Source organism: Hyalella azteca, unplaced genomic scaffold (assembly GCF_000764305.2).
Source record: "Hyalella azteca isolate HAZT.00-mixed unplaced genomic scaffold, Hazt_2.0.2 contig3210, whole genome shotgun sequence".
Lineage (NCBI taxonomy): Eukaryota > Metazoa > Arthropoda > Malacostraca > Amphipoda > Hyalellidae > Hyalella > Hyalella azteca.
In genome coordinates, this window is record NW_025933462.1 from 367,912 (window position 1) to 488,636 (window position 120,725).

The 120,725-nt window shown below is 39.0% G+C and overlaps 3 protein-coding genes across 5 annotated transcripts; all 3 read right to left on the reverse strand.

Annotated features, from left to right (window-relative positions):
* Window positions 1-21,227: 21,227 nt before the first annotated feature.
* Window positions 21,228-40,368, reverse strand: LOC108682625 (integral membrane protein GPR155). Its single transcript, XM_018171829.2, has 17 exons — window positions 40,110-40,368; window positions 33,929-34,039; window positions 31,546-31,784; window positions 31,121-31,240; window positions 30,147-30,316; window positions 29,675-29,781; window positions 28,919-29,251; window positions 28,047-28,168; window positions 27,559-27,727; window positions 26,626-26,781; window positions 26,015-26,114; window positions 25,153-25,345; window positions 24,481-24,620; window positions 23,701-23,814; window positions 23,278-23,353; window positions 22,123-23,028; window positions 21,228-21,898 (listed from the first exon to the last, which is right to left on the reverse strand). Exons 1-17 carry the CDS (start codon window positions 40,254-40,256, stop codon window positions 21,772-21,774), a joined length of 3,330 nt encoding a protein of 1,109 aa, XP_018027318.1. The 5' UTR covers window positions 40,257-40,368; the 3' UTR covers window positions 21,228-21,771.
* Window positions 40,369-55,465: 15,097 nt separating this feature from the next.
* Window positions 55,466-86,619, reverse strand: LOC108682613. 2 transcript variants are annotated; one of them, XM_047879510.1, is made up of 7 exons: window positions 86,516-86,619; window positions 74,326-74,391; window positions 73,181-73,444; window positions 66,238-72,989; window positions 63,512-63,598; window positions 61,573-61,848; window positions 55,466-61,059 (listed from the first exon to the last, which is right to left on the reverse strand). In XM_047879510.1, exons 2-7 carry the CDS (start codon window positions 74,381-74,383, stop codon window positions 60,697-60,699), a joined length of 7,800 nt encoding a protein of 2,599 aa, XP_047735466.1. In that variant the 5' UTR covers window positions 74,384-74,391; window positions 86,516-86,619; the 3' UTR covers window positions 55,466-60,696. The 2 variants fall into 2 exon arrangements, with proteins under 2 accessions (XP_047735466.1, XP_018027299.1); XM_018171810.2 differs by lacking the exon at window positions 63,512-63,598.
* Window positions 86,620-89,515: 2,896 nt separating this feature from the next.
* On the reverse strand, window positions 89,516-109,044 carry LOC108682624. 2 transcript variants are annotated; one of them, XM_018171828.1, is made up of 14 exons: window positions 107,739-109,044; window positions 98,314-98,433; window positions 97,537-97,680; window positions 96,754-96,896; window positions 96,020-96,132; window positions 94,842-94,902; window positions 94,088-94,307; window positions 93,319-93,454; window positions 92,844-92,922; window positions 92,486-92,638; window positions 91,888-92,053; window positions 91,479-91,645; window positions 91,392-91,425; window positions 89,516-90,947 (listed from the first exon to the last, which is right to left on the reverse strand). In XM_018171828.1, the coding sequence occupies exons 1-14, from the start codon at window positions 108,514-108,516 to the stop codon at window positions 90,769-90,771; spliced, it is 2,493 nt and encodes an 830-aa protein (XP_018027317.1). In that variant the 5' UTR covers window positions 108,517-109,044; the 3' UTR covers window positions 89,516-90,768. The 2 variants fall into 2 exon arrangements, with proteins under 2 accessions (XP_018027317.1, XP_018027316.1); XM_018171827.1 differs by lacking the exon at window positions 91,392-91,425 and having other exon boundaries at window positions 91,445-91,645.
* Between the last annotated feature and the right edge of the window lie 11,681 nt (window positions 109,045-120,725).

The following is a 120,725-nucleotide window of genomic DNA, read 5'->3' on the forward strand; positions in this document are numbered from 1 at the left end:
TTGATAATAAAGCCCATTTGTCGTGGTCAGTTTGACGCACAAGCCGTATTTCGTTACGATAAGACCAACGCTGAACGATTTGAACAAACGGCCAGAGTCGCACATTGCTCAGACGCTTCAGTGGGAGCCCAGTGCCCAGGGTGGCTGCATTCTGAATTAATGCGCATGTTGTTCATTTTACGAACTCTTTTCATTCATAAAATTCATTTTCGACTTGGAAAACTATAGGGAATTTTATGGGGATGTAATTTAGAGTGTATTCACATGGGTATTACATAATTAACCTTCCCAATATGATCGCTAAGTAGTAATTTGATGTAGCTACAGCAACTAAACTAATGCTGATGGAGGCTAGAAAATGCAAATTAAATTAACGACGTTGGTGTGTTAATAAAAATTTCTTCAATTGAAATTCAGTATTTTTTGTAAATTCGAAAGAAAAAAAATTCGGTATTTTTTGTAAATTAAAAGATATCAGTATCTTCTAAGCCAATGCAGTATCCAATGATCCAGCATTCTTTGTTAGTTTCCATTCTCGCTATCCTCACTACAAATCAAAAATTATTAGTACTAGAGCACAAACCTTTCCAGAGATAAAATACTTATCTCGGATACTTCTGTTAAATTGTTATGCTGCTCGCCTTTGTTTGTAGAATCCTACTGCGACAATGCAGCCAAACCGCCATCCCCCATCGAAATAACAGCATCGAGAAAATAATATCTTATTTTCCACGTGTAGATTAAAAGGTTTCTGTTTTATTTGTCAATACGTACGTCTTGGATCCAAATATTCTTCTTACGATTAACTGAAATGATGATATTGACGCAAATACAATATCGTCACGATAGTGGATTTGCGATTTGAATTCACTATCGATAATCAGTTTTTGTGATTTCTATTCCAACCTCCTATTAATACAATGTTACCATTTTTAACTTCCCGATATCTCCGCTCGACCAAGTAGCCGGTTGCTTGAGAAGAGCAAGATAGGACAGTGAATTACGGGTTCGAAAACAGCTAGCTGTGAAAATTCTGTGATACCTAGAATCAGCAACATGCAAATTTGCTACGCCGCTGTATTAAATATTATTATATAATACTTACAATCATCCTACGGAAAAACTGTTATTACGCTTTCAATCAAAATGTTCTCCAATCGTCAGACTGAGATGGTGGTTGCGATACATAACTTGCCTACCCATGTATACACGTATTTCTCTGAGACTTTTAATTTTCTACCCTTGATATACTCGTCTTTGGCAATGGTCTCAATCTTCTCAAGTCGATCTCTTATTCTGATAGCAATCTCTTTTAGATGAAGCAAGCTTTTAACGATGCAAACCCACAAGCCACATCGTCACAGATATTGCACGCAGCACGATCCAAGTCTAGCAATGAGTAGAACTGCGTAAAAGCATCGTCGTGAATGAGTGTTTTGCTGCAATGACACCAATTTCGTCGAAGCTTCTTCTTCTTCTTAAGGCAGCGAAGCAAGTATTTACGGTGGGCTGAACCTCTATTACAAGCTTGATTGATGCAGCGACCGCTCCGTGAGTGCGCTCGGGTCAAATAACTCCGCCGTGTGCGATATTGCATAGTTCGGCAAAAAGCTCTCCTGCAACGTATTAATGCCTGTCCTGCAACGTATTAATGCCTGCCCTGCAACGTATTAATGTCTGTTAGAACTGCAACGTATTATGGTCTGCTCTGCAACGTATCACTGCTCTGCAACGTATCACTTCTCCGCAAACGTATCAATTTCTCTATCAACAACGTATTAGGTTGAGAAAGATCCCGGATTGTCCAGTAATTGGAAACTACCAACAGCAAGTGACAAACAACAGCATCTTGCATCAAGTGGCCCAAAGGAAAGCAAATAGACGGAACACGTCCAACGTTACATCCGACGACGACTCGGAGACGGAGGACGACGAAGGCGGCGCATCAGCGTGACCACGGGACTAGGAAGTCCCGAACTCATCATAAGGTCATAAGGTCTGCCATGCAACGTATTAATGTCTGCCCTGCAACGTATTAATGTCTGCCCTGCAACGTATTGATGTCTGCCCTGCATCGTATCAAATTTTGCTATGCAACTTATCAATGCCTCCTCAGTGATGCATTACTGCCTCTTTAATGTCCTCTCATGGGGCTTTATGTACTATTGCTTACTTTTTAGCGTATTATCGCCGGCTATTTTGCGTATTACTGCCTATTATTGAACGTATCACTGCCTACTCATGTACGTATTACTGCCTACTATTGTACGTATTACTGCCTACTCTTGTACGTATTACCGCCTACTCTTGTACGTATTACTGCCTACTCTTGTATGTATTACTGCCTACTCTTGTACGTATTACTGCCTACTCTTGTACATATTACTGCCTACTCTTGTACGTATTACCGCCTACTCTTGTACGTATTACTGCCTACTCTTGTACGTATTACTGCCTACTCATGTACGTATTACTGCCTACTCTTGTACGTATTACCGCCTACTCTTGTACGTATTACTGCCTACTCTTGTACGTATTACTGCCAAATCTTGTACGTATTACTGCCTACTCTTGTACGTATTACTGCCTACTCTTGTACGTATTACTGCCTATCAACGTATTAATGCCTGCCCTGCAACGTATTAATGCCTGCCCTGCAACGTATTAATGCCTGCCCTGCAAAGTATTAATGCCTGCCCTGCAACGTATTAATGCCTGCCCTGCAACGTACTAATGCCTGCCCTGCAACGTATTAATGCCTGCCCTGCAACGTATTAATGCCTGCCATGCAACGTATTAATGCTCCCTGATGCTCCCTCAGTAACGCACTGATGCTCCCTCAGTAACGCACTGATGCTCCCTCAGTAACGCACTGATGCTCCCTCTGTAACGCACTGATGCTCCCTCTGTAACGCACTGATGCTCCCTCTGTAACGCACTGATGCCTCTTTTATGCCCTCTCATAAGCATTTTTCTTTCTTTTTAATGTACCATTGCCTACTCTTTAGCGTATTATCGCCTACTCTGTAGCGTATTAGTGCCTACTCATGAACGTATTATTATATTTATTCTTAACGTGTAATTGCATCCACACTAACGTATTATTTTCCTGATGAACTGATTTTTTAATTTTTAATGATCCGTAACATTTATTCGTGTGATTTCGTTCCATTATCGCGTGCGTATTTGGAGGAATGTAGGTAAATATCATAGTAAAATTTCTGTTGTGTTCATTAAGAAGAGGTCGCTCATTACTTATAGCATTCATTAATATATTACCTAAATATAGCCACAGCGTCATTGTGGTACACGAACTGAAAACATTAACTTTGCGTGAAACTAATGTCAATCTCTTTATAAACTCTTATAAGTCAGCGCTTCGAGAGCGCAATTAACGTGTAAAGAATGTAAATGTCTTCTTTGCGACCAGACTTGGGCATGCGAGACACACTTTATGTATAAGGAGCTTCGACTTGAGCGTGAGTCACGCTCGTCATCGTGCGTGGGTGGTGACACGGTGCTACATCATGTCAATAAATGAGAAGGTTTTACTTTTTAATTTTTGAGGGAAGGAATTCAATAAATGAGAATTTTACCTTCTATTTTTTGGGGGTGATTTGGTTTTTTGGTATTGATTTCGACGACAGATAACAATAAAATTCCTTTTAATTTTTTGGGGAAGGTATTTGTTTTTTTTTTTTGTATTGGTTTCAGCGACAAATAACTATGAAAGTTGGGTAAATTATGTTAAATTCGGGTAATCTGTTTGAGGCTTCACGCGTAATAAGTATTTGAATTGCAACTGGTAGGTATACGTTGCCTTTTTAGAAAAGTTTCATAAGGCGTTCATTAACCTGTTAGATAACCCATGAGCCATAGCTTTTTTTAGAGATCTTACGTTCATTTTATTTAATTTTTACTACGTTTTAAGAAATATTGATCAACCTCCACATATTTAAACGACTGATAAATGCCCTTCAGATGCATGTTTTTATAGCCACGGAGGAAGTCGTGGGTGGAGATATGCTGGCGGTTAAGCTTAATGTCATCATTTGTTCTAAACTTAATGCATTGCAGTTACTCATGCATTGCCCATACAGTAAATAGCTGCCTCGTGCCAGGAAGCGTGCTCTTAAATGTCATTTAAACGCGCTGGCTTTTATAATTTTCGTTACGTTAACCTCGTCGCTGTAGCGCGTTACTGGCCACTACCGCTTTAACATTGAAATGCTCTGAAAAACGAAAACGTATATAAATTGAACTATCTGTAGACTTAGTTAATATTGCAAAGTTGATGTACTTTATAAATGAAATTGAATACAAAATCAATTTGCTTTAACCCCATTATTCAATCAAAATACTCGCATTCAAATTTCAGAGCAATATCTTACGCACGTTCGTTAACACTAAGCTTAATGTACGCCAATGAAATGGCATTCAAATTGCATGCATCTTTAACTTTAGTACGAGTCTGGATCTAAAGTGATGGCATTGTGTCAACATCACTCTGTTTTATTGAATTATAATAATCACTGTTTAGAATAATTATAGTGCAAGACCTTCTGTGCCGTAGCTTTGAACTCGTCGTGCATTTCAAATACTCTAGATAATCAAACTTTCAGCTTCACCCGTAGTGAAAACATTTCATGTCTAGAAAGATTCTGCCATAATCCCAGAGTTACTATTCAACCATAAGCTCGTGGCAAGCGGCGTCTGCGCAACACCGGTAGCCGGAGACCCAGACTCAGGTTCCCTGATAGCATCTCAGCTGCGCTTCAGAGTGTTACTGCCACAGCGGGCCGGGTCTATGATGCTATGCTTACTGGAACTGAATACTATACTTATCTTTGCATCTGCATTGCAATTAAACTATTAATGGTTGGTGTTGTAGAATTTGTCATACTACTCATTGTTTTGTTTATGGTGTAATTGTTTTTTTCTTTTCACATCTCCATTACACGCTTGATGATCCTCGGAGGCCTTAGCGAAACAACTTTATAATGACTGTTATTAGCATCTAAATATTTAATAATTGAATTTAATTTAGATAATAGCCCACCCCTTAAGAGACGATCATCCTGAGGAAATTTATTACAAGTCAACTGAACGTTGGGAGTTCAACAAGTAACCGAAGCCGCTAGTTTCAGAACGAGATAGACGTAAGTCTCACTAGTCTCCTTGAGCAGTCAGCTGCCCTGCCTCCCTGTACGTGAGTCTCACAAGTCTCACTGAGCAGTCAGCTGCCCTGCCTCCCTGTAAGTCTCACAAGTCTCACTGAGCAGTCAGCTCCCCTGCCTCCCTGTCTCTCCTGCCTCCCTGTAAGTCTCACAAGTCTCACTGAGCAGTCAGCTCCCCTGCCTCTCTGTGAGTCTCCCAAGTCTCACTGAGCAGTCAGCTCCCCTGCCTCTCTGTGAGTCTCACAAGTCTCACTGAGCAGTCAGCTCTCCTGCCTCTCTGTGAGTCTCACTAGTCTCACTGAGCATTCAGCTCCCCTGCCTCTGCGAGTCTCACAAGTCTCACTGAGCAGTCAGCTCTCCTGCCTCCCTGTGAGTCTCACTAGTCTCACTGAGCAGTCAGCTCTCCTGCCTCTCTGTGAGTCTCACTAGTCTCACTGAGCAGTCAGCTCTCCTGCCTCGATTCCTAATCGCAAGCGCCGTATATTTTTAGGCAAGTTTTATTGACGGTCGGTAAGGCTGAAGCATCAAAAGGACATCAAGACAAGCCAAAGGATTTAGGCGACACTCCGGCGAGTTTTGTGTTGATGATGCTTGTGCATGAATGAAGCATCTTCTTTGCAGAACATGCTTGAATGTTCCTTATCTCTGTTGTCTGCTCTTTAGTAAACATTGATTAACAACGCAAATGCTGCTCTTCCTTGTTCTTTTCTGTCCAGTTTTATGGACTTGCTGATGCTATAAGACCTAGTTGCTCCTGACGCCAGTTTGGCACTTTAATCCGTCCTCCATCGATAGGCAACTTTTTATTACTGCATGGACGCCAAATCGTCGGCATTTGCATACATGATGTGCGGAGGCCGTTTGAAGTGTACAAGTGATGTCAAGAAATTTATATCGGCCTTCTTGTGAAAAATATAAGGCCTTATCAATAGTGATTGATCACCTTGCATCGTTGCATTGGTTTCCAGCTGAGGAGAATAAAAAGCTTCACAAACAACACAGTTTCAGTTCAAACTTTAACAGTTTTTAAAGTTTTGGGGAATTGATCGATGTACGAGTTGCATGAGCTGTGGATTTGACCACTTCATTTTTTTAGTATATTTGGCTGCCTAATTTTAGATCCTGCGAGGATAACAATTAGGGTGCAATTTTGGAATCAATTCTATCAGAATGAGCGCTGTTCTTTTTTTAATATATGCAAGTTATATACCGGGTTCTCTATTCCGGCTCTCACTTCACCGCCGTGTTGTGGTCGGCCGTCTCTGTTCCGGCTCTCATTTCACCGCCGTGTTGTGGTCGGCCGTCTCTGTTCCGGCTCTCATTTTACCACCGTGCTGTGGTCGGCCGTTGCTGCCCCGGCCATTCCGCCCGAGGTTGCTGAGGTGCGTGCCAAAGGCTAATCATGAAAACTGCCATCAAGATCGTCGCGATGAATCAATCACTATGCGCGTAAATATCGCACCAGTCGCCGCGTCCAATCAAAATGCAAATAAAAGCCATAATCACTCAAGATCGTGCGTTCATCCGCACTTTTGGTGCTCCATAAATCAGAGATGTTCGCACTCCTTCATGTACGCGCACGCGGGTAATAAAGAACGTATTCTCGTATCGTTTAGCAATGCTGACCGGCATGGCTTGATGTGCGTAGGGTTTGATTTAGGATAAGCATCATCAGCACCACCAACAAACGCTGGAATGATTGTCGGATTTTGGAATCATAGGTACGAACGCGTCAGCAGTCATACGCCTCGTCTTTAGCATCCACCTCGACTGACCAAAATGTTCGTCACTTCCTACGCCACTCACTGCATTGACCACAACGATGCGTGCACTAAGTCATTTCATGCGTCGCGTCATCGCATCTGCTGTCACTTATTCTATATCTCGTATGAATATCCGTCGTTCTTTCATACGCTACGACGCAAGGTTTTTCTACGTCACTTCGTATGTCCAGACCACTCCGTATGCCACGTCACTTTCAATTTTATGTCACTTCCTGCATCATATCATTTCATGCAGCCGTCATACTGTGACGTCTCACTTGCTACGAATAGTGATGTCACTTCCGGCTGTGATGAGGAAATGCTGGCATCGTGACGCGAGCATAAGCTTCGTCCCCGCCTGCACTGCAACTTGTAGTGTAGCCACGTCGCGACGCTCTATGGTGAGCATCACAACACGCGTTTCGAGTGCTACGTTCGATCAGTCCGTGTAGCTGAGGCAGCATGTTGCGTTCAGTCCGTCGTGTAGCTGAGGCAGCATGTTGCGTTCTACGCTGCAGGCAATCTTGGCGCGTAAGCAAGATTCCCAGTTGGGTTGTTACGAAGAATTTAGAAATGCTACTTAAATGATAATAAATTATGGAAGCGGAAGCTTCTTGTTCTCTAGTACTAAATATTAGCATTTTTTCTCTAAGTGCTGAATTGCATAAATATTTCGATATTATTAAATTTTGATTAATCGTAAGAAATGTTTCTCGAATGCCAGTTGTTTGCATTCTTATTTTTATAATCTAATATATGAAAACACCAGACCAATTTTTTCTTTCTACTTTTACTTTAATTTTACTAGCATCAATTTTTCGAGTTTCTCATCTTCCGTGAGCAATTTCCTCGATACCATTTCGAGAGCCAGGATTGCGTGCTCCCACCTTACTTCGCACCGATCCATCGTCAACAAGTTCCTAAAATCCGTTTCCTTGCGACGCCTCAAAAATCGCATCGAGTTTCATTCGTCTTCATTTGATGAAAGCGATTCGCAGATATCAATTACTACTCCAGGTAAAGCTGCAATTTAACAACGAGAACAACATTAGTGATCAATTTGCAGTGCCTCACGAAGTGCGAACGCTTAATGACCACGTCGGGCCAGGTCCCGACCTCCTTCTTGACCTTTTCTTTCTTCTATGTCTTCACGGAACCTGTAAACCAGCTATATTTCCCGCCTCTAATCCCCCATTAATTTCCTAAAAATTCAATGTCGTCACTCATTACGATGGAACTTGCACCGCTTGGTTTCGTCACTCATGAAAACAATGAAAGTTTCTGTGAGAATTTCTCAGGACGCCGAAGTTTAGTCGCTGGTCCGGTGATCTTGACTCGAGGCAGGCGCGCTTCTTCCTCTTGGCTCCACAGATCATCACCCTTGCTCTGACGAGCTCTAGCAGATCATGGAACTGATAACATTTCAATTATCTGACTCCAACAACAAAGCCGCACTTTTCTCTTTCATGGACCGATAAAAAGTCTCGGGCAAACTGGGAAGCTCTTTGAGGGACCTTATGGAGTCCAAAGCAGCGAATCTCAGACTGCAAACTTCTTCCGACAACGAACACGCAAAGGGACCTCGTAGCCACCGGCAATAATTTTTCTTCGATTTATCCCGATTTTTATGATATTTTTCGACACCATCAGATTTAATTTGTATTAAACTTTTGGTCAGAAAATCTTCTTAAAGTTGACTATGGTGACATCGCTCGTTATTCAGAAACAAACTGAAATTTTGAATTAAGGGTGAGTGTTATTGATCATCCAATACCGGCAGAACTAAAGCTAATTTTTTTCATAGGCCACTCATTTATTCCTCGATCCTCACAGATATTTCGATTTCAAATGCTTAGGCTTAATAATACGAGGGCCCAAATATGAGGTGAANTTCCTCGATCCTCACAGATATTTCGATTTCAAACGCTCATGCTTAATAATACGAGAGCCCAAATGTGAGGTGAAGATGAGAAGGCCAGACCTGAGCCATAACTTTGCATAGTTTTTTATACATCAAGCTCCTGAGATTCTTGGAAACTAAATAGAAAAAATAATTTCTATTCTCTCTTCACCGTATATAAGTAGAATTCTCACCGTATATTCAGTGCATCTCAATATTATACCAAGGATTTATCAGACTCACTTTATTCGATAGCAATACCCAAATCTAAAACACAATTCTCAAATTATTAAATTTTTGTTTGAAAATGTTTAAAATCACAACTCCTAAAAAAACATTTGCATAATGTTACCAACATCTGTGATCACGACGCATTTCTTCGATAACTCGTAGGTTGTATGAAAATGGCTCTGTGAACTCAAGTGATCCGCGTTGCCATATTTTGGCCGGAATCCTGTTAGACGGATCTGCATTTTCATCGATCGCATGATGACGATCCACTTAGCATGCGATGCACTGATCCACCTCGCCAGAATGTGTGCATCACGCGTCATGTATCCACCTCATGTATAGTCCTCCAAACTAGACGATATTTCATAGATGTTTCTTGAAAATCGGATTTTGTGGTCTTGATACGACGATGGATGAGCATTTGCCACGTTACATCAGCACGAACTTCCAAGAATATCATCAGTTTAGGCGTGAAACGAGTAGATATGTTGATAAATCGCTTGGATAGTGAACATATCGCCTCAATCACCGGCTAATGATGATCCAATCAAATACTGATCGATCATGCAACCATAGCCCATTAAAGCTTTAGCGTTTACAAGCTTACGTCTCAGCGAGCGCGATTGCGATACTCAAACACTTTAGTGCACGAATCTACACGCCTTGCACGATCAAATCCGTTTGTTCCTGTTGAAATTACCTGAAAAGGATTTATTTGTACATTTTAGCGCTATTTTTAACCAAGATTCGCAGTTTTAGTTACAAAATTGTGGCATTCATGCAATGATTTAATATCGAACTGGCCAGCGCTGTATTTGGATTTCCCATTAAGGAGGTATAATAAATTCTTGGCAATATCCAACCGATCAAAACTCCGTAAGAACTTAGACATTGCTATTTACGGGCCTGGGCTAAGGATTGCATCAATTTATGTGCTCTGGTTGTTATGAAGGCCCTCATTTAGCATTGCTTTCGTACTAAATAATCTGCTGAGAATTGAATAATTTATTCAGAATTCGCCATCATCTGAGTGCTGGCAGAAATTATATGCGGTTTCTACGAGTGTCTGCCTAATTTCATTACATTTGCATGAGCTCAGCACTGCTGTGCGCATCTGTTAAAAGTGCGGCTCTTTGCTTTCATTGCTGTATATTTTTTATTCAAGAATATAACGAAGAAAAGCTCTTCTGCGCTTATCTTTTATTACTCAAATGCGCTTCAAGACACCGACATCTAAACGTGAATTTGTTACTGAAACCATGGCTTTAAACTCCAATAAATTTCAAAATTGTAAAGTGCTTTATAGCTTAAATTTTGAAAATGAGATTTGAATGCGGAAATTGTGTCAATACATCTTTCACACCCGCATTCATACCTCAGACCAATCTTTCAATTGAAAACGTGACTATATTCTTTCGTTCGTCGTTGTGGTCCGCCGTTTGGAGTTAAGGTGAGATAAAAAGTAATATTTTCGAAATTGTTCGATGAACATGATTAATATATGCTAATTTGGAATCTTGCTACTTGAGTGAAGGTAATTACAGCATATATGCAAATTTAACGATTCTAATGCATAAGCGACGATGAAAAATTAATAAAATACTCCTGCTTTGATTTGCGCTAAGTGAATATTGTTCTATACAGTTTAATTTGATAAAAAAAATTCAATTTCATTGTAAGCCATCTTTTAATGGATGCCGATAGAAACTAATAAATGTCACTATTTTTCAAAAAATATATATTTTTCGATAAATAATTGGAATTTGTTCGAAACAGGGATGAAGTAGATACAATGCAATGATAGGAAGTACAATAAATATGAATCAGATGTATTGTAATAAACTGATACAAAATACTGGGAACTGCGATTAAATAATGAGCATTTCAAGCTATTTATATATTCAAACATTCATATACAACAACATTGTTAAGCAGTCGGCTAACACTGCGCCTGCTCATCTCAAGGTTTATCATTTTATTAAACAATAAAACTGATCGCTCTGAGTTACGATTCGTTTTAATGACTCAGAGACGCGGCCATTAAAAGAAATTCACTAATGGATTTACTCTACTGTCTCGTCACAACGACATACCGGCGCATAATTTGTTGGAATAATCGTAATGAATTTACCAGTTGATATATAATTTCAACAAAAAAATCCCTTAATATCTTATTTTAAATTGTGTTCATGCAATTATCGGTAATTCGTCTTGTTCTGGTATTATGTTCCGTATTATGTTACGATGTGCAGAACAGATAGCAGGTTTCCATCATTCCAATAGTTATAATTGCCTCGAGTAAATGCAAAAATTGTCACACCACAAGGATTCTATACTCCTAGATTGAAAAATGGCGTTTTGAACTGAAGATGGACGGATTTATAAGAACTTCTAATTGTAGGGTGAAGAAAAAAAACCATTTTTACTCATGATTCGGAGCTTTCCAGGCGAGAAATGAAAGAGATTGATTATTATCCCAATAACGAAACAGATGTCGGCCAGCTTTCGGATTTTCGATCTCTATAAGAGGCGGAAGGGCGGCATGGAGTGTATTCAGAAGATTATGAAAGTACTTCGGAGCGAATGCGTTGAGTGGTTTATGCACCTAAATGTTTTTTATAAACCCACAATGATTCCATTTACGGCCATTGAGGCCATAAAAAAGTCATTAGAGGCGCCCAAGAGTCGATCCCATTCGTCGAAAGCTGTCAAAGGTTGGCCATTTTGACGTCCTAATTGTGGACTTTTTGAGAGAAGCGATCGGTCCATAAAGTCAACCGTACGGCCACATAAAACACGATAATAAGCTCAGACTTGGTCTAATCTGAGCAAATCTCTGTCAGTCGGAGATAATAGCCAGAGATCTCTGGATAACTGGAAGGACATCAGCTAATTGTGGCATCTTCGTGACTATTTCACGTCATAAAACTGTCGGGGCATCGCAGTTTTCGGACGTGGCTCGGTAGTTCGCGACCAATTAATTGAGAATTCTTGTACGATGAGATTGCTATTAGTCCCGGAGAGTTGAAATTTCTCTTATTTGTCTTTGTTTTACGAGTTGCGCTACAGGCAATATCTGTGGGTCAGACATGTGCGTAGGCGGCATGTTTGCCGACGGAATATTCCCTGAACTGCGATTTAAAGCTTCGTAAATTATGGACTTTCAGTTAACGTTCATTGTAATGGATGTGCGTTTTAAAGTATTTCTAAAAGCGGATGTTGTGGCAACATGGACCAAACGATTGAAGATTCATGTCTGGAGTTGTCACTCTCCTCTTGATTGATAGTGAACCTCGCCGCTCGTACTCTCGATGAGTTTGTCTTTTCATGAAAGTCTTTATACAATATTAGAGTTTGCGCTTGCTTTAGTGTTGGTGTGTTCGTAATTCAAATATCTGAAGTTTGATATTTGCATTACAAGCGCGAGTGTCGGGCTATTTTTGCGCATCCATTTCCGGCGCCAATTCTCTGATATTTGAGTTGAAGATTTGAAGGTGGCGGCGGTCGCTGTCAACATATGAGCAGACTACAGCTTTGGTCCGAGTTAAATGTTTAGGCCCAGTTTTCTCAGGACTTCTTAAAGTGTTTTCTCCTTTAGAAGTTTCTGCGGCAGGCTGCAGGTGATCTGTTGGAACATGTAGAACTATTTTTAATTGTGAGGTTCAGCATCTCAGATCCATCACCACATGAAATTCGTGATGCGATAACAGCAAGTGAAACAAGCGGAGTTTTTTGAGGATCATCAGGCCTCACTCCCTGCCTTATCGTAGTCGAAGTGGATAAACAAGTAAATTTTGTATATCGGGATTTGCAAATACTCATCAGTTGGTTAAAACGAATTTCACTTAATGTCGACATGGCAGTAAGCTGCCTTCCCGAACTGAAATCAATTTAGAGCCCCGGGATAGACGGATATTTTTCTAATTTCCCTTCGATTAAATCCTATGGTCATGTTTTCCAATGATGAATCCAGGCGCACTCCTGAGTATAAGGCGAGATCAATCGAAGTGTTTTAAATTGTAGAAAAAAATGTCAATATAACCAGGAGAGCTATAGGCCATTATATGCATGTAACTACAAATAGAGCCTACTGCACACCGTCGTTTAATGCCAACGGAACTGAAAGTTAAATTTTTCGAAATGTCAAATATTGAATTTCGTAAAAAAATTACAACGATGATTTTTAAGTTGACACTCACGTATTTATATCTTGTATTTTCATTAATCGCATATTTGCTGAGAATTTAAAATAAATGCAGTTAAGTTAATTCCCCTTTTCTGCATTAAAAATCGTTTCGGAGGCAAGCTATATATTATCAGCTCGAAGCTTTAGGAATACAAATAAAGCAATTAAACAAGCAACTAGTGTTTAAATAAGATGTTAAAACCTCAATCCTTCGGCTTTAAGTTTTTGGCTTGCTCCTGTAAATCAACTATATTATTTGCCCGGATAATGCTAAATGCTACACATTCTCAACGATGCATATATTGACGCTCGCAAACACAATTTTTTTAAATTCAAAGGAGACAATTGTTTTTAGTATTATATTTTGCCTCCCAAAAATATGCGTTTTCCGTAAATCCCGATATAAAAAACTCAGAACTACTCGTCATTTAAATTTGGAACTTCTTTGCAAACGAGACTTTTTTCGATAAAATTTCCTGACAAGTCGCTTGCTTCAACATTTTGCTCAGCGGAAATGATTTCAGAGGCGTCTTACAGGCGGCCAACTATTAACCGCTGAAAACCAAACTCTCATTCGCATCTGAACCCCAAATTCTGTATTGTATTTGAATCTCCACGAGCATGACGACACAACAATATTTAATTAGTAGTATCATTCTTCTACTGATTGCAATTCTATTATTTTTTATATTAATGTAAAACAACATTAATACATTTTTTTTTTTTTTCTTTTGTTTTATTTTTTTTCATTGTATTATTTTAAACCATTTTTTGACAAGCCTCTGATTCATTATTGTTTAATGTGTTCCGAGATTCACACAACCCATTATTTCATTGCCCCCGTGACTGTATTCTGCATCGAAAAGAAGTCTGATAAAAAAGTTTGCGAATCTATTCTTTGCAGGAATCTTTCGGATCCATTTTCTTTCTTATCACGTAATTCATGATCTCCATTAACACTTTTTCGTGTAATTTATCTTTTCATGCACTTTTGTATGCAACTAAATTATTGTCTCCCTACATTTTCTTCTCCTTTAATTTATTTTCATACAATTTCTTTTCGCGTAATTCCCTGTTTCCATACACCTCCACTTCTCGAATTATGCGCGCATCGAAAACTGATTTAAATGCACGTCCAATAAAGTGCGGATCGTTATCACAGGCGGGTTGTCTGGTCAACAAGCGCTGTGTACGAGGCATATCCCGCGGACGGTTTCCATTCCAATCAAATTAGCGGACGGGACTGAGACCATAGCTCCATTCCGTCAATCTCGACGATCATCCTTAAAGACTCGAAGGCTTTCGCTCGCCTCGGCTTCAGACAATGCGACCTCCCGCGGGGAAAGAACCACGGTTCTTGATTCCCTGACGACGTTTAGTAATTACCCTAAGATTTATAGCATTAACTTTGGCTGAGCACGTATGTGCCATTGTTCACAGGGACGTCGTTGCAAACTAGTGGATGCAAAATTCACTGACCAAAGCAGGTTGTTACAGCAAAGCTGTTGTGCGTCCCTGGGATTTTACGAGTCCTGCATCAGAGTCTCACATGAGCCTAACGAAATCAATTTGAGCGTTTCTTCAGATACTACGTGACGCTCTTACTTATGACAATACCGAACATTAAAATCTTTGCTTGCTGTCGCCCTTTTTAAATTGTATATGCATCTAAGCAGCCGAACTCGGTACATCCGCGCATAATAGGGACTTCACAAGCCGTTGCAAGATTGTTAGGAACCATGAGGTAGAAAATTGGACAGCAATTTAAATTTTATTGTTGCATTTGACTTGAATTTTTCCAGAGATTTTATTCATATATTTCAAATGGGGTAATGCAGTATCCTGGATTGATATGCTATCTATTGTTGACTGCCGCTTGCCATGCGCGAAAACGTGCAGCGAAAATTTCTTCCAATTCACCGAAATCTTCGAACTCGCAAAATTCTAAGCTCAGTTACTCCTCGATGAACAAAGTTTGATATCTGTAAATTTTTTCTTTCAATTAATTATTTATTCAACTACCTTTGTCATTGTATTCTCCTACAGAATTATATTAGGTTTCATATATATTGCTTGCGCCGTTTATTTCTTATACGTGTTAATTCTTAGAATGGAATTTCCTATCTATTTCATTGTTTTTAAGTCTGAACGTTTGAAACTGTTGGTTTTACTTCACAAACGCATTACTCCCATAATTTGCTGAATTTTTTTTTCTAATCATCATTGCCAGAATTAATCGTAAATTTATGCGCGAGGCTGGCCTCTGAATCATCCATATTGTTAACAACGCTAAAATGCAAGTTAAATATCGTGCATATTTTCTCTGCTAGTTAAGCACCGCGTAAGCAATTTACTTGCGGCAAGCGTTGACTTTAGATTTGTCGTGTCGCCCTTCATCTACGCACTAATCTACAACGAATATTTTTGCCTAACACATCCTCAACTTCTGGGCACTTCACAGTTGTCACTCCGACTGACGTACTAATTAATATACGTGCAGCTATTGTGAGAAAAATGCGACGTTTCAATTTCGTTCAGAGTTTGCGATCAACCGTCGCAACGTTTTAATTTCATCAAGCGATTGTTCTTAACCGTCGCGACGTTTTGATTCCACCCACTGATTACGATTAACTGTAGCGACGTTTCGATTTCATCCTCTGAGTACGATTAACGTATGCACCGTTCTGATTGCACCCACTGATTACGATTAAATATAGCAACGTTTTAATTTCATTCACTGATTACGATAACTGTAGCGACGTTTTGATTTCGTCCAGCAAAAGCGCTTAACCGTTGCGACGCACCGTCCAACAGACGCACCGATAAGCGCAAAAGTGCTTAACCGTCCAACAGATATTTCAAACCAACATCAGTTATAAAAAGATTTAGTCAAAAGGCCGGTTTTTAGATCTCCTGTATACAAGTCACGAGAAGTAATAGAAAACAGCGCCGAAATCAGTTCTTCAGCACCGAAATTACTTTACTATTACACGTACATGTACATCCAGTACATCACAGTTAGCCAAGCTACGCGGAAGAGTCTTAGCGACGGCTCTACCTCGGACAACGTAGATAAGAGCGCTAGCTGTGATGCAGAGTTGCACTGTTGAGGGCTCGTGTGTGACCTCAGATACGAATAACGATGTGAAGTGGACCGTGCAGGTCACGGCAGAAGATCCGGGGTCAGAATCTAATGAAGCGTTGCCCTGTTTGCGCTGATGGCTCCTTTTCGTGCGAGAAAAACAAGTTTCTTGTTGCGTTCACTGACTATACAGATCTTGGCCAGCTATTTGAATTCGTCCTTCGTTTTTTATAACCTGGAGTTACGCTCTAGAGTTATTGACATGTATCGCCCATAGCTGCATCGAGTCGAATTTGTTGAACGGTCAATTGACTGCGCAATTTATAGTGAGCGCAAGGCAGCGCGTAAATAGCGCATCGAGATTATAGCTCAAATTCAAAAATATTCGCATGATTATGCTGTGAACTTTAAATAATTTTTTTACAATTAGAAAACACGCATCAAGTATTGAAGAGCCTCGTTTGAGGCGTGGAGCGATTAGATTAGTGATGTTTAGGCCGTGACTTCATCGAATGGAAGAGATTCTTTGCGTGAATAAATGATCGTGAAATTTAATCTTTGTTGTAGCAAAGATTAAATTTACAAGCAGAAGAACTTATATTCCACAAATTTTCCCTCTCTCAAAAAATTCATCCTGCTAAGAGATTCATTTTCCTAAACAGCGGAAAAATCAAAAATGTTCAAAAATTACAATTATGTATTGGTGCTCCCGCAACCTTGTGGCACATGAACAGCGACCAGAGCCGTGAACATCAAATACGACATTCAACTAACTAATATGTCTATATTATTTAATATTCATAATTCACATCAACTTTACCATATTCAATAATTCATGAATGCCACTAAACAAATATATATTTAACATATATAGAATAAATTCACAAATTGCCTAAACTCAGTCATAATGGAAATCATTCCATGAAAAACACAAAGACTTTGGCGTGTAAACTTCTAAGCTGAACATAATTGCACGTTGATGAACCCTGTACGAGAACGTCAACTAAGCCTGAACTTTGGTGTAAATATTTAAAGTTTACTAAATTACAACTGTTTTGCGCGAGATTCAAGCAATGAACAGGTTTAGCTTTGCAACATTCAAATTGAGGAGTATACGATGTGTGCACATAGGATAAAAGGTGGCTAGGATACAAGAACGGTATCTACAGGGTCCGCCATATTTATGGCAACGGATGTTTGCTATATAAAAATAAATTGGTTTCTAGGAGACTTTTCTTTTATAATGAAGCTTAATATCATCTAATAATTCATCTATTTCATATTGCAGAAGTCTAAGGTGTCTAAATTTACTATTACTTATGGAAGTAGATAGAAATGCAATTGTAACCCTTCATGAAAAGGGCGAGAGTAATTCAGTCATTGCAAAAAAGCTCCAAATTCGTCGTGAAACTGTAGAAGGTGGTAAAAAAATTCAAGGTTATCATCTAATAATTCATCTATTTTATATTGCAGAAGTCTAAGGTGTCTAAATTTACTATTACTTATGGAAGTAGATAGAAATGCAATTGTAACCCTTCATGAAAAGGGCGAGAGTAATTCAGTCATTGCAAAAAAGCTCCAAATTCGTCGTGAAACTGTAGAAGGTGGTAAAAAAATTCAAGGAAACTGGTGAAACATGCAATCGACCTGGTTAAGGAAGGAAACGAAGTGTCCGAACTAAACAATTGGTTAAAAAACACGAGGGAGAAGTTGAGGAGAAACCCTCGTCGCTCAGCTGCAAAATTGGCTGCAGAAGCAGGAGTCAGTCAGACATCAATGCGTAGAGTCCTCAAAGATGAACTCAAAACCTCCCCTTATAAGATGAAAACAAGGCATGAACTAACAGACCGTCATGAACGAATGAGGCTCGAGAGATGCCAGCACATTCTGGATCTCATTGAGGATGGCACGCTGCCCGACTTAGTGTTCAGTGACGAGAAAAAATTTGACATTGAATAAAGTGTTAACCGTCAAAATGACAGAGTTTGGAGTCGGAATGGATCTGTGGCAACCAGAACAGCAACACGACGTCAAAATCCCATGTCAGTGATGGTTTGGGCCGCGGTAACCGCCACTGGGAGGTCCCCACTCGTTTTTGTCCTCTCAGGAGAGAAATTGAATTGAACAGTCTGCGATACATTTCGGACATTATAGAAGCTGTGTTGTTACCTTGGGCCCGTAAACACTTCAACGGCTCACCATGGAGTTTTCAACAAGACTCTACCCCATCACATGGCTCCAACAAGACCCAAAACTGGATTCAGGGTCACATCCCAGCGTTCATTAGCAAAAATGAATGGCCCTAGAGAAGCCCTGATTTGAATCCTCTCGACTTTTCTGTGTGGGCTATTTAGAGAGTAGGGTCTGCAGAACACCTCATGATTCTTTGGATAGTTTAAAGTCTAAATTGACACGAGAATGGGACTTGATCCCTCAAGAAATGCTGCGTGTCACCTGTGAAGCTTTCCCGCGTAGATCGGAGGCCGTCATTAAAAATAAGGGTGGTCATATTGAATAAATATGTCTGAGAATTGTTTAAGTACTTCTTGGCTACTAACTCATCTAATAAAAAACAATGCACCTGTTTCTTTCATTGAGAAATAACAAAAAACATGCGTTGCCATAAATATGGCGGACCCTGTATACAGACGAATTAAGCGGCTTTGGTAAAACTAACAATGATCGCCGACTAAATGAAATTCACGAAGTGCTAAAACAAGACTCAACCAAAAGCATTCTTTGAGATGAATTTCCGCCACAATATATTCATGGTGTACAACATTTGACATTCATTACATTCATATTTTATCTAGATATCGAATCCTAAGGAACACATCTACGTGGTTAATAGATTTAACAATCACGACGGCCTAGCAAGACGCTCTTATTTGCAGGCAACTGACAAGCCGACTAGTTAGTAGTGATGGTGCTAGGTTAGTAAAAATGAACGTTATTCATCTCGACCTCTAAGTAGTAATTCCAACGAGTTGAGCTTCTGTTACCGATTATTCGAAATGAAATAAACACTATCGGTAATATGAAACAAACCAAATTATCGATTCTCGAACAAAGAGTGCGTTAAATGTAATTATTTCTACGAGCAAAAGGATATTTGTGAACAGCTCCAACTCATCGTTTCCATCAATATTATGTCTTGATATTTGTTAATATCTGTTAATTTTTATGCTCGAATTTCCTATCTATTTCATTGTTTATAAATATGAACGTTTGAGAACATTATTACATAATTCTAAGAAGTGTCCTTGGCAGATTTCCGTCGTTGATACTCGACTGAGTTCGCGCATACCAACACGAGGCCGCCTAACGCTTAGACACAAGCCGACACCTCCCGAAACCTTCAAGACTGCACATATCTTATGATATCTATTATTATTATTAATATGTATCTAATGTAGCATTATCTGGAAAAAATGGTTATCTGTATCGCGTTTTATAAGTATCAACAAAGATATGAATTAGCACAGACGAAAACATTAATTTAAAAAAGTCCTATCAGTGCGAATTATTATTAAATAAAATGGTATTTTTAAATGATATCTTTGCATTGACATCATTAATTGTGTTGCATATGACGGCAGAGAAAAGCGGTGCAACAAATCAAAGCGTAGGCAAGAATGGCTTAGAGTATTTAATTTATGAATAAATATAGATAATTGTACAGTTTGTATGCAAGACAATACCTGAATTGTCTTCCCAAGCTCATTATATTGCTGCTCTATTATGTAAAAATAACAGCAGATTATAAGATCTGCACAGCCCCGTCGATTTCATGCGCATGGTAATTTTTTTGAACACAAGTTACTAATTGAAGTCTGCTTTTCTATCATGCCTGTCACAATTTATTTTGTACTCTTTTTCATTTTCAGCGGATTTAAATTTTAATGAGATCATCAATCAAGTTCACCATCATTTGAAGAAGAATTAAGTCTGCGAATATGAGAAACGATCCATATTTCCCTCTCACAAATTTACAATTCCCAAGGTACGTTTCAGCGTAGCTTTTATTCCAATATCACCTAACAATGTCTCATTTGCAGCGCAATTCTAACATACCATTCGCATATGATGTTTGTACGATCAATTATTATCGGTGATAAAGTATCATCGATAGTTTTGAGAACCTCAGACGAGGAGTGAGATTAAATATCGGTCCAAAGGTGGCAAGAGAAACGCAATTGGAACCAAGTTTTGTGCAGTTACCTGAAATTGTGTTAATCCTGGCGCAAGTTATGCAAGTGCACCTAGCAAGCTATAAGAACTAACAAATTGTAAGCAAAATATAACCATGAAAATGAAATGTCGACATTCATTTCCCAATCTTCGAGGATCAATAACGTCGCCAACATGTGACTGTGTGACTTGACTGAAAATATCAAGTGTGGACAATTTTGTATGTAACTAATCAATTAGCATTGCAGTACATACAATTTAACTTGCGGCCGTTTCGCATGTTCACAAATACTCTACTTGACTCGTATGGATTCTAACAATACCACAATCGCCCAACTTTGCTCTACGTCAGTGAAAAATTAGATTTCCTCCTAGTACAAAGTTTTAGACATGAAAAACTCGATAAATGACGGCTGAACGGTGGTTAACAATATTTCTCGTTGTCAGAGTTGGAGTCGCGCAGCGATTCCATACCCATTATGCATATTCATAATTAATTCGCACCGTAAGATAAAATGTTTGCTTCATAAAAAAATATCAAGTTCCTCAACCTTGAATTTTAAGATTATAACACAAATGCAAGCGTAAATTAATTTTTTTTGTTTTTGTCAGATGAAATAACATCGTCAATATTGGTTCGTAATTCTAAATCGACTCACAGCGCAATAAATTAGGTACATAAATGCTTAACAAAACGAAGACACTGTTGATAACAAACGAGAAGACATATGCCCAAAATATTGCCCTCACCTTACCCATGCTTTTTACAAGTTTACGGCAAAAATCAATAGACCGGTCATCAATGGAAACAGTTCGAGGCATGAAGGGTATCGCCAATTTTAATTAAGATTCTTCTCGAGACAGAAAACAACAACCGGGATATTGTCTACTACCTTGATTCCAGACCTTATACATATCCCCGAAATTATCCAGGGTACCTGAGGCAGATAAAACCTGTGTACTCTGCTAGATTAGATCTCCGTGCGTCACGTTTAATGAGTGTTTATTAATATCCACGTATCTCTCCTTAAAATCGGTATTTAAATTAAAATAAGAGTTCAGGATGAACACACATCGGATCAATCCCGCACTACCTTGTTAATCAGTTCCCTACTCCCTCGAAGTTTTGAATATAGGGATAACCTTGCTAATTTGATTCCTCGGGTACCTCGACGTTTTGAATTCACAGAAAACTTTGCTATTTTCCATTCCGAAATTCCCGAAATGTTGAGCAGATTCGATCATTCCAGATGGTGCGCGGCATTCCGGCTGGTGTGGCAGAACGAATAGAAGAGCGGCTGGTCGTGGAAATGGTGCGCGTCGTTGATGTGATGAATAACGCGCCCTGTCAACAGCGCTCGCCCATACCTGTCAAGAGTGTCTTACAGTGAAAAGATATCTAAACGTCATATGATGAGTGCTTGTCATATTGTATGATTAAAAGTCACCTTTAGGTCATAAGACGACCGGATTCACTTTCAGAGCGTCATGAAAATTCATTGAGTAAAAGGGTAATTGTAAATCTGCGTTTTAAGATGAATTTTCTTTTTCTGTTCAACTTCAGATATGACACGCAAGGTCAATCAACTTACCTGACGGCATGAGTGCGATCGTTGGAGAGTCCGACCATGAGTAGCCAATCAACGAGTTCCTGTCCGGCAAAAACGCTCTTGAGCTTCTGCAGCCTCCACTGTCGGTTCCTGACAATATCCCTGCAGCACTGGTCCATATGATACCTCGTGAACTGCTCACAGATCTGCAGGTGTTCCGCAGATACTTCACTGAGAGGCGGCAACTGCACGGTGCTTGTGCCATATCGTACTCGCCTGTACCATCTCATTAAAGGTAACACGATCAGCGTAGAGTCCAAACCAAAGATCGCAGCCGTGATGAGTCCTTGTCCATAGTTGAGAACCGCGTCCAGGAAAACCATCTCAATGTACACCCCAGACACGTCATCGCTGACGAGCGTCCACAGGCACAAGCCGAAGCCTACGATCATGGAACCGCACAGGAACAACAGCAGCACAACGTGACGCATCATTTGGAACTCATCGTCGCGGTCGCGCAAGATTGAGCTCTCTTGTGGTATTGTGAGGCGTGTCGTGTGAGGCTGGTATTGTCGGTACAATGAGTCGCCTGACGGTGCCTCGTGAATGTTCGTTGGTCCCGCTGATATGTTTTCAGAATACGAATGACTGTCAGCGTTTGACGTGACAACGTCTACTGGATGCCTACGAATAGTTTCTGTCTCAGCACCAGACATACTATGGACTTGCCCATCCGGTATATGTAGCTCAGATTCAGGGTCTTCGCCAATTAATACTTTACAGGATTGATTAGTATCTTCCCATGAATTAGTGGCTGGAATATCTTCATCCTTATTCGAAGCCGTTGCAAAACTGCGAGGTTTTAACAAAGAATGGCTTCTTGGAGAGAGTCGATGATGCTTCGACCCCCCAGATGCCGGGCGTAGCTCATGCGTCGGGCTGAACAGGCTGCCCGTAAAGAAAAAAACTCGCAATATTTCCTAATATCGCCCCCCACTCTATGAAACGTATTCAAACTTTCTATTCTTTCGAATAAAATACAAATTTTTGTAGACCCATTATATCCACATTAGCCCATACGTATCTGCATCTGTCTGTCTGTCAAACGGAAATGAACGGTGAGAGGTAACAGTACAATTGTGACATAAATTAAAACTTAAGGAACAAACTCTTGCATAAAATCATCAATTTTCTCACCTATCTGAATCAGAAGACGTCACCTCCACGTCAGAACCATCAGATACAGTGTGACCAATACCTTCGTCGTCGCCAGCTACGAGAAAAGAAAGCAAACGACCATAATTATTAGCAAGACTTACCAACATATTCTAGTGCTTATCAGTCAAACAAAAAACTATTCAATTTTGATGCTGTTCATGTGATATAATATTGCGAGTTTACTGTTATTATAAAAAATAGTGTAAAATGATACGGAAAATAATTTCTAAAAAAATTTGTTGCTGTAAATTTTCCTCTTTGATATTACTATCATACCGCATTATTGATAATATGACCATGTAGGGATCTAGAACATTACAAGCACCTGCCACTGCTCAAATGTTTGTATCTTTATATTATATTAAATTATTGATCCCAGTTTCACAATGGCAGGAAACTCACGAGCTTGACGGTTGAGTGGGGCGACGTCTTCAGGGGACTGGGCGTCGGCCAGGGACGAGTAGGGCTCGTAGCGCTTCTGCTGACGCTGCTGCAGGATCAGGCACACGATCGTGGCTGCCGTGCAAACAATTATTAGTTACCTATAACTTCACATGAAGCTGATTAACAAATGAAGTGTTCCTGAACTCAAGGTGTAATCTCAAACGTTCATTTATACATTTTTGTTCAATTTAACCATAGAATATACCAAGACGAAACGAGAAGGTCGGCTAAATGTTGATGCGTAAATGAAGATAATGCCGATAACACTCTTGTCAACATCTACTTAATGATATTTTTCTAATGAACAATAAAAATCCTCTTCAATGCGTACTTACACAAAAGTTGCTAAGTCGAAAAATGGCTAAAAACTAAAAAAAAATGACTTTAGATGATCAATAACGCTAACTGCAAGTTAAGGTCAAAAATTGCCAATGATGAAAAGAAAACATAAAAGATCGCCGTTCAAGGACCAAAATGACGGCGAGAAGCGATTATGCGAGCTACAATATTGGTACTGAACAAGAGGAACATCTCACTGCATGAAGGGAACATAACGCAACTGTAGATGCTAGAAATTTAAAAGCAAAGAAAATTCCACACAAATTCGCTAAATCTTAGAAGAAAAAAATATTTTGAATACCAGTTCCATCGCAAGTTCAAAAATTCTAGAATACGTAAATTTTCTGTAATATTCTAGACAAAAGATTTAGAATACTAGAGTTTTAGGCGGCATCTCACTGAATAAAGTGAACCAGAGGAGCAGGAGCGCGACGACGGCCTGCGTGGTGCCGTACTGGAAGTTCAGGTCCTGCTTGTCTGCGAGGTCCATCTCGCGCTGCACGACCATCACCAGCACCAGCACCAGCACGCCAGGCACGCTGCAACAACACGGGCACTTAACAATTGTTGATAATGATAAAATATTAAAAAAAATCAATGTACAGGGAAATACACCGATTAAACTTCAGTAATATGCATTGAAGCACAAATAAAAATAACTAAAAAGGTTTCAACTGAAAAAAAAAATTTTCTAGTTGAAGTTAACGTCAAAAAGTTAACGTTAGTTGACTTTTAATGAAATAAAATAAGGTTACCGCCGCCACCTTGAAACTTTTCTCTCATTGCTTTCTAGTCCAGCAAACTTGAGCATATCAGAAGACCAAAAATACTCGTCAATGACAATGTAGGAATAAAACAATAGAAAAAATAAGATTTCATAAGAGACTACATCGAGAAGTGTATTTAACGCTGAGGCCGCATGCTCAGAGAGAGTGCTGAGTAATTGAATATCGAGTGAAACTACGTATATACCGAGCAAGATGAATACCGAGGAATGTTGAATACAGAGTAACATTTAACACTGATCAACATAGATTACGAGTAATATTAAATATTTTTAACCTGCCTCACCCCCATCCAATGACGAGCAGCACAGGGCGCAAGGAGAGCACAAAGCTGAGGGAGCGCCAGCGCAGGAGGAAGAGCGTCGCCGCCAACAGCGCCGTGAAGAAGCGGGAAGAGAACACGCCGAAGGTGACGAGGCAGAACTGCAGGTACAACTGCCACGTCTGCGTGCAGTCCAGCACCGACCACAGCAGTGCACCTGTTCAGACGTACAGTTCAGGATCTCTGGGGTCGTAGTTTAAAGTACTAGTAGCGGTCTAAGTACAAGGAGCGGCCTAAGTACAGGGTGTTTCAGAATTGACGGATCTACAATAAGAAATAAAAACTTAGCAGATTCGGCCGATCCATAATGGAATCGTTATCTTCCATAAATACTCCATAAATTATCGGCCACGCAATACAACTAAGCTGAAAGAACGCGTAACAAGCTGGAGTCATGATAAGTCAATTGAAAGTGACTGGCAAACGCAATTAATGTAAAATGTAATGCTTAAGTAAAAATAATGCTTATGAATGGGAAGTTGTAGTATGATCGACCATAAATATGACTGCGTCCATACAGCATGCCATCTCTCAAAATGGACAACCTAACTGTGTGAACATAGTAGATATCTTATAAACAAACTAACTCATGAATGGCAATGAAACAAAGAATGAATATTGCACTACAAGAGTAAACAAAAATGTAACTCAGTACTCACTGCAGTGAGTGACAGAGAGCGCATTTTTTCGTCGACGAAAACGCGAAGTCACGGACGGACAGACAGACGGACAGACAGACGGACAGACAGACGGACAGACAGACGGACGTGGCGAGCACACTAGTGCATTTTTTTCATAAATGAGAAAATGCGCTAAAAACACCAACCTAGAGACGCGATGCACTGAGAGGCAGCGAGGCAGAGGGTGATGCAGTGAGGAACTTGTCGCCACTTGCGGCACAGCAGAAACACGACCACAACCCACAACTGCAGAATACAACTTGTCTTATTACTTGTACTTTAATACAGCTACGGTCATGTATGTACATTGTACAAGTTATTAACACTATTGATCAATGGAAATTGTGACAGACGCAATGAGGCTTGCACTGAACGTCAAACTGTAGGAAACGATGTATGTACAAGATATTAATAATATAAAAATATCAGTAATATCAATGTAGGTAATGATAAACGCGATAAGGCTCTCACTGAATCTCAAAACAATAATAAACTCTAAAGTCTAAGATAATAATAATATTTCTAGATGGAGACACTGACAGACTCGATCGTCAAAACGTTTATTAACTTGCATGTCTGAAAATAGAAAAATATTTTAAATTGAGATACTGACAGATGTGATCGTCATAACAGTACGAACTTGCATGTCTAAATATATAAAAATATTTTAAATGGAGATACTGACAGACGTGGTCGTCATAACAGTAATAAACTAGCATGTCTCAAGACAGAAAAATATTTAAATGGCGATACTGACGGAGGCGATGAGGCCGACGAGGCTGACTTGCAGCAGGAAGGTCTCGAGTTCACTGACATAGTAGAGCGGATTGATGTGCACCAGCGCCACCATCTTGGCGGAGACCAGCATCAGAGGTGCCGACAAGAACGTGACCGCCACCATGCTGCTAGCCATCTGCAATTATATATCAATTATTATTACATTCACTTATATTAATATTCACCTATGAGTATTGCTTCTGAAGATTCTCACATCTGGTCATTAATGACACGTGTTGCTACAAGAACATTCTGCCATTCAATGCTAATTATATAAACATATATACCTAATTATCAAATATATTTTACAAATGAATTCTAATATTTTAAATACTATTCAAATACTAGACGTGCTTCAAAAAACCAAAGCCAGTTTTGAAATTAGCAGCGAAATAGCACGAAATGATATCAGAACAATTTTCTTTGTTGACCAGTGTTATCCAACCGGCCCATAAATACAAATGGAATAGAGTTACTGCTATGATTAGCATAAAACTAAAATAGTTAGGTAAATTGGAATAGATTACTATGGTAAACTTCAAGCGCGATTCTCTGTTTCCTTTTTCGTTGATAACTTTGGTGAACATTCTGGACAGAAGGATCAAGATCCCTAGGCCTTTCGATACAAACAGTGACAAGTATTTGTGGGAGGTGACAAAAGAGCGAAGATCACCAATTCCATCTAAATTCAAATGGTTTTCCAACCTGCTTGTTCTATTTGATTGTTATATGCTGGAGACCAAATACGTTGACTAACCAACAATTGAAGTCCGTGTTTGCTGTAAAATGGACTTAACATGGCACATATTCATATTAACAGTAATTATAATGTTTTAATAAATAAAATTACGTTAGAAGAATACATTTTCGTTTGTCAACACATTTTTATTCAAACCACTGCAGAAATACGGACCAGGTCAGGCTGTATGTTGTAGTGCGAGGCGAAGACGAAGACAGAGGGGGCCGTAGGGAAGGTGCCGTACAGGAAGCCGTAGTTGCCGTAGTCTTTAGTGACGTTTAAGTTGTCCCCGCCAGGCTTCAATAAGCTCACAAACTCCCGACACACTAACGGCAGCATCAACCTGTTCCACACATGTACATATTTATTCTACCTTTTCATAGGATTATTATTGCATCTCGTTTTCTCAATTAATTTATTTCTTCTCGTCATTCAATTTGGAAATAACAGTAGGTTAATTTTCAAATTTATAAATTTACATCTACGTATTTATTGCACCTAATTCATAGCAATTTGACTGCTCAAGTTTTCTAAATTCATTTCTTCAAATTTTTTAACTTTGAAATAGCAGTTATTCGCGTATCCAATATGTTAATTTATTTGCCAATTCATTATTTTAATGTATTTTTAGGAGGGTTAAATTATTTCTAGACTTGACTGACGTCTTGACAGCGATGAGGATGCCAGGGACGACCAGCGAGGAGCCTCTGAGAGCGGCCACCTGCCCCACCATGCGCACCCCCAGGGCAAACAAGGCGCTTGCACTGAATGCTTGGCCCAACACCTGCACAAATATCACAGTTAAAATACTTATATCATTTATTAAGCTTCAGAGGTATTATTTAATAACAAAATAACATGCGCACCCCCAGGGCAAACAAGGTGCTTGCACTGAATGCTTGGCCCAACACCTGCCCAAACATCACACTCAAAAACCCTACTTCATTAATTAAGCATCAGGAGCATTATTAAATAATTAAATAATATCCGCACCCCCAGGGCAAACAAGGCGCACAGAAGACTTGGCAAACACCAGCCCCCCTCATTACACTTAACTAATTAAGCTATTTTTGTTTGTTAGGCAAGCTTAGGCTACATGTTTCAGTATCTTTCAACTAAAATTTAAAAAGTTAATATCTTCAACTGAGCATATTCAAAGGAGAAGAAACTTATCTTGTTATTTAGTTCAACATATGGATAATTTTGAATTAATCGGCATATAGTTCGAGTCTAAATTTAACTAAAATAACGGCAGGTATTCTGTCGTTGTAAATAAATTTCACCCATAACAATTTTGTTGTACGTTTCAAGTAATTTTTGATATTTCCAGTCCAGATTGTAAATAATGATGTAAATTATAATTATATTAAAAATTATAAATATGAGCAACTCAAACAGAAACGACAATATTATACATACGGTAGGTCTTAGAGACTTTCACAAATTAGGTGGTAGTAATGTGTCACTTAAAATGTAACGTCAAACTAATTCGAAAGCATTTACTAGTACGAAAACAAAACAAAAATTATCTGACCGACAGCGTGCCCTCCAGGAGCTGCGGAAGATGATGCTTGAACAAGACGTTGCAAACAATGCCCAGTATAGACATTGTAACCACTGGGTTAAGGAGGATGCCTTGAATTGTTTTCCTCAGGAACTGAAATTTCTTGAACGAAGATCTCATATTTCTAGTCTCCCTGATGACGTTGCTTATCTCAAGGGGCTGTTCTGAACTGGTGGTGGTGGTGGTGGTGCTGGAGGTGGCATCTGAAGAACAACTTATGTTGTCGCTGTCTAAAGAGTTTGCTGGACGGTTTGCTGTGGAAGATCGTTTGTTCCTTTGGGCTGCTTTAATATTCTTGCCAGCCTGGTAACAAAAAAAAAAACAGGTTAATTGAAATGGGGCGGCTGTAGATAGATTTTTAGATTGAATAAATCAAAAGGGAACTTGCAGTTTCTATGAGTTCTGCAAGAATATATTGTAATTTTATCATAGGTAAAATGATAACAAATTTAAAAAATCATACAACTAGACACAGACAAATGAAATTAAAAGGCAGTGGTTTTTATTCTTTACTTCTATCTCGTTGCTAGTAATTTGGTTAGATTGATTTATCATTTTAGTTCAGCTGATTTTGATTTTTTAAATTATTACTACTGTTTTAACAGCAATTAGCCCTTTCGATGGAAATAAATCATTTTCAAATTATGAACATTCTGCTATAGGAACCAAAAAATGAAACAAAATCAAATATTTTCATGATACTAGTAGCATACTAAATGAACTCACCTCCATGAGCACAAAGCCCACTGGGTTGAGGAAGACCAGGGAGATGGGTGCCAGCAGGTACAGGTATGATGGGTAGTCTGGATGAGTGACTCCATACAGAGCCTTCACTGCAAACAAGGCCTTGTAGTGAACAACTGATAGCACAGTCCTTAATGTTTCAATAGTTGGTGCTTTAGAAATTAGTTTGCATAGTGGAAGTTGTTTTCAATATTTGAGCAAAAGAAGGATACATCTGGTAGCATTTATTAATGTAAATTGTTGAACAAAAATATAATATTATTATTCAAAATAATATAGGTAGATATGTACCCGGTATCTATGCTAAAGAAGTGAAAATTTGCTTTGCATATCGAAAGAATTCTTAGAAGCAAAATACAAATGAGGGATGTCTAGAAGATCTAAATAATTTCTGCAAAGTGAATTTTCAGTTATATATTAGTAACTGATCTATATAAAAATAGTAGCTCATTACCTATAGGGTAGCCCAGAGCAAAGTCATTGCTCTGGGTGCAGAAGATGGCATAAAGTCCAGCCTTGCTGAAGTCAGTAGGTCGATGGACAAGTAAAGTGATGATGGCCACCAGCACAAACACTACGCTCTTTGCCAGGCAGATGGAACAGAGGAACAACCAGTTGACGGAGCTGGGGTAGAAATCATTCAGGTGAAATTTATTTTAATAGGCAAGAGAACATAGTACAATAACACTTTGTAAACCAAGCATATTCAAGCTGATTGATATAATATTTTCATATATTTGCAATTGTGTGAATAAATGTTGTACTAATGATGAGGATGATACAATCTGTGAACCTGTACTTCAAGGTAAAAAGCTAAATAAGATCATCAAATATTTTTTAGAACAATGTCTACATGAATTTCTTTTGATGTATACATTATTCAATTATTACAAGAACTCATCTGTTCTGATTTTGACCTCTCAAAAGCTCAATAGAATAAGTGCAAGTAAAATGAATCAAGTTTTAATGTGAAGGTAAAATACAGATGCAGCACAAAAACTTCAATCAATTTATTTCCAGAATTATTGGTTACCCTAGGAACAATCAACAATTGCAGAGTCTCAATTGCAGATCTATATTGATGTTATATGCATATATAGGTGCTGTATATAGGCTTTTATAGGTACTCAATGAATAGTTAATTAAGAAATTCTTTGCACATTATTAACTTTTTCCAAATTATTCATAAAGAGATGTAGTCATTTTTTTAGCGTAAGTTTTTTAATCCTTTTTGGAGAGCAGTTGAATAGTCTGATTAAACTTTAAACCAAGATAATAATTGAAATATAACAATGATTGAAAAATAAAAAAATTCTACATATATACTGCTGCAGTCTAGATTAAAGCAAGCTGTAAATATCAGCTATTACAGATTTCTGAGAGCTTACAATGCAACTATTTGGTAACTAACTGAGCAAATTATCTCACCTGAAATCCAGTTTAGCAAGGGACAGGAATATCAGGGCAGGGAGAGAGAAGTAGCTTACAAATGTATTAAGACCCTTGGCTTCTGTCTGGGATATGATGTTGCTTCGACCAGCAACATACCTGCAAAATTGAGGGATGGAGTTGATGAAAATTACTAATTCATAAGATGATTAAGTTAATCAGATTAACTATACTATTAAACATTCAATGACAATAAAATGAATGCTATGAACATACTCATTGTAAATTGCTATTTACATTAATATATGATCCAATACAAACAAAAGAAAAATCTTGAGATGATGGCAATTGGGTACTTAAAATACAACAAGTCAAACTTCTTGAATAATTCAAACAGTAATTATTATTCTCATAGAATAACTCCCTTTTTACAAAACACAGCAATACAAAACACAGCAACTTACCCACAAAGAATAATGGCAAAACACTGTATTACAGCAATGTAGAGGTTGGAAAAGTCAACACTTGAATCTTGATCAGCCTCAGAAGACCCTGAATCAGGCAGTTCCAATGTTGTCTCAGCCATGGCTCTAACAATCCCTCTACTTGTCATTGACTTATTGTGGTAAATTGCTTTCAAACTCTTTTCATCATTAGGATTCAAAGTTGCATTATCAGTGAGGTATTCAGGTTGACTATACTCCTGAAAAGAAAAATGCACACAAATTCAAACAGAGGCATAACTAATAACTTGTATAACTACGAGGCAGTACAACTGTACAAGCCATGACATGAAAAACTCCAACATTATGATGAAAATTCTAAACTCCAGAATGACTGAGAATGTATGAGCTCAAGTTCATTTATGAGACCTATAAGTAAACCAGTGAACTTGAGTAAAGTATCCTGGATACCAGCATTATCATACATAAAAAATTAGTTTAAATCTTGGGTAAATGAGGAAGGTAAAAATGAACTAATTTTAAAAAATCTCTGGTTTGTCACTATGTGACAGTATGAAAAATAAACTTTTCTTAATTTATGAAGATCAGATAATACCATTTAATTGAGAGGTATTACTTTAGATTAAGTGCATCCAAAAATAGGGTGTTTTTTTTAATTATAGTCAGATGGGGTAAGACAGGACCGAAATCACTAACAAGCCTGTAGCATCTATACCATGAATAACTAAAAAACCCTAAACCTATCACAAGGTGTAGTTATGCAATGGGCTTCTAAGCTACAACTCAAACGTTTTGCAACTAACATAGTTTTCTGTACATATTGAAAAAAGTGAGCTGGTCCCATCTTACCCCATTGGGGTAAGATGGGACCAGGCTGGGGTAAGAAAGGACCAACAGGTAATTCTTATGTTACAAGGTTTTTAATAAAAGTACAAATCTGATATTCAATATTATCCATATAGAAACACATTATTTGATTAATCAACCACTTGTTACTGTTTTGTGTTGTGGGAAGTCAACTCTAATATCAGTCACATTGAAGTTTTTGTTACAAGAAAACTTTGTTAAGCATAGTAATAGGGGGTTGGCTTTGGTTCATTGTAGAGCACTGCTAGTTTCTTCATGTATACGGTATTCCATTAGTGTCATTGCCTGAAAAATTTATCAAATTGATAATAAAACCAATGGATAATAACTTAAGTATCAAACCACATGTGTTTTCTTGCTAACTGCATTTGTGGTGCACTTCTTCAAACATAGCTCATGCCCTCTCACAGAGTTGTGATCATAATTATTTTTCATATTTAACACAATGATTTTCCCCCCCCCCCATTCCTGCACATAGTTCTGCAGCTCACTAATGGGAAGAGACATCCCTATTTTCTATATCCCTTTGATGCAATTTAAAATAGTGCATTAAATTTTTCTAATTAAAAAAGCTAACAAGTTATAATGAAGTTTGAGCAAAAGAGAACAAATTTGACCAAAATACTCCATGTACTACACAATAATATATTCATTTAAAAACTATTTTTTGATAATCTGTAGGCTAATAGAGGACCATTTGTGGGGTAAGACAGGACTGTTTGTGGGTAAGATAGGACCACTTGTGTGGTAAACAGGATCATTTAATGGTCCTGTCTTACCCCATGTCCGGTCCTTTTTTACCCCATTTTAGAATACATGTCAAGCAGGTAGGAATGCTATGAATGATGGTAGCAGGTAGGAATGCCTAGTGTGTCTAAAAAGTTGCATATTACTCGAGGTAACCTGCCTACATCCACAAACCTGGCCAAAAAAATTTTTGTCATTAGATAGAGCTTATTTCCCAAACAGGGTTAACTATTTTGTGACCCTTCTTTACATATGGTTCCAAAGGCCGGATCTCTTGTGAATCAAGTCACGAAAAGTTCAAGAATCGGCAACAGGCCATGGGCCTATTTCTTCAACGCCGACACTTCTATTCTCTCTGGTACGGCACTTGCACTACGAGTCTACGACTACGGCCCAGGAACGCCGTACGCGTACCGCGGCGTATACTACGTACCAGATGACAAAAATCTACTCAAAAAATGTTTTTTTTTTTTAATCGTCAAATGCATGAGTATTAACACATTTATCTTTAATATTTAATCAGCTATTTTTCTTGGAACTGGATACTTTAATCCTTTTTTTTCGTAGAAGACTAACGGCCTAACGCTGACAGAGCCAGAGCCCTTACACTCTACGATCAGCTGTTACGGTTCTTCCCAGGTTAAAAATAAACACAATATGGGGTAAATCTTAACGGTTGAATAATGATACCCCAAAAAATCCTTTGTTAATTAAATCACAAAGATGCTGTGAGCCTTACGAAATGAAAAACATGCATTTCAACTCGTACCTTGGAAATGAGGATCCCGTTTACAAAAATCCCCTCACTGCCTCCACTCGTTGGTCGGTCAATTAGTTCATAGCATGCCATGGGCAAGCTCATGAAGCCGTAGTGGAAGACCTGTAATAAAACAAGGAACATATTTTAAATTTTCAAGTAAAAATATAGTTTATTATTATTATATAATACTGCACAATTATACCATACATTAATTTTTATTCCATTACTGCAGTATTCAAAAAATCAATATTAAACCCAACTTAGTGCGATCATTTTCGCCAGTCCCAAGCCCATAACTCATTCAAATCCCATGGTTGAATTAATACACATTCAATCATGGTCTAACCCTATTTGGGTCAATAAAAAAACACTACTCATTACTGATATGTGCTGTAGCGAATATGAACTACATTTTTTAGTTGGCCACGTTTCTTAGTAAAGTAAAAAGACTCTCGTTGTTTTTCAATAACAACTTATAACTATCATCGATTTAAAACAGATACAAATTAAATTTGAAACAAATCTCAGTATTGGTGTGCTACGAAGCATATCGCCGAGTTTTTTTGCTCTCCTCTGTATTTATCAAAACTAAATTGTTGAGAATATGTGTTGTGTAACGATAGGCTCAGTTAGGATAGGTTAGTTTGAGAAAGTTGGGTTAGGTTGTGATAGTTAGTTTAGGTTGAGATAATTGAGTTAGGTTGAGATAGTTTAGGTAGAGATAGTTGGGTTAGGTTAAGATATTTGGATTAGGTTGAGATAGTTGGGTTAGGTTGAGATATTTGGGTTAGGTTGAGATATTTGGGTTAGGTTGAGATAGTTGGGTTAGGTTGAGATAGTTAGGTTAGGTTGAGATAGTTGGGTTAGGTTGAAATTGTTGGGTTCGGTTGAGATAGTTGGGTTCGGTTGAGATAGTTGGGTTAGGTCGAGATAGTTGGGTTTGGTTGGATTAATTTACGTTAGATTATATTCGGTTATTTGTTTTTGCATCATAATGACTGAACCTGAACTTTTACTTAACATAGTACCTAACCTGACCTAAATATTCTCTTAGAAATTGGGCTTCTTTCAAAACGAAGCTGGCTAAATAATTTTTGACAATTCATGCGACGGCATATTCGCATCCATGTTGGAATGCTGCTCATCATATGATTTCATTCGTCCTCGCTCATTTTTTCTTTGCATTTATTCGTTATTCCTCTCTTTTTTAGGTTGAGATAATTGAGTTAGGTTGAGATAGTTTAGGTAGAGATAGTTGGGTTAGGTTAAGATATTTGGATTAGGTTGAGATAGTTGGGTTACGTTGAGATAGTTGGGTTAGGTTGAGATAGTTGGGTTAGGTTGAGATAGTTGGGTTAGGCTGAGATAGTTAGGTTAGGTTGAGATAGTTAGGTTAGGTTGAGATAGTTAGGTTAGGTTGAGATATTTGTGTTAGGTTGAGATAGTTTGGTTAGGTTAAGATAGTTAGGTTAGGTTAAGATAGTTAGGTCATGTTGAGATAGTTGAGTTAGGTTGAGATAGTTGGGTTAGGTTGAGATAGTTGGTTAGGTTGAGATATTTGTGTTTGGTCGAGATAGTTGGGTTTGGTTGGATTAATTTACGTTAGATTATATTCGGTTATTTGTTTTTGCATCATAATGACTGAACCTGATTTTTTACTTAAAATAGTACCTAACCCGACCTAAATATTCTCTTAAAAATTAGGTTTCTTACAAAACGAAGCTGACTAAATAATTTTTGACAGTTCATGCGACGGCAAATTCGCATTCATTTTGGAGTACTGCTCTTCATATGATTACATTCGTTCTCGCTCAACTTTTCTTTGCATTTATTCCTCTCTTTCCTTCAATGTTTGTCGGCAGTCGTGCCAGAATCTGCGGCGAAGGAAAGTTCGGCGATTTCAAAAATTCCAAGAATTTCTCATCAACGGGAGGATGCATGAAGGGGGGATGCCGTGTGGGAGGATACATGAAGGCCATTAATATCTACATTTTACTAGACAGTATTTAGGTGAGAAACCGGTGAACGTTGAAAACCGAGAGAAGAATGATTTATTGCTCAATTTATACACCAAAATTAATATAATCAACTATATGGCCAGGTTCTTGCAAGTCTTGGGACTGAAAGACCAATGAGAATTTTATACCGTTTGGATCGCTTTCTAACGCACTATCATTGAATAATTGGAAGAATATAACGACATATTTTCATTTTAGAACATTTTTATTTTTTTCTGTGTGAAAAAGTCGTAGAAAAGACATTTCATTCTCATTGTACCTTTTTAAAAACTGGGCTTCGTACACGGGGCTACGTATATATATGGTATTAAAAAATATGGTAAAGTCTCTAGTACAAAACACAGATTTTTTTAATAACTAATTTTTATGCATGTAGCAGGTTTTCCAATGCAAGGTTATTCAAGTTCAAATTGAATAATTTTTCTCCGAATTCTAACATTTTCGCCGAATTTATTTGGTTAGACATCGTCTGAATCGTAGTAGTTCAATCAATGATTGACGAAGCAACTTGGTTACAAATTTAACTTGAGATTTGCAAACTAAGTTTATTTTTAAACTGCGAATTTGAACTATAGGAACGTCATTCAAACATCAGCAAGAGTTCATACTGTGATATCCGATTTCAGGACAACCTGAACCTGAAAAATTGTCATGTATACGAAAAACATTCATTATTATTCACGCTGGGGCCTCTCCTATATACTTACGAGTAAATATCACACGTACGTGGCCACGAATCGGCGTCGCTGAAGCTGATGATGTTAGTGTTAAGAAAAAGAAATTAAATCTATGGAGCATGTTGTGGATAAAACTATATATATGTGGAGAATTCGTCGGAATTATTTGTGATATCAACACATGAATATTAAAAAAAAATTAATTCCTATCATTAACTACTATATATATGTAATATCTTACAGTGTTAATTTTAATATTAAATAATGTTAAATTTATGTAAACGTAGGTATAGGTTTCGTGTAAGGTTAATAAATCGAGAACTCAAGTCAAGTAAGTAGATCAAAGGCCGTCACCAGAGGGCACTAGGTCCAACTATATGCAGGCTACGATCGATATACTTATCAGGAGCTAACCTTAATGGGTTCAATTGCATCTATTGCATCACAGCCATGCATTTAACTGCTCTGAACTGCACCACCAACTGCTCTGAACTGCACCACCAACTGCTCTGAACTGCATCACCAACTGCTCTGAACTGCACCACCAACTGCTCTGAACTGCACCATCAACTGCTCTGAACTGCACCACCAAGCAGTCATTAATGCTCGCTGATGAGACGAAAGCACACGCGATTGATTATAAAATGCATTAATGGTTAGATTATTTAAATTCGCTCAATGACCTAGTCTATAAATTCACTCGCAGGACGCTATAGAGGTCAGTTATTTATATCACTAAGTGTTACACGGAGCACGTTGACACACATCCTGAGAGCAGGGGTAATCCTATTAGTTATTACATCCATCCTTAGACATAATATATATGTAACTATGTGAGTGTTTATAGATAGCGAGTGTTTGCTTATCTTAGTTCCTATGCTTGGCAACTATGAAGTATTACATGTCTAGGGTAACATCTCCCCTTCTCTCTGATCTAGAAGTTGAGAAGTTTCATGTCAAGAGAAAGGAATCGAATGGTTCCTTAATATGTGGAGAGAATTTATATGGTTTATCACAATATCGATTGATAAGCGGAAAACTCTGTTTTTTTAATTAAGAGTGAGCTACAATTTTATTAAAAATGGTAAATCAAATTGTGATCGATAAATTTAATCTCACACTTCTAAAGATTTAAGATGGAAAAAATATCGCATATAGTTATGCTTTTTCTCATCTATTTACCTCCCATTGAACTCGTTATTGATTCACCTCAGTGCCCCAGAACCTTTCACCTCGTGTTGGACAAATTCATTAGATGTCCTAGCTCTGATGAATAATTATGTTCGATCGTTTCTTTCTGCGAATTATAAGGTGATTCTTATTGCCTATAGGAACGTGTTAATTTCAATATATATCCAGGAGCTACAATAAACAATCATGAAGCATCGCGCCATATCTGTTATATACCCTTATCAAGTATAAATTAAATCAACAAACAGATGAGGACTAACTTCTAATCAAATAAACTTCCATCTCGAATGCCTACCGAATTTCTCAGCACATAGCGACATATTTTAAAAATTGTTGAGCCCATTAAATAGTGCGAAATGGCGCAGTTCGATAGAGCGTTGTAGGGCTGCATGACCACGATCCTGATTTTCATCACAGCTTCTTATCATATTCTTATCGTATTTTTATAACCATATCGTATTTTCATACCCTTACGTGGTATTTTTATACCCTTGTCTATTATTATAACCTTGTCTTATTTCTATATTTTTGTGGTATTTTTATACCCTTGTGTTGTATATCCTCGTTGTATTTTATACCCAAGCTGTATTTTTATACCCTTGTCGTATGCTCACACCTTTGTCGTATTTTATACCCTTGTCATATTTTCATACCCTTGCAGCAATTTCATACCTTTCTAGTATTTTTATACCCTTGTCGTATTTTCATATCCTTGTCGTATTTTAATACCCTTGTCGCATTTTCATACCTATGCGATATGTTTAAACCTTTGTCATATTTTTATACCTTTAACCTTGTAACATTTTATTACCCTTGTCATACCCTTGTATATAACTCTTAATTTATTGTTCCCTCATCAATAACGAGTTTGATCAAACGACAGAAAATCGCGATGGATATGGAATGCATATAGCTGTCTAATTCGTTTTCCGGGCTTCATAACACAATTGATTAGTTACACTTATTTTAATCACATGTATTGCTTGATGCATCACGAAACAACAAATAAAACCTTATTCCAGACGACCAAGACCTCATTTTCTCGCCAAATGTCAACGAAAGCAATTATTCATACTGAACCTTTGCGCAACCTCAAACCGGCACTGCTTCGTGTGTAATCGAGGATATTGATCACTGCTTCATGTATAATCGAGGATATTGATCACTGCTTCATGTATAATCGAGGATATTGATCACTGCTTCATGTATAATCGAGGATATTGATCACTGCTTCATGTATAATCGAGGATATTGATCACTGCTTCAGGTATTATCGAAGATATTGATCACGTATAATCGAGGATATTGATCACTGCTTCATGTATAATCGATGATATTGATCGCTGCTTCATGTATACCTACTCTATATTGTTCAGATAGCAGTTTACCATCATACAGATGCATTATAATTGCAGTATGCATGTCTGATGTTTCCTCGGGTCCAGCTTCGCATATAATTTTATTCAGTATTTTCATTTTAGAAGACGATAAAAACATTTCAATTGTAGAAATATACATTTCTGTATTATATTTGAGCAACCTTCATTCAGTTTGACGTAAAAACATTAGGACTGTAGGCAGCAAGGCTGCCAGAAACAATAAACAAAAAAGCTATGCCAAAATAATCATCTTCAATTATGCCGAGCGCCCTATATCTCACTCCTGTGCAGAGCGCCCCATACCTCACTCCTGTGCAGAGCGCCCTATATCTCACTCCTGTGCAGAGCGCCCCATATCTCACTCCTGTGCAGAGCGCCCTATATCTCACTCCTGTGCAGAGCGCCCCATATCTCACTCCTGTGCAGAGCGCCCTATATCTCACTCCTGTGCAGAGCGCCCCATACCTCACTCCTATGCAGAGCGACATAACTGGACAGGGTGGCCCAGCAGTTAGAGTTCAGAATACCAAAATTGTGGCAGTGACCTGGGGGTTCGATCCAAGGTACCTGCGACAGTTCTGGGACCATACTTTCAAAACTGGCTAAGTGAACGTAAGTACCTACGCTCTATTTTCTTGTTCATGATTGGTGGATTTTGTTCGAAAGGCCGTCAATTATTGGCTGATGAACTTACGATCTCTTAACTTTTTTTGAAAGTATAGGCTCAGCTGGTCAGAATCAGCAAGGTGGCCGGGCGGGTAAGCACAGCAAAATTGTATCAGTGAGTTGCGTGTTCGAGACCCGCAAAAAACTGAAAATTCTACGTTATTTAAAACTGCCGACAGGTGTAACGGCCTAATCAACGCTGTCATCGCTATTATATATTATGGTATTAATTATATTTATTATTATTATGATAACTCACCCCTTTGCAGAGCGCGGTCTTGAGTACAGTGACGTGACCATGTCCATTATAGTTGCTGCTGAAATAGGTGCTGAGGCAGAGCCCCGTCAGGCTCAGGATGATCACCATGAGGCAGGCCGGTAAAAACCGCGACATCGGACGAAGCATTTCGTCGTGTACAATTCTTCTTTGGTATTTAATATCAATTCATCCCTAGCTATCCGGCTTGATTAGTTTCACATTCACGCACTAAAATGTGGTTAGATATATTCCTATTTCTGTAAAATAAAATATTAATTAGTGACAAGTAACTTCCTAAGACTTAACAAAAGCATAATAAGTCAAATCAAATAGCTAAATAATGCATAGTGACATTATTAAATGAGATTTATAATGAGAAAAATAGCAAATTATTTGAGATCTGTAAAATGTTCTAAATATAGTATAAATAAAGCATCCATCGTGTCCTCCAGCCAACCGAAACAAAACCCCCAATATGATAAGCTTGTCATTGCGATTACGTAAATTATTCGTGGTTATGACATCTTCAGATACACAAGAAAGGCTTCAACGCATTTATGACATCACTTCAATAGTTATCTATGCTATAGTTATAGATATAGTTATTGTTATAGTTATAGTTATCTATAGTTATCTAATAGTTATCTATGCTTTCTCGGTGTTGTTGTCAGGAGGGATGATGGTCATGGCTTTGGCTTCACGCCAGGTCTTATTTACGCACATATTGCGTTGTTCATGTGACGAGTTTTACACAGTGTTCTGACCATCGTTAAAAGCAATAATACGCAGTGATGCTTTATGAATATGCGGTGACCATGAGAACTCCGAGTCCCTAAATTCAACCTTGAATGTGCGTAGTAAAGTTGGAAAAACTGGTGAACATGAATGATCATTAGCCCACAAAGATTACATGCATGCAGGCTGGTCATTGACCTATATGGTGCGTTTGCCAATCTTTTCATTATTGGAAACTTATCGAGTAAAGAGTAAAATTTGTCTGAAATATCAAACTTCATTTTGAATATACTTCACAATTGACAGTCTTAATTATATTGGCAATTAAATCAATAGTCTCTTCTAAGGAGGGATCTCAAAGCAGATTTCGAAGAAGTGTGCGTTTTGAATAACTAAACTGGAATGAGCCCGGCCGGCGCTCAAGTCTTGATTTACACAAAAATTTCGGGCATATGCCAGTCATGGTTCAGTCCAATATTATATGATGCATTTCTTTAGAAGCATTCACGCCAAATTTTAATAATTAAGGCACCTGCCATGCCAGATATTGTCTAGCCACGATCAAAGCAAAAGATATTATGGCCGCGATGTTACTGGAATGCTATGTATTTCTGTCATATAAAATATTTAAATGTATATATTTTCACCCTATAATATCAGCAATTTTGTCTCGTGTAAACTAATTGACAATTAAGTTACTTCTCGATAAACTTTACATAAAGTTCATCAATCAAACAGAGAGGAAAATAACTATAAATGTTACTGCATATTGAATTGAAAATAAAACTAATTCAGGGGTGAAGCTATTCAAGATATATATTTATTGTTGGAAAATATAACGAAAATCCTAAAAATATATATGTATCAGTAAGATAGAAAATGCAAGAAAGCATGATTTGATATGATAGATGATACACATCTATCATCTATACAAACAATTTCAGGTGCATTCTAAATTTTTCGTATGTACCAAAGGATTCGTCGATACAAATCCTTTTAACCCTTTTCAGTGTTCCCTATTTATTTTCCCCTATGCATTAACCTGAATCTTAAATAACACCATAAATCTCCCAATCCTAATTGGGCTGATTAAAATATATTCAGTAAATCGGTTCGTCGAAGAGAATCTAAAATGCGTATATTGGGCGTTATTGAGTTATTGTAGATCACAACGTCAATTCACCTCCCGATATTTGTAACGTGTTCGCTAGTAGAATTTCTGTGGTGATTAATCGTAAGTTTTAGGTAACCGATGTAGAGTATTGGATTTGGAGTTGAAGAACCGTTGCGTATCCGGATAGGATTCGCGCTAGAAACTTTGACTTATTCAGAGACTCACTCTGATTTTAGAACCGAATAAACATGGTCCTGTATCGCCCGAACTGTCTAGGATAACCGGGCCATTTTATCAATAAATGTCCTTTGATGGCACCTTTAATTGTTTCGTATTCCAACCATTCTTCTGGCAGCTCCGGCCTCTTTACTGAATTAGAACCTTTTTAAAAACTTCCTCCAAAGTGCCTTGATCGCTCAAAGAATTGAACCACGCTACCAGTATGGTTTCGCTATTAATCGTTAAATCATATTTGAAAGTCATAGATTGAAATTAAATTAACGTTAAATGTGGAAAAAGAGACAAAGAGCACAAAGAACGTAAAAAAATAGCACTGTACAGGTTAGGAAATGTGTAATTTTCAAATACTTCAATAAAATTAAACTATCGGTGAACGCGCTCTCGCGATTTCAATAAGACTTCAAGTACAAGGAAATATCAGAATGCCCATTCACACAGCAAGGTATCCACCCCGAAATTGTCTTGAATTCTGTAGGTGAAATTATCTCATTAGAATGACGATTAGTCGGCACATTTAATAGCATTTCAACGAAAAAAAAAATACTGATTTGAATGGGTCTTGCAATTTGCATTTCTCTAATAATTTCCATTTACTTTCTTCCACTTTTTCCTTGCTATATCCTGCACCATCTTTTTTTTTTATCAAGAAAGGCTGATGCCGGTTAGATCTCATGCCTAATTCATCTCATCGTCTTGCTAGATTATTCATGTTCATTGTTATCTCTTGCTAATTGTGCGTGAAGTGAATGTAGGGGAATTATTCTTATGGTTGCTGGTAAAATCCAGAATTTTGTACAACAAATTTCAAAGGAGACGGATGTTCAGAGAATGTCTCTAAACATGGATATTTACTTAAATAAAATGTCCTCGCGGAACATAATAATTGACTTGTATAACATAGCGTCATTCTAAACTCAAATAACCCTTATTTATGTAGAGGTTGATCGGTACACACATATTGCATTTGTGCTTCTACAGTTGCTCCGTCCTGCGAGAGGACGTTGCCAATATACTGTTAATTGAACTTCATGTGAACGCAACAAATGTTATTATAACACCGGCTGCATTATACGAGCGCATTGTTGTATATTATACACTGCATTGTGAGCGCGAAGAAGTTTTACTTTCTAGAACTAGAAGCCGTAATTAACAATGTTTATCATGGTGGTTCAAGTCGACAAATGTCGACAATTTACGTCAAGCAGAAGCAACATTTTAGAAGATGCTATCACGCAGACAGATATGCACAGTTAAATCATTCTTTAACGTTTTGATTTTTTGGAAGCTAGGACAATGTATCAAATGAAAATATTCTTCCAGAAACTGTTAACCGTTGTACATTAAGTATGATTCACAAGAAAATATATTATTTCAAATTATTTCCATCATTCATGCACCAGTGTATCCGATTATATACAAAGGCAAACATTTTTAACCTTTTCTCACAAGTGTCAATATTTAAAAAAATCGTTAAAAAATGTATACTACAATAAAATATGCTAGAATATAAGAGAATATGTACACAATAAATATCTCTACTATTCTCAAAACGAATATTTTAGTTATCAAATAATTTAGAAACCTCTTCGCATTTTATTAGAGAAGGAACCTCAACTTAACCTCCGTCTAGTCACTGGAGCAAATCTAGAGGCGACCTCGACCCTGAACGGAATATACCATTAGTAAATGAGCTTGTAATGATGTTCAATGTTGTGACGGAAAATACATGAAATGTAACTCAGTCGAACTCCTATACATCTGCTGAACTCGATATAGCAATGTACGACATTGCTAAACTGTTTACAAAACCAATGTTAATCATAATGAAAGTAAGGTTTAAAGTTAATTTCAATTGTGAGTATGTTTATTTGTTCGCTTTTCTGGGTAATAGGATCAATTTTAACACATGTCATTTATTGTCCATTTACCAATAGAGTTCGATGTGCGAAAAATCCTATGCACGCCTTTCACTGCTTTATTTCCGGAATGCGACGTCATGAATGCGACGGCAAGAATGCGGCACCGAAAATGCGACGCCGCAAATGCGACGCAGGGAATGTGACACCGGGAATGCGACGTCAGGAATGCGACGCAAGGAATGCGACGCCGAGAATGCGACGCAAGGAATGCAACGCCGGAAATGCGACGCCTGAATGTGACGCAGGGAATGCGACGCCGGAATGTGACGCCGGAATGTGATGCAGGGAATGCGACGCCGGAATGCGACGCAAGGAATGCGACGCCGGGAATGCGACACCAGGAATGCGACGCAGGGAATGCGATGGCGGGAATGCGACGCCGGAATGTGACGCAGGGAATGCGACGTCAACAACTACAGAACAGATCCAGCTTGCTGTTCATTGGTCAAATTCAAATTTAATTTTTATTTAATGAATATCCACTCACTTGCAGGTTGAGTTTGGATAAAGATCAACTGAAGACTTTTCCAATAATTATTTCAACAAGCTTAATCATTATGAAGCTCGTTCGTGTATGTTGAAATTGATGAAAATGGGCTATGCCCGATACCTTTTCCACGGCAGCTGAAGACTTTACGCAGGCGATAAACTCTTCAAACTATCGGATTTGTCAGAGCTTCGAAATTATCAAATTAATCAATTAAGAAATTTCTCTTTACAAGCTTTATCCACAATACTCAATCATTATATCACTGTTGCACCAGAATTTTAAATTTTAAGAAATTAAATATTCCGTTATTGTTAATTAGTGACGTTCATTTCAAACTTTCAAACGTTGTACAAATAAATTTAACGTCCCGTGAAAACAAATATCGTTAAACCTTGAAAATCTTTTAAATGTTGGAAACGCATATTTAGAGAAGCAATAATAAAATTATTGCGAATAATTTCTCCTGCAAAAGTTTTATCTTAGTAAGTTCAGGGTGGAAAGTTCGGTGGCCTAGGGTGAAATTTAGAAAGGTTAATATATAAACGAATGCACACACCATATTCGATCAAAAAGCCTGAAACTATAACTTCACTTTATACTTAAATGATATTTAGGATGCGTCTTGGCTGGATTGATCTTGAATATTTGAACCACCACTCCAGAATTCCACCTAGTCTCCTTATAAGACTTCTGGGTCTTGTTAAGAAAACGCACACTAGTATATCCTTGTTAATGAAACGCAATGTATTTTTTTACATTGAATTGTAATTATTAAAAAAGTTTAAATAGACCTAATTTGTTTGTATTATTCATTCAATTAACCTTGTTAAGAATGCGAACCTCAGTAATGTTCTTGTCAATAATACGCACCCCAGTAACGTCTATGGTGCTTATTCTTAAACAGATAAAACTACCCACTATACCCAGCTTTACCACAATACGAGTGAAACGGGTCTCGAACGTAAGAATTTATAATGAAAGTCACATTTGCAAGCGGAACGGATTTCCGCGCCTTTGTTTTGACCAGTTGGAATGTGAACTTATGGTTTTAATTCAGCTAGGTAATAGTAGATTTATGATTGCATAGGTTATATGCTTGGGCTAATTGAAAATGCATACACCAGGTACCGTATCGCGACCTACACCGTCAAATGTCTAGCAGATGAAAGCCACTAGATAATTCCTAGAGATCAGAATCCATTAGTTTCCGGGGTTAAAAATTCTGTTGCTCATAAGGAGCTTTGACAATTTTATCCCACAATTGACGCATTAGAAGTGCAAACCGAATCTCACTATTTTGCTTCTGAAATTCCACTTCAGTTAGACAATACTAGCTTTATCTCACGTTAACAGCTTTCGCGATTGCTTAACTGCAGTTATTATATTATTTGGGTGATTTTTTAAATCTGAATAGCACAAGAATGCGATCTTTAAAACTTAATGTGCAAAATATTTTACATGAAATCAATTCTCATATGCAGCATAATTTCTTCTACTTACATACGTTTTCCATCAAAATTGAAAAGTCATGTAGATCATTGTTTCTTATACAGATAGTCACAAAATATTTAGCATTTTATCGGCTACTGTAACACAATTTCGATGAACAATCATTCACTTTTTCCAACAACAGGTCGTCACTAACAATGAGTTTCTCACATGGACGCCGTTACACAGCACGCTGCACATGCAACCTACACGAGCGAACTGTAGCTCTCGACTGGGTATGTCTTGGCACTGACGCTGTCGAACTCCTATACATCTGCTGAACTCGATGTAACAATGCCCTTAACATCACTGTATGGTTCATTGCTAGACTGTACACGTGTTTAAGCACTACCAATGTTAATCATAACGCAAGTATGTTTAAGTTCAATTTCAATTGCGAGTATGTTTATTTGTTCGCTTTTCAGTGGAAGAGGAACAATTTTAACACATGTCATTTATTGACCATTTACCAATAAAGTTCGATGTGCGCAAAATCCTATGCACGCCTTTCACTACTTCATTTCGGAAATGTGACGTCATTAACGCGACGCCGAGTATTCGACGCAAGGAATGCGACGCCGGGAATGCGACGTCATGAACGCGACGCCACGAATGCGACGCCGAGAATGCAACACCAAGAATGCGAGGCCGGAATGTGACGCAGGGAATGCGACGCCATGAACGCGACGCCGGGAATGCGACGCCGGGAATGCGACGTCAGGAATGCGACACCAGGAATGCGACGCAGGGAATGCGATGGCGGGAAAGCGACGGCGGGAATGTGACGCTAGGAATGCGACGCCGTTAACGTGACGCTATAGGAATGAGACGTCGGGAAAGCGACGCCGAGGTATACGATGACGGACATGCGATGAACGCATTCCCGAACATTTAAAACAAATTTAAAAAAAAATTCAAGTTTCACCATGAGAATGACAAGCAGCAACCTTTTACTTCCCAAATGTTGTTCACAGTTCCGTTTTTAATGTAAATTTGCAAGGATTTTGGTGAGTGAGGAGTATGTCAGACACGACGGCGAAGGTCGCTCAGCAACATCGATCGCGAGCCGCGCGAAACTCAAATTAACGAAACCTTGCCTAAGAGATAATGCACTTTTGCCCTTGTGGTGATCATTTTGACCCGGTTTAGCAAGAAACAAATATGTATCAGGGCTATAGCGCAGAAAGTGGGTCACTATTTGGACAATTTGTCCCATACATTTCCCTTAGTGTAAGTTTCAGAATGAGTATACGTAACTGCGTGTGGGAATGCGCAGGCGCGCGGCTACGCAGAATTTTTCCAAGAGTTATAGGAATAGTGGCGATCTTCCAGGACCAGTTTCCTGAGATCCGTTTGGCCTTTTCATGACGGGAAGTTGCGCAAGCAAGCTTTCCCGGCCTTGAAAAACGGGTACACCAATTTTGTGATGTGGGAAAATCCTCTACGTAACTGGCACATCAGCTTCCTGTTTAGAATACAGGACATCAGTTGCTACATCATTTTCTCTTTAGCATCCGTTAGAAGTTTTGGCACAAAGTGCATTGCTTCCTTAGACCAATTTGTCTTAGCGATGGGAACATATGGCAAGGGAGCTGCAAGTGAACGTCTTTGAATTCTAAACAAAATTGATTTCCTAGATGATATAAAATTAACGGACAACGTAAAATTACTGCCAAATATCCGATCAGAATGCAATTTTAGGCGTCTTCTCGCTGTTCACGCTCGTCTTTTTGAGACTCAACTCGAGTCAAGCTACGGACAATAAATTCTATAATTCCTCCCAGTTAAGAAATCAAGTTATACCAGTTCTTAATTCTTTTATCCCTGTAGTTAGTACATAGAACCTATATTTCACTGCGCGAACGTGGTCCATTCTTTCTCTGTAATCGAATGTTAAGGCCAACTGCATGCATTGAAAGTTTGCGCGTTATTGGCAGATATAGCAGAAGCATTCAAGTTTTGACCATTCATTGTGCGTTGTCAGCATTTGGATTGCAGTGCTGGCGCGTTTTAGGACTTGTGCGTCTTTACATAGCGTACATTAGAAGTGTTAGCTAAACAGAAAATATAAATGGAATTAGTTACCCGAAATACTTTGTCAACCTAAACTTAAAATTTCAATAAGTACCTACGCATCGGTCAGGGTGTTGTCAGCAACAACTACAGAACAGATCCAGCTTGCTGTTCATTGGTCAAATTCAAATTTAATTTTTATTTAATGAATATCCACTCATTTGAAGGTTGACTTTCGATAAATATCAACTGAAGACATTTCCAGTAATTATTTCAACAAGCTTAATCACTATGAAGCCCGTTCTTGTATGTTGTAATTTATGAAAATGGGCTATGCCCGATATCTTTTCCAGGGCAGCTGAAGCCATCATCATGACCAGCGATAACCTCTTAAACTATCGGATTTGTCAGAACTTGGAAATTATCAAATTAATTAAGAAATTTCTCTTTTCAAGCTTTATCCACAATGCACAATTATTATATCAATGTTCCACCGAAATTTTAAATGTTTAGAAATGAAATATCCTGGTTCTCTTATAATGACGTTCATTTGAATCCTATAATAAATTTAATGTCCCGTGAAAACCAATATCGTTGAACTTTGAAATTCCTTTAAATATTTGAAAAGCAAATTTAGAGAAGCAGTAAGAAAATTGTTGCGAATAGTTCCTGTTGCGGACTATTTCGTGCTTTTCAATGCAACTGTTGTCTATGGCAGGATTAATTGAATACCCGTGCGTCCATGGGTTCATTTGTACTTTATATTCCCAGAAGACACGGTTTCTGGAAAGAAACCGGTACAAATACAAAATTTATTCAAAGAAAAAATATTACTGAATTTATAAACAATATTCGAAAATATTCAAGTAAATTACAAAGGCTTTCTAAACAGAGAAATATTCAAACACGAAAACTAGGCTCACCAAAATTCGTTCCTGATCAAAGATCGGTGTTTACTCCGCAGGTGACAGATGATGAATGAACGGAAAAGTTTCGCAAGACCACGGAATTAAGTTACTATCCTAGAGACAAAATGTTGTGTTCACAACAGTTCCTCTTGCAAAAGTTTTATGTTAGTAAGATCAGGGTGGACAGTTCGATCAGTTGCCTCGTGTGAAATCCACGAAGAGTAATATATAAACGAATGCACATACCATATTCTATCAAAAAAAAACTATAATTTCACTCTATATTTAGCTGACAATTAGGATGTTTCTAGGCTGGATTGATCTTGAACATTTGAACGACCACTCCAGAATTCCACTAATAGTATTAGTGTTACTATTTCACTACTGCGCCTTGTCAAGAATAAGCACCCCATTATATATGACCTTGTTAAGAAAACGTACACCGGTATATCCTTGTTAATAAAACACAATATATTTCTTTACATTAAATTGCAATTCTTAAAAAATGTTTAAACAGACCTTATGTGTTTATATTACTCATTCAATTAACCTTGTTAAGGTTACACACCTCAGTAATCTTCTTGTTTAGAAGATTCACCCAGTAACGTCTAGAGTGCGTATTCTTTATCAAGATAAAACTAAAATTTGCCAGCGGAACGGACATTCCACGCCATTGTCTTGATTGTCTTGACCTGTTGGAATGTAAACTTATGATTTTATTTGCAAGGTACCAGTAGATTCATAATTGCATAGGTTATGCTTGGGTTAATTGAAAATGCATAGACCGGGGACGGTATCGCGGCCTACACCGCAAAATGTCTAGCAGATGAAAGTCCCAAGATAGTTCCTAGAGATCAGAACCCTTTAGTTTCCTGGGCTAACTATTTTGTGGCTTAAGGAGTTTTGGCATTTTTATCTCACAATTCATGCGTTTGAAGTGCACAGCGAAGCTCATTATTTTGCTTCTGAAATTCCACTTCAGGGAGACAATAGTTTCATTTCATTTAAACAGCTATCGCGATTGCTTAACTACAGATATTCTATTGTGTTCAGTGATTTTGTTGATCTGAATAGCACGAGAACGCGATCTCTAAACCTTAACGTATGAAGGATTTTACACGAAAGTAACTGCAGGATTTTACACGAAAGTAACTGCCATGCGCAGCATAGTTTCTTGAGTAAAATTCTTCTACTCACGTTTTCCGCTGCGAAATTGAAAAATCACGTAGATCATTGTATCTTCTAGAAATATTCACATGATATTTAGCATTTATCGGTTACAGTAACGCAATTTTGAAGAACAATCATTCACTTTTCCAGCAACAATCGTCACAGTCACAAACAATGCAGTTTCTCACATGGACGCCGTTACACAGCACGCTGCACATGCAACCTACACGAGCGAACTGTAGCTCTCGACTGGGTATGTCTTGGCACTGACGCTCAATTTATATGCGTGCAGATTTTGGAGGCTACGAAAGCCATGAATTGTATAAGAGTTTACGAGTAATTTCGAATATAAAATGTGCGTATTTGGTGTTACAATTCACAAAGCGATTGATGTTGTTTGGTGTTATAGTATACAAAAAAAATTCAAAGAGATAGCATTTACTTATCCTGACGTATTCAATAAATTGCTTTATTTAGATGAGTGGTTGTCATTTTTTTATGAATTGATAAATCACTTGAAACACCCAGAAAAAACGCGTAGAATTATATTTATACCGTATAACCAGACAAAGAATTTTCATTCCCATTACTCATGCGAGAATTCTTGCAAGTCTCCATTTCTCCACAAGAAACAAAAGATTTTAAATTGCGCCGCAAACTCGAGATCCGGTTCCATAAAAAAATAATTTTCAATGTCACCCGGACTTCGACGCTAGAATATAAATGCATTATTTCAGGCAAATTCTGGAAATATCTCCCTGCCAGAATATTGTTCTGTTGCCGTGACGAAATCTTTGATGAAATACGAACCTCGAAGGAGAATTATATGAAAACAACTTTGATTGGCAGTTGAATTCGTTTAAACAACGTTTAATCAACGTTATGTCAAATTTGGGCGCCTGATGGGTTTTATGTTAAGTGTGTAAATCTAAGTGCCTGCGAAAGTTTGCACTGAGATGCATGCAGTATTTCTACAAATGCTCGTAAAAGCTCAAATGTTATTTTTATTAAAGAGTAAAGTTGCTTTTCCTGGAAAAGATTTCACGAGCCTTGCTATTTCTGGAATAATGTCCTGAGTTGTTACCGGAACAGCTGTTCATCTCACAGGTGGGAAATAGTTCAGTACGAGGAACTCGATCCTGCCACGCCCCTGTCTGTCCTCAGCACCGAGGTCACTACAGTAGCTCCAGCCTGATTTTTTCCATTTTCTTCTGAAGTTTCAAGCAATTGACGATGCTAAGAGTTGGGTATTTTGTATCTAATAAAAAGTATCTATAATCCACGTGTATTTTAGTTTAAATTGCTGTTACTTCATTGAATTAAAGTTTACGATAACGACAGTTCGCTTCCATGCACGCCGCGAGGTCACCTCTCGCGTGTTCCACAGTCACCGGAAATGCCAGTAGAGCCCACGTAGAGGGAACGTCTTCGGGCATCAAACTCCCGGAAAAAACATATTGAAATCATTCCATCACTATTATGATCGCACTACACTGATACCGCCATCATTTTGTTCCCAGATGCGCATTATCGTTAGTAGGGAACGCATTGTCATCAATAATTTCCCATTTAGTTTAAAGCGCCAAGCTTCGACAACAGTTGTTATCACCTCTCCGAAATTCAGATCCGTCCCGTACCAAACAACTACGTACATCCCTGGCATAGTTCACATTTATTGATAACAGCAATGCTTTAGAGTTTAGACGTTCTAATTAAAATCTGTTCGATATTCAATGTCTTAGTTCACTCCAGAGTAGAGAGCCAGACGACTAATTAAAAATAATTTACAATATAAATTATATATGATATAAATATATAGTTCTTTATATGATATACTGTGTTTATGATCTAATTATGATATAATTATATTCGGTTATAACAGATTTCACTAGCAGCCACGATTCTCGAAAGACTTTTTGTTCCTTGCAAATGAGTTCTGTTGTTGATAAACAGTTGAGTTGAAAAAAATTTATGCTTGGTCGGATCTTATCATGAACTGGATGCTTGGTCTGCTCTTATCATCAACTGGATGCTTGGTCTGTTTTTATCATCAACTGGATGCTTGGTCTGATCTTATCATCAACTGGATGCTTGGTCTGTTTTTATCATCAATTGTATGCTTGATCTGCTCTTATCATCAACTGGATGCTTGGTCTGTTTTTATCATCAACTGGATGCTTGGTCTGTTCTTATCATCAACTGGATACTTGGTCTGATCTTATCATCAACTGGATGATTGGTCTGATCTTATCATCAACTGGATGCTTGTCCATCAATTGGATGCTTGGTCTGTTCTTATCATTAAAAATTAAACAGCCTTACGCGAATTGATATATTTTCTTATATCCTAATTCCAATCTACAACGTCAATATATTCGATTTACTGCAGAAACCGTGATGAACATCCAGTTTTCAGTGATAAACAACCAGTTTTAACGCTCTAGTCTTGCTCAATTACTTTCTTCAAAATAAATAATTTCGATTGGGTTCATGGGCTCTGAAAGTTGCAAAAGAACGTTTTGAACTTTAAATTCTATGAATGAGAAAAATACCTTAGCAAGAACCTGTTAATCGGAAATATTGTACTAGAAAATTCAGTTCACTACGTTGAATTTTATGTATAAAGAAATATATAAGAGAGTACCTTTAATATTTAAGAAAGAAGCTTTCACAATGTTTATGGGATCACTGCCTCATTCAGCATTAATTTAATTCGTTTTAAAAATACTTTTATCGTCGTGCTTCATTATTTATTCAGTTTTTTATAGCAGATAATAGATTTGAATGACTCCTCGAGCTCGGCATTAATTACGCACGCCAAATTTTTCTGTCACAAACAGCAGAACGATTCTTCGAGCCCACGCCTCTTCTTCCTGTCTCAATGAAGCATTTGTTTCTTTATCAAGAAAATCTCCGATTGACCCAGAGACTTTTTTCTCCCATTGTATTAGTGAAGTCTTGTCGAAGATCGAAGAAATCAATCGAAATCGAAGAAATTCCCACACGATCTTCTAAAATTGTTTTAATGAAGTTATTTACGCGAACTCGAACAACTTTTCACGCGATCTTCTTAAATTGTTTCAATTAAGTTATATACGCGAACTCGAACAAATTCCCACGCGATGTTCTTAAATTGTTTTAATGAAGCTATATACATGAACTCGAACAAATTTTCACGCGAACTTCTTAAATTGTTTCATTGAAGTTATATACGCGAACTCGAAAAGCTTTTCACGCGATCTTCTTAAATTGTTTTAATGAAGTCTCACACACAAGCCTGGACAACTTCTGACACAATCTCAGAGTAGCGCACTGCATCTCAGCTCACTACTCGGTGAATGGCACTCACTTTACGTATGAATATTCAGCGGCTTGTTCAGTTACCTTGATCTTGACCTTAAAAACGTAATGGATCTTTGAGGAATCACAAGCACCTCGGAAGCCTTCACATTGTAAATTACGTATAGCAATTTGTAGAATTAATGTATTTTAGTTTATAATTTTACACAGAAAATAAGAGATTTGAGATGATTTTTGTCTACAGAAGCCCTTCATTAAATTATTAAGATAACTGCAGTCTACATTCAAGAAACTTTAAAACCATCTTCTGTTACCCCCACTCAGTTCTGTCACGTTCTCGAATCCAGAAGATCATGGTAAGCGAGGTAAACATTGACAACATTTATGAGTTATTGTAAGAGAGTCTAAATTATGTTTTATTTACCTCTTTTAAACAATTATAAATTATAATGAACCAGGAATCATTTGTGCGCGGCCCCAGAGCGTGAAAGGCTGCTCATGTGACTCGAGTTAACGAAGCAACAGCCATGCTTTAGAGTTTAGACGTTCTAATTAACATCCATTGGACATTCAGTGCCTTTGTTCAGTCCAGAGTATGTATAGCTATAGTAAAATCGCTCAGATTCCAACATTAAAAATAAATCATAACTTAAAATCTTCAACGCTTGGCCTCCTTTTAAACTCGAAAGCAAGTTTAATTTTCTCAGTTTCCTGTGCGGGTCAGCTTGCGCTGCCTCATGGACATTATTATGTTCTTTTTACTTGCATTTTATGCACCGCGCAGTCTTAGGCTTCCTTTGTCTGCCGCTTGCCGATGCCTGGAGTTAATTTCTTCCTGCTTTTCACAGGACAGTTGAGGGCAGGTGAGGCGAGGTCATGGTTGAACTTGTATAAGGTTGACCCATCAGAAGCCCATTTTTGCGGATGTACGTAGTTTGTTGTTCGCATGTGACGTCACTGATCTCAGTGACGTCACGGGCCTTAACCAACCACCTAAATGCGATCAAACCAGTCAGCCAATCAGGCATGGGAAGACGGGTTTGTTTACGTTTCTTGATCTACGTGACGTAACAAGAAAGCTGAACTGAAAGGCGGAACTTCTCGTGGGTCAACCTTATATAGTTCAACCATGAGGCGAGGTCACCTCTGCTCACGCCAGCCGTGTGACGCAATCCGCAGTCTGGAGGAGCTACTAACACGGCGACGAAAAATTCGAACAAATCTGTTCTGACATGAGTGTTTTTATTTGTAGGCGTTATAAGCATGCTGTTATATGTTATAAGGGTGAAAAATATTTGCTCATTAGTAGGTTTAGATTTTCTTGCTAGTGCGTTCAGCAGTGGGCAGCTCTACAGTCGATGATACGTAAATCGCCATCCAGCCGCTACTGCACTTTACTCGCGCTTCACAAAAACTCTATAATACCGACCAGAACTCCGGCTTGTAGGGTTAGAGAACCACATAATAACTATATAGCTTCTTCGATTGTGCTGGAAAGTTGAGGATCAGTCTTGCTAATAAGATAAATCGTTTCTTCTGCATGCCGGTGACAAGCGTAGCCGTACTTTGAATTCTTGTCACTGTAGAATGACTTCAGGTTTCACCAGATTCTCAAGCATCAATGGTGTCTTAACTTCCGTAATAAACGAAATAAACTTTTTGATTTAAACAAACTTTTCGCAATTCCGCGGCTGATGGCTTCATTGGTACCATGAAATATGACAATGAGTCGGCATACTGAAGTGAATCCAGCATCATACACTCGAACTGCAATAGCGATTTAAGCGAACTCAATCACTGTCAGGGCCATAAAAACAATATTGAACAATTATTAATGCATGTCAAAGTTTAATCACGAGAATAAAATCTTTATAACACTTAAACTGGCGAATTATATTTGTACTTTATTCGGCTAGATAATACCAATCAAAGAAATTAAACAAATTCATTATTAACTGAAGGGACAATGACAGTCGAGAAGATATATATACTTTAATTTCATGTAGGCATATGACGACACTAAAACGTTCTGCATGGAAATGTTATGTTAGCTATGATTTCATACTTAAGCTAATAAACGGTATTTACATGCTACTTTGATACAGTTTCTTCATTATGTTACAGAGGTATGCGTGTACAGGTAACAATATCAACTGACGAAAGCCACTCAAGATGTCACAACGAATACCTCAAGTGGGTTGGCACTCTTCCACCAACACACCCACGCACGAGGATCAAAATACTTCCCCGTGTTCAAATTTAACTACAAATTTTTTTTCTGTTTTGAAGTTAAAGTAGTAAACAATGTAATCACTAGCACAGTGTGATAAAAAAGAACATTGATCTTTCCCTTAATATCCCTCATTGGCAAGCCGGTGTTGACAATCTGTGACATGGACATTAGAATACATCAGTATAGGATATTCGTACGGGAGCGACAACATAAAGCAGAGAGCAAGTCGATGACGTTCCTTCATTAAATAGCTTACCTAATCACGCGGGCTTGAGAAATATCAAATGATGTACAGTTAAAAGAACCATAGGTATGCATTGCCCTCACGTACAAATTGGAAATGGAATATCGACATGAAAGTAGCACGTAAACGACCATTCGGAATACAGAAAAAAGTGGTTGCATCCAATCAATTGGAATGTTGAATTGAAAACTAAGCACGCTTAGATATTGCCCTCTTGTTAGAAGAGCTTCGAGACATGCAAGACAGTTTCGGTTCTACTTTTTATAACATCTACGTTAGCAAAACGTTTTCTATTAGAAATCTAAGATTTATGAAATAGATAAGGCTTAAATTGGATCGCGCAGTATCTACTATGCACACAGCGGCAACACTCGTGTATTACGATAATAATTTGATATTACAAGAAAAGGCTGTTAAGTTGAATTGAGCAAATACAATGAAATTCAGTCCATGTCCTAATCAAAGAAAGATATAAAATCATCAAAACGCTGAGGCATCGCGAACACTCGCACCAGCACTATAGTGGCCGACGTAATCTTGCAAAAAAACATTTGGCAATTTAATAGGGAAACTTCAAACCACAGTTTTTTCAGAATAATATTACTCTATGAATTCTATCAAAGTCGTACAAGTTGTTAAATGAACGTTAAACAGTAGCTACGTTGAAATTGTTTGACGTGTCAATTATTCTTCTAAATCTGTTCATAGGTCTCACTAAGTACGATAATAAATACGGTGATTTCCCTACGCGGGATAAAATCTGAACCCGAAACTGTAACTATCCATCACGTGCAGCAAACTAAGCTGGGTTTCTTTCCATCACGTGCGGCAAACTAAGCTGGGTTTCTTTCCATCACGTGCGGCAAACTACACGTACACGGATTATAGAGTAGACACACATGGCCAAAGGAAGATAAGGAAATTATGCAAGTGAGAAGCATTGAATTGGAAAGAAGGTTCATCATTTACGACGCATTTTAATCAGGAAGACTACGCTCGACAGAGAAGGAAGATACTACACAAAGTGGCCATCACGAAGCAAATATGCTATTGTACAAACAAGAGAAAATATACAGAAGGGTCTGCATCATTTCTATACCCAAGAGAACATAGCTAGTCGCACCAGCCTAAAAAGGGGATTGCCGCATAGCGTCAAAATGGCAGTTTTAACATTTACGTTAAAACTAAATATTAACGCTAACGGAAAACTCACAGACGAAGTTGATAAATTTTTCAAAGTCAAATCATCTTTATTAAATATCTTTCAATCTCATATCACACGAATTTGTGACTCCAGCAACACACACAATGTCTTCAAATGAGGACACTAAATAAAAAATTTAAAATCCTTACGACGACGATTTTTAAAGTTCAGCAGCTGTACGTATTTGATCAGGCAAGCTTTAAAAACGGTGGATTTTTTTTAGAAGTGCATACCCATCCAAACCATAAGCTTGAACTAGTAAATATAGGACGCGTGATAGAGGCAAATGAGAAAAATTTGCATTTACTCGATCAAATGTGGCCTATAAATTTCATACACCACAAACGAAATTCTCGCCACACAACTAAATTCTCGACGAAGTGCAAGAGCCATGAAAGTAAACAGCTGCCAAATACCTCGTCCACCCGAGCAATTGAAGCGACTTAAAACCTAAGAGAATGATGTTATAAATTACTTTACAACGGATATCACTTGTATACATTCATAGGCTGCAGGATGATCATGGTTCCATTAAAAAAAACTAAAGAGCTGCTCAGCTAGTAAGATACCACTGATCAATCAGTAGCATCAAATCCGTAAGAAATAGTAAATCTGGATCAAATCTGTACATAATAAAATGCCTAAAAGCATAACAAGGAAAGCGATGAGACTAAAATGTGACGAGACATAGAGTGTTGAATAGGAGCTACGATGCCCACTAAATATACATGTAATTAAAGAAAAGCAATGGAGCAAACATACAAACTAAAAAACCAGGTCGAAGGCTAGGCGGTGCGTGACCGACATTTCTGGAACAGCCTTCACAACAATGGCAGCTTAATGTTTCGCTGTGAGTAAAGAGAGCAAGGCAACCCACAGGTGATCTGCAGGCACACATAGGCTGCTGATGCCCATGCCGGGAAAATTAGCGTTGGGTGCGGACAATCTGTAGAATATTTGCTGTGAATAAAAAAACGGAGGTAATCTGCTCAAAAAAGTAGAGAGCGCACAACCGCGACAACCAAAGCTCCCACCCTCGCACACTGCACGACACGACGGCCTACACAATCAGGACGCACGTAAAGGAAGTTGATTAAACTAGAGATAATTTTTTCAATACGAATAAAAAATACGCAATATCGGTGCAGAAAAAAATTATCACGAGATGTTCTAAGTAGAGATTACTCTTTGGAAAAATACTTAGGCATATACCGATCTTATTTTTTCATCATAGGTGAATAAATTTGCCTATTTCCGGGATTCAATTAGAGGGTCACCGCTATCATAAAAACATTGAATAGCTTTCTCGACAAGAAATTGAATAGGTTAGGAGTGGCTTGTTCTTATATACAATACAACATTCATGGCATACATCGGGAGTGCAGACTCAAAGTAACTATAACGAGTGTCAGGTGATCTTGAATATATATAACCAATCTCTTCACAACAAAAATGATCCAGGCATTGGCAAAGGACCTTTAAGTATTGGGCACAAAAGATGCATTCCGAAAGTATATTGTACCAGGAATTACCGCACAATTGTAGCCGGTGAGTGGCTGGGTAACATTTGGTCTAACATTTGACACACAGTATAGACTCTCAGCAACTAACGCGAACGTTTCAGTGAAACTGAGTCAAAAAGATCTATAAAACATGAGTTTCTTTTTTACACTACAGTTATTATGCAAACATTCTCGCACATATAGAGTAGCTCCCTTAAAATAAGAGATACTGTCATAATTACTGCCTAGAATACGTGGAAGAGCCCACGCAGTAACAAGTCAGGGCGACTCTGTATCTCTAATACGGCACATCGGAACTACAGCAACTGCACAGCAAGGGAACGATTCCAGAACCAACTACGGTACATACACTTAATTCGGCAACGCTTACTCACCTATTGTCAGTACATAATTTCACTTCAAAAGAGGATATGAAGACATTCTTCAAACAGAATACGATATACAAATATTCCTGGATTCGTTAGAGGCCTTCTGGAGAGAAATACTTACATGTAGAAGAGCTTACATCATTATCAAAGAATCGTTCACAGATTCTTAAAACTATGAGACTTGGAAACAATCAGTCATTTTCGCCGCTCAAACACCATTCATGGAGAAAAAAAGTAGGTGTACAGGTTCCTTTCTATTAACAAAATTATCAAGGTGTCAAAAGTTCGGAAATATGTTTTTGATAACTAAACGTCGTTCATAAAATTGGAGATACACTTATTACTTGGAAACGCAATTAATAATTGCGAGGTTCTAGCATGAGAGCTATACGCAACATAACCTATTAATCATTAACACCAGCCCATTATCACGTCATCCTCTACACCAAAGTTATTAATTTATACAAGACTAGTTAAACTTCATTACAGGTAAAAACACATTGGCCGCCACAGAACAAACAACGTTTTTTCCGTGCAAGACTAAAATCGAATCAAGTTCTTCAGGTGAAGTTAAAAAAATAAGATTCATACTAAGTTCTTGACCAAATGCTTGAGAATAAAGGATCTGAACGGATAATTTTTTGCTACATTCTACACACTATAAAAGCCTGTTACCTCCAAAACAAGAGACTTGGATGTCCAAAGTAGGAAGGTATCACTGCAAATAATGTCCAAATTGCATGGACCTATACATATCAATTGCATGGGCCTAATACATGGTAAATGAGGTACATAAACTTGAAAAGTGGTCATGTAACATTCAAGCTATGAATTCGAAAATCTTGTGACTGCACAGCAATCACATGATAGACTAAGGAAACAATGAATAGCTCCTAAGGAAGTTCTATTTAAAATATTAGGTGCACGCCAAGTCGCTATCAGATATAAAAGCACATTTGCATCACACATATTTGTTGTAACCCCGTATCGCTCAATCAGGACAAGAGTTCAAAGATTGACCGCAACAGCCACTACCATGAAATACAACAGCAAACACCCTTCTGAGAAATTCCTGTGTTTTGGTAGAGGCTCCAAACGTGTTTAGGAAACAGACAAAGCGGCGGTCTGGCCAGTCAAAAATGAGGGGGTGGGCAGTGCAGAAGCAAGAGTGTACCAATATTGGTCTCATAATAGCGGCTGTACACAAGAGAAGTCTTAAAGTTAACATAAGAAGCGCATTAAGATAAGAGTGAGATTCATTGGAAGAAACCAACAGCAGAAGCGCAATGTAATAATGACAGTCAGACGCTGAGTAAGACGACATTAAGACTTACAAGTAAACCAAGAGCGACTAGAAACATCCGCACTCATTGACGGAATTGTGCTGGGCACAGCAGACATAGTGGGTGAATTCGGTACCACGCAGAACTGCAGGAATGCCATCAGTGATGCATAATCAATAGAGGCACTGCATGTACAATATTCCAGTAGCGCGCCCATCACCACACACTGCAGATCAAGCTGAGCGTGGCAGGAGTTACAGTTAGGGTCAGTAAACACATTAAATAATGCACATACAACTGAGGCCCTGCAAACGTGTCATCATTGCTGGATGTATACGCAAGTTGACATGTGCCATCATCGCTGGGCTGGAACACCAGGCGATGCAGATTTAGCAGCAACTTTAGTAGGCGGCGGTCTTGAGGCATCCTGACTCTTTGACAAACTTGGCTTCTGAGGATCACTCCCGAGAACGACATTAGCTGAAATTTTCATTGGAGTTGGCACACTTGAGTTCACATTCAAAGATGTAACGTTGATACGATCATCATGATCTGTAGCAGCAGTAAGACACCGTTTGTGTTTGGGACAATGCGAGTGGAATATTTCGTGCTCGACACTCCACTTTGCTCGCAGCGCACACGGGTAATGGACCATGCTCCGGCATCCGTTTTTCAGGCACCCAATGCTGGCGCCTGACTCCCCGCACTCACCACACACCTGCACACAAATCAAAGTGATCATTTTTGACATTGGTAATTCATTGCTTCTACAATTATTTTTTCTAACGAGCAAAGAACGTTCAATAATTATTGCTGAAAAATGAATACAATTGCTTATCTAATTGATTCATTTAAGATTAAAATTTTTGCACAGTTTCAATTCATTAATTAGGCACTGCAGTTTCAGATTTTCAAAGGCCATTCTATAAGAAATACATTCTAAAAACTAATGAATTTTGATAACAAAACTCAGAGTATACGGTGCTTTCAGAGCGAATGAATTTATCGGATACATTTAAATTTAAACACTCAAGTGAATAAATTACATCAGAACATGACTCAAGTGCGCGGACCGACGAAGAGACTACGATACCTGGCATAGTGGCAAACGGGAGATTTCTTTAGGAGATTATTATAATGCTAGGCATGATAAGCATGGACATGATAAGCATGGGCATGATATGCATACTCCTAATACGATAGACACTTAGCATGGTAGGCTTAGACTAACCCACTGCTGGGCATCCCTGACGGCCTCCTCCAGGCCGTGCAGTCTGCTGTTGACAACTCGCACCCCTGGCAGCCACACCAGGCACGCTTCATGCAACCAGCACTCGGTGCCTGAGGTCTCCACAGGAGAGCCAGTGACACCAGTAACACCAGTGACACCAGTAACGTTGTTGCCGGGGGTCACGTTGACACGGGCCCCGGGCCCCACCACGACGCCTTCAGGAGGAATAGTTGTCGCCGCCCCGCCATCGCAAGAGCGGTCAGGAGTAGCACGTCTCTGTAGCAACATTTGCATTGCTCAACTTTCCATCCCATTCTTATATTATAACAATTGTATTACAACTAAACTTGGCCTGTTCGCGGGCCTGCACTCATTTAGACTCGGCATTGTTTTTGAACAATAGTTATTATAAACAAAGATATATAATTCTTAAATGAAAAAAAACGTACATTAAATAAAGCATATAGTTTTCCGAAATGAAGCTATTATGTGATGTGATATAAATAATATGAAAACGGAGATAGAAAGTCTACTCAAGCAGTACGGTAACGTTTAAGCATATGCGGCAATGGACATGAATCTGGAACAGAGATGCTTCACTGAAAAGAGAAAGGCAACTGCCTCTTACATGAAAAAATGCAACCCTTCGCAAGAGTTGGGGCTAAAAAGTAAAACCAGTTATATTAAAATCAATAAATTCAAAGTTATCAATTACATTGTTAAAGTAGAAATGTGGTGCACACGAATTTTAAAAGTTGGTACAATTTGGATGAAAGTGGTTCAGAGAAAAGCAGAGGTTCATGGATAGAAAGAGGTTTACGGAAAAAAATTAGTAGGAGGTCATGTGAGTCAGTTGGCTGTGAGCAAGCATGGCGACTGAAGAAAATTTACTCGAACTGACTGGACTCATCTATACCTACATGTCTCACACTCATTCGCTGGATTGGCGAGTAAACCCTTCACACAACACGACTTTCACAAATATATATCAGTTATGAATTGGCGCTTCTTCTGCTGTGATGAAAGTGGTAAGGGTGATGAGGTGCTAAACACTTACTCAAATAGAGGAGAAACACAAACATAAACTCGGATCAAAAGGGCACAAGAACAGTAAATTGTACACACAATTTTTCAGGCTATTAACATGCATCAACAAAATACATTAGGGTAATTATCAAACGCTAAGATACTACTGCAATCGAGATCTACAATTGAAATCGGTGACAAAAAATGTTTTCACATTTGTCGAACGATTTCTTATGTCAGTCATGACAATCACAATGTCACCAAAAATTGAAATAGAGTTTCAAAATAATTATTAAAATTATATAACAAGCTGGGATACACCCGACATTTGCCCGCTTTGTACCAGCAAAATGATAAGTCATGAAAAATATACACAATATCTGAAACTTCATTGAAACGCGCGGCCCTGATCACTAGAATCGCCATCAGCATACTAAGGGAAACAGCCTATGGTTTCCCTCCACATGATCTGTGTCGTGGCAATGACGCTACAAAAAAAGCGCCGAGATGACGAAAAGAATCTCACTTGAACTCTGGAAACGAAGTAATTTGGAATTGGAAACGAAGTTCTTGTGAAAGAAGAGAACAAATAATATGACATACAAGGATAACGAAGAACAGGTACAGGCACGGTAGGCAGCTTTTAAACTTGTATACGAGCCATAGAATACAATATAGCAAGAGTATATAGGAGAGAACGGGCACTAGAGATGTGGCAAGAGTGCTGAGAGAACGAGTATATACTAGAAATGTGACAGTGCAGAGAGAACGAGCACCAGAACCAAGATGAAGTACGTGTGTACAAAGCACAGACACAAGAAATATGTAGAAAAAGCACAGAGAAGACACAAGAAATGCCTAGAAAAAGCACAGAGAAGGTGTAGAAGGCAAGCACAAGAGGATGTGGACTCACAAGCATCCTGGCAGGCGTGGCTGCGGGCACGAAGCGCCAGGGAGGCGACGCAGACCCTGACGCTGAGGCAGGGTCCGGCGCCGCGTCCTATTGAGGCGTGCATCATTTGCTCAGACTACCGAGTTACTTCTATTGTGGCATGTCTAGCTTAATTACGGCGTCTGGTACATTCATGTCATATGTAGTGCATTTTTTTATCGTATCTTCTGACACATTAATGTCATGTGTAGTGCAATTTTTATCGTAATGTCTGACACATTATTGTCATGTGCAGAACATTTTTTATCCTAACGTCTGGCACATTAATGTCATGAGTAGTATATTTTTTATCGTAACGTCTGGCGCATTAATGTCATGTATAGTGCATTTTTTATAATATCGTCTGCTACATTGATGTCATGTGTAATGCATTTTTTATCGTAACGTCTGCCGTCTGGTACATTGATTTCATGTCTGGAAAGTCTGTGGAATGTCTATTGCATCTTAATTATGGCGTCAGGTGTCATAATGTCATGTCTAGTGCGCTGCATCTTTCATATCGTGCATTTTAATAGGGTCGTCTATTGCATTAAAATTACATCTACGGTAAACTTTTTAATGTCGCTGATTCGAGCGTCTAGATCTATTTGTCAACAGTCTGTATTACCCAAACTAACCAACACCGAGCCTCTATTTGACAAGTATAGCCAAATAAGTGGCAATATATCGTTCATCACATCACTTGAAGTTAGACGAATAATTTTCGATACATATGCTTTATTAGCGCGATTACGAATTCAGTAGAGGGACAAGACATTGAGCCTCGCTACGTATTGTTAGTTAAAAACGGGCATGTTAGTCAAGAAATATATATACTTGTATTAGTAGCTTGATAGGTTCAAGATGAACATGTCTTCTTTCAACAATAAATAACCAAAAGATCGTTTACTTTATAATTACCTCACATCATCACCAAACACTAGTCGATAATCGCTCCTAATATGCAAGAACAGAGGTGGGGTTAGTGGTAAACTACTTCAAAACCTTGAACATAAACCAATCACTACAAATCTTCAGTAATACAACTCCCTCAAAAACTGTGTTCAAAATCATTAGCAAGTTTACCAATAAAACATAACCACAGACAAAAATATCAATCAAATTGCTGAGAAGAACCGAAAAAAAGATCCAAAGGAAATACGTCAAGCACAAGCCGTTGAGTCGAAAGAAAGAGTCGCACACCGTGAAGTATTTATAACTCTTTAGATGTAAATATTACAAATGTTACTATTCTTTCCGATTATAGCCCTTTTTGTGTCCAAAAAATCTGTCATTAAAATCACACAATGTTCTAAAAAATGTGAAGTAACAAAACTGGTGCCTTTCAAAATTTCAAAATCCTAAATACGCCACCAAACTTCATTCAGCGAAAGCTTTAAATCGTTACACTGTTTAAGGTACCGTTAAGTGTGGAAATGGAGACCGAAAATTTCAATATCAAACGTCTGGTACATTGATTTCATGTCTGGAAAGTCTGTGGAATGTCTATTGCATCTTAATTATGGCGTCAGGTGTCATAATGTCATGTCTAGTGCGCTGCATCTTTCATATCGTGCATTTTAATAGGGTCGTCTATTGCATTAAAATTACATCTACGGTAAACTTTTTAATGTCGCTGATTCGAGCGTCTAGATCTATTTGTCAACAGTCTGTATTACCCAAACTAACCAACACCGAGCCTCTATTCGACAAGTATAGCCAAATAAGTGGCAATATATCGTTCATCACATCACTTGAAGTTAGACGAATAATTTTCGATACATATGCTTTATTAGCGCGATTACGAATTCAGTAGAGGGACAAGACATTGAGCCTCGCTACGTATTGTTAGTTAAAAACGGGCATGTTAGTCAAGAAATAAATATACTTGTATTAGTAGCTTGATAGGTTCAAGATGAACATGTCTTCTTTCAACAATAAATAACCAAAAGATCGTTTACTTTATAATTACCTCACATCATCACCAAACACTAGTCGATAATCGCTCCTAATATGCAAGAACAGAGGTGGGGTTAGTGGTAAACTACTTCAAAACCTTGAACATAAACCAATCACTACAAATCTTCAGTAATACAACTCCCTCAAAAACTGTTTTTAATAATTAGTAAATTCACCAATAAAACAGAACCACAGACAAAAATATCAATCAAATTGCTGAGAAGAACCGAAAAAAACTCCAAAGGAAATACGTCAAGCACAAGCCGTTGAGTCGAAAGAAAGAGTCGCACACCGTGAAGTATTTATAACTCTTTAGATGTAAATATTACAAATGTTACTATTCTTTCCGATTATAGCCCTTTTTGTGTCCAAAAAATCTGTCATTAAAATCACACAATGTTCTAAAAAATGTGAAGTAACAAAACTGGTGCCTTTCAAAATTTCAAAATCCTAAATACGCCACCAAACTTCATTCAGCGAAAGCTTTAAATCGTTACACTGTTTAAGGTACCGTTAAGTGTGGAAATGGAGACCGAAAATTTCAATATCAATGTTATCTGAAAACATTAAACCACTCTTCATATAAGACCCTGAAAAATTATCAATGTAAATTTAGTATTGAATTCCTAGTAATTTAGTTCATCAGCAGCACTAGGCATGTTGCAATGTACACGATGTTATGCTCAAGACGCAAAATAGTTGTTTCAGCTACCCACTAATTTGGGACCAGAGTGGCGGGTGGTACTCACCTTCCTGCCATCTGAAGAAGAGGATTCATGCCGTGGAGTGCGCCTCCACTTGTTGCGACCAGGCACCGGCGAAGCTCCAAGGTGATCAGCCCCATCGCGTAGATTCTTAAGCTGAACCTGTCCATCGGAGATGAGCGGGAAGTGCTTCTTGTTGAGAACGATGTCCGGGATGTAAACAGGACCGAAGAGATCACCTAAGAAGTGGCTGTGGCTGAACTGTTTGCACAGCGCACAAAACCACGTGATGTCTTTACTGAACGCATCGTAGTTATTGTGAAGGGTGCTACTGAAACCCACTCTGCAGTTTCGAGACTTGACTTCCCCTTGCATGAAGAAATGCACACCAGACGCGCGTTCTACAAGAGGCGCACGGTCCAGAGATTCAGGCTCGTTCACTATTTGTTCTTCAACTCGATCTTCATCCAGTAATATGTACGGACTAATGAAATTACACTGCAGTGGTTCCTCCGAACGCCTAACTTCAAGAGTTTTCTTTGACTTCCCGTCAGAACCTTCAGTCCTGCATTTTGACTTCTTGCCTTTGCTTCTGCGATTTTTTGCTTTGGTCGAGGATTTTCCAGAAACCCGTTTCCTCGACGTCGACCGTGAAGACTGCGGGTCCTGGTGATGGTCTCGCTTTGCTTCCTCGATACCCGACTCCAAATCACTGGGACTTGACTCGCCACCAGCGCCACTTGCGTCGTTACTAAGGTTATCATCGCTGTCAGGCGTTTCCTTAGGTACGTAATCTTCATCTTCACTCTCTTCGTCGTCCATGTTGAGAAGCATCAATACCTCATTAATGTGCTCTTCACTTTGCGGAGGCTTCGCTGTTCGTTTAGGCCGAGATTCCCGGTAATTAGATGGAGTAATTGACGAATGAGTTTTCAAACTTACGTCACTACTTGTACTGGCAGTAGGTTCTTCGGGGGCATTTTTGAGTGAGGACTCTTTATGTATAGAAACCTCTTCGATACTACCCTCAGTAACAGCAGGCGAAGATCCAGCCGTAGATTTGAGAAACTTAGCTATGTTTTCCACTGTCTCAGAGTCCGTGTCATTCGCAGAAGATCCATTTCCACGGTCTGAGAGGGTAAGGAGAGGACTGCTGACAACACGGGTGGTTTTAGAGAGCGCCTCAGATACGGTAGTACTTGTACAAGTCGATGAAGTAGCACTGCACACTGTCACGGGAACGACATTCTTCTCGTCTTCAACCGTACAAAGAGGTTTTGTTTCTTCCAAGTTAGAGAGAGGTCCAGTCAAATCGGACTTGTTGTCGGCACTTTCACCCGACTCTGGATATTCATTCGGTGGATGAGTAGAGCTAGTTTCCTTGCAGGAAGGCTTGTTCTTTTCTTGGCGGCTAGAACGCGAATTTCTACTCCCGTTTGCAGGCATTTCTTTAGCAGCGCCACCGCGAGAAGCCGCAGTTCTTCCGTAAATTTTACCTTCATCAGAATGTCTGAAGGACCTCAGCCCTGAGACTTGGCGTTCGCTCACCACGGTGATGTGGTCCAGGTTATCTTGTTCCCGCAATCTTAGAGGACACGGCAATCTACTAACGCTGCTGGAGTTTGGTGAATTATTTACAGCTATGGGAACAGTATCTAGAATTTTATCATTAACAGGTGATATATCAAGGGGAGACGCTAAAGAACATTGAGGCTCAGGATGTACTTCCACCTGCACCACCACGTCAGGCTCCGACTTTTGGCTAGAACGTCTTGAAGTGCGTCGGCCTCTTGATGTTAAAGAAATCGGACAGTCCGATTTTGTTGATGATGGAGCTTGCCTGCCCTCGCTAAAAGAGCTAAGCTCATCACTGTAAGATGTATTTTTTATTGGAGTAGTAGAGGGCGAATTCAATTTAGCACTGGAACGCCGTGTCCCACTCATAACCGCTTCTGCGATAGACATTACGTACACATTTTTGGAAGAGCAGTCATCTGATGCCGTGTTTCCTTTCGCGCTGTTGACAGCCGCAACATTTTCATTGCTATTAGCCGCACAAGCAGCTGGCTTTGCATTCTCAAGACTTTGTTCATCTTCAGTGGAGTTCCTGCTAGTTTTGTCATGGGACTGGCACGTCTTTTTTGCAGGCTGTGTCGAAGGAGAAGAACCATCTCTTTTACGGCTGCCGCGACCTTTGCTCTGAATACAGCGCCCTCGGCCCCTAGGAGACACAGCATCTGATTGGTCAGTTGACGCATCAGATTCAACATCAGGAATCTTGGAGGAGGTCGTTTCCACCGCGCTACTACCAGCTGCCATGGCTATAGAAATGACGGTCGTGTTGGGGCTGACGCATGAAGAAGTAGTTTTTAAGGGAGTCGCAATCTGGCAAGAACTCGGATTACAGTTGGATGTAATTTGTTTTGAAGGGTGGTTGGGAGTATTTGAATATAAACTAGAGACTCCTACTGTCGTTGTTGATGATATGACATCAGAAGTCATGGCTCCAGAGCAAATAGACGTGTTAACGAAAGAAAGAGGATTAGGTAATAAAGATGCATTTGTGCCAATAGGGCTAGTAAGCGTGTTATTCGCGCGTGTGCAAGAGACATTAGTGATATTCAAGCGACTGCTCGAGTTGTCCAGCGATGCGATATTTTCATTAAGAGATAGCAAAACTTTCTCGATAGCGGACTTTTCAGAAGTTCCCCTGACAGCCGAATGCATCATGAGAGCTTCCCTGTTGCGGCCCATGCGTGGAATGTATGCAATGCTCGGAGTCTCGTCGTCCCGGTCTTTCTGAGCGGAGACATTACTCGGCAACTTCAGGTCCAAGTCGTCGCATTTGTCACCAGGAGAGAACCCGTCACCCGAGCTATCACAATCCTTGCCATCAAACTGAGAGTTGATAAGACACTGGCTTATGTCCCCCATGGCTTGGAAAGGAGGAGAGCCTTCATTTGAGGTATCATCCTTACCATCATATTTTTCCAATAATACTGATGGATCTTTGACTGTTAGAAACGGGAAACTTGGCCTTTGAGGCTCGACAGCGGATGTGTTTGCACATACAGTGGTGCTAGCAGTCTCAGATGATGCACTTATACTGCTCGGTTTAGGAGAAGGAATTCTCGGTTCTGCATTTGCCGATGCAGCGCCAGTTCCTGAGTCAAATTCCTTGTCAGAAGATGTCGGGCTGGTAAATTCCTTGTCAGAACTCGCAGCAGATTCAGTTTTTTTGCTTCCACTACCACGTTTACGTCCTCTCTTAGCTCCCCTGCTTTTCCCCATGCCACTGACGTCCGAATCTTGAAAATCATAGACGTCATCAGTACCACTGGCGTTTCTAGAGAAATCTGATGGCGAAGATAATGGCACTCTAGCGTCCGCGTTAGGGTCTTCACTTCTTTCTCTGTTCATCTGAGGGTTGACGATGCCAATTAATTTGGTGGGCGGGCGTCCTCTGCCTCTACCCCTGCCGCGAACGCCTTTCAGTCTCCCCACAGGCGACATTAGAGGCGTGGCAGAGGCGCTGCTGCTTTCCCTGTCGCTCTCACATCCAGGACTGAGAGCATCTTTAGCAGAGAGCGAGTCTGTGACAGTTGACGATGGGGACAAGGCATCCATGAGACCATCACCAACGTCTCCATCATGAGGTCTTCTTTCCTTGCTCTTGCGACCCCTCCTTCGGGTTGGAGAGAAGCTTGGCGGTGGGGAAAGCGCGTGGTCCTCATTCATTTCTAGCACAGGATCTGTCCCGTCTTCAACATAGGATACAGCACGACGCTGCCGAGTTCGCCGTTTTGTATCAGAGCCTTCAGGAGACCCAAGGTCTGAGTCAACCATAGCCGCAGACGAAAGCTGGGATAAAGATTCAAATTCATGCTTTCTTTTTCGCCCTTTTTTTGGTGGCAGAGTACTGCGATCCCCGTTCAGCGCAGACTCTATATCAACCTTACACGCACTTTTTGCCTCAGCTTGTTGCACAGTTGCTGCGTCAGAAGAGACCCTAAGTCCATTAATGGCCCAATTGATTTCATTTGATTTGTCCATAGGCAAGTTGCTCAAGACAGTGGGACCTTGTGCCTGCTTCTTCTCTTGCTCATAAGTATTGAAGCCTTTTACATTATTATTGTTATTTGCATTTAGAGATTCATGATTATTTGCATTATGAGTATAATTGGCTTTAAAAGGCTTTCCATCCCGGTTGGGATGAATTGATGTTGATAGGGACTGGTCAATATTAACATTTGCAGATTCGGCCAAAGTTTGTTTAGTTTCGGTAGATACTTTATCCAAACTAGGGGATACTTGGGTAGGGAACGACGACTTTCTTGACAAATTCTTAGTTTGTTGATCCAGCTGAACGTCACTACGCGGGCGGTCAATATCAAGTTGAGTTGCTTCTTCTTCCTCAGGAGGGTCAGATGAGTCTAAGGCTGCCAAATTTATTGTCTTGAGAGGACTTAAGCTCTTCTTTTGGGCAGGAGTGAGAGTTGTGCAAAAAGGCGCCATTCCATTACGGCTGCCACCACTCTCATTAGCGTCAATGTATTTCGGCTGTCCATCATCTCCATAATAAACAGAATTATAATAACAAGCTTTAAAATTATGCATGTGATGAGATGCTAGGAGGCTATCATCCGTTATATCAAAGTCTGAACTAGGGCCAGATCCAACGTCTTCTGGTACTTCCCTAGCAGTAGCAGTAGCCTGGGGCAACGGGCCGTTATATGACGACCGAGACGAGGCAAGACTCATACAGACAGGTGACGATGACGGAGGCAGCGGACTATGGACACGAGACAACTCCATACGAGCCAGATCAGAGTTCCGTGAAGGATCTGATGCCAACGAAAGGTCTGAATGACGGGAGCTCTCTGAAGGTGGTCGCGGCGATGCAACTTGAGACATGGATTCGCTTTCTCCCAAAGACGTCTGAGTTGTCTCGCTCTCAAAACAAGCACGTGGCGGAGCTTCATTGCGCGTTATTGTTTCAAGATTTTCCATCTCAAAATTGTCTTTATTACCACTTTGCATCTGCGGGCTGCTGTGACGTTTGTGAGGACTGTGAGTTATGCCCTGCTGAGAATTTCTGTGCTCCTTGTGCGGAATGCTGGTTGAAATAGATAAGTGAGGACTTTTATGAGAAGTTTGTTCGTGAGAACTGTTATGAGGGTTGTGGCTGTCATAAGGGTTCTGCATATAATGACTGTCATGGGAAGTCTGCAAGTGAGGGCTGTTGTGAGACACCTGCATCTGAGGACTGTTGTGAGACACCTGCATCTGAGGACTGTTGTGAGACACCTGCATCTGAGGACTGTTGTGAGACACCTGCACCTGAGGACTGTTGCGAGAACCATGTATAAGAGGATTATGAGGAGACGACATTGTGTGAGGAATATTATGAGATGTCTGCATATGAAAACTGTTGTGTGACGTCTGCTTGTGAGGACTGTTGTGTGACGTCTGCTTGTGAGGACTGTTGTGAGGGATCTGCTTATGAGGACTGTTGTGAGAGATCTGCATGTGAGGGCTATTGCGCGAGCCCTGCGTGTGAACTGCATCATGATGGCTTGAATACGAGTTTGGTGTGTGAGGGGATGCCCTCAAAGATTGCATTTGAGGGCTCTGAGCATGTGGATGCATGCGAGGACTGCTCTGTGGTACTTCCACCCCACCAGAAGCTTCCCGTGAGGCATCCAACGAAGTGTTGCTCCTTTGAGTAGCGGCAAGAGGACTAGTGCGATGTCCCTGACCGCCGTGCATGAGAGGACTGTTACGAGGACTCTGGTGTAAATGGCTGTTATTTAGAGACACTGATCCATGCAATGCATCTTTTGGGGAAGGAGTAAGCCGGCTCAGAGAGGATGGTACACGAGGCGTAGAAGAACGACTAAGAGAACCGTTAACGAGATGTTGACGATCATCCCCGCCATCACTGTGACGTGTTTGGGGTGATGAGGCGGCCGTCATATGAGGAGGAAGAGGAGAGTCAGACTTGGCGGGAGGTGTGGTAGGAGGAGCATTGAGATGAGCAGCAAGAAAAGGATGAGCGAGGGCATGGCTCATGGCCTGGCTGATGGGCATGTCATGGTGAGGCATTGGTGGCTGAGAAGAAGGTGGAGGGGAACAGTAACTCTCACCGCTATCGTCTGAAGGAAGGGGCGGCGATACAGCAGGCACCCCCGAATTATAAATTACTGACTGACGCCGAGGCTGGTCTTGCTTGCGCCGGTGTCGAGCTCGCTCAGCTGCCTCAGCACACTCACTGCTTGTCATTTGAGGAGGACTTGGAGAAGGAAGACAAGCACGTGCAGCAGACAAAGGCAGGTGAGGGGACCTGGACACTGAAACAGTATTTGCTCCTCCATTAACAACAGGCACGGCCGTTGTGGCAGACCCAGCGGGAGATGAAGCGGCGACTGCAGCAGCAGCCAGGATGGCTGCCGCTTGTTGTTGCTGCTGAGGTGAGAACCGAGAAGTTGAGATGGGGGAGATGGACGAGGGAGGCACGGGGGAGTGAGTGGGGGGTATAGGGTTGTGTCTGTGAGTTGGAGAGGGAGAATGAGGCGGTAGTCCAACACTGAGAGCCGCCATGTACTGGTCGTACTGGTGAGCCAAGAGGCTGCGGTAAACATCACCTCCAAGCTGGTGCGACGACAGAGATGGTGGAAGTGGAAGAGTGGCTTTTGTCTCTCCTTTGCTTGGCACACGACGACCTGAGCTACCGGGCATCAGGCCTCCAGCAACACCTCCTTCAGATCCATCATAGTTACCCCCATGATAGCCATCTCCTGCACGGCAATACAATTATTGTGTTTCATGACAAAAACAAGGTACCAAATAAGATATAAAAAAGCTAGATCAGCTGTAAAAATTAAACAGAAAATTACATAGGCACAATAATTTATACTTTCTAATTTATAACAAGTGCAGAACCTTAAAATTTATGCTAAATTATTTGCATAACATTTATGATATGCACCTTTATGATGTGCCCACTGTTGACCCCAGCTAGACGCAGCTACAGCACTCGAGCTGTTGTAAGCAGCAGCTGCCGCAGCTGCAGCTGCATGCTGTTGGTGTTGCTGCTGCTGGTAGTTATTGTAATGCATGGCACGGTTCAGTTCCCCCCAGATGGCAGACGGGTTGCCCCCTGATGCCATGGCTGCAGCAGCTGCTGCTGTTGAAGGAGACAAAGCTGGCACTCCAGTGCTGCTGTCGCCACCTCGAGACTGGTCACCTCCACCTGCAGCAAATTATGCAATCTTCTTAACAACATTTTTAATAACAAAAAGATTTTTACTCTGAAAATAATCAAAATTATGCTTTATGTGTATTTTATGATTACGGTATATTTGTTATTGAATAGAGTTGTGAAGCAACAAAACTAAAGCTAGAATGTCAGGACAATTTCTAAGTATATAGTACGGTACGCCATTAAGCTGATAACTTGGAAACATTAGTTTTGGAAAATAAAATCATTTCATCATCAGTTGCTATCTTTTATTTCACACATAAAATGCCAGAAGAAATGTACTGAGAAGGATAATGTAAAGATAAATAAGAAAAAGATAAATTTAAATGAAAGGAATGTCTTTTTAAATAACAGATATATATTCTAAATGAGTTTATGTCTTTTCAAACAAGTGGAATGTCCTCTAAAAATTAGGATATTTTTTCAAATCAGAATAATTTCTTTTCAACTCAAAGAATTGTGTTTTTAAATGAGAGGAATGCTAATTTCAATGAGTAAAATGTCTTCTTAAAGAAATGTATTCCTAAATGAGCCAAAAGTCTTTGCCTGAGCAAAATGTTATTGGGAATATGATGAATGTTCTTTAAAATGTGGTGAATGGCTCTTTTTGGATGTGAGAAATATTTACAGCTATTTATAAGCAAATTATTATTGACCAGAATTAGCACTTTGGAATGATTGGTTTAGCCTCAACTAAGAAGGTGGCATTATAAGTCTACCATATATCTATGCATTCCTATATTTGAAATGCAAGGTCAAAAATGGTGCACAGGCCTTTGCTTGAGAGACATATAAATTTTTTTATTAAAGAATATTGCTAATAGTATGATTAAAACGTTATGATTAATATAGCTAAATTTGAAAATTATTACCTTGGAATGGGTTCAAAGCAGCAGGGAACTGGGCCAAATTTCTGTGTCTGTCACCCATCTTGGACCCTGAAAATATAGAAGACACTTTAGAATAATATAGTTAATTATGAAGCAATTTTCATGATCAATCTATCAATCCAGTAACCTAGTTGACAGCATTTATAAATCAAATTAAATAAACATATTTGACACCATTTATATATCAAATTAAATCACATGGCTCTCTTCAGATATATCAGATGGTTTTGAAGTAGGCCTTAGATGCATCTAATTTTTTCCAAATCTAGAATTTGTTACAAGGATTTACCTAATATTTTTCAATCCTGAAAGTAATGAAAAATGATTTAATTTTATTTTAGCACAAAAATTCTGAAAAAATTTATTGAATTATTGCCTTTATGACCATAATTACTCTAAGGAAAATATTATTAGATAATCTGCTTTTCATTGTCAGATTGTAAGGAATGCATGAAGATCATTCACCACAAAAGTCAAAAAAATAAATATTCCCAAGACATAATAATAATTAAAATAAAATCTGAAGGCAGTTTGAAAAAGTTCCCAGCATCAGTAGAGACAATGAAATAATTTTAAATATGAAAAGTGATGGTCTACATCTAATGGCTGTGTTAAAATTTAACCATCAAATTGACATATGGTGATAATAGAGCCATAAAAATCAGCATTTTGAAATCTCTTCAACACTATAAAGGCTCAAAAATAAAGTTGAATGCCTTGTTGACACAATTTTATAAAGATAAGACAAACTGTAGTTTCATTGCAAGAAATAGTAAAAAATTTTTTGGGCAGGGAAATTTTTGGTGACAGCATGAATTGCACAATTATGAATATTTGTGTAACTACATATTTTTGTGCTGCAGAATTTATGAAAGACCTTTATTACATAACTTTGGATCTGAATGATATTTAATGGATAAAAGAAAAAGGAAAATTCTATCTTTGCCCTAGATCTGGATTTACACTTGATATATGGTAGCCAATGGCAAATGATCAACACAAATTCAATGCATGTTAGGATTTTAGGTGATGGATACTATAAGAAACATGTGGCAGATACCCATCCATACATAGTTATAGATTGATCAATTGTTCCTGACCTGAGCTGCAACTAAACAGCCAAGTTCAGATAGATGCATAGTTTATTATAGGTTCCGTCAAAAGGGGTAATAAGAGCATTTATTGTTGATAACTTCTTACAATCAAACATTTCATAAACAAATTATGGCTTATTTTAAATGCTTTTGCAAGGACTATTGTATGGCATATTCAAAAAAAATTTCATGTGCTATTTGTAAGGTAAAAGATGAAAAATAAAAGTGTCCCTAATTACCCCTGGGAATAGGGTAATTAAGAACACTTGAAATACAACTTAATTTTAAAACGTTTGAAGCATGCAGAGTGAACTCAACCATAAATAACAGTATATAGTATATACTCTGAAGACCTCCTCTTCATTTATAGATGATGTGGATGTAGAATAAATGACATTTTCTGTGATCTTTACTTGTTTTTCCTCTATTGATATATTACCATATCCATACATTACCATATTATTGATATAATATCAGCGTATTATTGATATGATATTACAGTATCCACGGACATGCCATTGAGCATTGTCAACAAACTTGTCCACTGCAAGCTTCATGTCAGCCGCCATATAGCATTTCTTCTGTATCTGTAAGCTTACAGGATGGCTTGTAATTCTGTACCATTTTAATTGGGTCAAGAGAATTCACTTTAAAAAAAATATAACCCAGTACTCAATGCAGTGAGTGACAGAGCGCATTTTCTCATCAACAAAAACATTTCATTAAACACCATATTCCAACAGACAGACAGACATGGCGAGCACAGTAGTGCATTTTTTCATAAATGAGAAAATGCACTAAAATATCGCAAAAGACATACCTGAAACAGAAAGGAATATTTTAGTGACAACTATCATATTTTGGAGAAATAAATCATAGTTTAAGTTAATTACTTTCCATTCTATGTTGCCTGGTGCACAATTTATCTACGACATTCTATGCACAATTTTGTGATGAACAAGGATGCATTAATTTTTTGTTAAGTGAAATTTTTTGCTGAGCAAGGTATATGTAATGGAAATTCTTTGTTATCAATTGATTTTTTAGTTAACTGGAGCCTTAGCAAACCGAGGTTCTACTGTAAATGCATTTTTAGGAGTGTCCCTTATTACCCCCCTTCTTGAGGAAATGGCTGCTATTTTTAGGAGATTTTAACTTTAGGTGGCTCACAATATATCATGTAAAGTTTTCACTCAATTATCATCTTGAAGTCTGGGAGTTTTATCTGCAGTTAATGCGCTGTAGTAACCTCACGGTCCTCACCCACGGCACGGATTGCATAATGAGAACAACTAGTAACCATCATTTGATTTGAGTCTGATGCAACACGATTGAATATGCATGCATGTATAACATTTACAAAGGTTAATAATTCATTCTATTGAATGTCAGAGTTGTCAGTTACTGAAAAATTGTAATATAGAAGAATTTGTATCTTTCATTTTTCACATGATTATATTGATGTCCTGTTGGTTGGTATCCCAGCTACCTTGTTCTTTGTTATTATTTACATCTGGTTGGTATTCATGATTGCAAAAGGAAGGAGTTTCCATGTCTCAGCTGAGTGCAGTAGCGATCATTTTTGTATTTGTGAATTGAATAATAGGCAGTTTTTCATGTATTTGAGTGAATGTACATTGTGAAGATGTTATTCTTTGAAATTTCCATCGATAGTGACATAACTACATTATTGTATTATGCACTTGAAATAAGACGTGAACTAACATTAAAGTGTGTTGTACTTCATTGAGGCGGTCTCATTATTTAATTGCCTCTCAGTTTCTTAATGATATCCCTTCAATTTCTTTTTCGATTGCTGTCCCTTCCATTAAAAATTTCAAGATCTTTGTTTGCAATTATTTTGTCATGGCAAGAATTGCTGGAGTTTGTAATTAAAGTAGCATTAAATAATTTGAATTATCATCAGTGCGTTAATATTGTCTGCATTTGGGGGTGGTCCATTCTAGCTTTCTAACGACGATTGGATTCTTGTGAATGAAATAGCTCACGTAATTGCGTTCAAGAGTTGATTTGATACTTGTTACGGTGATATTGTGAAGTGCTGGTTTTTTCCAATGAAATAGCTGTGGCAGCTAGCAGAGACTCATCAGTGATGATGGACTGAAAGAGGAGGTATGCTGGCCTTGCCAGATTTGGAGGTCCTGGTTTCTGATTTGCTATGTTTATCAGTTAATATTTTACCCATCTGGAATTCCACACTGAGCTCAGTCAGCCTCAGTGTATCAATTGTCACTGTGGTGGAAGGTATAATGTAGTACACTTTTTGATCCATTTTCTTGTGTAAATGTGAGAATATATCAACTATTTAAATTCCACACTGCAGGCTGTTAGGCAATATTATAGTACTATAATAGTAGTAATTTTCAGATACATTTTTGCAAATAAGTATGATATTAATGAATCCAAGTTACCAATATCTGAATATTTGTGGAGCTTGCCACTTGCCAGCAATTCAATGAATTCAATTAGGGTGAACACACCATATTCCAACACCTTTAGGACGTTGCAAGAAATAAATGGCTATAAATAGATCACCGTATGCGCAACTTGAGTTCTGATTGGTTTACATCACTCTCAAAACACCACACTATGTGCCAGCAATAATGAAATGTCACTAACTGTTGCCATATTTATTTAAAAGCCTTTAGAATTCAAATCTACAAAATTGCTGAATTCCAACACTGTGTGACGAAATGAGGCATCTTGTGAGACTAATTCTGACAGCGCTTCAAAATCGTAATTGGTAATTCCGACACCCTGTGTGAGCTGTGTCAGAATACGACACCCTGTGTGTGCTGTGTCAGAATACGACATCCTGTGTCATGGCTGTGTGTCATAATTCCGACACAATATTGGAATTAGTTTTTATGTGTCTAAAACCGTCTCTTGAATCAATCATCTATTAATTTATTTATTACTTAAAATCAGCAAGTATAAGTAGGGTAAACACACCATATTCCAACACTGTGGGTAATTCCAACACTTCTCAACTTTTTCCTTTACATTAAGCTTTGTCTTGGTTCCACGCATGCATAAATGGAAATAGTGACGTCATACTATTGGGTGCAATATTTCTGCAAAACACTAGCTCTGGCGGGAAAATGTGAAGATCCACAAAGCAAAAGTCCACATCACCCAGTGAGAACATCAAAAAACGTGTTAAAGTTGATAGTTGACCTTGCTCTGCCAAATATTGATAAACTGTTTGTGTAGAAAGAATATTATGGTTTGAGACTTTTAAATAAGTCTGTGAATATATTAGGAATCCTTTAAGTATACTTGTATTTGCTGATTTTAAGTGGTAAATAAATTAATAGATGATTAAGTTAAGAGACAGTTTTAGACACATAAAAACTAATTCCGACACAGCTTGGAATTAGACACACACAGCTCATTCCAAGCTGTGCTGTATTCCAAAACAGCTCACACAGGGTGTCAGAATTACAACACAGGGTGTTAGAATTACAAATTACGATTTTGAAGCGCTGAAAAAATTAGTCTCACAATACCGGTATGCCGCATTTAGTCACACACATTTTGGAATTCAGCAATTTTGTAGATTTGAATTCTAAAGGTTTTTAAATAAATATGGCAGCTATTTGTGATGTTTCATCATTGCTGGCCCGTAGTGTGGTGTTTTGAGAGTGACATAAATCAATCAGAACTAGAGTTGCACATACGGTGATCTACTTGTAGCTATTTATTTCTTGCTACGTCCTTAAGGTGTCGGAAGACGGAATATGGTGCGTTTACCCTATACTTAAAGGATTCCTAATATATTCACGGACTTATTTGTAAGTCTCAAACCATAATATTCTTTCTACACAAACTGTTCATCACTATTTAGTAAAGCAAGGTCAACTATCTACTTTCATATGTGTTTTGATGTTCTCACTAGTTGACTTGGACTTTCGCTCTGCGGATCTTAACATTTTCCCGCTAGACCTAGTGTTTTGCGGAAATCTGGCATGCAATAGTATGACATCAGTCACATCACTGACTGATGTGACCATCTACAACCATCTACGCATGCTGCCATGCATGGAACTAATACCAAGCTTAACATAAAGGAAAAAGTTGAGGGGTGTCAGAAAAACTCACAGTGTTGGAATATGGTGCATTAACCCTAGCTATTAGAAAAAAATTCAAATTTAAAATTTATTTGATAACTTGGTGGATTTAGTAGGCTATTCTTCCTATACAAACAGTTATTCACCATTTGGTAGAGCAAGGTCAACTGTCAAATTCAACACATTTTTTGATGATCTCACTGGTAGCGTGCAATAATCATAGTGGCAAACCATAGGCTATAGCTTTTTTAGAATCAGTTCATTTTTAATTTCCTCATTTTAGTCATTTACTCGAGATTTAAATCACTTTCTTATGTATGATAATGCTGGTATCCAGGATACTTTACTGGTCTACTTATATGACTCAAAAATGAACTTGAGGGAGAGTCTAAAAAACTCTCTGATTACTTAAAATCAGCAAGTATAAGTAGGGTAAACATACCATATTCCGACACTGTGGGTAATTCAAACACTTCTCAACTTTTTCCTTTACATTAAGCTTTGTCTTGGTTCCACGCATGCATATATGGAAATAGTGACGTCATACTATTGCGCGCAATATTTCTGCAAAACACTAGCTCTGGCGGGAAAATGTGAAGATCCACAGAGCAAAAGTCCACGTCACCCAGTGAGAACATCAAAAAACGTGTGAAAGTTGATAGTTGACCTTGCTCTACCAAATAGTGATAAACTGTTTGTGTAGAAAGAATATTATGGTTTGAGACTTTTAAATAAGTCTGTGAATATATTAGGAATCCTTTAGGTATACTTGTATTTGCTGATTCGAAACCATTTACCACTCAAACCATGATTCGAAGTGGTAAATAAATTAATAGATGATGAAGTTAAGAGACGGTTTTAGACACATAAAAACTAATTCCGACACAGCTTGGAAATAGGCACATACAGCTCATTCCGAGCTGTGTTGTATTCCAAAACAGCTCACACAGGGTGTCAGAATTACAACACAGGGTGTCGGAATTACAACACAGGGTGTCGGAATTACAACACAGGAATTAGTCAGAATTACAAATTACGATTTTGAAGCGCTGAAAAAATTAGTCTCACAATATGCCGCATTTAGTCACACACATGTTAGAATTCAGCAATTTTTAGATTTTAATTCTTAAGGTTTTTAAATAAATATGGCAGCTATTTGTGATGTTTCATCATTGCTGGCCGGTAGTGTGGTGTTTTGAGAGTGACAAAAACCAATCAGAACTAGAGTTGAGCATAAGGTGATCTACTTGTAGCTACTTATTTCTTGCTACGTCCTTAAGGTGTCGGAAGACGGAATATGGTGCGTTTACCCTATACTTAAAGGATTCCTAATATACTCACGGATTTATTTGTTAAGTCTCAAACCATAATATTTTTTCTACGCAAACTTTTCATCACTATTTAGTAAAGCAAGGTCAACTATCTACTTTCATATGTGTTTTGATGTTCTCACTAGTTGACTTATACTTTCGCTCTGCGGATCTTAACATTTTCCTGCTAGACCTAGTGTTTTGCAGAAATCTGGCATGCAATAGTATGACATCAGTCACATCACTATTTCAACCATCTACGCATGCTGCCATGCATGGAACTAATACCAAGCTTAACATAAAGGAAAAAGTTGAGGGGTGTCAGAATAACCCACAGTGTTGGAATATGGTGCATCAACCCTAGCTATTAGAAAAAAATTCAAATTTAAAATTTATTTGAAAACTTGGTGGATTTAGTAGGGTAAACGCGGTATATTCCAACACATTGAGGACGCATCAAGAATGAAAAACTATAAAAAAATAACCGTATGCGTTACTCAAGTTCCGTTTGCTTTATGTGACACGCAAAACACCGTACTACGCGCCAGCAACAATGAAACGTCACAAAATGTTGCCATATTTATTTAAAAGCCTTTAGAATGCAAACCTACCAAATCCCTATATTCCGACACTGTGTGTGGCAATATTCGGCACATGGTGAGGCGTATTCTGTCCGCGCTCCAAATTCTACTGATACGTAATGCCATCATCCATGTGTTCAAATTCCGTTCGCTGTGTAAGCTGTATTGGAATACAACACGGCTTTGAATTAGAACACTAATGAATATTGAACACTACTTGATTACGCTTTTAATTAACAACTATTAAGTTTTTAATTAAGCAAATTTCAATTTTTGTACATAGCTTGGAACGATCTTCTAGATGGCCAAGACCTAGTGTTTTGGCAGTAGTTTGACATGCAAATGTATGGCGTCACCATTTCAACCATCAATGAACGCATGGAACTAAAACAAAGCTTAATATAAAGGAAAAACTAAAGAGGTGACGGAATTGCCCACAATGTTGGAATATACCGCGTTTACCCTATTCTTCCTATACAAACAGTTATTCACTATTTGGTAGAGCAAGGTCAACTGTCAAATGACACATTTTTTGATGATCTCACTGGGTAGCGTGCATTGTCTCTCTTTGGATCTCAATATTTTCCCGCTAGATGGCCAAGACCTAGTGTTTTGGCATTAGTTCAACGCACAAATGTATGACGTCACCATTTCAACCATCAACGAACGCATGGAACTCCAGGTTTGATAACGTGGCAAGAGTCGTTGGAATTTCAACGACTTTTTGTAAAGTTAACGACCATTTTTTGGTCATTACAACGACTCCAAACCTGGATTAATAGTCAATTTAAATATTTCAACGATATATAAGAAATTCTGTTCTGTTTTAATTTAAGGAAGACTATGAAGATTAAGTTTGAATAGTTGTTAACTTCTAGGATAAGGAATTAAGAGTTAGAGGAGCTTGGAAAGAGGAGACAGATTGTGCATCCAAGATTGCTGTATAATGTACAGCATAATATGTGCATTTTCTCTCTTGATTAACTTGATTTAATGCATGGAATGGGCCCCTAGTCCTGTTAATGCATGCTAATTCACTTCTTTGGTTGGACCCAACATTGCAAAGTCGTCTATGACGCATTATCACTTTGGCCTTATTGCTGGCCTTTAACCTTAACCTTATTACTAATAAACTTATTTACTAAATTACTGCTGAGTTGGGCCAACCTATTACTAACCATTGCACATTGTAACTAAATCAAACCTCTGAATGGCCTCTATGCCACTTCTAAATGGAGCCATCAGCAATAATTTAGAAGGTTGGTTAAATTGATATTTGATCGCAATCAACTATACGACTATATATGACATATTGTTCAATTAATAAGCCCATTGTATTGTACTGTAATTCAAGAAGTTCTTTTTGTTACGTTACAGTATAACGACTCGCATCACACGTCACCCATTCTGCGGGAACTTTGTCGTACTTAACGCCTCTTCTGTTTGCTGCTGCCGTATTTAGTGTCGCAACTTTGCAAGGTTAATACTGGGAATCAAGTTCACTGTCAAATCATATGCCGATAAATTGGAATACAGAATATGATCACATAAAGCATCCTTGAAACTAAGTTTATCAGTTAATCAGACTGTATTCTTTCTCTGGTTGCAGTTGCTCCACTACTTCATCAGTTCTCAATTCTTTTGCCTTCGAAAAACCTTCAAAGATTTATCCTGTGGATTCTCAAATAAAATTTATCAGCGATTATATTCGTGTAAATTCCTTACAGACTATGAATAATTTAATACACAATATTTTTAAAAAATAATACACTGACTGCTATCACTCATGCATTTTTTTGGTTTCAGATGCCAGTCACGCCACCGCTAGAAACAGAAATGTTCAAGGCAGCACCCGCCGATCATCAGTCACAAGTTTACAAAATTCTGGTTCGGTCTGTCCGCTGTCATATGTGTTCAAGCTTGGAAGAAAAATCCGACAGATGGCGCTGGTTGTTGACTTCTTTTCAAGTTGAAACTTGACTACAATAAAATTTTCTGTGTGCCTCTTTTGTAACCTTCATACCATTTGTACAAATGGAGGTAGTTTTCGCACAAAGGGCAAAATTAATCGCACAATTATAACCAATATCAACCGATCACAATGATATTCAGAGAAAAATTTAAACTATTACATTCGTAACATGCTGACCGTACGTAGCAAGTAATAAATTTCTAGACCTCAAACTTGAAGGCTTTAAGTCGATGTTCTATTCAAAATTTATTCCTTCCCTATAGTTTATAGCTCTTCTCATATGAATGAATGTCTAAAGATCAGCCATATAACTTGAGAATGCAGCGGTAATCGGAAAAAATATTGCGATCTTAACACATGCGAAAAAGCTTTAGTGAGTCCGTGTTCTTGAGTTTATTAAGATTTGCTAAGTAATTCGGAAGAATTTGTTGGCCACAGGAAATTCTTGCACATATTGCTGTGTGGCATGTGATTGGAGTCGAAATTATAAAATTTGTCTCAACCATGCCACGTAACCTGCTGCAAAAATGTTCGAAGTGTCATTTTGCTAGAAGCAAAGCACTAGCAAATGCTTTTAAATGATCAGTAAAAAGCTACGAAGTGCAATTTTTTTCAACCAGATAAGTAACAAGATCACGAAACCATGTTGACCAAACCAAATAAAGCAGCACCAGCATTGGAATGAAATGTGCAAGACGTGGGAATGCTAGCATCGCAGTATTGAGTCCCTTTTATTAAGGTCTGTGACTCGTGCCACACGCTCGGTTATACCAAACGCCCTGTGGTTCGGCTAAGACTTGTAAGTCACAGACCAGACTGAGCTAGCGTCTTCCAATTTTGTGTTTCGTATTGTGGAGTGAAACACAGTATGAATTCTCATAATTGACTGGGTCAAGGTCCGAAGGCCAGATTACGAACTTGAGTTACTTGACGTTGTAATATCCTAGGTTGGTGCTAATAATATTAATATGTAGCCAAATAATATTCTACAAAAAATCAACTACAGTTGCTAATTGATGATGATGCTTAAGGCAATAACATGGCTAATAATGTTGAGTCAGAGTTGATGGGTAACTCTGCTAAAATTCACTAGGCTAGCAACGTTCCTCAAAAATGAGTTACGGGGGTAACTGGAAGAAATATATATACAAGGTCGCTACAAATGTATTGTTTTGATATACGATTGAACATGGAAGTCATAAATTAATTCGTTCATTCATTATTAAAAATAAAGGTTTAATTTTACTGTATATATCAAGTTCTGCTTACAAGGAAAACATTTTCAAACATTTCTAACGCAACGATCGATTAATCCTTGTATTTCATTTTCCAAGAATTTTCAACCTGAAGATCAAGGCAACATTTGCAATTTATTTCATCGCCATCATCGGAAGATGCAAACCCATTCGATGCAACATGCTTAGCTTTGGATACGTGATTTTGAATTGGATATTCATTGTAACTTTGATTGTGCAAGAAGTGCCACTGGTTATGAAATTAAAATGAAATTAAAATAAAAATTCTTAGTTTTGTTATAGTAACTGTTGCACTTGCTGATAAGTTGGAAACTGGTCAATCTGGACCAGGACTGGACCCTAAACTAAAGTTAGCTGAACTTCTTGACTAAAGAAAGCCCTTTTAATAGCCAAAGAAGTTTGTCGTGGCTTGTTATACATTGCACAAGCTTCATTTGCCTATTCTGTGCTTCTTTTTAATTTCAAGTATTGCCGATTACTATAAGATATTGGAATGTGCTGCATTGATGTCTTTTATTTTATTGTCAGGTGCAGCTGACAACGCTAAAAATGAATAAATTCGATGCAATCTGCATAGGACAAAGAGTTGAAAATGAAACAAAATTAATATCTTAGTTTTTGTATTTAAAAATGAGTTCGCCATTCTGAGAAAGCTGTGCCCTCTGCATTTTAGGGATATCTTGCGTTTGATTACGCGCAATATTTACGTATCACTATTAGAAGCGGTCAACCGGTCATACGTCAGTGTTCAGGAGTAAAGAAGGCACGGTACCTGGTGTGAAGAAATTAAACCATTAATGCATTATAAGTGTCACGTGTGGTTTGTTCTTTGTTGCATATTAACAATCCAATGTACGTACAAAAACTTGAGGTTATCTACTAATCTTCTTATTAACAATGTTTTTTTCATTGTTAAGTGACCTGTGACCTAACTAGCTACTAAGAAACCTACCAACCAACGACTGGGAAACCTACCGACCAACGACTGGAAAACCTACCGACCAACGAGTGATATGTGAATTTTCAACGACCAGGTGACCCCTGAGATACTATTACAACAACTCTTATGCCACACTATGAAACCTGGATGGAACTAAAACAAAGCTTAATATAAAGGAAAAACTAGAGAGGTGACGGAATTACCCACGATGTCGGAATATACCACGTTTAACCTATAAGTTGGAAATGCAAACACAGCTTCTGCTTATATCTACAAGTTATAACCAACACTGTCAACACAAGAAATAAATCACATCAAATTCTTCTCATTTGAGTTTGAAAAATATTCAAACTCTTGAAAATTAGGTAGGCCTAATTCATGCAAAACAGTGGAGTGAAAATCAGCCCCAGATTTTGAAAATATATACCTACACATAATAGACTATATGGGCTCAGTTTTTCTTGTTTAAACTACATTATCATTTATATTTTATGGCAATATAGTAATTTATCCAAGACTCGTAGATACCTAAATAACAAAATTGCCGCAATATAGACTAGCTAGCTACGACCTACGAGCCTACGACACAATCCGACACATGAGAAACATGACCAAGACTGACGTGAGTTTCTGCACACTGCACAGCAATGAAATCGTCAGGCGCCAGCAATAATTTAACTATAGCAATAGTTAAACTGTGACGAAAATATACGCGTTTCGGGTAACGACTAAAATTTCGAGGTCCGACGAATCGTAGTTCGAGGTCGTGTCACCGTTTATTTACACTTTTTTTACCCAGAAAATCCACCATTAGACTCAGATCAATACAACACAGATCTCAGGCTTCGCAGCCGCTGTCATAACACAGTAAAGAAGCCAACTTAGCAGATAACATCGAAGAAGAAATTAAACTCATATGAAACCTTACCGCTGAATCATGTTTTATGTGCTTTTATTGGTTTCATTTGATAAATGTACGAACGCACGAGTTGGCATATGAGCAAATAAACAATTCGTCGGATGCAAATAACGCTGAAATTCCAAATTTGCTCACCAGATGGCAGTTTCTAAGGAAAAAGGGACCATACCAGCCGGAATTGCAGGGTAGACTTTTAACAATAACAAAAAATTAACTTTGCATTCATAATTGTAGCATCAACTCTGTTTTCTGGAGTATTTTCAAAGTATTTTTGTATTACATTCCGCATTTATGTATCTATCAAACATAATATAATTATCATTGAGTCTCTGAACAAGTTTCTATGAGTACATAGTTTGTTTCATTTATGCTGATGAAAAAATCATGGTCAATATTTAACGAGTTTTCATCAGATTGCATTGTGTTCGTGCACGATATTATGCATAGGAGCAAAAGGCAAATTTTTCCACCTTAAATGCGTATGACTTGTCTGTCGTGCAACGCGATGTCGAAATGAACTGTTATGAGAAAAGAAATAATTAGTTTTGGGAAGATTTTGTTGGAACCATTTGATTGTTTAAATGAGGTTTAGGCTAGAAACTTCAGTACGTCATAAGGAGCTAGTAAATGCCTAGCTCCTTTAACAGCCTCCCCAATGACATCGTTGGCGCTCCAAGTATGAACGCGTTCAAGAATAGACTAGATAAAGCTATGGAAAAATATATGTTCAGATTTGAAATGCCTAGCTCCTTATCGAACCCGGTGGAAGTCTAGTAGCTACTTCAAACTATCGTCAGTCATGAAAAGATCCGGTCAAATGACACGAGTTTAGATCTATGAACAAGGCACGAAAAGGAAATAATCGGCGACAGGCCACATCAGGCCTACACTTCAGCGTCGACATCACTATGTTATGTTATGTTATTTCACGAGTTCGTTGTTGCACCGTGCTAAAGATGTTATTGTTTTGTGAAATCAAAGCTTTTCTTACATATCTTCTGTGGGCTTAGCCTCCCCTCTCAAACCTAGTAACGCCACTAGAGCTCATCGAGACCCGCGGCTACCATGGTTGAACTAGTATACCCTCCATGAGCGGCTACGGTCTCGGCATCTTCGCCTCTCTCCCTTCGTCGAGTTTATATTCGATTATAAGTATTAAATTTACTAGATTGCTTAAATCGCAAGTTTATCAGGAATTTAGAAGCAATGGAAAACGGCCACAATACTAACCATTTCTTAAGAATGAAAACGTTTCGTCAAACGTTCAAAATTAAATAGAATCAAAACATTATTAAATCGTGACTTCCGTATTTGTTCAACTTTCAATGCTATGCACACTGAATTTGTAAGTTCGCAGCATCTTTTCATTAAATTGGTTTCCGTCGCAATTGGTTTATACTCAAATTAGGAAATTCATGTCTAGGCAATATAATGAAGTTGTTCCCGATTGTGACGGTATGAACCTGATTTTTTGTTCTTTTCCCTACTTCGGTAAAGCAGCTGAGACTATGGCTAAGGAATTGAAAGTTTTTATCAATAAATATCTTCCGAATGTAAATCTGCAAGTTATATTGTGAATAACTTCAAAATCGGCCCGTTCTTCCAAGTATAAAGATGCTCTCCCTCTTTTTACGCGTTCGTCCCTAGTATATAGTTACAGTTGTGCGCAGTGCGCATCAGCTTGCGTCCGTATGACTTCTAGCAATTTTTACAGTAGGCTGGCGGAGCGTAAGGGCAGAAGTTTTAGAACGGGAACATTACTTGCGCATCCTCCTCATTCAGCTGTGCGCGTCCATGCCGTGCAGTGCAATGTTCCAGTGTCCGATAGTGATTTTAGAGTTCTAGCTTACACGACCGGTGTTGTTGATCTACGGATTTTAGAATCCCTGTACATTTTTAAACAGAAACCTAGTTTAAATGCAGCCTTCAGCTCCCATGGTTGAATTAATACTAATTCAACCATCTTCAGCTCCTATCCCCTTGAAATTGTTATTAGATAGGCCTGTCACCTTATGTGTATTTGTTTTTTATTATGTCAATTTACGTTTTTATCTTTTTCATCTTTGATATGAATTATTTTTCTAATTGTTTCTGCTCTTCTTATAGGTTTTGAACTTTTGAACTGACGATGGAGCTAGACTCCGAAACGTTTTCTTTCTTAAGAAATAGTTAATATTCTGGCAGTTTTCTTAGCTTTTATATTCGATCATTTTTATAACTATTCTTATCATTATAGTTAACAAATTGTTCGTATACGATTTTTATGTGGTTACCGTAATATTAGTCGAAATATTGTAACGGCTCATCATATCAACGCACAACACTGATAAGCACGTGCCTTTTCCAGAAATTTAGTCATTAGTGGAGTTACTTTTAGTGCAATATTCGAAGCTACTTTGTGTCTCGGCCTCTGAACCGGACGTATGTCAGAACGTTATCGCCAGATGCGATGTGGAGTGGTTGGGAGCATATAATTTTTCCCATTTTCACTGAAATAGCAGCAATATCGGCCATCCGAAATGGTGGAAGATCTGATTTGGCATGCATGACGGAGGACAGTTTTGCCCAACTCCAAACTTCAGTTCATATTTCTTTCCATGGGTTAAGCACGCCAGAAGCCATAGCGGCTTTTGAAGTCAAATGCTTCAGCAGTCATAACACCGTATGTCCACAGCCACCGCTTAAGCATGCAAAGTTAATCAAGCTCATGCAGCTTCTGTTCTAATCTACTCCGTCCTAACTTCTTCTGGCCTAACCTACTCACTTCGTAAAATTTCTCTACCCAAACCAAACCTGAGCGGAAATATTCCTCATACAAGAGAGAAGAGACCAGTGTCAACACTTAGCCTGACCAAGAGGCAACCCATGCTTCATCTTGTAAATAAATGGTTTATTCAAGACATAAAATCACTTCCTAATCGTTTCGAAGCATCAACAAAATCATATGGAAATTAAATAGTGCATTTGACCTCCAAAAACAACTTTACACCAAAAGGGTAATAAAAAATGTACGAATTAAGTTTATAAACGGGAGTAAATAATGGATGCCTTCTTGAACATCATCATTATGATTTCCACTACCCTGAGCACAAGTAAAAAACGATATTTCATGTCCTTAAATCAGTAGAGTTGTATTCAAATAGAATCCGTAGGTAATTATTTAGTCAATATAAGGTTATTAACGCCGTTTGCTATAAACAAGTTTTTGGCACGCGACGATCACCTCTATACCTATGTCGCCGAATATTTATTGGCATATACAAACTAGGCATTCAGTTTCGTCTGTGTTCATACTATTCGCAAGGATAAATTCGTTACTTAGATTGCATTTAGCTTAAATAAATGCTGGATACCATAAAGGAACTTGTGCTGGTAAAATAATATGTAATATGTCTGCAACGTTTAGCGCATCCAGCGCGCACGATGCGTGCGTAAAACATGCAGTACGCACGGTGCTTGCTTTCAGTTTGAATGCAGTTCAACGTTCATTGCGCAGGGTATCAGTGACTGAATACAGCGCAATAAGGTTCGCACTTCACTGAAACAAACAGCTTTTCATAGTTCTTGATAAATTCGAACATAAATCTCCATTCCAAGCCTGAAAAACATCATGGTTGACATCGACGAACATGTCCTTTTTGTTATAGCATGCTGTACTTCGCCCGTCACTTGATACCATGTACATATAGTATTGCCAATACTCGAATTTATACGACACTTGGACACTCGCGTACTCAGAACTTGCTGAAGCCATCGTATAAGCTCTATAAACCGTTTGCAAGTGCCGCTTTTGGTTTACGTGCTCTATGTACAATAAAAATCAACTTATGAAGTATGACTAAACTTTAACAAATGACACTTAACGAACTACGGACTCAATACACATTCAAGGTTGAACGTGGAACCAGTACTCATAGGCTTGAAGCGTGATTCTCTATTTAGAAATCCCTCACCCCATCTTCGACACCTCAATACAAAGGGCTCGAACAGTTCGTACTAGTATAATATTAAGTGTGAAGCCGAAATCGTAAAGCATTTTTGACTCTGAATTAACTTCGGTCAAACGAGTCATTAAGTTACCAGCGTCAGCTTGCAGCCGTTCATCCCACAAGACTCCACACGTTGCTAGGCCTTCAGATGCAGAGGGCGTAGAGAACGACCAGACGGAGGATCAAACTTGCAGCAATGCCACCTCACAGAGGCGAACGAAAACATGCCGTCATGCACCGAGCGCTGAGCCTTAAACACCGTAGCAGCGCCCTCTACACGCTATGTGCAGGGAGGTCGCAGGTGCAGTCGTGGTCGGCAGGCGCTCGTTGGCGACGCTGCTTGAAGCGCTGTACGCACGGTGTGAAGAAGAGCATCACGCCAGACGCGGCAATCATGGCACCCGCCAGCAGGAACGTGTTGTTGTAGTTCTGGGAGAGGTCGAAGAGCGACCCTGTGGCGAGACCGGGAGTGTTATGAGGGAAGTTGAAGGCGATACTATGACATGTACCCTGTGGCGCGACCAGGAGTGTTATGAGGGAAGTCGAAGGCGATACTATGACATGTGAACAAGGAGTGTTATGACGGTGAGCGAGCCTGAAGGCGATACTATGACATGTGAACAATCTCATTATAGATCGTGCGTGCATGGACCGCATGAAATTAGGGCCGACAAGCATCTGTAGGTGTCTTACAACACACGAGTGTGACAAGTCATAATCCATAAGAATATTCTATATTTGAAATGTATTTATTGGGCTACATCTCACCACACATAGGTGGACATCTCACCATATATGGGCGGCCCCACGACGGCCGCGATGCCCTGGTACATGAGGACTCACCGCACATGGGCGGCCCCACGACGGCCGCGATGCCTTGGAACATGAGGACTTACCGCACATGGGCGGGCCCACGACGGCCGCGATGCCCTGGAACATGAGGACTTACCGCACATGGGCGGGCCCACGACGGCCGCGATGCCCTGGAACATGAGGACGAGACCGAAGGCGTTCGTTAACTTCTCCATGCCGAGGAGGTCAACGAGGACGACGGACGTGAGGCCGACGTAGGCGCCCGACGTGCCGCCGAACATGACGGCGTAGAAGCACTGCCCCCCGAAGCTGTTCATCCAGATGCTCAAGCACGTCGCTGTAAAATTGTTGCCAGCATTCATCATTAGAATCACGGATGGTAAATGTTGATTTCTACCTACAATCTACTGTTTCAAATCATCGTCTTTACATATACCACAAAAGTGAGCATGCAGTTACCTAGACCGCAGATGGTGAGCATGCAGTTACCTAGACCCCAGATGGTGAGAATGCAGTTACCTAGACCCCAGATGATGAGAATGCAGTTACCTAGACCCCAGATGGTGAGCATGCAGTTACCTAGACCGCAGATGGTGAGGGCGGAGTTGTAGACGTAGAGTCTGTTCACCCAGGGCCTGTCTGCAACATAGCCCAGCACGACCCTGCTGACGGTGTTCGAGATGCCCACCACTGCCAGCAGCGTCGCTGTCTTCTCAGCCACGATCCCGATTTCCAGCGCCCGATCCTGAAGCATGGCTCTTAGAATAAGGAAGGCTATTGCAAGAGAAAACTTTCTAGTGAAGACTAAATTTGTTTAGTCGAGGTATTCCAAGCCAATGAAAAGCACAAATATAGCAAATAAGCGTGTTTTACGATGGTCATGTAAAAAGTTCGTATTCTTTAGGCAAAAAACACGAGATAGAAGAGGTCAATAGGTGCAGGCGAGAAAAGAAATAATTAGTTTTGGGAAGATTTTGTTGGAACCATTTGATTGTTTAAATGAGGTTTAGGCTAGAAACTTCAGTACGTCATTAGAAACTATCATCGTAATTTCGAAAGCGTTTATGTGGTGTGGGTGAGAAAGTCGAGACTTGGAATTGCTGCATCACCACTCAAGAGATACAACACCATACAATTGATGCACACTGCATCACAAATGATGATGGCGGTCACGCACCACAATGAAGATGTAGGGCGCATAGAAGCCTATGGAGGTGAGGAAGTTTGAGGCAGCGAAGAGCAGGAAGACAGGGTCAGCCAGCAGCCCCAGGTCCGTGAGGTCCGACAGCGCTGAACAAGCCTCCTCCGAGCACGGCACGCACCCGCATGCCTACCACGTCAAAATTATTCATTGCCTCGAAATTCGGTTCATCAAGCAACGCATTGGTAGTGAAGTCTCATATATTGATTTATCAAGTGCATAATCACTTGAATGTAGATTACTTTAGTCGAACAATAATTTATTATCAAAGAAGTAATTGACAGCAGAAGTATTTCATAAGCAACTGAGAATGCGATATCAGCCATCACCAGACCTTGCGCTGCTGCTTCTGAACGACGCATTCCACGTCGTGGTGTCGCACCACAGACTCGCGGTAGCACTGCGGGTCTTGCCTGTTCATATCAAATGAGGTTAACTTATGCACTGATTTGAGAATATGAAGGTATGAAGAGGGGAATATGCAATACATGTGCATTTGACTGGAAAATGAGGAGCGCATGATATGGGCGAAAGTTTTGACGATACTATTTTTTTTCCATCGACACATCAAAATATATCCAGAAAATATACAAACAAGAGTTGCAAATAAAAATCTTTAAAGCGGAATATTTTTGATAGAATCGGATTCAAATGTGGTCGAGTTGGTCGAATTGAGGTCGCTTAATTATATATTAGACGATCGAAGCATAGCAAGCGTAAACTGTATAAGTACAGACAAGTATGCAGACAAGTACACGTCATATAAGTAGAGCAAACGTGTACAGACAAGAGTGCTATAGATCCCTCACTTGTACTCGGGAATGTTATACAAGGAGCCTCTGTAGAAGATATCCTTCCTGTCGAGGATGTGGGACTGGGCGCTGAGTGGCCTGCTGGCGGCACTCCGGTCTGGGATGCGGTCCCCAGCTTCCACCTCAGCAAACACTGCACAAGCCACGCCCTCATCATAGGTTGCAGTCATAAAGCAAAATTAAATTATTAAATTTAAGATATTGAAATTATTGACCATGTGTATCTATTTCTTACAGCGCCAAGCTCAGCAATAAATGGAGATTTAAAACTCTTCATTTATTAATTATGGACTGCGTAACCACAAATCAGAATCATCAAATTATTTAATGGAAAATTAGACTGCAAGAGACTATTGAAGCATATATATGCTTTGTGAATACATAGAAGTAAGTTCAGATACATGACCGCAGCGTGAACAACCATAACTCGTTGCTCTGATATAAAAACAAAATTATCAAGTCTTTTAATTGTATATAAACTATCCAGTACACTATCGAAGCGGAAACGGTCGTTGATTAGCAAATTTTTTTAAATAGAATATCTAAAAATTAGGACTTCATTTGAAATTTCAACATTTTTGAAATTTTAACATTTTTAAGTATTTAAATTGGCTTCCTACTCTTCGAAATGACGGGACAGAACACAGAACTCCAAACAAACTTCAAATTTTTGAACCCATCGCAGTCGATCAGAGCGCCGAGTTATAGGACTGCCTCAATGACTCGATGGTCGGGNAGCAGGAACAGAGGCAGCCGTGGGACTTACAGGGCTGAGACACGGTCATCCTGAGCGCCTCGGACTGCCTCAGGGACTGGATGGTAGGGTTGAGGCAGCCGTGGGACTTGATACGCATCATGTCGGCCTCGTCGTTGGGTACGGAGAAGGGACGAAGAAGCTTCGAATTTCGTCGTCGGAAGCCTAAGATTTTTTGCGCTAAGCTGACGTTACTTGGTGACTCCGGTAGGGCTTCGAGCGTCTGCGATACCTGAGGACACAAAATTCAACGCTGGACTACACAATTATTGGATATAGAACGTAATTTTAGGGCACCGGGTACCATCAGCTGGGGTAAGATTGACCCTTGAGCGTAACCTTGACACGAATGCAGAAGGAGTTGTGTGGTGCTGTAGACTGTAGAGTGATACTGTGATGAGAGGTGCTATATATCCAGTGATGCATGAACTATGTCGATAAAACATATGATCACACTTAAATATAACAAAACTTTTTCTAAGTCAGGGTCAATTTCACACTCGAGGACCAAATGAAATAAACGTAGTATATTTTGTTCAATCGTTGATATTTAACAGTTAATAATTTTATTCCCAGGCGTGGCATAGAAGTCACTTTATGCACGAGACAACTGATGATATAATATTAATGCTCATCATTTGGATACTCCACCATTAACATTCCATTATCATTACAGTGTGTCATTGTTATCACAGTTACAATCACTTCCTAAAATACAATTACTTTCCCCAATAATTAATTAATATTGGTGAGCACGGAGACCGACCTGCAGCTTGGGCAGGAGGGGGCGCGAGGTGGCGTCGGGGGCACTGGGCGCCGGCACAGGTCTAGGGGCGACAGATGAAGGTTATGATATCGTAAATAACTTCTGAGTCTACGCAATCTACCAGTTGATCTTACGTACTTCTGCCCTATCGTAAATAAGTTTTGATTTCATTCAATTTTTACATTATCGTAAATAAGTTTTTATTTCGATAAACTTCGACCTTAACGTAACAGTTGATCATACGTAATTGTACAATTCAACTAAAGAAACTCTTTAAGCACAAGTTTGTAGCAACAAATCAACTTGCAACTAAAGGAGGAAGTTTTAATCTGTATATAATTAAAGCTTAAGTATGTTTCAACTGTCATTTCAACGCAGTATTTTGTATCTTATTGTATAAATTATACACATTCTGTTGCGAAGAGTTCTCGCTGTCAGTGAGAATATTAGAGACACAAACATCGCTTGAATAACACGAGTGTCTAGAAGCTGCTGCTCGTATCTATTGTATGCTTCAGACGGTCGATGTTATTTGCTCGTTAGTGGGTGGTAAGCCTATAGCATTATGATATAGGTACATGGAGCGAGGGTATAACAATACCTAACGTTGAATCATAAGGCATTTCAAAATTGAAATACGATTCTACTATCGAATTTAAACGCTTTTTCTATTGAATGATGTGTCCGAGAAAACTAATCCTGACTTATTCATCAGGCTTTAATATCGCAGTCGCACGGCCACTGCGTGTCATTCATACTCTTGCAGCCTTCCGATGTGATATGGTGAATAAAAGTGTTATGGATTATTCACTTTTGACCAAACTGACTTGCACTCTGAACCATTTCAGGAGAAAATTACAGAGAATCACTTTGTCATTCCGCAGTGCATAAAAATGCTGAATAATTTGGTTCGACAGTGGTACGGCTGTCAGCCGACCGACCCTCAATAAAATAATTATGTCCTTCGCCGGGCACTTTCGTCAACTGTCCCTTTAATGAGCAAGCAACATGCAGACCATTGTTACAGGCCAGTAACCTGTTCGAGGCTGTGTTACAGAGGTGACAGTCACATGCNGAGCACACATGTCAAGCTAAAAGAGCACACACGTCAAGCTACAAGAGCACCCACGTCAAGCAACACCTCCTCCACCACAAGGACGTGGTGGTTAAGCACATACCTGCGTCGCGGGTAGTTGTCTTCTAGTGGCCGGAAGAAGGCACCGAATACGATGCAGTTCAGCATTAGCCCCGAGATGATGACCAATGCACCCTTCCAGTTGTACGTCACGATCTGCGCATAGAACGCTACTATCAAACTACCAATCACAAATTTGACTATTCTTTTTCAATTGCGGAACGATTAAAATACAGCAAAACGTTACCAACTTAAAGTACTCAGCGACATAGACCAGGATCTTTACGAGTCTTCAGTTTATTCACGCTTAAGCTAAACAAATTTTCCAAATCAGATCCTCACTAAACTGTATAAATAGCAGCTATTTCAATGCCAAATTTGAAATTCCACGGTCCAACCGTTCGTGACCGCCATTGGCAATTGCGTTGCGGTTAAAGAGATGCGTCAGGTTTAGAAGCCGAGAGAAAAGGGACCAGCTTCGAATATTGCTATAGAAGTAACCCCTACAAATAACTATATATTCAAGCAGAATGCATAGATATCAATATTATTCGTCAATATGTTGGAATGTTGCAATACATTAACTAACAAAACGAGAAAGAAATAAAAACAATGGCATATGCAGTATTATGATTGAGCACTTGAACAACATGATGACCAAAAAATATAATGCAATTAAGATTACAATTGTAAAAAATATAAAAATAATCAATACTTATTATAAATAATATAATTAATTATCAAATAACACTGGATATGGTCAATGGTAGCACAGACCAAGTACTCGACGAGGGGCGAGAAGACGAAGGTGCCGAGGCCGGAGCCACAGACGGCGATGCCGGTGGCGAAGGATCTTTTCTTCTCGAAGTATTGCGTCACGCACACGATGGCCGGCAGGTAGATGAGACCGAAGCCAAGACCTGCAATAACATGCTTGTGTATTCGAAGCGTCTACTCCTGCTACTTGAGTTAAACGAAGAAACTATAGAAGATGAAATACAGTAGTACACGCAGGCCAAGACCTGCAATAACATGCTTGTGTATGCGAAGCGCCTAGCTCTGCTAGTTGAGTAAAACGAAAAAACTACAGAAGATGAACTACAGTAGTATACGCAGGCTAAGACCTGCAATAACATGCTTGTGTATGCGAAGCGCCTAGCTCTGCTAGTTGAGTAAAACGAAGAAACTGCAGAAGATGAAATAGTATAGCGGTGACAGCGTGGTAATTGGGCAGTTTGACCTGTCGCCGATTCTTAACATCGCAGAACATTCACAGCTTGTTGCAGGTCACGCAACTCACTGTTTCAATCCTGGTACTTGAACTCTTACCACTGGACCACCAGTAGAGCATGTACTTACCGGCACCGATGCCGATGGTGAAGTAGAGCGTGTAGACTCACCAGCACCGATGCCGATGATGAAGTAGAGCGTGTAGACTCACCAGCACCGATGCCGATGATGAAGTAGAGCGTGTACTCACCAGCACCGATGCCGATGATGAAGTAGAGCGTGTAGACTCACCAGCACCGATGCCGATGATGAAGTAGAGCGTGTACTCACCCGCACCGATGCCGATGGTGAAGTAGAGCGTATAGATGTTGGTAGCAAAGATAGACACAAATAGCATGATGCTGGCAAGGACAGCTCCCATGATGGTCACGACGCGGCATCCGAACTTGTTCACCAGAGCACCGGAGATTGGGCCTGCATCGATCAAGGTTACTGATATTATTTTATATTACATTGAAAGCTTAATAAAAACTAAATATTATTTATTAGATGTTAGTTTACTTGACGTCGTGCATGTCGAGTTAGGCGGAGCAGTGGCACAAGCACGACATAGCCTCATGCAAAATACTTCACTATAAACTGCTCCGCCGATATAGTGATAGAAGCAATGTAATATGTAACGTACAATGTAATTCACTCTAATAAAAATAAGAGTAACACTACTGAAGCTCACATTATTCCATGGTGGCTCCCACAAACCCTCATGAACTGTACATTACAAGCCCGCATACTTCACTGTAAAATGTTACACAGTGAATTGCTGATGAAAACATTGAAAAAAACCACAGTAATGCTGATGACAAAAAAAACGAGAAATTGCCCACCTAAACCTATGACTTCGATAAGCCCTGATGCAATATACTTCACTATGAACTGCTACTGCGAGGCAACATATCCCAGTATTACTGTTGACAGTGACACTATGTATGCTCACCTGAACCCATGGTGACTTCGAAAAGCCGTCATGCAATATACTTCACTATGAACTGCAACAGCGAGGCAACACATCCCAGTATTACTGATGACAGTGACACTATGTATGCCCACCTGAACCCATGGTGACGCCCACGAGTATGGAGACGATCCATGCGGCGGAGGCCTTGGTGGCAGAGTAGTAGCTCAGCAGGTACACGTAGAAGATGCCCAGCGTGTAGGTGAAGCCGTCCGCTGCAACATACACGCGCTTAGTCTTAGTGTGACACGCGCACACGTCGTGACGCATGCTTAGTGAGGCGCGCACGCAGGCTTAGTGACCACACTTAGTGACGCGCACTCTCGTTTAGTGACCAGCACAGTGTGACAGTGCAGTGTGCGTGGTATATGCACGGTGTTACGTGACGACATGAGAGTCGCGATATCGCTCGTCTCTTTATCAATAAATCAAGATCATGAACGATTTAAACGTACAAGCGCGCCATCGATTTAGGACCGAATTCAAATGTTAGATTATTTCGCAGAATGAAAGAGGCAAGCAAACATTTTACTGTTACATTGAAAGGATCCCAATACATAGGCCTGCCACACAGTACAGCTCTTTATAGTCTCATTGATTATGGAATGTGTTTACAGTTTATCCATGCATACGTAGAGCCTTCGAAGACTACAGGCATGAATCATTCATAAAACGCTCTAGCTTGTTTATCTAATACAGTCGGACAAGAAGCATGCAAACTCCTCGTTCATTCTTAAAGAACGACGGTAGAACAGCTTGCCTCATGGAGCACAAAGAATCATGACGATGAAGTTATGGCCAGAAATAGAATTCATAATTTAGCACACAACAAGATAAAACACTTATCATAAAGGAAGATAACTGCTTGGAAAATGTCCATTTGCAAGATGTGTATAAGAGACAGGATATAGGTTCCAGGCTTNCAGCGAGCAGGGCGTGTTGAACTAACAGCGAGCAGGGCGTGTTGAACTAACAGCGAGCAGGGCGTGTTGAACTAACAGCGAGCAGGGCGTGTTGAACTAACAGCGAGCAGGGCGTGTTGAACTAACAGCGAGCAGGGCGTGTTGAACTAACAGCGAGCAGGGCGTGTTGAACTAACAGCGAGCAGGGCGTGTTGAACTAACAGCGAGCAGGGCGTGTTGAACTAACAGCGAGCAGGGCGTGTTGAACTAACAGCGAGCAGGGCGTGTTGAACTAACAGCGAGCAGGGCGTGTTGAACTAACAGCGAGCAGGGCGTGTTGAACTAACAGCGAGCAGGGCGTGTTGAACTAACAGCGAGCAGGGCGTGTTGAACTAACAGCGAGCAGGGCGTGTTGAACTAACAGCGAGCAGGGCGTGTTGAACTAACAGCGAGCAGGGCGTGTTGAACTAACAGCGAGCAGGACGTGTTGAACTAACAGCGAGCAGGGCGTGTTGAACTAACAGCGAGCAGGGCGTGTTGAACTAACTGTGAGTAGGTCGTGTTCAACTAACTGTGAGCAGGTCGTGTTCAACTAACTCTGAGCAGGTCGTGTTGAACTAACGGCAAGCAGATCGTGTTCAACTAACTGTGAGCAGGTCGTGTTGAACTAACTGTGAGCAGGGCGTGTTCAACTAACGGCCGGTGAGCAGGTCGTGTTCAACTAACTGTGAGCAGGTCGTGTTCAACTAACGGCCGGTGAGCAGGTCGTGTTCAACTAACGGTCGGTGAGCAGGTCGTGTTAATATAATAAATAAATTATATGTTTTCGTCCACAGGTCGTGTTCAACTAACGGTCGGTGAGCAGGTCGTGTTAATATAATAAATAAATTATATGTTTTCGTCCATGTTTAAAAAATATATAACTAAATTATTTAAGAAATGAATGAAAAAATATAAGAACTGCAAAACTATTTTAAAACCTGATTTATACGTGGAAAAGTTTTACATCACTAACCATAAAACCAAAGAAGATTGGAGTGACGAAATCATATCAATATGAGAAAATTTCTGTGTGTGTCTTGTTACTTGTCAGTTTGTATTACGTTATTCTGATTTATTAACTAAAGTGTAAAAAATGCACAGAAGCAGTCCCTATCCAAGATGCAGTGCATCGATACGAGCGAAGTAGAGCATAGAATAATTCTAATAATCTTCGCTTTTACGCCAACAAGGAAATGTGAAAGGAGAATGAGGTAGCTAAATATTAACACGATCCTTTCGTAAAACGTACACGAGGAAAATCCCAGCTGAATATTCACGCATGAACTATTATTGCCTTCATTTTTGGAGAGCTATGAGAATGAGTGATAAAAGCTACCGTTCCACAGCTGCGGTTTGTCCAGCTATAGTGCCAACAAATGAGGGGATTCGCTGCTATTTACTCGGGCACGGTATATATTAAACCAACAATTAAATTAAGCAGCTTCAGTTTTTACAGAACTTGCATGAACAAGTAAATAATGAAGCGACCATAATAAATCAAAGTAGAAGCCGTTCCCCAGATGCTGCACAAACAAGGAAATGAGCTGGCTGCAGCTCAACAACTAATGCATTGACAAGCAAGTAACGTAGCAGCTATTGCATTTGGCTATTGTCCCAATATATTTAACAGTAAGCAATTTATTCCTAGAATTGGACAAACGAGGAAGTAATGTTGTAGCAATTTCAATTAGCTATTGCTTCAGCAAGATAGATTTAGCAGCTTTTTTACAGTCCATACAACCTCATTAGTCGCCCTCGGTTGCAAATTAGGACGTCTTATCTCACGACCAGAGTGATTCACTTGAATACAAGAGCTTGCACTCGTCTACCGCCGACTGGTGCTATTGACAAAAAAACGTCATCACGTAAGGTACATTACTATATTCTATATCTATGTAATAAACGTTGCCTTCACGTCAGAAACGTACTACTCGGCAACAAACGTTGCCGTCACGTCAGGAACGTAACTAGGTGACGTGGTCGGCAACAAACGTTCGAGGTTCAAGTGAGACGCAGAGCGTTCGAGCGCGCTCCGATGATGACGTCACCGCATGACCGGATCGATGAGATAGCGCCGCGCTGCAGTTCACTGCAGCCGAGACTACAGCTGTTTAATCATCCCCACTTACCACACAAAAGGCGAACAAAACCAATAAATTGTCCATTTAAAATTCATATTTGCTATTGGCCACTTTAATCCCTTTTGAAATATGTGATACAATACACATGTGACGTCAGACTGAGGAAACGGATAATACTGGTCGAGAGCGTGTGTGATGCGGGAGTGGAGTGAGAGCTTGGCAACTGTCGAGACGGTTGACGAAGCGCAGGTGAGGCGAGTAACGAAGACTGATTGCATAACGACGAGGAACGCGTTTGTTATCGCGGGTGTAAACAGAATGAGAGTACAGTGTCGGCATGAGTAAACGCAGCAGCTACATGCCCAGTAGCGTGCAGCGAGGCTAGCATTAGTATACTCTTCAAAGGAAACGTCGTCGCGCAAACCAATAAGCCCTGAGCTATGAGTTATTAGGTCAATGATAGCTTGCGTCGACACATTACGGTGTTGGAAATACTGCAGGCGTCCGATTGTTGCGTCAATTGTGAAAGGTTAGGAACCGGAAAGGCTGTGCATATCATCAGTTTATTATTTGGGTTAAAACATCACTGTTCGATATCAAACTTGTGCTTTCGCTGTGATATATTTTTGTTTAGCACGGTTTTGGAGTATTATTATTCAAATATCCGTACCAAATTGCTAATACTATTTTTTGATAGCTCTGCATTTTCAACAGATTGCGTCGGCCATTAAAACAGAGTACGGAGAAAATGTATTGCGTGTTTGGCTTAATTGAACGCTTTTTTGTACGCAGGCAGATTGGTCATACGGAGCGTGAGAAATTATTTCATTATATACATTTCATATGCATTTTATCGTCACTTGCTACTCAGTAGAGCAAATAAATGAAAAGCGATCATATGAAAAGATGTCAATAAAAAAACATCATGAGTTTTTTTTAATTCATAGATTTGAAAAATTTATTCATTTTAAACAATTACAGGTGGATTTACTCTCCATTTGCAAAAACACATTTTATATAAAAATATGACCAATGAATATGAGTTCTTACAAGGTGTAATTTCCCTCTTTCAATTAGCTGCAGAGCTGAAAGTTTACCTATTCTCAAGTGGGTACTTGGGTACATGTTGATTTCTGACAGAAGTGTCTTCAGAGATAAGAACATCTATAGACCATCACTTGAGGAGATAAGGAAGCTTCGTGCGCCGGAGCCTTGGCCGAGGCGTACGCTGCACCGATCGATATCGCTGCTCGACGGCCTGCGTAACTTACGCGTCGCGACTCACGGCAGCTACGCACATTTCAATACGAACTCGTTGTGTGGTTAGTCTAATTGATTGGTATTTTCAGGGAGCGTAATGTTACCCAAAACAACGTTTACTGTCAACAGTTGAGTACAGTGTTCATACACAGCACCCAGTGCCTCACGACAGGCGCTAATCTTACTTTAAAGAAAAATGATCAATAATATTTTACATAAACATAAATTCAAGTTTGGATTATATATGACAGGCGATCAGAGTATAGCTTGGGATCGATTAAATGATCCTTTTACCATCATAATTTCATCTTCAAATAGTCTTTCCTGCTATTACAATAATTCGCGAACTAATCATAAGTCACTTCGAGAGAGATCTGTCAAAATTCTTATTAAACAAGTGACCACCCTTTAACCCGGATTTAGAAATTCTATGAAAATACGTTTTACTTTATTCAAAACCATCATTTTTAATATTTAACAGATATTTTAAATTATATACTAAACTTGCGGGCAGTATAGTTTGAGATTTGAAAATCCTTCAATGAGCCCGTATATATAGTTGTCATCGTAATTCGTTTCAAACTTGAGTAACGTCAATTAAGAAAATACCTTAAAAGAACAGAAAACCGCACTTCAACTCTCGAGTCAGATTTCGAAAAAGTTGCATAATCCATTTTGAATAAAATTTAATTCAAAAGTTATAAAACTGTAACCCCGATACTTGTAATTAAGTTAAGTTAAGACTAAAGACTTGAGTTAAGTTTTGACAAGCCCCGATAAAGTTATAGTGGCCGTATCATGGATTCTTCATTCTTTTATTCTTTATTCTTTCTTCACATAGTACACAACACGTAGCAATTTAATAATAAGATCAAAGAAATGACAGAAATTATTTCCCAGCAAATGCCCATAAAAGATAAACAGCAAAGCGGGCGACAATTGGACAAACAGAAAGGTGGTACATGATTTTATTAAATGATAATGGGATAGTGACAAAAAAAAACGTAATCTTAACAAATTCATAATATTATACTAGCGCCTTTATAAATTAGTATAATATATTAATATATATGGTATAAGTATAATATATAGGTATATATTATATTTATACGCGCCTAACAGCCCCAACATAATTGCGGAGTCAGACTTCAAACATATGCACTAACAAGCGAACTCTTTGGTTAAGTACTAGAGCATTTATTAAAATAAGTGTCTTCCGCCATGATGTCACATTTTGGTTACATGTCTGAATTTTTTATAGTCCAGGAACACCGTACATGTTAATTGCTTGGTTCGTGTCTCCCAGAACCAAATGTAAAAATTATGTCATTTATGAAAGAATAGATTACGTACAATAAGGGCTTTATTACAATTGTATTAAAAGTACAACGTATTACGCTGTGAAATAAAACTAACTGATGGCAAATAGGGATTGCTCGACATTATATCAGAAGTTTCATTTCTAAATACAATATATACTCGGCATTTACTATAACAAATTTAGACTCGCATATTGTCTCGTGCATCCAAGGAACCGACGACATTCCATACATGACAATAAACTAAGCAAAAGTTGAAGGTTTTCTTGGCAAGCGTAACGCACGTGGCAGCATATGAACAACCTTCTGAAATTTCGGGAATTTCATGAACCCTGACACATGTCGGGGCTTTTGACGTCAAGCCAAGTGGGATTAATATGTATGAATATCATACAAAAGTCCTATACATATGACTTATAGGACTAGTTTAGTCATATATGTCTATGTCACATAGACACACGTGTTACTAAACGCTCAAAAATTCTTCCTGCAGGTAAAAATAAACTTTACTTATTGATCAGGAATCAATTTAAATAATGGCTCATTGCTTTCTTCACAATTAATGTTCGTTATTAAAAACTATAGGAATGCACATTTCCGGATTACGATTTTCGAAGTTAGAATAAATGAGCAGATATTATGAAAACAAAATTTAAATTTACAAGCAAAATTTAAATTCACGAACAAAATTCAATTAGTTTGTTGACCAGAGAGAAGAAAGTAGAAATTGGTACCTAGGATATTTCGGACATTGTAGTACCTAGTACTGCAATATTGATTGATCAATACTGCAATGTTGATCAAATTGAATGGAGATTTACAAGTGAACGATCATTTTTATTGGAGTACATACGAACGGTCATGCAACGGTCAGCGACAGGGTAATTAGAAAGAATTAGAAGTCGAATAAAGCAGGTAAAAATAAAATAGGAAGAAAAGCAGCGTTGTGCACACCACAAATTAAACTATTAGATTCGTAAACAGGAAGAATAGTGTCACTGTACCCAACACGGAAAAGCCGTTAGATTCGTAAAAACTGCGCTCGAGTAGCGGCCAAGAATCTTGGACGCGACGAGGCGCTTCACAGGAAATCAACGTTGCCGGGGGCCTTAACCGCGACTTGCATTCTAATCTTACATTTATTTACAGTACACGACTTACATAGCAATAAAAACGAGAATAGAGGTGAGTTCTTCTCTAAACCGTCAATTATTCTAATTTTATAATATCGATCACCACATTAAATAAACTTCGTGTTTATTTCAGATAATTCATTTAACTCGGTCATACGTATTTTCATGAAAAATAATGTCTGCATGCGAGCCCCATTCGTATGTTTATTACGTTGAACTCGAAATACTTGCACAATTAAAAAAAACAGTTCGAAGGAATCGTCTTGTACTCTTTCTTGCTTGTTCGTGTCAACATTCCTCGTCCGATTGTTGAAAAGCTTCGGCTTAGGTTGAGGGACAACGTAGTGCGGTAGCAACACCACACTAACAGCAACACAGGCAGCATCACCACAAGCAGCAGACAGCACCAACACCAGCAACCGCACTAGTATCAGCAGCATCGCCAGCAGCAGCAGCATCACCACCATCACTACCACCACCATCACTACCACCACCACCACTACCACATTCCACCACCGCCACCACAACCAGCATTGACGCTGCCAAACTATGTCTATGAACATGACGCAAGACAAGCGACCATCGCTGAGGCAAGTCTATAGTTCTTAGCGTGCTCGCATGCGGAGGATTTAAAAATACCCTCTTGCACTCAGCATCTGACAGCCTATATCAAATATGGACAAAAAATATGAGATAATAGAAAAATATAGCAAGTGTTAGAGATGGATGCATTCTAGAAGATGTGGCAATAGATCAGGTAAAAATATGTAATGTTTATTTAATTTAACGCAACAATCGAAGAACAGATAAAATAGGAGCTGCGTTAAAGTAAAGTCTCGCTCCTGAATTGCCTGCGTGCAGAAATCTAGCCAAGCCGACCTCAATGAAGTCTTTTGTGTCACGCAAGACGTGATCTCAGGCCAAACGTCTTCCCGACAATGTAATTACTTTGATCTTGCCAAGCAAATTAGATTTTGTTTATATGCAAAGTTTTAACGATTCCAACATTTATGAGATTTCAAAGATTGGGCAGTCGAGTTTATATATCTTTTTTTTTATCAATAAAGTATCGTTACTCGTTATTTCACAGACTCAAATAATGAATTGCAAAGATAATGACACATAATGAAGGAAGCCCTCAGATCCTACGGAGGCAGGTCTAGTACATCATTAATACTTCTGACAAAGGAATTGAAGAACATTATTTCTATAGTTTGTGCCACGAATGGCTAATGATCGACACGACCCTAAAGATTGTCTAAAATTTAAGGGCTGATTAATAAGAGCTAATCTTTCAGGCAAATAACAAGAGAAAATTTCGATAAGCAAGCAAATCATTGAATACGTAATTTTTCTCCCGCTTATGAATTTACACTACAAGAGCCTAAACTTTATACGTGTTCCCCATTAAAAATACAAATTTAAAACTAACTCCACGATCACCAGGTGTACCCTGACGCAAAAATTTGAGCGGAACGCAATATTCTTTGAACATTGCCATGTAAATAGACACGTAAACGCCGGAGCAGAGACCAGCTTACTTGATATTACAGTGAAGTGTTTCTGCGGCTCCGGACCACAGAGGTCAATGACGGTGAATGAACTATCGGTGAATCAATGTCAGCGCGCTCGACCCTAAACGTCAGAACATCCATAGCTACTGCAGATGTGAATGTCATGGTGAAATTATTATTATTACTATTATTATTATTATTATTATTATTATTATTATTATTATTATTATTCTACGAAGCATTTATCGTGAAGTCTGGTTCAAACGAACTTCGAGGGCACGTCACAAAAAAGATTAATAGCAAGCGAAAAATAAGCAGACAAACCAAAATATGGAACTGATAAAATGCCTAAGCACTAGATTCATAGGCCTTACGAATTAGTTCCGTCTGAATTGAACGTATAAAACCTTTATATTTTATCCGATTTATAACCGGTTGCTATAATATTTTGAGGATAGTCGCATGCTCGGCAAAGGTAAAAAAATCATGTTATATGAAGAAGGGTTCTGTATATATGTATATATCCGCAGGAATCGAGGTCAACAAGCTCTACTGTTCACCGGTACCCTTTGCAGATTGCGTCAAGCAATGCAGGCCACAGCTTGCGCATTGATTGTTTTAGGCCATAAAAGGAAGCTCATCATACGATCAATAGTTGCGGACGCCTACAACGGCCCACGGCGTGCGAGCACCGGCGCCGCGTCATTAGTCATCAAGGAGAGCGCGCTTCCTTGAAATTCCTATGCAGGATTTGGGTCAGCTGGGCAGATAAGCTGTGCGCCAGTGATCTCGTTACGTGATTACTGGCTACGATAAGCACACCAACCAACCACTTGATGTGAACAAAGTTAACCTGGTGCTAATTAAGTGTATTTAAGCATCCACTGCTCAAATAAATAAGGTGAATGCTGTGTAACGAGGCAAATGTTTTTTGGTCTAGAAAAGAAAGGCTGGACCTGCGCATTTTTGGGTGCCCACCGAGGAGTCCATTTAGTTCCTGTATCAAGAGGTATACATCGGGACAGATAACATTTTGAAACGTAGTCTTTCGATCTACTAAATTATACCATAAAAACATGGCAAAATTATGAATCTTATTTGAATTACGAGTACCTACCTAGGTACTTACAATGCTGCGAAATGTTCCCGCAGTTATCAAAGTACAGTCATATCTCTACAGTTAACAAGGTAAAATTAGGACCAACATAAGGAATCCAATTACATTGAGATAAATAATAAGTTCCTACAATTCATATGCCAAATACTCACCAAAGACGTGTATCATGAATGACCCTAGGACCACCATCCACCCCCAGCCGCCATCGAGAGGCAGTACTTGGTCAGGAGGTGCAGGAGTCTCGTCCATCTCCTCTTCCCCAGCCGTTACGTACTCCCCTTCAGGAGGACGCTGGAAAATCCTCTTGGGTTTCATGGTGTCTTCCAGTCCGTCAGTCTCTGCCGACAGAGCGGCCGGCGTGGAGTTAGAGCTACGGTTCCTGACCACATCTTCGGGTTTCGGATGGTTGTTCAAACTCAATGAATTCGCGATGGGAACTGCTATGGTGTCTGACTTCCCGCCTGCATCTTGAGTGGCAGGAGAGTTCGAAACGGGATTTTCTGAGGCTAAAACAGCATCAGAAATTATTCTGGCTTCATTACTAACATCACATTTCGGGCTAATTTTTTGTGTAATTGAATCAGAGTTAGGCTTGACTGAATGCGTTAGAGTTGTAGCATCAACGGGCGTATCAGTTGTGCCAGCAGCAGATAACGTATCTATCTCAGGCGTATCTATAGCTGAGACGACAGGCGACGAGAACTCAAGTGGAACAACTGAGTTTGAAAGTTCGTCCTGAGAACCAGAAGACGTGGAGCTCTTGCGGCTGTCGTTATCATGTCGGGATTTTCGGCTCCTCGGTGAATCCTCTCTGGTGTCTGACGACGCAATGGCGTGCGGCTCAACGGACGAAGGCAGCTTTGACGACGACGAACTGTTCTCATTGCCACCTTCGGACTTAGTTTCGTCTTCTTCTGTGTTAACGGTCATGACGGATATTCAAGTAGATGCTCAATAAGAAGACGTGTTTCACGACAGCAAAACTTCGGAATTTCTATTCCTTATTATCGTTGATACAACGACCGAAAGGGCGTCGAAGAAACCACCAAGTACAATATTTCTCTTCAAAAAAGCTCAATGCGATGTGAAATTCAACGCCCAAACCGCAGGCATCATATGCTAACTAAGCTGAAGAAGTGAATAACTAACTTCTGGGTATTTTTAAGGTACCTAGTCAAAAGGCTTAAGAAGTGTGCGATGAAGGCAAAGATTGTTTAAGGCACATTGAGACTTAGAGTATATGTAGAGTATAGGACTCGGTATCACAAATTGAACGGAATGTAAGCTCAGCCTTAGGTAGACGCAGGCTCATTCAAGGTTAAGGAAAAATCCTGACTTACGACGAAAAAATAACTAAATAACAGCTATCTGTTTATGTCTGAATTGGATAGCATTTCGCACGAAGTCCATGCGACACTAAGATGCATTAAATCTGTATTCGCATGTAAAGTACAAAACCTGTAAGTAGAAAAGACAGTTGAGTTTACTTACACAAAATTTGGCTATAAATCAGTATTAAAGCCAAGGCCTTGATCATATTCTAATCAGCCATAAATTTCAACAGCGTCGACATTATTCAAACGTTTTTCGTCAAGCGAAGCAACAAATAAAACAGGACTTCATAATAATAAAAAACATAATAAAACAATTAAAGAGGGCTTAATAATAAAACAGGACTGGCACGACATTGATGCGTCGTGCCAGCTCTGAAATAGAAACGGTAGCCTGCATTAATTTCTCATTATTACACAAGGTTATTAATATCTTCACACTAAAGAAATGCAATGTGTCCAGTTAAGGACTGAAATAGAATAGGATCATCTTTCGAAATAATTTAAACTATATTAATATCAGAAGTGTATATAGCCATCAGAGTTCCTTATTACGTACCAGTTCGAGAACGTATCTATGTTTATCAACGTCAACACAGAGCGCTACGATGTTATGCAATTAGCGTATTTATGATACGATACCGAGTCAGCATTCAATTAGGTTCATGGTCACTATAGGAGGGCGCGACAACTCAACAAGCGCTGGAGTGTCAACACTGCCTAAACGCATTTGCGACACCAACAACCACGCGAAATATCAACCAGAAATTCAAGTCTAATCTAGCAATAAAGGACAGGCACAGCTATCGAGGACAAATATTGATCCTGCAACTCAAGCGGATTACAAAGTTCAAGCTATAGGATATTCCGCTACCTTTATACTGAGACTTGCTTTCTTTCATGAAATATGCAGCGAGTTACTTGCATGATTTGTGAACCAAGTGAAGCAATGGTACAACATAGCAGTGCATATGGATAGGTGTAGCCTGAGTGCGGTTCAAAGTTCAATCATTAACTTCTAAATATATACGGAAATGCTGACTGTAGAGAGTATTGCCGCTCTAAAATGTAGTATATGTAATGGTCGAAAGAACAACTTGTTTACGCGTGCATAGAAAAAGCTGTACAATCGTCTTGCTTCATGAACTAATAATTTTTTCAGATAACATTTTGTTTGTTATCTTTATATTTCATGAACTAACAAGTTCTTGAATGTAATTTACTTCAATAGATATATATTATGTGATCAGACGGTCTTATCAAGGTATTTCTCAGTAATGCGAGGAGCTAGAGGCTCCTCGACAGGCGAATAGATATCAATAAACAAAATCAAAATATCCAAATAAGCTACTTCAACGAGTGCCACTCGTAATGCACCGGAAGAAAACTCACAATTATACAGTAAGAACGATGATGAAGTAACCGGTCTCCTGGTAAAAGAAGATCAAGTACGGGAAAGAGAAAGTGATACAAGTTTGAATATTTTCAGTTGTGACTTGTCGTCCTTTTTAGCGCATTTTTTCATTTATGGAAAAAAATGCGCTATTGTGCTCGTCATGTCCGTCCGTCCGTCAGTCCGTGACTTCACGGACGGACGAGAAAATGCGCTCTCTTTCACTCCCTGCAGTGAGTACTGATCTAATTCTTTAGAATAGTATTTCACAACGAAAGATAAATAACATTTTACAACAATTCGTTGTCTATGTATTCTTAGCCTACTTGCGATGCTATTACTGCAACTCTACAGTTGTAAAACATTGCTGAGTTAGTTAACATTCACATGCGAGTGCATGTAGCACTTACTTATTAGAAAATCCAATCTCGCTCAAGCACATGCAACTCGTGTATATATACATAATATTGGCATGCAATGCATGCGTTATAAATGCATAGCATGTATATCGATAATTATACATATGTGCAAACTTGCGGTACACAACGATTGATGACGGTGACAACTTTCACTGCTCATTTTTGTTAAATCCATATATGATAGCCCATAGTTTTCAATAAACTAAATATCCAAAAAAGCTACTTTAACGAGTGCCACTCTTAATGTACAGGAAGCAAACTCTCACAATTATACAGTAAGAACAATGATGAAATAACCGGTCTCCTAGTAAAGGAAGATCAAGTACAGGAAGGAGAAGATGATATAAGTTAGAATATTTTCAGTTGTGACTTGCAGTCCTTTTTTAGAATAGTGTTTCACAACGAAAGATATCAAATATATTACAACAATTCATTGTCTATGTATTCTTAGCCTTCTTGCGAAGCTATTACTGTAACTCTATAGTTGTAAAACATTGTTGAGTTAGTTACCATATAGACATGCGAGTGCATGTGGTACTTAATCACCAGAAAATCCCATCACGCTCAAGCACATACAACTCGATTATATATATACGTAATATTGACATGTAATGCATGTGTTATAAATGCATAACATGTATATCGATAGTCGATATGTGCAAACTTGCGGTACACAACGATTGATGACGGCGACAACATTCACTGCTCATTTTTGTTAAATCCATATATGATAGCCCACCATCTGTATTGAATTATCACACTGCATTGCGATTAAAAGTGCCTGGCATCAGTATGGAAATTAATTGCATTAAAAGTTTGTGATCGAAGTTGGCTATAGAAGCGCACGTTTAACACAACCCTGTCGTTATCCACGTCCACTATCAGTAATCGTCAAACAAAATTAAACTCTGGAGACCAAAGTTTTATGGCACGGAACGTGTTTACATTGCACGTTTGCTCAAGCGAAATATCGCATGTATATACTTCTCATGAAACGATACTGATCCAGAGCTATGTCAATACCTACGCACTGAACGGTCGTTAACGACACGCAATACGAGTGCCAGCACTCCTCGCAATACACTCCCCATATCGAAGCTATCTAACTACGCACACAAACTGGATCACGTGTCACTAGAGTTGATCGATCAATGGAAAGTTGTAGTTCATTCAGGAGATGGCTTCGGTTGCATGATAGAAAGCGATAACGAAAGAGGTCAAGGCTGTGAGAGGCAGTGTATCTGCGCAATTTTCAAGTCCATCGCAAGCCCATAGCTTGCATATACACTTGGCACAAAGCTCTGTTGGCGGCCAAAATAAGCTGACACGGGCCTAAACATAATATGGACATAGAATAAGACCTTGCTGGCGTCGCTACAGGAAACGATGATCTTGCTCAAATGTTTGTATGGTAATAAAATATAGTATATAGTATAAAAGTGCGCTTTTCTAGCCTATCCGAGATAGAGGAGGTCTTGCTCGAATATTCGAGATTGCAATCGACATCACCATCACCACCAAAGGCAAAGGTCGTCGTCACCACCTTTTTTTGCCAGCGTAGGTCGTCGATCTCGATGCAGTGTTCGTCGGAGTATTGTAGCAAACAACAGATATATTTTAGAACCCCCTTTATTTTTAACTCCCTGATCTAGTTTAAAATTTTATTCAATATCTTAATGATAATGCCGGTGTCCATAAAACTTTGCTGATCAGTCAAAAGTAAAGAGACTAAGGTTACAAGCAAATCTGTGTTGAGTGTGACCGCGATGTGTGCAACCCACACAATCATCACAAGACAAGCGGCAAGTTCGATTGCACCAAGATGATAGCGTGCATTGTTCATACGCTTCACATTAACATATCACATAAATATAAACAATACCCTGCTGATGAATTGTGTTCACCTAATTTAATGAATGTTTAATATTAATTATAACATATGCATATATAATATAACGGAACTTATTCATGGTTGTCAACCGGCATATGATATTGGCGTGAGACACGGTCACGGAGTCTAGCGTTGAGCGAGCGCGGCCACACACACACACAAAGGACATCCGTCGCTTAGCAGTAGACGGAGGCTAAATGTCACCTCAGAGACTAGTTAGAAAACTATGAGACAGCGCTTGTAACACTTTTATAGGATAAATGAGAGACAATTAAACTTTATACAAAATGGATATGAAAACTATATCACTTCATCAGTTGATGTTATGTAACTGGTTAATATTACATATCAGATCATTTCATGGTCATTCAGGGTGAAAAAGCACTCCTAATTATCATAGCGCTCTCATATTATCAGTAACGCGCATCACAAGTGGGGAAACAAAATTAGATTCACGTCAACGAGGCCTCCTTTATCAGTGACGATCGAGCACCATTAACCTTCATAACATCTTGTTACGGATTCAGCCACTCCAAAGATGATTCCACCTTCAATGAGATATTATAATAAAAAATATAAATAAACGCTTCTGGCCAATGCAGTTCATCGCACATCCTAGACAACAACGACTGGACACGTCTCAAGCTCCTCCATCCGCCCCTTTCAATAAAATAAACGAGCTATACCTAGAAACTACCCAAGAAAAATGGAAGACTTCACTGTTGAATTTTAAACCCTAGGGAGTTGTGTTGAGTGAAGTGCAGCAGCTCTGCGTCATTCACTGCAGCGACGGCAGCAGCTCAATGCGGCTGCCGTTGCTCACGAGATTCTCCTCAGAAGCAGGACCTGAGTTATGTAGTGATTGGAAGCAAGACCGTTCCCTTTGGACATAACTCTGACAGCAATAACTTCCGTACAATAGTTTCATAAGCCCGATGATCGTTTTCTCATCATTTGTGCTGGTCATGCTGTGAGAGTTAATTAGCCTAATTGATGTGGTTAGGTCGTAGTATCCAAACGACGCGTTGCTTACATCGTGGCAGAGCTCTCACCTAACTAGAGTCTACGTAGTTCTGAACTTCTGGCTATGAAGCGCTATTTAATACTGCCCCAAGGAAAGCTTCGCCTCCACTTAATCTGAGACACCCTAGAAAATTTTTCTAAATGCTAACATAGTCAAATGTCTCTACAAATGAAAACTATGCTAAACTAATAGAAACTAACAAATATTACTGATAAATATACAATGCAAAGTGCAAACTATAGGGTGAACATTTCGTGGCAGTACGGTGGCACCTTTTATACCTCGCAGACAGAACTGCCCACAGCCCACTCAACTAACCTACTGTTACTCACTACTCTGATAATTCAATCCATATTAATTCAACAGGCAGAAACGAGACCATGAGCTGACTTTAATTCACCAGGTCAAATTTAGTAATGAATTGATTGTCAGCGTGAATTCTATAGTAAAAAATTTTAAGACATCATGAATATTAATTTCAATTCTACAGCAGGAATGCAGAGGCTTTGTAGGCAACAAATTATATTTGACAGACGAATTTTTTATATTCTGGCACCGTGGCACGTCAACTTTAATTCAACAGTATAAATTCGAATACGTCATGAATTTCAACGTCATTTCAACGGAAGAAATGCAATAGCACGGAAACGAAAGAAACGTCTCGGAGACTCGGACTCTCGGTGGGATTATTGTTGAAGAGAGCAAGCAGCCAGAAGCAGGAGCTGAATCTAGACTAGTCAAGCTACTGCCACTGATAATTGTGCTGCTTCTTCCGTAATAACAAAGATTGATATTCGATATAATGCTATCTAAGCCATCATTTCCCCAAACACGCAAGTGTTAACCTAAAAACAACAGGTATGACGAAACAAAGTGAAAATGTGATTTCAAATCTGGTAGGTATAGTAGGTACGCGTACGCAGTACGCCTAGAACGTATACTGTATAGATAAGACTATAAGAGTCATAAGACTAGAACACATTCGTCATGAGGATCTCAGAAAGATCACAACGCTGTTGAGCTCATAGCAACAATAAATACTATTGCACAATTAATACTGATAAAGCGTTGAAAAAATGAGAACAAACGTAATTGATGCCTAGAAGCGATGTTCATTCTCATGGTGGACAACACTCGACAGAAGAACGATGTTGCCACCATAACAATGAAGTCTACCTAAGAGGCTAATGTTGATTACCTAGTTAAACAGTTTGGTATCTCCTGCAATATCTGTGCAAGATAACAGACACATTACCATGAATTTAATATCACTAGAGTACGCCACTCGAGCAGCAGTATTTTGAGAAAACGAGAGTTGCCCCAGAGCCAAGACTAGAATAGGCAGAGCCGCATGACAACGAGCAAATTTCGAAGAGAGTCACACACCCACATAGTAGCAAAGCTCGTGACGCACTGATGATTGATCAGCTGATAGCCCATCGCAGTTGGCATTAGTGCAAGAAAGCGGCGACGGCAAACATTTTTTAGCAAATGAAAGGTTCTGATTAATCAAGGCTAAACAGTGTGTACACGAAATAGGTAGTTCAGACTTCAGTGAAAGTTATTTATTTTATTGACTTAAATACATGTGTGATCGAAGTTTTTTCAAGAATAATAAAACTGTCATTATGGGCAATTAGAAGTATTTTTTAATAAAGGTGTCTTTTCAGTCATTTTTCTCAGCCCAATACGACAGTATGAATATTTTGAAATTAATTGCCGGAATAGAATTCAATACATGATTTCTTAGACTGATGGTCACGCTGTTCGTTTACATGCTTCAAAAATACACTATTTAATAAAGGACACATGAATTAATGATGTCATGCTATCAGGTGACTGAGGCTGTGAGATTTGACAGATGGAAAACCATTCAAGGTTCAGCACTATGTACAGAGCGAGTCGTATTACAGTAGATCAAATTTACTGTAGATCAAATAGATCAAATTACTGTAGATCAAATTTACTGTATTCAAATTTACTGTAGATCAAATTTAAATGATGAATGGTAATATATAGGCCTGATAAATATAGACCTTTTGACACTATTTTAAGAGCAGATAAGTCAACAAGCAGGGTTTATGAGGCCTTTCTTACAATTATTATAAACGACAGTAATTGAGAAAATTTAGTTTCGAAAATTGCTGTGCTTGACATCAAATAACTGTTGTCCACTATAAAAGTTGTTCAAATGGTCTATCGACGTAAGCAGAAACCATTGTTCGACTAATCTGAAGTACTACTAACAATGTAATAACTAACCAAATGCATTCTCTAGATTTTTTGCGGAACCTGCTACTTTTTTCACGTAACAATATTATAGTTCTTATGTACGGGGAATGTACGGGCCAGGAAATTCCACGTATAAATATTTTTTGGATTACGTGTTTGTAATCTATCATGAATAATAGTCTTATACCCGGTTACAATCAATTTAAATTCAAACTGTATACAATCTGATTTATTAGACTCTTTTAGTGGCGTCTCTTTTAGTGGCCATCAGCCTACATATCTCTGTTAAGTCAACTCAATGATTAATCATTAACACTATATCTTGATAATGCAGGCATATTATTTTATTATATAGCATTGAGTGTAATCTTGTACCTGATAGTCATCATGAATGATAAGATATACAGGAAAAAACCTGAACGATTCTAATGTAATCAAAATGACTGAATCTCTTGACACATCTTTATCTGGTCCGTGATACCGATACGATAAGACTGGACACAGTTCGGGAACTGCAATTTAAATATGTTATTTTTCAAGCAGATTTCTATTCGTCCTTCTTTTAATATTAATTTATGACTAGATAAAGCCACTGATATCGGTGATAAGATAGCAATCGGGCTGAGAGAACATACGATGAGAACATTTCGTAGGTGTAACTTATTTAATAAAACTGTATGCTGGAAAAGCGAACTGATATTAAGGGATGCAAAAACAAATATATGAGCATAATGAATATTTATTTAAGTTGTTTTATTGCATTAATTATTCACTTCCTTGTGGTACTGTAGACTATTTCTAAATAATTAGCAGTAAACCGGGTTGGTTGCTTCTTCTAGTGAAGAGTTTAGGTTCCTTATAATATTTCTTCGTTGTTTCCACAAACCAAAGTGGATGTTAAATATGAAAGACTTTGATTAGCTGGTTCCTTGACAACTCAAAAATAAACCAATTTATATTAAATTTCAAAAGAGACTAACTAAATTTTCCATTATGTCACTAGTTGAAGACAACAGCAAAAGATGCTGTAGAAGTTATCAAGCACTGACGTAAGTTTACATGCCCTGAACTTTAGCTTCATGAACTTGTCCTGCATCTTGGAAGCACCGCCGAGCGTTCGTCTTGATGCAGCGCGTTGCTCTTGTCCATTTCTTCAGCTGAACGTTACCCGTGACCTCGGTTACCACGTCACGGGGTTCCCGTGACCTCGGTTACCACGTCACGAGGTTACCCGGGACTCGAGTTACACGTCACGAGGTTACCCGTGACCCGAGTTACCGCGTCACGGGATGGGTTCCCGTGACCCGAGTTACCGCGTCACGGGGTTCCCGTGACCCGAGTTACCGCGTCACGGGGTTCCCGTGACCCGAGTTACCGCGTCAATGGGTTCCCGTGACCCGAGTTACCGCGTCACGGGGTTACCCGTAAGCTCGGTTACCGTGTCACGGGGCTACTCGTGACCCGAGTTACCGTGTCACGGGGTTACCCGTGACCGAGTTACCGCATCACGGGGTTACCCGTGACCTCGGTTACCGCATCACGGCGTTCCCGTGACCCGAGTTACTGCGTCACGGGGTTACCTGTGACCCGAGTTACCGCATCACGGGGTTACCCGTGACCTGAGTTACCGCGTCACGGGGTTACCCGTGACCCGAGTTACCGTGTCACGGGGTTACCCATGACCCGAGTTACCGCGTCACGAGGTTACCCGTGACCCGAGTTACCGCGTCACGGGGTTTATTTAGATTAGAGAATCATCAAATGAAGATATTATTGATCAAATGATTACATCAAAATGAGCATTTAATGATGAAATGGCATTAAACGATGTTTACATCAAATTAAAATTAGTGGGAAGATAATGCGAACAAAAATGTTCATTTTGCGAAATAAGTGAATAATCATGAATTTAAAATAACATTAGAGAAAACGAAGTAGAATATAAATAGAAATACAAATAATCCAAAAACAGGCATTCGAAAAATAAGATTAGTATGTAGATCCAGATAAAAATCAGCTAAAGTTCATATTGAAATTAGCTTTATTATATTTCCACACGGGAAATTTTTCAACACAATATTGAAACATCGTAGACAATATTATACTAATATTAAGATTTACAAATGAATTATACTAATATTAAGATTTACAATTGAATTATACTAATATTAATATTATACTAATATAAAGATTTACAAATGAATTATACTAATATTAATATTATACTAATAATAAGATTTACAAATGAATTATACTAATATTAATATTATACTAATATTAAGATTTACAAATGAATGAATCAAATGAAAAACTATGCGGTGACCACGACGTTGTGAACCCACCTGCTGGAGCTGTAGGGGCGCTACCTGTAGCTGGGCAGGCTCAGCGCTGCACGGCTCTCTGTAGTTCCCCGCCCGCAAGTGCGCCGGTATACCGAAAACTTCGGAGCCGCTGCAATCTGCTTGTATTTATAATTATTTTTATTATTTAATTGTTAATATCATTATAATATAATAATTTAGTAATTATTGTCTTTTTAGCGCATACTCTCATTTATGAAAAAAGGCGCTAATATTGTGCTCGTCATGTCCGTCCGTGACTTGTCCGTCCGTCCGTCCGGTACTTGCGCTCTCTGAGAAAATGTGCACTCTGTCACTCACTGCAGTGAGTACTGAGTCATATTTTTTATAGCTGAGGTCATCTTATTTTATAGGTGAGTTTCTTTAAATAGTGACATACTTTCGCAAATGACATACTTAAAACAGCGACACATATAGGCGCAAGAAATGCATTGCTGATAAATCTCGCTCATATTTTTTACTGTTATATGAAACATTAATTAGGGTAGTAATAGCACACGGGTCAGTCCATTTATAGGTGTTGGGGGTCTTCAATATATACAATAATTCCACTGTCGCCCACTTTTCTATACTGATTCATTTATATTCAGTACAGCAAACGGGCTGTTGCAGCAGCTGCAGGCTGTTGCATCACAGTGATTTGTAAGTTGATGTTTGTGTTAAATTTAAGTATAATTCATGATATAAAAGTAATTATGAGGTTATATCATAGCTTATGACTCATGCGCTGGTGTGGTCATGTTGAGACATCATCATATACGTAAACAAATACACAAATACATATGTTATCTACTTATCTCAAAGTAAAATCTACTATATGAAGCAATACTAGTAAATCACAAAAATTTTTATATGAACAATAGAGCAATATACCAAATATCTGTCATACCTACGTATATAACTCACGCGAAGTCGACGTGGTACGCGACGCGCGCATTTCGCGCGTACGCGAACGCGTCAAAACGCGCATCGAAGAGCGTCTCTCTGCTGACGTGGAACAAGCAGCGCTCGTTGCGTCGCTCGTACGGCAGATAGCGGCCCACAACAGACGAGTACGAGTCTACCACATTAAGGATATTACTTTTATGGCGAGGCTTTCTTTCTCTTTATTCTTTATTCGCACATGAGTACGCAATAAAATATACTAGAAAAAACGACTTGAAATGACAAAAGTTAGAAAGAACATATTTTTAAAGGACAAAAATGTAAAACCACGATTTAAAATGACATAAGCTAGCTAGTAGATGCGCTTTTAAGTTAAATATCTTCTCAGACGGCAGATGCTTTTATGAAAAGACTGTAGGAGCGGCCAGTGTGACTTCTAAACACTAACTGCCACTATCTACGGTGCTGCTGTCCTCGTGTATAAGCGCTACTGGCCACGGAAGAACGCATGCACCTTTTACGCGAGTTCAATAGCATAATAATTTGTTTAAAATGTATACATAAATTACTGCTATGAAGATAATCATTGCCAAGATCACGTTTAAAAAAAATAATGTTCTAAACATTAAATTATCGATAATCGTGCGACACAACTCGTTTGTCGGGAAAATCGAGTTATTAATAACTCAATTAAACCAGACCAATTAGCGCATATGATCCGTCGATGACTTTCCTGAAGAAGGCGTCGTTGAGCTCCGCTAGCGGCACGCCCCTCAGCCTACTGTTGATGGTGCTCAGCGGCGGCAGTTTCTGGTCCTGAGGGCGGGATGGTGAGTTATGAGGTTATGGCAGAGCGAAATATTAAGGAACTTTGCTAGATTATGCAGTACATCAGTCTACGTTGCAGGGCCTATACTTTCAAAAAAAGTTAAGAGATCGTAAGTTCATCAGCCAATGATTGACGGCCTTTCAAGCAAAATCCACCAATCATAGACAAAAAAATAGAGCGTAAGTATTTACGTTCACTTAGCGAGTTTTGAAAGTATAGGCCCTGTTCCATAGATCATGGCAGTGTTTGTCAGTATCTATCCAGTTCATGTTCATTACGTTCATTACAGTTGTTATAAATGCAAAACACAAAAACGTTCGATCAGACATAAATGGATTAATTTCATTTCATACCTTATTCACAATTTCTGACACTGAGAAAAGTACTCTCACCCGAAACATTGTGAGAATATTGTTGCTGGAACGCGTGTAGGGAATTATAGGAGACAGGGCCATGTCCTCGGCAGTTTCTATAGTCTTCGACCTTTTTAAGAAACGTAAAAATGTTATATTAATCTTATTATAATATTGTTCATTTATCGGTGTTTCATCAGACGTGAGCGAGAGAGAGAATTTTGGGAGCTGTCACGTAGCGAGCGATGTGAGAATTCAATGCATACATTGCCACACATTCAGCATGTACAACATGCATGACGCAGTGCACGCATGACGCAGTGCATACATGACGCAGTGCATACATGACGCAGTGCACGCATGACGCAGTGCACGCATGACGCAGTGCACGCATGACGCAGTGCACGCATGACGCAGTGCAT

Excerpts from the sequence above, each read along its gene's own strand:
- LOC108682625 (XM_018171829.2), bottom strand. The coding sequence starts at position 40,256 with ATGCTTCGTCCGATGTCGCGGTTTTTACCGGCCTGCCTCATGGTGATC. Across the intron at positions 31,241-31,545 it reads TTTGCCATTATTCTTTGTGG|GTATGTTGCTGGTCGAAGCA; the intron begins GTAAGTTGCTGT and ends TCAATTTTGCAG. Across the intron at positions 29,252-29,674 it reads TGGGCTTTGTGCTCATGGAG|GCTGGCAAGAATATTAAAGC; the intron begins GTGAGTTCATTT and ends TTTTGTTACCAG.
- LOC108682613 (XM_047879510.1), bottom strand. The coding sequence starts at position 74,383 with ATGGGTGACAGACACAGAAATTTGGCCCAGTTCCCTGCTGCTTTGAAC. Across the intron at positions 72,990-73,180 it reads ACAGTGGGCACATCATAAAG|GAGATGGCTATCATGGGGGT; the intron begins GTGCATATCATA and ends ATTGCCGTGCAG. Across the intron at positions 63,599-66,237 it reads CTTCTTCAGATGGCAGGAAG|GACGCGGCGCCGGACCCTGC; the intron begins GTGAGTACCACC and ends ACGCCTCAATAG.
- LOC108682624 (XM_018171828.1), bottom strand. The coding sequence starts at position 108,516 with ATGACCGTTAACACAGAAGAAGACGAAACTAAGTCCGAAGGTGGCAAT. Across the intron at positions 94,903-96,019 it reads GACAACTACCCGCGACGCAG|ACCTGTGCCGGCGCCCAGTG; the intron begins GTATGTGCTTAA and ends TGTCGCCCCTAG. Across the intron at positions 93,455-94,087 it reads GATGACCGTGTCTCAGCCCT|TGTTTGCTGAGGTGGAAGCT; the intron begins GTAAGTCCCACG and ends TGGCTTGTGCAG.